Source organism: Lygodium microphyllum, chromosome 12 (assembly GCF_053477565.2).
Source record: "Lygodium microphyllum isolate KBCC chromosome 12, Lygodium_microphyllum_v1.1.10, whole genome shotgun sequence".
Taxonomy (NCBI): Eukaryota; Viridiplantae; Streptophyta; class Polypodiopsida; order Schizaeales; family Lygodiaceae; genus Lygodium; species Lygodium microphyllum.
The window spans coordinates 114,454,395-114,598,573 of NC_141146.1; the positions used below are offsets into that span (position 1 = coordinate 114,454,395).

A 144,179-nucleotide genomic window follows, 5' to 3' on the forward strand; every position below is an offset into this window, starting at 1 on the left:
ACAGATCGAGCTGACCTCGGAGTTGGTGGAAAGGGCACTAGGGCTGCCGAATAAGGTGGAAAGAAAGCCAAAGAGGGACGTCTATGCCATGTTGGGAATGGACAAGGTGAAGGTCCATACCAATGATGGGATTAGCCTGGCAGACATCCCAAACCCAAAAATCTAGCTGCAAGCAAAAATGGTGTATGCTTTGTTCTCAAGCAAGAGGTACAACAACATAATGAGCCGGATCAACGTACCTCTGCTCGACAGCATTGCGGTACAACCGTTGGACGAGGTAAACCTTAATGGGTTTGTGAGGAGAACCATAGAGGCTTCGGCTAAGGCCCTAGCAACAGGAGGAAGAGCCGCTGGAGGGGAATCCCCATCGTCCCGATCAATCGGCAAGGCATCATCCTCTAAAGCCGCAACCATAGGGTTTGGCGGCATCCTTACGGCCATAATCCAAGAAGCACTAGGCAAGGACGAGAAGAAGAACACAAGAAGGGAGGCGACGAAGGAAGTGACGAGTCACCGCCACAATCCCCACCTCACACAGAAGAGCAGCGTAGGTCTTCAGATGAAATGGAGACTGACGAAGACGAAGAGGGAGAGTCCTAGGGTATCCCACAGAGGCATGTAGAACAACGAACCAAAGCCCTGCATGGAAAGAGGGAAGAGGAGCGCAAGAAGAAAGAGAAGGAAGATCTGGAGAGGGCTCGAAGGGAGTCAATCAGGGATGAGGAGGAGAGAAAAAAGAAGACTGAAGAGGAGCTGAGAAGGAAGGAAGAGGAAGAAATAGCGCTGACCACCCGTCGCTCCATTGAGGAGCATCACAAAAGAGATGAGGAAGGCGCAGAGAGCCCACACCGAACAGAGGCACCTGGTTCCAGTACTAGTGTGCTGGAAATCACACCCCCACCCCCGGTAGAGGGAAAAGGCAAAGAACCGATGATGCCAACTCCCCCCCTCTTCATACCTTCCACGCCAGCCACTCTCATCATGATAACACCCACTGCCATCGCCACCCAAGGCTCCACCCCAAAAGTCGACGAGAGCAACATGGTCACTTGGCTGCAATTCTTGGTGGAACGGGAGTTGGCAAGAGAAGCGGGCGTGGCCACCCCAACATCAGGAGTCAAAAGGGCAGCCACGGCTGATATGGAGCCAAGGTCAGAGCTAAAGAAGTAGAAAATGGAAGCCGCTGTCACCACCGCCACCATGTCCCATCCCCCACCTCCAACAGGCCAATACGATAAATATGTTAAGGAGCTGCTCTCGCAGCTAGAAAGGGCCAGGGAAGAAAGGAGAATAGCCATGGAGAAGCTGGCAACAGAGTGCAAATCACGAACTGTCTCCAACTGGAGAAAACAAAGCAGATAACAGAATACCAGAAGGAGATTGCTGCGCTTAGGGAGGAAGCCAGCAATAAGGATGCAGAAGAATCAAAAGCCCTGAAGGAACGTGATGCTGCTTGGAAAGGAAGAAGAAAAATCTTGATGGAGCGCCTCAACGGGGAGAGAGAGACCAATGCTCACCTGCGGCGCAAGAACGACTAGCTCTCTGCAGTCAACCTGGAAGCACAAAACCAGCTTGACAAGATCAAACAGGAGGCTGCAGAGCTGGACCATTTAAGAGGAGAGCAGGTGCGAAGGATGCAAGTGAAGCTGGACCAACTCAAAGCATAGATCGCCGATGAATGCCAGGAGCAGTCCCGCTTGCACCGCGAGCTCAAGGACCAGCAGCAAAAACTCATGGCTATGACCCTCCATCAAGGGGAGAGCCTGGAAGATATGGAAAAAAGAGCAAAAGAATGGGCCGACCACAATGAGGGGAGAATATGAGACTTGGTACGCCGACTGGCCAAAGCAGAAGGAGATAGGGTGCTGGCTGAGAATCAAGCAGAGGCGGCTCAACTCTCCATGATAGCCCAGCAGCACACCTTCCTCAATACACTGCTCCACTCCACCAAATCGGAAGGAAACGAAGCCAATGATCAACTGTGCAGAAGAAGCTAGCCATTGCACGTAGAGCCCTAACAGCAGGCGTGCATGTGCCACTACAGCTAGGAGGCCCGCTGCAAAGCCTGGAGGAGCAAAGAAGATATCTTGCACAGGTAGGCCTGACGGTGCAGGAAATAGATGAGCTCGGATTCACAGAGGCAAAGGCGCAAGAAGACGTGCAAGCAAAGGGGGTGAACCCCACCACCCCCTCCGCCACAACAAGAGGAAGTGCAGCCCCCTGACACATCTGCTGAGAGGAAAGCAACCCAAGCTAACCGTAGGAAAGAAATGGTAGAGAAGGCAAGGAAAAAGCTGAATGTTAGACCTGTTCCAAGACAGCTATCCCCTCTCCTACTGCACCCTCAAGATCTCCCTACTGAATTCCATGCCGAGTTGATTATCTGGAAACAGCAGGAATGTACCCACGGCCCCTTCGACTTGAGCTTTGAGTTTCCCGCTACATTAAACAGAGTAATGCCCATTCAACTTGTAAATGATGTAATCGCTATGGGTGCAAGGCTCAAGGCCAAGTGGTAGCGGAGCGAGAGGCCAACCCAACTGCTTGGGGAGCCGAGGACCACGAATTTTGGCAGGATAAAGTCCTGCAGGTGCCTAGATCGGTGGAAGGCTATAATTGCCAACCCACCTGGAGAAGACACATTTTTTACATCAACCTTGACGCGTGGATGGCATTTTGTAACACCCTCCCTTCTGAGAGAAATGACCCCACTTTCATGCCGTATCCTCGAAGGGTAGGGGTCGACTTTAATCCGTCCATCCACGGCAAGTTCGACTTTCCCATTATCTATAATGCTAATAGTACCTCCCATAAGGACGCCCTTCTCTTTACCCTCTCTGATTTGTACAGCTCTATAGATAGATTTCTTAGTGAGTTCACCTCCTGTCCTGACCCCGCCTTCATAACCACTTGTAATTATCTTAGACTGATTAGGGTCCTAGTCCACCAAGAGCCCGCACCTCAAGAACGCCACCTCCCACCCCTCTACTTCGACCCCAACGCCATAGATAGCAGCACCATGACTCGCCTCATGATGCACGCTACTCTTTTGCCATCCTTTTGTGTTGCACTGCTCGAAGATATGAGCGATAACAAATTCACCCAGTGCAACCACCCCTTCCTTTCCACCACCACTCTCAAAACCCGTCTCAACCTCAAGGGCTACTTGTTGAGTTGCAGATTCCTTAACAAGGCCCCCCCGCCCCCCGCCCTCCACCATCCCCTACCCGCCATTCGGATGACGAGGAGTAAACTCCTGTCATGCCCTTGTACCACATGTATCCATGTACAAGCCTCTTTATTTATAATATTTAAAAAAAAATGAGAAGAAGAAGAAGAAGCAAGCCACAAGGCAACAAAAAAAGGGTGAATTGGAAAGAAGAGACGACAACAAAGCATAGCAAAGCCAAGGGATGCATCTACCATTAAGCAAAGATAAGCAATGAGACCTTCGCAAGATCCGCTTGCAACTACCCTTCACCTCGTTGTGCACTGCCGTCATTGCACCTAGAATTCTCCCTAGCCCCTTCCCCACTTCATGCTTAGGGCACATCAAGGGCAGGACTTTCAGACCTGTCACCCTAAGGCTTGCACCGCACCTCCAACGACACACTAACTGGATCCTCAAGTGTGGGACATTACCAAGGGCTTGCCCAAGGTTAGACCCATCTCCCAGTTCCACTGCCACGGGCACCCACACTACACGAAGAGACAGACACACCCCTTAGGGAGTGCACAACTTTTCTTGCACGTTATGTTCAAGTTTCAAGAACTGGCTACTCCGCTGAAGAGGATCATCCACGGCATCCTTTAATGACCAAAATTTTTTCCATGTACCGGTGTCCAGCCATCTGCCTGCTGATGGCTACCATGATTGAACCAAGCCAAGATAGATCTGCCATTGGCATAGATCTTGGAACCTCATCTTCCAAAGATGCATGTCCAACGCCTCAAGATCTACGGATCGCTTATTGATTCCACAAACCTGAAGAATTTCAATGCAGAGTTGAAGATCTTCAACGCAGTACTAAAGACCTTCAACTCAAAGATGAATACCTTCAACTCAAAGACGAAGACCTTCAACTCAAAGACAAAGATCTTCAAATCAAAGACACAAATTTTCAATGCAAAGACAAACCATATCTTTGTCAAGACATAGTTCGAGGGGGGCTTCTCCAGAATAAATCCCTCCAATACCATCCTCCTAAGGGATTGCTTATTGCTTCAAGTGTTTCTGATGCTTGAGGGACGACCGACTATGACCATCTTCATGGAGCCTAAAGCACGCCGGAATCTCTCCTGGTCATCGTCATTAAACTCCATCACCTGTCATTCACACAACCACCTTGGAAGTGGTGTCATCCACCCACCCATTTCGCCTCGCAGCACACCTAACTAGCCACTACTTCCCATCGCAGTGCCATGGGACTGGCACTTGGCTAGGAGGGGGGTAATGTTACCGTGCTTCCCACACCACAGAGGAGCGAAAAACAGAAAAAAAGAAAATAGCAAAAAAGGCGCAGGATAAAAGCAGAAAAAGGCGCCTTGACCGGCAACCAGACCCTCAAAAATTTAAATGTTCGGGCATGACCCTCAGAAAGTCTCAGTGTCACCACGAGACAACAAAAGAGCAAAAGGCGCACCATTAAAACGTGGAAGCACTCCCGAATCCTTGTAAAAGAGCGCCAGGCTCGCTCCTGTGCAAAGTGTACGCATTAGTTGGGAATAGGATAAATTAGAATGGTGGGAAATGGGAAAAAGGGCCTAGGCTACGGCCGGCCATGTAAAAAAGGGAAAAGGGGATGACCGCCCAGAAAGGATTTAGGGTTTTGTATATAAAGTTGAAAAGTGAATGAGAAGCTCATTCTTTGGTGTGTGGTAAAAAGAGTCTTCTTCTTCCTCTCTTCTTCCCTCCTTCTTGCTTGTGTGTGCTCTTGAGAGAGGGAGTGTGAGAGTGTGAGGGAGTGTGTGTGTGTGGGAGTGAGGGATCAAGAGGGTGAAGCTCTTCACCATCTCCTCTTCTCTTCTTCTCTTCTCTTCTCTTCTCTTCTCTTCTCTTCTCTTACGTGTGCGGCTATGGAGGATGGAGCTTGGAGATGGAGGAGGCTTGAGGATGCTTGAACTAGCATCAAGAATCGTGGAGCTACCAGAGTGCAAGAGAGAGGGGGGTACTCGATCAAGCATCAAGGTAAGCTCACTACACTCGTAGGATCAACAGTGCATTGGCTATGTGAGAGATAGCCATTAGAGCTCGCTTGGAACGCTTGAAATAATAAGTGGTCCGTGGGTCTTGGAGGTTGAGCGAAAGCTCCCACAGCTTTCCATCACGTCATCTTCTTTAGCCTCTACTCCTCCTGTTAAATCAAGGCCTACTTATCCCCTCCATCATAGCCAGAATCTCCTCTATAACTACCACTACTTCAAGAGTAGCTGTGAGGATTGACCTGCTTGCCTTCAAAAAGAAGTGAATAGGATTTCAACAAGAAGAATAGCGAGGATGTATTATTGAGGGCGGCATATTCTGACTAGAAAAGAAGATGGCTGGGCAAACTCAGACTGGTAACGATCTGAAGGTGATGGCCTGAAAAATTCTCTTCAAAGTCCTCAAGTGATGGTGGCTTGCTTAGGTGGAGATCAGGATAGCCAATAATGCTTGAAGGTCCATTCATATGATAAGGGAGCCAGTTATTCCAAGCTTATTCCTTCGTGCTTGAGCAATTGGTTTAATGCCTATAATCACTCAAGAAGAGAAAGATGACAAGATCATTGCAGTTTGTGTAGACGATCCTGAATTTTGTCTTTTTTCAGACCTTCAGGAGCTACCTCCACATCGATAGCAAAGGTGGTATATAAGCTCTTTAAGAAACTTACCAACTTAGTAATTCATGATGGACTTATTCACAAGGAGGAACTTCAACTAGCTTAATTTTAGGAATAGCAAACAAGACAATCTTTATACAGTCATTAGAGTGTTTGACCTCTTTGATGTGAAGGGGAATGGTGTTATTGATTTTGGAGAATCATTCAATGATTGAGTGTAATTCATCCCAACACTTCACTTGAAATAAAAAATTGACTTTGCCTTCAAGTTGTATGATTTGGAACAAACATGCTTTATTGAACATGAAGAGGTCCAAAAGATGCTTTTTGCCTTGCTATTAGAGTCTGAGATGAAACTACTTGATGAATTAATAAAGAATATGACTCTTCATTACCTTATGGATGTCACCACTACATTAGCAGCACCTTGTACCTAGTTGTGTTGATAGAACAAAGAAGTACAAAAAGTCATTGTCACCTCCATGAATATTCTTAGCCGAAACTCTTTGTCTTCTCACTCTCCAAGTTGTTACCAGGAGATATGCTTGAAATGGCTACTCTGTCAGAGGATACCCTCATTTACCCTCAGTTTATAAAGCCTCAAAGATAGATAAGAAATCCCCTTACTTTGTAAAAATCCATTGTATTTCTTCTTTTGATAAATAAAGATTACCTTATTTTCTAAAGTTGACTAAGAGAGAGTAGGTACTTTAACTCTTGGAAAATCAAATCTAATATTTAGCTTGTGTGGTAATCAAAATCCCAACTAGTGCAAATTGATGAAACATACAACGAACTCCAAGAGAAGAAGTTTTTTCTCAAGTAGACACCACCACCTAGGTTTAGCACTGAAGGACCCAAGGTGGAGTAAGATGCAGAAGCTTGGATTGAGGCTATGGACAACTATTTCCTAGCTGCCACTGAAACTATTGCTGCAAATCTGTCCATGATTGCTCCTCTTCATCATACTGGCAAAGCTAAGCTTTGGTGGAAATAGTTTTGCCAAGATAAAGGGTTAATAGAAGTTTCCCAAACTTGGGAGCAGATCGAAGAACCTGTGAAAGAACGTTATCTTTCCCCATCTTTTGAATCAATCAAGATGAATGAATTCTACAACTTATGACAATTAAGCCTAACCTTGGAAGGATACTATTCTAAGTTTGTGAGTTTGCGCAAGTATGCACCCCCAATGACAGTGTCTCAATAGATTGCACGGTTCTTCTGCCAAGGACTAAATCCATCCCTGGACACTCACCTTGAATCAATGACACCAACGACTCTCGAAGATGCTCTTATGCGAGAAAATCCTATGGCCAAGGAAATCGCGTGAAATGGCCAATGGAACCACCCAATAAACAACTATGGAAGGGGCTACCCAAACCATGGTGTCAACATGGCCAATGCCAGAGGGAATGGTAGAGCTAATGTAATCACCCAAGTACCAAATGGGATAGGCAGCAAGCAATGCTACCCATGCAGAAGGACTAGACACCTAAGGGAAAATTGTCCTAACCATCCTCAAAATCCTAACCCAAACTAGGCTGATAGATGAGGCCAAGAGAATAGCAAACAACAACCCAAGTCGTGAACGTGGAAGAGCAGCAGGTGATTAGGTAAATACCATAATTAGACATCCAATGAATGCACATTCGGTGAAGAAATTGAAAGAGGATCCATTCATGATGCTATGGAAAGAAAAGAAGCGAACCACCAATGTTCAGTAATTCAATCTCCAACTACTTACAAGGGTACATCGTTTATAATCTTGATTGATTGTGGTAGCACTCATTCCTTTCTTGCACCCAAAACAATTAAAAGATTGCATCTAGAATCTAAGGGGACAAGGAAAATGATAGTAGAATTGACTGGTTGGAAGGAAATTGCCTCAACTGAGACTATAGGGAAACTTCAATTTGAGTTAGACAGCTATACAACTAAAGCAGAATTTTGAATCCTACAATTAGGATATGATTGCATTTTGGGAATGGGTTGGCTCAAGAAGAACAAAGCCTAGATTCTATGTGCTGAAGAGGAAATCATCTTTCAAGTCTTGAAAGGAGAAACCGTAAAGGCATATGGGAAAGCTAGAAGAACTAGAGTCCAACTAGCAAACTAGCCAAGGCAAGTCTTGAAAGAAGAAACCGTAAAGGCATATGGGAAGTCCAACTAGCCAAGGAAAGCCAACCTAGGAAAGGATTAAAGAAAGGTCAACCAATCTACATGATCTAGTTGAATAAGGTCAAAAAGACTAATGAATGCACTCTACCTTCCTAGATCAATGACTTCGAGGATATCTTTCTAGAAAAACTAACTCAACCACCTCCAAATTGTGAGGTTGATCATGAAATAGAATTGGTTATTAGAGTCGGAACCAATATCAAAATGAGCGTACAAAATGTTTATTTTTGAAGCTATTGAGCTTAAGGAGCAATCGAGGCAATTGATAGAGCAAGGATTTATCCCCCAAGTAATTCACCTTGGGGAGTGCTTGTCCTCTTCTAGAAAAAGAAGGATGGAACACTTACACTTTGCATTGACTTCAGAGGACCAAACTAGGTTATGGTTAAGAATAAGTATCCCATACCCATGATAGATGAACTTTTGCATCACCTACATGGAGCCAAGGTTTTTTCCAAGATTGATCTAAGGTTTGGATACTATCAAATCCGAATCAAGAAACAAGATAACCCAAAAATTGCCTTCTCAGCACTAGGTATGGTCATTATGAATTTTTGGTCATGCCATACGAATTGACTAATGTCCCAACCACATTCAACATCTAATGCAAGACATCTTTCGACCATATCTAGATAATTTTGTGCTAGTATTCATTGACGATATACTAGTGTACTCCAAATCAAAGAGGAACATGAAGGTCGCCCTAGTAAAACTTCGTGAAAATTAGCTCTATGCTAAGATGAGTAAATGCATATTTCTCACTGACAGAATTGAATATCTTGGATACATTGTTTCTGCTAATGGAATCTCAGTAGACCCTATCAAAGTAAAATATATCCTAGAATGGCCAATACCTAAGATAATAAAAGAAATCCGAGGATTTTTGGGACTGACAGGATGGTATCGAATCTTCATCAAAGATTATTCCCTCATTGCTGCACCCTTGACATATCTTTTGAAGAAAAATATAGTAATCATTTGGATAATTGAGCATCAAGAAAGCTTTGATAAGCTTAAAGAAGCTGTAACCACTACACCTGTACTAAAACTCCTTGATTTCAATCAACCATTTGAGGTGATCACTAATGCAAGTGGACTTGCAATCAATGGGGTGCTAGTACAAGAAGGAAAACTAGCAACCTATACTTCCAGAAAATTGAAGCCCTACGAGTCCAACTATGTCACTCATGACCTTGAGCTACTCGCAGTAATCCATGCCTTGAAACTATGGAGACACTATCTATTGGGAAGGAAATTCACTTTAGTGACAGATCATAAAACTCTTAAGTGGATCTTCACCCAAGTTGATCTAAACATGAGGCAAAGAAGATGGATAGAGACACTGCAAGAGTTTGATTTTGAAATCAAATATCGTCCAGGGAAGGACAATGTTGTTGCAGATGCCTTAAGCCAAAAAGTCTTTCTTAACAGCATTGTCAAAGTTTGAAGCTTAAGAACATTATCCATACCTGATAACCTATACTTGAGCTTGTACGCCAAACTATTTCTCAGAATAAGGAATACGAAGGATTGGTGGCTAAGGTACTTCAAGGAGGAAGCTGATAAAGAAAGGTTTAAGATTAAGGATTATCATGCTAGTAATGGTTGCATATATTACCATGATCGCCTTTGTGTCCCAAAAGGACCAGATGTTAAGGCCAAGATCTTATGGGAAGCACACGTCAGCCTTGTTGTAGGACATCTGGGGTATGCAAAGACACTCAATGCAATTCGTAAGAGCTATCACTAGCCAAGATTGAAAAGGGATGTATTAAAGTATGTAATTCAGTTCTTGACTTGTCAAAGAGTCAAGACAAAAGGGATTGAGATGCCTAGAGAGTTACAACCCTTGGACATTCCACAAATGAAATGGCAGTCAATAAGTATGGACTTTATTGTTGGATTACCTACTACTACTAGTGGATATGACTCCATCATGGTAGTGGTTGATAGATTGACAAAAGTTGCACACTTGATCCTAGTCTACACAACCTATAAGTCATCTAACATTGCTTGAGTCTTTATCAAAGATGTATTTAGGTTACATAGATTGCCAAAGAGCATAATCAGTGACCAAGACTCTAGGTTCACCTCTAAGTTTTGGAGTTGCCTATTCCAAGCAATTGGAACGTAGCTATGCTTTAGTATTGCTACTTATCATCCTCAAACTGATGGCCAAACTAAGAGGGTGAACCAAACCATTGAAGATATTTTAGCGTTTTATTGTGGCAAAGAACTAATATGGTGGATTGAACATCTACCTTTGGTGGAGTTTGCTTATAACATTGCCTTTCAACAAACAATCAAGATGTCGCCATTTCAAGCCTTGTATTGGAAAGAATGTTGTACACCTCTAAACTTCTCAGATCCCACTCATGAGATAGAGGCTTCTAAGGCTATGCTTGAAGAGATGGACCAGCAAATCCAATTGATTTGACATGACATTCAAGTTGCTCAAGATTGGCAAAAGTCCTATGTAGATCTTGAAAGATCTATAAAAACACTCAAGAAAAGTGACATGGTGTTTCTAAGGGTAAGGCCCAAAAAGAGCTCATTATCCTCAAGAAATACAAAAAGCTTAGTCCAAGGTAATCTGGACCATATGAAGTAATCAAAGTAATGGGAGGGCAAGCCTACAAGCTTAAATTGCCACCCCATCTCAAGATTCACAATGTATTTCATGTAAGCCTACTGAAACCTTATATATCAAACCCCAATCATATGCTTAATGATGAACAAATAAGTCATGCCTACCCAAGGAGTTCTGAAAATGCAACCCAAAAAGATTCTAGATACAAGGGAGAAACCTCTAAGAAGCTGAATCCTAAGAGAACACCTAGTACAATGGAAGGATTATCTTGAAGAGGATGCCACTTGGATCAATGAGGCAACCCTTATGAAAGAATACCCCCAATTTCTCTTGAGATGAGGACATCTCAATTTCTCTAAGTAGGGAAGAATGTAATGTCCCCATTACTTACTTTATTTTAATAAACAATGTGTGTATAAATTTTGAAAATTGATTTATGTTGAAAACAAAATGGTAAAGATTGCACATTTGAAGATAATTGATGAGGTATTATATGGTAGTTCATGAAAGGAAGGCTTGGGAAACCCTCCCAAGACAAGTTTATTAAAACTATGTTTGTAGTATAGAACAACAAAAAGAACTAGCCTAGTGGATAGTCACTTGGTAGTTAAGCGCACTTGGGTGATGACACTGCTAGGATGGTGACCTCTTGGGAAGCTTTTCCTACAAGCTAATGGGAGCTTCTTGCACACAGCCAACGGCGCTAACGAAGCCTTTGCAGCCCGTTGCCAAGTATGCCAAGGCCAAGATGCCAAGGTCTATGCCTTGGTTGCCGCCATGGAGGGACGCTCACCCGACGACGAGACGTGTGATGCTCGAGATATATTCATAAATTCTTTATCTCCATACTATGTTCCAAAAACGGAGCCCCTCTTTGATATCATTGATGATGTCATTAAAAAAACTAAAAGTAAGCGTTCTCTCTTTTACCCCCCCCCCCCCCCCCCCGATTACTATATAAATAGGGATAGAGTGTCATGTCAGAAAATAACCCATGCAGAAGTCTCTCTGCTTTTGACACAACGAAGCTGAGCTGCAATTAGTCGAGAGCCTCTCTCTCTCCACACCTATGTGGAAGCACTACTCAAATCCATCAAGCTTCTTCCATGGCTCCCAAGAGATGTCGAGATATTGAGCGAGGTCATGCTTGGAGAGCTTCCCAACATAAGGAAGTAGTCACTACTAAAGCGCAAGCAAAAGTTACCCCTAAATCCATTCAACTTGAAGGACTGGTTTTTCCACAACAAACCGAGGTTGTGGTCATAACCCGTAATCACGATGGATGGCTGAATGGAGATAATCATGTTTAGTACATAAGAAAAGGATTACTTTTAAGTTGTTAACTCTATAACATTCTAATTTTTCTGTTTTATATTATTGTTTTTTTGCATCTTACGATAAAATGAGGGATAAGTTAGTAATGTTAGAAAAGCCCATAGGATAAGTCTATTACATAGATTACGATTAGTTAGAACGTACTTAAACTTACAAAAACATGTTAGTATTATCAATTGCTTTTTAGGAAAGAACATGGGAATTGATGAGGGGGATAGATTCAATGCATCACATACATTGACAAGTGTTAAAAATGTTTTATGGTTATGTTTGATTTTGGATTTTTGAATGATGAATTATGCCTCTTATGATTCCATGCTTGTAACAACTGGATGAGTTGTGGATTGTGGTGGTTCAAGATATTGGGGTTCCCAACCCAATGCTCCCTAATACTCTACAGAGTGTGGAAAAACTCACTTGTGGCTGGGGGTCCTATGCTCTCGAGAGAGGTAGGTATTTTTTGTTTTTGATCACTCAAGCACCTGAGAGGGCAAAGGGCCAAGTGATAAGTGCCCCTGCTATGTAGGACTGCTCCTAAGGCTCAGGGAAGCTTAGAGGGGCTTTGAGCCAATAAATTCCATGTTGACTACAGATGGAGTGCAATCACATACAACCCAATCCTATGAGATTGGAAGGTCCTATCCTAGGCTAGACAATGTCTTTTTGCGGAAAGTGGATTTTGTAACACTCTGCAAAGTGATGGTTTTGCTTGATATTATGAAATAAGGTATTTGATTTTCGAATTGTTTGTTATGTGCTAAAGATTGAGTTTAAGAACCCAGTTTAATTGAGTTATAAAAGGAAACTATTTTTAATATGTCCAAACGGTGTGGTAGTATGCTTTGCTAATTAGAAAAGTAAAGCAAACCCAATCAAGAAAAGTGGGAGGCTTCAATCCTGACGATCGAATGCCTATGGCTGGGTGGACCTGATTCCAACACTAGATAGAGCTAATTAAATCGTGACTCTCCCAATATCGATAGGATTAGTTACTAGGTTTAACATCATTTTAGGGGACCGAAGCTGAGATTTTACCTTATGGGTAGGGGGATTGAGTTACACTCTCTCTGGTCTCTCACTCTCTTTGAACCAAGTGCGGTGTTAACCTCACTCCTGCATTTGATTGATTACAAAGTGGTCTTTCTTAGGTGGGCATTAGATTGTTATTAAGGGTGACTTGTCCACGCAATCCCTATGAAGTAGAATTGAGATTCCCATGTTCAACTAAGTCCTAGGTTTTCCATGGGGAGACTGGATGGTGATGTGCATGGATATGAATTTCAGTCAAGTACTAAGAGGACTCCTCTAGGTCTGTTGGAGGAGGCACCTCACACACACACACACACACACACACATCCTCCTTTCTCTCTATCTCTATCCCACCCATTCTCTCTCCTACTCTTTTAAATAAATGTAACTTTTTAAAATAAAAATAGTAAAATTATCTTTTAAATAAAATGATATTAAATTTCTCTCTCTCTCTCTCTCTCTCTCTCTCTTATACACACTTGAAAATTTTAAATTACCATAATTTCCCACAAAATTTTCATAATCTTCTCTCTCTTCATCTCATCTCTTTCACCCTCTCTATCTTTCCAAAATTTTATAATTTTTTCTTTTTAAATTTTCCCTCTCTCTCTCTCTCCATGTCCCCCCTCTTTCTCATTCTCTCATTCTCCCTCCCCCTCCCCCTCCCCCTCCCCCTCTCCCTCTTTCCCTATATATATATATATATATCAACACACAAAATGTAGAAAGGAGAGAGGGAGGGAAGGCGAAATGGACTTACCTCAAGGCTTAAAGGCACGTGCACTCCTCTCCTCCTCTTTCAAGCTCTTATTCTTTCTCTTACTCTTTTGTACTCTCCCTCTTACTCTCTTTCTCTCATCTACTCTCTCTCCCACACTTTTTCTTCCTTTCCCTCTCTCTCTTACTACCTACTCTCCCTCTCACTTACCTACTTGTTCTCTATCTCTCTCTCTCTATCTCTATCTCTCTCTCTCTCCCTACTCATACACACATGTGCACACTCTCCCCCCTTTATCTTCCTTGATCTCTCTTTCTCTTTGTGAGTATGTATACACACACACACCCTTACACACACACACACACACACACACACACACACACACACACACACACACACACACACACACACACACACACACACACATATATAAATATAAAATATCTTCCTTTATCTCTTTACTTCTCTCTCTTCCCACATCCACCCCCCACACTCTCTCCCCTACTCTTTTAAAACACATGTGCACACTCTCCCTCCCTTTATCTTCCGTGAACTTCCTTTCTCTCTTTACTTCTCTCTCTTCCTACCTCCATCCCCCACACACTCTCTCCCCTACTCTTTTAAAACAAAAATAAGTTTTAAAATAAAAGAATAATAAAACTACTTTTAAAATAAAAAGATATTTTAAATCTCTCTCTCCCTCTCTCTCTCTCTCTGTGTCCGTCTTTCTTATGCACACTTGAATTTTTTTTAATAACAATTTCATACAAAATTTTCATTATTTTCTCTCTCCATCTCCATCTCATTCGCCCTCTCCCTCTTTTCAAATTTTTGTAAATTTTCATTTTTTAAAATTCCCTCTCCCTCTTTCCAATTTTTGATAATTTTCTTGCTCCCTCTTCCTTTTTCCCTCTCTCTCTCTCTCTCTCTTTGTGTGTGTACGTGTGTGCATGTGCACATGTGTGTGCATGCAAGCATGCAAAAATCATCGCAACAAAAAATGTTACAGATTTCATTCCTTCCCCCCAATGTACCTTCATGAACTACTATTACTGATGTTTTTCTTAATGTAGCATTGCTTTATAGTGATGGCAATAAAGATGCCTCAAAAACTTCTACTAACCTACCATCTCTACTACCATTCTTCCTTGTAATGTATAGGTCAACAACTCTCTCTAGTTTGCCCCTGATACAAGAGGTTAATGCTCGAGTGATTATGAGGTGGGCAATCGTGGAAGCAATTTGGATGGCAAAGTAACTACCACAATTGATGACATAGGACAATGGATTGTTTGGCACTGCCTTGCCTATCAACTACTCAATTGATTACAATTCAATTATGTTATCATGTGTACACTCTCATCTCAAAGGGGGGAGAGAGAGAGAGAGAGAGGTCCCCTAGAATCCACCGATGAAATCTTGGCCAAAAATGGCTTGTCCAAAGTCTGGAAGTGGCCCAAGATGCTAGACTTCGAACAAGGCTACAGGTATCATTTTTTGCCAAGATGCACAAAAAGTGGCCCCAAACGCCAGACTTCGAACAAGGGGGCACTTGCAAGCATCATTTTTTGCCAAGATTTCACCAGTGGTCTTCAGGGGACCCAACGCACCCTACCGTCAAGTTTCGTCATATAAAAATATATGGTAGTTAGAAATCTCACCTTCTCCATATCTTCTTGTATCTTCATTTCCTCATGTGTCAGCGAGGCACCTCTTTGGGTCTCTTTGGGTAGAGGGATCTACAAACTCCTCGGTAGGAAGCCGGGGCCTTGGTCCGAATAGATCATGCTGTAGTACTTCAAATTCAGCATGCGGCACAAGGTAATCTTCTTCAACCAAGGTAATATGCTCCTATGTTGCTATGATGGCACTCACTGTATCTAAGCTTGTGCCATCATATCTTCCAATATTTGCCATCATCAGATGCACATCCATGTAATCATAATCGATCAATTCTTCCATCGAATCCTTGACTAGGATGGAAAACAACTCTTCTTCCTTCATTTCCAAGTATTGCAGCCACATCTGGTAGAAACAAGTATTGTACACCATCTACTTCAATGGGCATCAAGGAAGCAAGGTTGGGTTTGTCAACTTGTGGCCATTTTGAAGAAGATGGCACCATGAGAGCCAATCCTTGCTTCCCCACTACCCGATGCTTCTCTTCAATATTTATGAGCTCTTCAATTGGTTCTTCTCCCGTGTATGTGATAGCAACAACCTGTGGAGTTGTATCTTTATCGCTCTCCTCCTCTAGGGGTGTATCCAATGCAAGGAGATAAATTGCCAATGCGCAATCACACTCCACAAGATCCAAAGGTGTTGTACCTGGTGCACTGCCCATGGGAATAGTGCATACTCTATGTGAAGGATCCACATGGGCCCCTATTCACCACTTTTTGGTGATTCTTTCCTACCTAAAATACCATGAGCTGTTCCTCCAGAAGCACCAAGTTCATATTGGATCCCTCGATGGAGTATGTGCAGGTAGCAATGGTACTCATAAAGTCTTTCAAAATGTAACATGTCCATCTGTTATCTTCAAGACACGTCTTAACAGTCCATCGGAAAGGATGTCTAGAAAGCTCTACCCGGCACTCCCATGGAATGTTATGGGGTTTGCGATCTAGGACTTTCCACGTCTGCCACGTAGCGGAAGTATTCCGGCAGTTCCCACTTAGGAGCGACCTGAATTAGGGTTTTCCCTATTGGTCATTTCCTAACGGCAACTAGCGTCGAACCCGAGCGAACTACTTTACGCAGAAATGCCAGGTCCGAAGCGGATTCACGCTGCACTTGGATCAAGGAGAATGGGAAACGAGAGGGATGCAAAGCTTGACCTCTCTGCCATAAGGCATAGTCCCATTCCGTTCCTCTAAAACAGTGTAAATTGGGATCAGTTATAACTCCAGGCCAACACTCTTCTTGTTCAGGTTCTTTGAACGATCTTCCTGCTGCCCATCTTGTTTGAGAAAAGTTCCTGGCCAACCGGAACCACCCATCCGTAGGACAGGACCTATGACCACATCCATCGCACTTTCCTCAGGTTGTTTTAGTTATTTAATTACCTAACACATTTAGTTGGACATGTATCAATGAGCTTCCTTAATTAGCCCGTTAGGCAATGGTTCTTTCACGTAATCATAGCACTTGACATAGAAAAGCAATGTCAAACAAGTTCTTTTTTAACAAGTTATCATATTTATCTTTGAAATACATAAAGTCTAGCCCGTAGTCTTATCCATAATCCGCCCGAAGGCTATCCAGCAATCCACAGGGATCACTAATCTAAGATTCTACCCGTAGACTAGTATGCGGGCCTCAAGATCCAATCCCGAGTCATGTTGGCCTCTTGTGCAGGGCCCGGAAGGCGAGGGATTTATGGCCAGAGCCCCCTCTGGCACCCAAGCATCCTCCTGCTCCAAGTAGCGCTTCAACGGAGAGACTTCTCACGGCGGGTTCGGTCCACCTTCCTGACGCGGTTAACAACCCCCTTGGTTAGGGTCAGGCAGGCAGTCGGGGGTAACTAAAGCTGCCTCTCCCTTCAAGCCTTCAACCTGAAGCATTAGATATCCATTTATCCTTTAATTCTTTGAGCAAACAAAGCAAAACAGTGCTCTAAAAACTATTACAAGCACAATCATTTCCAGTGGTCGTTATATTTTTGGCCAATTGCTAAGGAGTGAATCCTTCTTTCCGAATGCATCCAGCACTTGATCTGGGATCAATTGCAACTTGGCAAGATCCCCTATATCCTGGGTTAGGGTCATACCCTATTAACCCGACTTGATCAATACCTTATGTTTATATGTTATTCCAATTTATTTATTGGTCTTTTGCTTCCAAGCAATTATCTTTACCCAAGAAAGGTACCATATTAGGAGGATTATTCATCCTCTTGCAAGATAAACTTGTGTAAGAATCTGCCAATCTCATTCTGAGGAATTGGCCATTCCCTTGTGATCAAATCACAAGATCATGCGACTCTACAACTTGTTGCACAAGTATCGCATCAAACTATGGGACTATTCTACCCATCAACAGTGTCTTCTAACAATCTGTTCCTGATTGCATTAGGCCGACATTGTCGGTCCTAGGGTTCCGAGTTTCATCTTTTTAGCGAGAGATTCTTAGGGTAAAAACCCTAGATCTTTTCTCGCAAGTATGTCCTACTGTCCCTACATTCCGTGAATGTGGGCAAGTATTTAGGGTATTGGAGTTTTAGTTTTGGCAATATGAGCGATTAGGTAAATGTCTTCAACATGCTAACCCTAGTCAGCTCTTTGGGATACGTTGCATTGAATTAACCCTTTCTAAACGAGTACTTCGTGGTTTTTTAGGTGTTTAGGTTTAAACCAATTTAACTTGTCTATTCTTGAAGATAATTGCGCTATCATTTCCATCACCATATGATTCATTGTCTATGTGTAAGTTGATTTACAAACCCTAACTTTTCAGTTTAAGGTCAATGCATAGTTTTAGTTATAGCCTAATTCCAATTGATCATCCTATAACATGCAACAAGATTCATGCTTAAAACATGCAACCTTTTTCTACTTTCTTTTCCAAATGAATTTGTTGTATGCTGAACCTACACACCCTTTCGTTGGTTTAAGTTTTTTTAGGCCACTTGCCTAGAGTTAAATCTTCTTCATGCAACCCTAGCAATTTCCTACAGTTGCTAGCAACTTTCTTTAGGAATCATTTCGAAAAATATGTTCAATAATGCAATATGCGGTTTATTTCTTCCATGCCTAATCGATGTGTACTATCATAATTCTGTTTTGTAAAAATCGACATTAATCTAATTTCAATTCATTGCAATGCATAAAAACTATTTGCTAGAAATGCATAGCAATCTTCTACTCACTTTATTTTGTTCGTTTTATTAAAAATACTAATGATCGAATTCTTTCGTCATGAGCTATTTCTTTTAAATTAGTCAAAGTATTTGGAACAAAAGATGCATCCTATCTCCAAAAATGATCCATGCACGATTGGATTATAACGACGTAAATCAAAATTTAGAAAAAAACTTGGACTTGTGGTGAAATGTCCACATGGATATTAGGAGACAATCCTCCTGCGGTTGCGCCTTGTGCCTTCTTAGGGGCCATTGCAAATTCAGCCTTTTTGCCTTGGACGTAGAGTTATGAGCTTATATGTCTTCTTCGTACGCAAACTCACTTTGTGAGTTGGCTTTAGAAGGCCTTAAAACTGGCTAGGGGAGGAAAAAAAAACCCACAAGAAGGCTTTGAGGACTTGTGGGAAACCTCACAGGAAGGGGATTAGGTGGAATTCACACAGAAATGGGTGGAAAAATCCCGGAGGGTAGGGCGTATAAGAACCATGATAGGGGCTTTTGGGAAAGGCCCACAAGAAAGGATTAAGGGGCTTTGGATTGCGGGGGTGGGGTAAACCCACGAGGAGGGTTTTAAGTCCCGGGGGAGGGGGATTTATCAACCCACTTTGAAAGGCCTTTTTAAGACCCACAGGAAATAGGGGATTTTGTGTGGGAAGGGGAAAAGGGGCTTAAAGAGCCCTTAGGAGGAGATCTTGTGTGTGGGGGGGGAAAAGTATGAAAGGGCACATGAAGGGGGGGTTCTTAGGGGCTTTAGAAGCTTCCCCAAGAAGCTTCTAAAGCTTCTGGGAGGTCCACGTGGGAGGAAGGGAACAGTAGCTCACGGCACGTGATGACGGGCAAGGGTGGACTGCACGGCAGTAGGCTGGCGACTTGATGGCGGGCAGGGCGGACTGCAACGACAGCTTCGATGGCTACTGGGCAGCGTCTCACTTCTCAACGACAGCAGCAGGGCCTTGGCTCCTCCCTCTCTCCTTCACGGCGTCAATTTCCCCTCCCTCTCACCTTCTCAATTTGTGTTACCTCCGACCTGGCGACTGCAGTGTCATGATGCGCAGAGACGACTTCTTCCTCTCTCTCACAACCACCCTTCCATTTACCACATTAGCCTCTGTAGCCTCACCTGGCTCACGGCACAGATTAAATAGGTGGAGGGGAGGGGATCCTCCCTCCCCCACGCATCAATATGCATGGGTTCTCCCCCCTGCAAGCTCCATCAAGGAGCTTATTCATACATGCTATTCCCCTCCCCTCCAGCACGACAGTCGACTGGGGGGGTAAGGGGAATAATTAAAAAAATTGCCATTATCCAATTCAAATATTATCCCCATGACCTCTTCCCAAGAGGGGATTCGTGCGACATAGGCGGTTTCATAGTTCCTGTTTTTGCCAAATGAGATAATGATACATCGTATCTAAGTCCATACCGTCCGGGACTCAATGCCGGCATTGTCTTTTGCCGAGAATTCACATGGTCTCATAATATATTTTTGGTAGAAATATTACGTTCTCTCCCCCTTGGAGGATTCAAGATGTCCTCATCTCGAGATAAACTGGGGATATTGATGGTTGAGAGTGCTTTCAGTAATCCAAGTGGCATCCTCCTCAGGATAATCTTTTCACTGGACAAGGCATTCTCTCAAGGTTCTGGATCTCAGTTGTCTCTCCCTAACATCTAGGATCATATCAGGCCTTAGGTCAAGGACTCCTTGACTAGGCATTACAACTTGTTGATCATCAAGTACATGGTTAGAATTAGGTACATACTTCTTCAATAGGATGATATGGAATACATTATGAACCTTTAGGTTCTCATGGAGTTACAGTCTATAAGCATTAGGTCCTAGGCACTTGAGGATCTTGTACGGTCCACAATACCTTGGACTTAGCTTCTTACAATATCCTAAGGATAGGGAACTCTTCTTTGGGCGTACGCGAATGAAGACCATGTCTTCTTCTTTGAAGACTCTATCTTGACGCTTCAAATCCGCGTATGCCTTCTGTCTATCCTTGGCAGCTTGGATGTCCCGTCTTATTGACTTTATTTGGTCATCCATCTCTTCCAACATCTTCCTTGAAGCTTCAACCCTCAAGGTTGAATCTGAGAAGTTTAGGGAGCTTCGACAGTCATGACCATGCAATGCTTGGAAAGGGGTCATCTGAATGCTTTGTTGGTAAGAAGCATTGTAGGCAAATTCAACCGAAGGCAAGTATTGAATCCACCTTTTTGGCTCATGATAGCAGTGTGCCCTAAGCATATCCTCGATGATTTGACTGACTCGCTCCGTTTGGCCATCAGTTTGGGGATGGTAAGCTGTGCTAAAACAGAGTTGAGTCCCAATGGCTTCGAAGATAGCTCTCTAGAAGTGTGATGTGAAGAGAGAATCACGATCACTAACAATTCTTCTTGGTAGCCCATGTAGCTTGAATATCTCCTTGATAAACAACCTTGCAATATCTGAGGCTTTATAGTTTGTCTTTACTGGAATAAGGTGTGCAACCTTAGTAAGCATATCAACCACAACCATGATGGAGTTGTATCCTCCCTGAACTTGGGGTAGGCCAACAACAAAGTCCATACTGATGAATTCCCATTTCATTTGGGGAATGTCAAGCGGTTGCAACTTCCCTGGCATTTTGACATGTTCGGTTTTGATACGTTGACAAGAGAAACACTCAGTGACATATTTGAGAATGTCACCTTTAAGCCTCTCCCAATAGTAGCTCTTCCTAACTGCATTGAGAGTCTTGGCATAGCCAGGATGTCCTGAGAAAGGGGAATCATGAGCTTCCCACAATATCTTCTGCTTAAGTGACTGGCTTGCCAATATACATAGCCTCGTTCTATAGTAGACAAGTCCACTATTGACAAAGAATTCATGATACTTAGCCTGCAGCTTTTGGTCCTGATCCTTGATAGATATCTCCCTTAGCATCTTTTGATAGGCTGGATCATGGCATGCTTCCTCTCTAGCTAACTCAAGTATTGGATTGTTTGGCATAGATACCTTTGTAGCTAGAGATCTAGCTGTTGATGGATTTTGCAAGATTAGAGAATTAAGGAATGCCTTGCGACTGAGTGCATCAGCAACTACATTCTCTTTTCCTGGTCTGTACTTGATTTCAAAGTCATACTCCTCCAGCACTTCAATGCACCGACGTTGCCTCATGTTGAGCTCGTTCTGGGGAAAGATCCACTTGAGACTCTTATGATCAGTACACCACTAGAGTAAACTTGTTACCCAATAGGTAGTGTCTCCAAATCTTTAGAGAATGGATGACAACTAACAATTCCAGATCATGTGTAGCATAATTCTTCTCATGACTCTTTAATTTCCTTGAAGAGTATGCTACAGGATGACCTTCCTGCATGAGCACACAACCTAAGGCAAGCGTGCTAGCATCTGTTACTACCTCAAACTCCTTATTGAGGTCTGGAAGTTTTAGGATAGGTTCTGATACCAAACTTTGCTTAATCTATCAAAGCTGGTTTGTTGGGAGTTGACCATGCAATGGATGTTTGCTTCTTCAGTAAGTCCGTCAGAGGTGCTGCAATCAAAGCATAGTTTTTTATGAAGACCCTATACCATCCTGTCAATCCAAGAAAGCTGCGTATTTCTTTGACAGTCATTGGTATTGGCCATTCTAGCACATCTCTGACCTTAGCTAGGTCCACTGAGATTCCTTCTGCTGATACGATGAATCCCAGATATTCAATCTGACGTTTGAAGAATGCACACTTCTTCATCTTAGCATACAGCTTATGTGACCTCATTGTCTCAAGGACAATCCGAAGTTGAGGTTCATGATCTTCTTCCTGTTTAGAATAGACTAGAGTGTCATCAAAGAAAACGTGCACGAAATCATCAAGATATGGGCCTAAATATATCCTGCATTAACCTGTTGAAGGTGACAGGCGCATTCGTAAGCCCAAATGACATAACTAGGAACTCAAAGTGTCCATATCTTGTATTGAAGGCCGTCTTTCGGATATCTTCTTCCTTGGTCCTTATCTGATAGTAAAAATCTTGGAGAAGATCTTCACACCCTAAAGACGATCAAGAAGCTTATCTATTCTAGGAATAGGGTACTTGTTCTTGACAATTGATTGATTCAACCCTCTGTAATCAATACATAGTCGAAGTGTTCCATCTTTATTTTTCTAGAACAATACTCGAGCTCCCCATGGTGAACTACTAGGACGGATGTAGCCTTGATCTAGCAGTTGCTTGAGTCATTCCTTTAGTTCAGTTGCTTCTAGTATGGACATTCTATAGGGTCTTTTTGCAATTTTGGTGCAGCTCCTAGTACTAGCTTGATCTCATGATCCACTTCTCTTTGAGACGGGAGTTCTATCAACTCTTCACGAAATACGTCCGCGTATTCCTTTAGCCAAGAAGGTCCTTCACTAGACTCTTGCTTCTGATCTAACTTGTTGAGCTTAATTAAGTAGACAGGTAGTCCTTTTCTGACTCCCTTTATAATCCAAGATGCTTTGGCCAATTTAATTTTTGGCACTCTAGCCTCACCTTAGTTGTGACCAAATCCCATTCAGAGTTTCGAAAGGAAATTTGGCCCTTTCCAAAATGAATGTGGGCGTCATTAGGTTTAAGCCAATCCATTCCGAGTAGACACTCATGGATACCTAAATTCATGACTCTGAATTTGACCGAAGTTGTCTTTCCTCCCAAAAAGAATTCCACCTTAGCAGTTTGCCTAGTACAAGTAACCTCACGACCATTTGCCAATTCCACAAGCAAGATAGGTGCATCTACTATGGCTATTCCTAATCTTTTTGCACAAGCTGGTGACATAAAGAAATGTGTACTACCACAATCAATCAAGGTCTTGAAACTTTTACCTTGATAGTCCGACGGTGTCTGAATCACCGAGAACTGGCGATTCGGCCCTTTCTTGTGTAGAGTGGCATGGACTGTCGCCCTTTCAAACTCTGCTTCCATGGTCGGATCTTCTTCTTCTTTGTACATTTGCCTACTGGCAATGCAGGCGGTTCTTCCTCTGCCTCGGGTAGCAGCTCCCTGACCACAGCCAGTTCCTTGGAAAGGTGCTCGGCGATGTCCTCCTCCAAGCTTGGGACATTGCCTCTTGAAATGACTAGGCTCGTTGCAGTGGAAACAACGAAGGTTTCGGCCATTGCTTTGAGTAGGAACAAAGTTGTTGACACTGTTAGTTCTTCCTTTCTTTCTTTGTCCCTGATTCTGACCTTGAACTCTCTTCATTTGAGGCCTGAATGCTCCTTTGTTCGGGTCATTATAAGACCAAGTTGTGTTACCTCTTGGTCTAGCCTGCACCTCCTGAATTACAGGGGCAACTCGAATGAGTGTGTCCTGTAGATCTAATGGGTGCATAGATTCGAGATGGGTATTCACTGGTGGATTTAAACCAGCACAAAATTTTGGCACCTGCTGTGGCATGTCCATCTGTGGCACATACTTAAGAAGTGAGACAAATTTAGAATAGTATGCATCAAGAGTGAGTCCCAACTCTTTTAGCTCATAACCCATTCATTTTCTACGTGCGATATGCAGGTGGTAAGTATCTTCCCTGCATGGCTTTCTTCAACTTCTCCCAGGTAACGGATCCTTCTGTAATCCCTTGATCTCTGCACCATTGCTTCCACCAAAGCCTAGCTTCGCCGGTAAGCTTCAGCTTGGCGAGCATAGCCTGATTGACGGGTGCAATACTAGCTGCTTCAAAGTAATCCTCCATGGATTCAATCCAAATTTCAGCATCTGCTTAGATGGATCTGCCTCTCCCGTCAAATTTGGGTGGCTTAATCTGCTTGAGAATAAACTTCTTCTCCTAGATTACAGCAGTACTTGATGTAGGAGGCGAACTGGGATTTTGTACCTGGGGTTGTGCCTGGACAAAGATTTCTTAACGTTATTACTCCTTAAATGCTGTGATTTATATTTCGTTTCATTTCAGCTATCAACCAAGTAATCTAACCACTTAACTTCTTATCAATTCTCATGCACAAACAGACATTGATAAAAAGAAGTCTTATTGTATTTATATGGGCATAGCCCTTTCAGGATACAACATTTCTTGCGATGATAAGCCAACTATTTACATTTAGTTTGGGGAGAATAATGTTGTATTACATTTATCTACAAGAACTGGATAATAGTATGGTTTCGGGTCATGGGTTCTTAGGGGATTTAGAAAGCTTCTGGTAGGTCCACGTGGGAGGAAGGGAACAGTAGCTCACGGCGCGTGATGACGGGCAGGGGCGGACTGCACGGCAGCTGGCGACTTGATGGTGGGCATGGCGGACTGCAACCGCAGCTTCGATGGCGACTGGGCAAAGTCTCGCTTCCCAACGGCAGCAGCAGGGCCTTGGCTCCTCCCTCTCTCCTTCACGACCACCCTCTCTCTCTCTCCTTCACGGCATCAATTTCCCCTCCCTCTCGTCTTCTCAATTCGTATTACCTTCGACTTGGCAAGACTGTAGCGTCACGATGCGCAGAGACGACTTCTTCCTCTCTCTCACGACCACCCTTCCATTTACCACATTAGCCTTTGTAGCCTCACCTAGCTCACGGCACAAATTAAATAGGTGGAGGGGAGGGGATCCTCCCTCCCCCACGCGTCAATATGCATGGGTTCTCCCCCCTGCAAGCTCCATCAAGGAGCTTATTCATACATACTATTCCCCTCCCCTCCAGCACGACAGTTAGCTGGGGGCTAAGGGGAATAATAAAAAATTTTGCCATTATCCAATTCAAATATTATCCCCATGACCTCTTCCCAAGAGGGGACTCATGCGACATATGCGGTTTCATAGTCCCGGTTTTTGCCAAAGGAGGTAATGATACATCGTATCTAAGTTCGTACCATCCAGGACTCAATGCCGGCATTGTCTTTTGCCGAGAATTCACATGGCCTCATAATATATTTTTGGTAGAAATATTACACAAAACCTGAGAAGGGGGATCCAGCGAGATGAGAGCACACTTTCAAGGTTGAAGTTCTTAGAGAAAACCTGAAATATCTCGTCACCTGGCTGGCAAAGATGTTCTCGTGGATCCACTCATCAAAGTGTGTACGAGCTTCCATCGTAGCAGGTAGCAGGGATGTGGTGGATATAAAGAGATGAAGAGAGAAAGTGTGAAATGAAACAATGAAACAAGAACTAAACTAGTTCTACCTTAAAAACTTTAAGTTTTAAACCATTAAGGGATGTTCACATATGATATTTAGTTATGGCTTTACTTATGTATTTGTAAACTTTACATGCATATGTAAATGTGTTGATGTGGAAAGTGTATATATAACAAGTGTATGATTTTTCATAAATACCATAATTTTTAAATATTGCAAGTTTGCAAGCGACAATATTCTATTGGCCAAAAAAATCTGAAAATTTATAGGTGTTGGACATTACAACTTGTGGTATTGGGATTTTTAGAGAGACTACAATTTCTAAAATATGTGGAGTCACACACTTTCCACTGGTAACAGTATCCTTAGCTCGCAGCTTCAAATTTTTCTACCATCTAGTTTAAAATAGAAGCTAACATGTGGATTCTACATTAACATTGTAATTTCCTGGCGCATTATACTCAAGGGCCAATCATCCTCCATTTGCAACACTTAGGGCTCGCGGCCCTTACAAATGACAATAACATCCAAAGCTGCACTTTCACGCATGTCTTGATCAAGGCACAACCATTTACCATTGAGCATCCTCCATCTACGATACTTGAGCACTAGGCATAAAGTCTGACATGTGACAAAGTACTTGTAATTGGAAATGCAAGTTAGCCAATTCATCCCAAAGTAAGATAATAGTCAACTAAGAGAGAAAAATTTCACCTAAAAGCCATGTCCTTGTTGTGACTTAACACTCCACTGTGTCAAGACTATGAGTCATTTTTTATGTCCAAGTTTTGCCTAGAATCCTTGTTACATAATCCTTTGATGCACTTTTTATGGCGTACGTACTTTTGGTACGTCTCAAACCCTTACATTCCTTGAACATGTGTGCAAAAATTCCAATCGGTATAAACCAGTTTAGATATACATTCTTTGAGCCGATGCTTGGCTTCATAGAATTCTATATGTCTGCTGAAATTTTTGTGCTACACATGTGCAAAATGTCGCTACTACACAATGGCCATTCTATGCTATTGAGATTCGATATATGCATAGACTCAAGGGTTCCATATTCTCGACCCCCCTTGGGCCATGTATACTTGGAGTCATAGAAAAAAACAAGGTCCTCTGCGACCTACTTAGCTGTATACCCCTCAAAGAGCAATCTACCGATTTCGAGGTGGTAACACTTAAAAGAACCTATGAAACTCTCAACATTTTGCCACATATAGCAATTCGAAGGGTATTCTTCTGTAAATACAAGACAAGTAGTTACATAGATATCATGAAACTTCTCATTCTCAATGAGTTATAAATACTTATTGTTTGCAATGTTTTGTTGAAAGGACACAGTGGGTGCAATATGTATTTGTTTTTGCATGAATACACGTTGTACAAACACCTCTATTACAAGGTGAGAATCAACATTCCTTTGTTTGAGAGCTAAAATTTTGCCCTTCTAGTGCTTTTATACATCTACAATTGCAGATGCTTTCACTCTAAAAGCTCCCTTCATACTTGGACAGATATGTACCCAAGACGAGCACTGATACGTATTAGTGATCCAATTCCCTTCTTCATATTTTCTATTACGTACTTCTATCGAGAGAATGCTTGTTATTCTCTCAAGCATTATAACCTACACATTAGATGTAAAGAAGTATGTATTGACCCCTAAATAATAAGCATTTTAAGTCTATCTAGTAATCACCAATATGCCATACAAATCAACATGGCATTAAGAGATGTTTACACTTTTGTAAACAGACACAAACATCGATATCGAAACACATGTGGATATGTACATCGACACAAAGTATAGATTCAATTTCAAGGCATCACTGTAATCATACCATTTACATGAAATATAATGAAAAGAAAAGCACAAGAATACTCATAGAATTTTGCCAAAATAAATTTTATTATAATGAATAGGAGTCTAATTTGACTCGATACATTGTATGAAACGTAGGTATTATAGAGTAGTTGTTACAAGGATAGCAGCTACATGACATACAAATCTTAGTAGGCACATTGGATTGACACCTGAGATATTCTATGACTCAACACATTGTGTGTTATATGGATGATATGATACAAGAGTTTCATGGATCATTGCCAATTGGTATGGAGATCCGAATGGACACACATGACCAATAAAGCAAAGGATTTTTTAACCATCGACTTCCAGCAAATCCATATCATCGAGCCACAAAGGAATCACTCACCACATCAAAATAGTCGATCGAGAATTATGTGCTTCACCTAAACCTTGTACAATAGTTGCATATACAAAAAAATAACTACATGAATCCCTTTTAACAAAAATACGTGCATGAATCTCTTTTAACAAAAAATATCTAGATAACTACATAAATAGAAGCAATACAAAATAGGCCCAATTTACCTATAAGCTAATCTGTTGAAGATAAGATTGAATCGTTGCTGATCAAAACCCATTGCAAATGATGAACATAAGAAAATATCAACCCCATCAAACATAAAAGTCACTAATTAAATGAATAAATTTTGGCACCACAAAATATGGTAGATTTACATGTAAATTGAGCTGCAGAATCTCTTCTCTACCTTGTGTTAAGTGATGCAACAACAATTGATCCTTAAGTTAGAACTAGCATCAAACCCTATTGTAAAGATAGTAGAAAATGAATAATGCAGAGAGGAAGAAAGAGAGTGTGTGTGAGTACGCGAGAGAAAAAGAAATGAGCACCTATCCAATCTTGCCCAAATTGATCTTTGCAAAAGATAATAGCAAGAGTTAGTATTTACATGAAGGTATACTGAAAAAATAGTAGAAAAGTGGAAACATATAGAGAAAAAGAGAGAGGGAGAGAGAGATGAGCACTTATGCAATGTCACCCAAAATTATCTCTTCAATAAAACAACAACAAGGGTTAGAACTAACATCATGTTGTATCGAAAAGATAGTAGCAAAAAAAAACGCCAAATAGAGAGAGAGAAATTAACACATTTGTCTCTTGCTCCAAATAAACTTTGTAAGAAAACAACAATTAGAACCAACAACAAATTCTATTGAAAACACAACATAAAAGTGAAACAACACATAAAGAGAGGGGGGAAGAAGGGAGAGAGAAAGAGAGAGAGAGAGAGAGAGAGAGAGAGAGAGAGAGAGAGAGAGAGAGAGAGAGAGAGAGAGAGAGAGAGAGAGATGAGCACCTCTGCCTCCTGCCCAAAACAACCTCTACAATAAAACAACAATAATAGTAAGAAAGGACATCGAACCCTATTGAAAAAATAGCAAACAAGAGAAAATGCAAAGAGAGATGGGCACCTATGTTTTGCCCAAAATCTGGAGCTGCATGGAGAAGAAAGTGTAGAGGTAAGCAGAACACTCAAAACCCTAATTACTCTCAACAGGGACCTTCAATGGAGACGAAAATTCACGAGTATAGAGAAGAGAGGGAAAGTGGTATATTGCTCAACTTTTGGGTCAAACTGATTTCGTGATAGGGAAAAAATCGAAATTAAAAACTCTCCAAAAAAAGGGGGAAAATACGAGGTAAGAGAAACTCAAATTTTGTGTACTATTCATTCTCCCTTTTTTTAATTAAAAATCCAAGATTTGGAGAGAGAAGATTCACCCTCCATGGATGTCAACATCTAGCCTTCCTATTGGACATTCCAAAAAGCCCACATCTTAAATTATATCTTTTTAAGGGCCCATTTGTGAGTTCATTTTTTCCCTAATGCCACTCTCCCTTCTCACTCTCTACAACCTTCACATGCAAGGTGAGAACATAAGGATAGACATGAGAGAGCACTCGAGAGAAGAGATGGGGGGCTTCACCCTCTCTCTCTCTCTCTCTCTCTCTCTCTCTCTCTCTCTCTCTCAATGGAAAATAAGAAAGTGAACAAGAAATGAGCACATACATGGATAGCCTTTTTCTTTTTTTTATCATTTTAATACAACTTTTTGAGAATAGGGTTTTGCCATCACCCTTGGGCATCTAGCCCACTTTTTGGGCCAAAGACTAGTATTCCCTCCGTGTATATATTCCATTCCACATTCCTATGCTAAGTGCTTACTAGAATTATTTACAATTTGCACAAGAGGGTGTCTCGCCCCTCATTTACAATAGTCGATTTTTTTTTCCAAGACCTTATAATTTCAAAAAAAAAAAAGTGGCTTTCATATTCTTCTTTCTCTTCAAGTCTTCGTTTCTTCAACCAATTACCATGCATTCTTCATTTGATGTTGGAATCATCATTTTTTCTAGTGTTTTGAACAGGCATTTTCTCATTGTCAAGATGGAATTGTGAACAATGTTGTGTCACAATTAAAATGGGGTTAATTAGTTTTTAAAAACCAATCAGATGGAATGTAAGAGGGTTATCTTACAACACAAAAGAAGTAAATATGCTATGGTTTGATTAAGAAGTGCAAGCTTGTCGTTGTAGAATTCCAAGAAGTTAAAAGTGGAGCCGAAAGATGTTTCACAAGATATGTTTAAGGATAACATTACCCCTTGGAATGTGTCAATGCATGGGAGGTAAGGTGCGCTCCAGTGATCAAAGCAAATCTAAGGCCCCCATTACCCCAAATGCATGTTAATGGGCATATGGTAGCTCCCATTGCTATGATAGATAATGAAGTGGGGTTATTTTTTCAATGTACAAAGAGGGCAAAGTGCTAGAAGCTTCTCAAAAGCTCTTGCACGTGTGAGAATACCATCGTGGGTGGTGACTACAATGTGAGTGCCTCCCCACATGATAGATCTCATGCAGAAGAAACAATCATTGTTGATTATCACTTGAGGATGCTTACTCATTACGATGGTTAGATATTTCTTATTCTTTTGCCACAAGGAACCTTGTCCTCAGTAGGCAAGTGTTACAACAGTGTGCTAATTATACATCGAAGCAAACGTGAGTGACCTGATTTGGACGAGAAAAAAAGGATCGTGCTCTATCATAATTGTCCTCCAAGTTTTATACAATTAAGTATGTACCATGATTGTTTACTACCTATAGCCAAGTAGTAAGGCTTATGAACTTTCCAATAAGGAATAATTTTCTACCTATTGATAACCCTTGACATTAGAATTGAGCACAATCTTTTTCTACCAACTACCCTTGGTCTTGCTATTTGAATTGAGCATGCTTTTGTAATATATTTATTACCTCTGTATTTCATGATGTTTTTTCATCCCTATTACATACATAAACATGTAGTGTTCTGAAAAATGTGGGGGCGAGAGGGGGGGGGGATACAAATATCGCAACAATCATAATGGTTATATGCAATGCCACTTCATGTATTAGATCATTATCAAAGATACTATGCCTTGATTAATGATAATTAAAAACACAAATTAGATCAAAATTGATCTTATCAAGCATAAAGTAGTTGCAGGCATTGGCCAACAATATTCTAAAGAGATGTGTAGGGTACTAAAGGAGGACCATGCCCTACAATTGTTTTGGCTAGCCAAAAAGGTTTGCCAAGCCTATGGGATGCAAACCATGCCTACAAGTGTTTTGACTACCAACAAAAGAAATGGGATTATTCTTGTAGTATAAAACTATTGATTCAATGAAAGTAATCCTTCTAACAAAATTTGTACTAAAGCTAAAAACTCCCGCTAGGCATCGTTATAAGAGAAGCCAGCCACAAATGAAGTTTGCTTCTTAAATCTTAGACTCACATTTCTCCACTTTTGCAATTGCCATGTATAATAGCATAAAGAAACTACTTTATTTCATGAAGAGGTGTAGTATAAATTAAACACTTCTGTCCAATCAACCAATTTAGAGTGGAGGATATTTCAATGCATGTTTGGGCAATAGAGCCGACTCACAAGGCCTTGCTTCTTTTTGTGAAACCAATGTCCTAAGCATGCTAATGTACAATGAGTAGATAACAAAAACATAGAAAAAGCACAAATAGAATAGGTATTTCTTTGAGAGAAGGAGAATCATTTAGACTTTTATGTATATTTTGTAAATTTAATGTTTTAACTAAGCCAACATACAATTCATGGATAACAAAAGCATTGGAAAACCACAAACTATAGAAATTTGTATTCTCAAAAGTTTAATGTCATTGGGTTATTTAGTAGATCTTATAGCTTTACAATTGGTTTTCGTTTTTGCCAATAACACCCCAAAGTGGATTGTAACAAAATCTTAAGTATCTAAGAGGACATTAATCTATGTATATTGTGCACAAATGTGCATGCATATGTGATATATACATGTCACGTGTGTATAAATAAATATACACATGAAAACATAGCTTATATATATAACCTTCTTTCAAGCTCCCATCACCTCCCCTACGAGGCAAGGATAGCAAGTAGGCTCAGCTTCTAGCCTAGCCACAAGTTGTACCAAACCTTTTCAACATTCCTGGAAGTGCCATCTCAACCACACTTGGAGGCATAAAATATGGTATTCAAGGATTCACTAGTCAAAGTACACATACTTGGATGAGCTAGAGGGAAATTGACAATGAAGGTGGCTAAGACTAATAGGAAGATTGAATATGAAGCCCCGAAAATGAGAACAAGAATGCTATAGGAAGTAGGAAAGAAAATCAAAACAAGGCATGGCAATCACTATCTTTTTGATAGTTAATGAAGCTACATTAGAAAAGAAGGTTACATCCCATGTATGTCTAGAAAGACCCCTAACAAATGGCATGAAAAACCATCCATGTATAGGAGGCCCCCCAACATGTATCATGAAAAGACACAAGAGGAACTAGATGATGAAAACTACAAGCATGTTAAGAGACACATTGGAGACTAAAATAAGATCATTACTAGAAAGGCAAGAGTTCAACTACATGATACCATGGTGTATTACCGAGCAAGGGAATAATCACACACCTTTGTTGTTTAGAAAAATACAAGATAATGCATTAAAACAATCATAACATACTAAGGAAACAAGAAGTGGATCATTAATGAACTTACACTAACACAACTCAACGTGTAACTTCAAGAAAGCAATCGTAGAGTTCAAAATCCCAATCACTAAAGTTTCATTTAGATCATGATGTATTCAATAACTCTTAAAGCTTCAACAATTATATTTTCTTTTATTCGTGCCAGAGGCACCCCAAATTAGATTGTAAGCAAAAACTCTTGATTTGTATTGTTTTATTTTGTCTTATGCAACTTTTTGGTATTTGTGTGTGCATGTACACACCTGAGGGGGGGGAAGTGGTTTTTCTTGTCCCAGTGTCACCTTGAAGTGGTTTGTACCAATTGCACCTCGAAGTGGCTCGTGACAGGACCTTGAAACACACACACACACACACACTCTCTCTCTCTCTCTCTCTCATTGTTTATATTGACATAATTTCTAATGCTCAAAGTGGCTAAGGGCGATAGCACAAATGGAGATGACTCACAGTAATGAGTCTATACTCACTCACTTTCACACTTCAAAGTTCCTTTTGATTTTCTTACGTTATTGGTGTGTTAGCACAAAATGACCGATCTTTGGTTTGATTTATATGCATTGTGTTTACCATTCTAAATTTCCCATCAAAATTAGATTGAAAATCCAAAATATGTCTATTATACTGCACTCCTAAAGCTCAAACAGAGTCCTCTGCTGCTGTCATGGAAAATTTGCCCGCCATACAAATTGACCACCTCCAACACACAAGTTGGGAGTCAGTCTGACTACAGATTGCTCCAAAGTATTAGCTGGCCCCATTAGTCCAGATTATGACACTTTCCCAAATAGAAAATTGCTCATTAAATACTCTGATTCCAGGTGGAAGGGTTTACAAACTATTTTGAGCAAGCTAATTGCTGATTGAACTGGCTTCTATGATTGCCTTCAGACAGCAAATCTGCTGCCATGATATAGGAGAGGAGGAAAATCAGACATCGGAGACTCCTTTCAGCTCTTTCGATCGCTATACCTAAAGGTTTGATACAAAACTATATACAATTGCTTGCTCCAATTGAAGCAAGCACCTTTCGCACTCTGTACAAAAAAGAGGGGTATGATTCATTGCCCCCATACCAACTAAAGGCTCAAAAGACACGGAGTGTATTATACAATATGGGATACCGCGCCTGATTTTACCTTCAAACTCCTGCAAAACTGTAACCTCTCTTCCGCTTTGTACAAATGGAAGTGTTATACAATGGAGTGGATCTTCAACCCTTGAGACGGGCCATGAACTGATCAAGATTGTACTCCTCTTCATATTGCGACTGATCCCAAAGCTCTTCTAGTCCATTCAAAATTGCTTTTAAGCCCCTGCCAGTTCCTTTGGTAGTTGATGGGTCCTGCTCAGCATCGGGCTGCTTTATTTTCTCACTCTGCATAAAAGTCGGATAGATGAAGAACGTATACTTTTACACTTAAAGAAACAGAAGAATGAAGACACTGAGAACAAACCTTCACACTTCCTGGCATTGTAAACAAGTCAAGCAGCTGTGCAGTGTCCATTGTATTGAGACTAGCATTGTCTGCATTAATAACTGCATTTGCAACTGAAAGCTTGAACCTTTGTAGACTCATCACTTTTTCCTCCAGTGTGCCTCGCATAATAAGCCTATGTACATTGACAACTCGTTTCTGGCCTAATCTATGTGCTCTGTCCATTGCCTGGATAGTTAGGATTCAACAAGAGCATTAGTCCTTTGCGGCAATGACTGTCTTCCACTAGAGCTATTGGATAAAAATAGCTTGGAATGTCAGTTATTTCACCAGATACGGCATGAATCCAATTTTGGGGGCCTTTCCATTTGCTTCTACCAACTTCAGAGCTACAATGTACATAATGCAGATAATTTTCCATAGTTTTGACAGTTACCCTAAAGTTGCACAATGCCTAATGTACAGATGCAATTATAACTATCACAATCACAGACAGACCCATTACCACGATCAACAAAAACAGATATCTCTAATTTGATTGTAAACTCCTCTTGAAAAATTTGTGCGCTTGAAGCACTTTCTACCCAGTGTCGAGTAGAAAGAACCTGCTAGTTTTCAGGAAGAATGGCTACACTACCTGAAGATCACGCATGGGGTTCCAATCATGCTCCATAAAGACAACAGTATCTGCTGCTGTTAGATTCAGACCCAGGCCACCAACTGCAATCGAAGTCCCACTTAGATTTATTGGTCAAATGGCAAATCTAAGTTTCCTCACTTTGTATCTTAATAAGACAATGTGAAGCTTTATGCTTACCATGTGTAGTGAGCAGCAATACATCTATTGTTGGATCCGAATTGAAGGCTTTTACTATATCAAACCTTTTGTCAGGTTCTATCGAACCATCCAGCCGCAAATATGTTACACTGCAAAAATTTGCTACAAAATTTAGTCAATATAAGAGCCTACACTTCATAGCAATGCAATGACAAGGTGCTTCAAACATACTTCCCTGATTAATTGATCTTAAGGAGTGAAGAAGTTAATCTAATGCATACAACCTCAAATATATAAAATCAAATAGGCTAGCAGAAGCAAAAACAAGTCAGGAAGGCAAGCAACAAACATGTACCCTTTCATATGAGTTTGAAAAAGATCCTTTTCAATTATGTCCAAAAAGCTCTGCAAAATCATGCCACAAAAAAAGCATGTGTCAAGGAAACGCCAACAACTCAAACAGGAAATCCAAGCACCACTTGACATCTCCACTTGCTTAGATAATTGATACACCCCTTAGCCCCAATTCCTTACTTTTAATTGACCAAAGATTAACACTCGATGCTGACCACCTTCACTCAATCCAGAAGACTCTGAGCTTCCAGACTGTGAACCTATTCCACACTCTTCTAAGATTTCCTTGAGTGCTAGCAATTTTGGAGAATGGTGCAGCTCATGCATATTAAGTTTAGTATCCTTGCTGCTGGACAGATGTTCTGACTGTAGCAAAGCAACTTGATCTTGTTCCAAGTCACCTAAAACAAGTAATGGATGACTGCAGAGTTTCCGTAAATACTGTAATGCCTGAAACAAGAGAAAACAGATAGATTTACTAATGACTTAACGACACATGAAAAACATATACCAACAACACATACAACACTTCAAATATAACAACTCATGACCTGGAACACGTGTGTGGAACTCCTTGACTTCGACTCTTCAACATCAGTTGCAGAACCATATCTTTCAACAAGGTTTGCCACCTCTTCTTTTGCCCGTGAGTGTGAGAATCTTTCATAAAGCCTCAATTGAAGGGGACTCAGATCACAGTATCTATCCTGGATTATCTTTGGCGGAAGATCAGATAAAACTTCCTCCTTTGTACGGCGTAGAAGGAAAGGCATGACCTGCATATGGAGAACATAACTAGTCACAACTGCATCCATGAGAAGATTCAGACAGAAAATGACCATCCAATCTCCAGTTACATGATATCGTTACCTGTTTGTGCAATGCCTCCATAGCCAATGCACCCGCTTCAGCTTCTTTGGCTGAGCACTTCGCATCTCTTGCAGCCAGTATTGCCTTCCCATACCGGGACTGGAACTGCTTTTTTTTTTTTTTGTGGGGGGGGGGGGGGGGGGCGGGGGTTGTTTGGTTTAGTACACAACTTTATCAAGTTATACACACAATTGCAAAACAGTACCAGCTTACTTCAAAACAGAGATACAATACCTGTCGTTCTGTTCCTAGAAATCCTGGCATTAGAAAGTCAAAAAGTGACCAGAGCTCCAGCACATTGTTCTGCCCATGCAAGATTCAGATCTCAGTGAAAAACCAGTACAGAAATTTGCAACCAGCTGCATACACAAGCACACACTCCAAATACAGAACAGCAAAAAACGCCCAACCATTGTAGGCATACTGATTCCTGCGCATGCATATTTCTACTTGCTTACAATTCAATGCACATAAAACATCTTTCATAGAACGCTCTGTAACAAAGACAAAACTCCAATACCCTTTGTGTGAACAAAGGTTACAACTAGCCAAATTCAAAGCTCAGTATTTATATTTTAAAAAACAAAAAACAAAAAAAAAAAACAAACAAACAGTACATGTGGAGTTGCAACCATCCTTTGCTGAATGCCTAAACAAGCAGGCACTTATAAATAAAGGACAGCTAAAAACACTTGATCACGGAGGCATATTGATTCCCATGCATGCAGATTTCTACTTATTTGTGATTCAATGTGCATATAACATCTTTCATAAAACAGTTCGTAATAATGTAAATTTTCCAAAAACGTTTGTCATGAACAAAGGGTACAACTGCCATTAACACTAGCACAAATATGTGAGCCACAACAGCAAACATTTATTTTTAGTCCACCACAATGATGATAAACCATAATTTGAGAGATCTAACAGTTTCGTAAAAGACCTCTCCAGAAAGTCTATTAAAATTCAGGACTTTAGTTGAATAAAAGATTTGACATCAGCAGATGACACATTTTCATGTGATTAAGGAAGATTGTAATCATCTCACAGCCATGTTGCCAACCATGGTTTTTCCAAGAGCTTGTTTCACTGTCTTTGGGGGCGTATTCCTGCTTTCTTAAATATTTTTATGTATTTGCAATTGTGCAGCACGTAGATTGACTTAGATGTGTCTTGCTAAACAGCTTTTAATTGCATAATAACAAAGTAGTTCTAGCCTTATGGCAAGCAGGCCATTGTGGGCTTTAATCGAGCAGTCACAAACAAGATTCTCCTCATAGGATAGTAGCACAATCGTAGTAGTTCAGGTCATAAAGGCAGCAGATACTCCTGGTGTTTTGCACACAATCAACTATTGCAAACCACGTCTTTATTTCATTAAGATGAGTGACAGTAATGTCGGTTTAGGTGATTGAAAACCTAAAGTACCACATCACACAAAAATAGACCATGTTTCCTCTTACAGCTCTCTAATCCAGGCTATGGTTCCAATCTCATGACCATTTATTCAAAACAGGGGTTTATCCTGGTGTGTTTTGTAAAGGATGTTCCAAAATCATAAACTTTGAATCACAGCCCAGTTGGGGTGCTTAAAATAGAAGAGTTCTATTTTTCCCTCTGCCTAATGATATGAATGTATTAGTTTTATATCCAGGAAGATCCCTAAATGTGCCTTAAACATATTAAATATTATAACACTGCACAAACCAGAACCAGAATGCTTTTCTTTGAAGTCTTCCTGACTGACATATAAGCAATTTAGTGTAGCCTTTATAACACCAATCTTGTCTCAAAAGACCCGTGTAAAACATGCCTCAAGGACCCAATTTGGACCACAAATTGAATTGGCGAGGTGTCAAAGCAGAATCACTCTACATCAAATTATCTACCCATATGACCTAATGATACTAGTTTTGGAAACTTTCTGATGCCATTCCATGTCCAATTATTGTTGTACATGCTCATGCAATGACCAATTGAGCAATCAGCTCTAATCTGCTCTGATCAGCTGGAACCAAAATTACACCCTAATCAAGTAACCATAATTTAGCACTGACCAGCAAGCCATTTGTCAACACAAGAAAGTAAAATAGATCCAGCAGTGATTTGATGCATTGTCGGGTATGGAGCTCGTGTGTGTGACCAGCAGGCTGTCGCAGATGCAACTCCATTTGGTTTTTTGGAACAAGCGGGGGGCCCTCCCCTTATTTAAGGCTGGGGATGTAGCCTAACCTTTTGACCCTTATTTAATGCTGGGGATGTAAAATGTGCACACCCCTTTAACACACACACACACACACACATAAGGTGTGTTCACACACGAGAAAATAACTAACAAACCCCCCTTGGAGTCATGGCTAACTGACAACACAAAACATGCGAAAAAGGAAATGAAAAGGCATGACCTAAAAGAGAGTGTCCAATCCCATACAACGATTCCCAAAAGAGGATAGAGAAATGAGAGAGATGAAATGTGAGCAAGGTCATAGCATGGTCAACCAAGAAGCCCAGAGACCCAAAGTAGGACACAGTTCAACAATTCATGTACATGGGTCAAAGGTTGATCAAAAGGCGGCATAGCTCAAAGGCACCAAACACATGAACAAAGGTCGAATATGCGGGTATAGCTTTTAGGCTCACCTCAAAGGTCGTGTAAAGTGGTTACACCCCCCTTGAAACATAACTCCTTTGTGAATAGGAAGGAAAAGAAATAAAATGAAACACAACTCATTTGGGATGAAAATTTGGGCAAAGGACTCCACACAATTGTTTAATTAGTGACGGAAAGGTCTTAACACATGCATACGTGCCAACATCTAATTCCAACTACATTTTCTACTTTTTTATGTATTATTTCAATTTTCAATTGTTTTCAATTTAAATTATTGATTTTACTTTTAATTTTTTTTATGGGATTAAAATCCCCCCTTGACGTCAATATTGAGATGATCACTTGCCACAGTATCGCCAAATATTGGACACTTCATGGGTCATTTTTTGATGAATGTTGAAGACAAATGCTTATGCACCTGCAAATGTGTTGTTGGACACCTCAATTGGATGCAAGAAGGTGAAAACTAAAAAGCCCAAAATTTTGGTTAAGAAATTTGAAGAAAATTCAATTGAAATGTGAAAATCCCCAAATCACATATGAACACCCCAAAATTCAAAAGTTTTAATCTTTAATTAGTTAAGGTTTTTAGTTAAACATTAACCTTTAAACCTTATCCTTGAATGAAGGATTAGTGACATGACTATGTGGGTGAAGCAAGTCAATGTGTGGCAGTATACACAATTTGGATGGCGCTGCCAAAAAATCTGAGGCGACAAGTCAGCACAGCAGTAAGCAGACATGAGTCACGACGCCAAACAAGCTGCATGGCACAGAACAAGCCTTCTGTGAGCTGTTAGCTACAAAGGCTGAGCCATCGGTATAAACCTAACAACCCACTTATGGAGTTGAGATGTGAGACCAGCAGACTATGGTAGACGGAGCTCCATGAAGGTGACGAGAGAAAGTAAGGGAGAGAGCAAGAGAGAAAGAGAGGGAGCAATCTTGCAAATACATCAACTGTGAGAATGAACTAATAATGAAAGTACAACTGTGAGAGTGCGCAAAGGAAAGAGGAAAGTGAACACAGAGGAGGAAGAGACAAAGAGTGAACGCTGGAAAGAGAAGGAACACTGTGACTAATATGGCTGAAGGTACAAGGCTGCAACGGTCAGCACCAACACACAACTCTACGCGTTAGTGTGGACACCAAACGGTAGCAGGGGGATGAGAGAATGAGGACTGGCTAATCACGAAGGATCAATGATGAATAATGGATAATGAAAGTGGGAGGGCAAGTTACCTATATATAGGCAAAAAAGAGGGAAAACCCAAAATGTGGTCAAACCCCTAAAAAATAGCCAAAGGCACACAAAAAGAAATGAATTGATATGCCCTCCATCTAAAGTGTCTCAAACACATAAAATGACAGACAAATACAATGTCAAAGCTCCTAATGTCCTCATCTAACTCAAATTGAGGCTCACAAGAAGATGGCCACACAAGACACACGGTGTCGAAGGGGTTTTTGTCGAAAGGTCGAATCCACCGGGGATCAGAGGTAGAAGGAAGTAGAGATAGGAGATGAAAGAGAAGAAAAAGAATAGACAAGAGGTAAACACGACAAAGACAAAGCACAATGAATCGAATCAATATGTATTGACAAAACTTGGATTCTTTTGTCTAGCACTACTAAGAAGCAATTTCCAAGTATTAGATCTCCTGGAGCTCCTTCGTAGAACAAAAACGTGCATCAAAATAACAACTCCTCCTCTGCTGCTCGGAACCCAAATCTGATGGCTCCATTGGCTTCGGAAGGGGCGTAAAGCCTCAAGACACCTCCTCAAGGATCTCCTAGATCACTTCTTCTTCTTCTTCTAGTTAAAAGTGCAGTTTTCAGCCTGTCAACAGCGATCATGACCAGCACGATTTCGCTCGGCTTTCTTTTTTATGAAAAATCCAATAACTTGATGAAAAAGCAACTTGCTCTTTGCATGCCATCCTAATCTAGAAGCTTTTCTAGCTTTTTCAAATATTTACAATAAATAATTTTCAACATATCTAAAATAGGCTAAAATTATCTAAAAATCTAGTATTTTTGGATAATCCATGCAACGGACACTAGCACTAATGACTCAGATCACATTGACTCTCTAGATTAATAAGAAAGGCAAATGATGATGCACTCTAGAGTTTTTCACACCGAGATTGCGTGGTGGCACGACAACGGCTGCTAACACCCTCTCTCATCCGAGATGTGGCAGAAGACCAAATGAGATGCGGATCGGAGGATGGTAAAAAGAGTACCAATGCCGATGTAGTCCATCAATGAAAAAAGCCAGCCAAGGAGCAAGACCCTCGGGGATGAATGAGCCAAGCCTCTAACCCAACTATGAGACGATAGCGATGAACTATCGAAGGCATCATAAGCTATATCGAAACACCATGGACCAAGGACCAAGCGGTAGGGAATGGTGGCTCAATGGCAAAGAAAAGGGATAGCCGCATAAAAGAAATGCCCAAAGGAGACTGGAAACCTTGAAGAAACTCCTCACAATCCTAGAAAGTACCCCTCTAAAACATAAAGGACCAAGAAATCCACAACCGCATCACCAATATCGTCCCCCTTTGAAAGGGATGGGAGGTACAAGGGAACCACCATAAAAGACGGTTATGGGATAAATGGTGCACAATCAGAAATGGATACGGCAATAGAAAACTGCCTCAAAGGGCCCTGCACAATGGAAGGGGAATGGAGTATAGATAGCCCCCTCTCTTGCCAACCTATCACAAAAGTGGCTCTTGTAGAAGAATCCTCAACAAAGACGGCTGGCTTGGTAAAGACAACACAGGTTCCAAATCTAGGAAGGACAAAAATTGAGAGAAGAGGGAAGCCCAAGTCAGGAGCATATAGGGCCTAAAAAAACGGAGCTTGATGGATAGTCAAACAATAGAGACAATGTGCAAACACCACTAATAGGCACCGAAGAAATATCACCAACAATGGTGATACCCTCTGACGGACGGATCCTGCAACAAATCACCTTGAGAAGTCATAGGACTCAATGCACCACTGTTAAAGAGCCAAGGCTGCTCAGAAGATGAGACAGTCAAAGAAGGCTTCTCCACCTGATAAATGTGTAGAAACACGGACTCAGTGGTAATAGCGGGTGACGAAGTAGAGATAGACGAAGGCTCCAATGTAGATCCACCCTTCGCTCCCAAACAAATGTAAGGGTATATCCTCTAGTACTTGTGCTCAGGGTGCAAGGTCTTTCCACAATGAGGACATGTGAGATATCCTCATTGTGGGATATCCTCTACACCTCGATATCCTCTACGCCTCCCCACAAAATCTGTATCAAAGTCAGAAGATGACTCCAACTTCTTCCTCTTCTCTTTTTTCTAGTTGGCTTGTCTTGTATGTGTAGATAAAACCATATAAGCACGCCATGTGCACGAGCTTTGCAAGAATCTCTCACATTGTGACGCGCATCTTGCTCAAGCACCAATGGGACTAGCTCCTCCCAAGTAAGAGTCTCCCAGCTACGAGAAGTAAGAAGATTAGTGTAGAGCGTATCATATATCAGTGATGACGGAAGATATGAGAGAAGTGTCACAGCTAAATCTTCTAAAAAATATTTGTACCAAGGAATAAAAGCTCATCCCGAATCTCCTCCATCCTATGGATGTGATCTCTCATCGTAGGGGAGTTTGCAATAGAAACATGTCGTAGCTTCAACTCAAGAGATAAGTGATGCCTAAAAATCTAGATCTGAAAGAGAGATACCAATCTCCTCCAAATCTCTACAACATTGTAGATATGTCTAATATGCACAAGCACATAGTCTGTACAACTCAAAAGGAGAGAAGAGTAGGCTTTGACATTCAACTGATTCCATAAAGCTACCAAATCCACGATTACACCATCATGAGGATCCGCGGTAGGTTCGAGTATAGGAACAAAAACAAAATCCCAAAGGTCACAAACGTTGAGGAGACACTCCATGTGGCACAACCATAGAGAGGGTAGTTTGTCCCATCTAGCTTGTCGGATGCAGAAAGAGGGTAGGACTCGCAACGGCTCAAGAGATGCTATCAATGCCAATTGGGGACTAGAAGCCCCAGAAGAGTATAACGGAAAAGAGTAATAAGATGGTGGTTGGTCTAAATGATCTTGAACCACTCAATCCCCCATAGCATACACGTTGGCCATAGATGTCCTTCAAAAGAGTACCTACAAGAAAACAAAGAAGATGCTGCCCCACTGGAATAAAGGTGACCAATAAGAGGTGTCCTCCAAATAATCGGGATCCATAGGGCCATGGTACAAAAGAAAACTAAGTAAGGCAAGGTAGACGGGGAGTATTCAATGCCAAAGAGAACACACAATGCCGGATAGAGAAAGGGAGCAGTAAATGCAGAGGAAAACAGGTCTTCAACCTATAAACAAAGCCAATCCAAGGGTTGGTCAAACACCAAGAGTGCTCGAAAAGCGAGTCCTTAAAGTAAATGCAAATCTGCCCTACTGTTGGCCTGCAATGGAGGCCACCCAAGTGAAATATGATGTCATCTAGGTCAAAAGAACCTATCCAGGATAAAATGCAGCAAAACTACCCACTTGTCTAGCCAAGTAGTTGCCGCCCACGCCTGAAATAGGCCACCCATGTTTGCAACGTGTCCGCCTGGTCTGAATAACGTCTAGGCAGCATAGAAAACATGCCGCCCAAGCTATGTTGATGCCGCCCATGTATGCAAAATGGCCACCCTACTGAAAACGCAAGTCTGGCAGCCCAAGCTATGGCCAAACTTTCAAATAAAGGTTTGACACTATTTGAAAGTTTCGAATTTAATCTTAGAAAACCATTGTTTATTAGATTCTAGACTTGATTCTTTGGTCCTACCATTGTGCCCTAAGACCTAGACTCTACCCATAGAATGTCTAGTGCCCATGTCCTTCACTACCAATGCATGTTCATTATGCCACTGCTAGAGATAGCTAACTTAAAGCATCTTCAATTAAAAATCCTACGTGAAGTTTAATTAAAATGTTAAATTTCTTTCATATTTCATATTCTAGTGATATACCCACTCTTCAAACATCACAAGCGACCTCAACCGCACTCAATTGTTGAGCTAGGAAATGCATTCCATGCTGATTAGCCACTTAAACAGCCCCAAAACAAGCTTAATTCAATAAAAACCCTAAAACAGGGCACGGTTCAAGAAATTCAATGAAACCCTAATTTGGGAAAATCCATCCTCATCTATAAATAGACAGGCTGCCCCCATTCAGCCCAATCCCTTTTTATGCAGGTTTCTCAAGCTCGAGTGCAGATTTCAGCCATCAGCCCCCACATACGTGGCTGTTCAGCCCCATCAACTACTGCCACACCTTCCTCTATATCTAGTGCTCCTCCATCAGCATTGGCAACAGTTTCTGACCCTCTTCTATTTGCATTTTGGAGCTGCCACATCTTGGCAACTGCATACACTACTTGCATCAATCCTCCACAGCTTACAACAGTCTCTCCTCATCAAGCGGCAGCTTCCCTCCATTACGCGGCTCCTCATTGGCTGCATTTACAGTCTTTGACTGTCGCCACCCCTCTTCCGCAGTCCCTCTGCTTGCGTTTAGGTGCTCAGCATCAGCTGACACTTGCGTTTACAGCATCCTCTTCATCCTACACTCCAATTGGTGGTCACAAACTTGGGATCCATTTACGGTGGACATCACTTTCTAACACTCTACTCTGCTTACATTCATTTACAGCATTCATTCATTTCAAAGTTGTGTTCTCTCTCTCCCTTCTTCTATTTGTGTTTGAATTTCTATGTTTGAGTTTGGAGTTTTGTGTTTAGGGTTTGAATTTTGCTTTCTGTGTCTGTGTTTGTCTCCTTATGCTCATGTCCTAGTCATACAGTTTGTGTTTCCTCAATGCAAACCCAAGCAGTGACTCCACAGTTTTCTTCACATCAATTAGGATCCAACACCGCATACCAAAAATGCATATACATGTGACAAAAGAGACAAGCAACCTACTATGATGAACATGTCTATACATATATTGCCAATGTATAATTAGAAAATGGTAGTCACAGCACAAGTATTTTAACAACCAAGAAAAATTGTGCATGACCTACAACTATTAAAATGGTGCTTGTTGTTCAAGTAAGATGTCAATGACAAGGAAAAATATAGAAATATGTGTCATATGCTGCCTTACGAGGAACTACCATAGGGACTGCCATTAAGGAAGCACATGAGGCAATACTTGATTCACATCATGATGATGAAGATTCTCTATGGTGTATATAGTACTCTTAATGCCACTATTTGTAACCATGAGACTAAGCATTCCATATGACACATAAAATTAGTTTCTAAATTGGATCAGGAGGTTGAATAGTTGGTTCAATCCAATATAAAAACCAAGGAAGTCATGGAGCACATGGCCTAATCTACTAAGGATTCCTTGGAGAAGTTTAGTCTTTCACTAGAGATTCTTTGGACAAACTTAGTGCTCATATCTCTATAGGGGATACCACACAACACTTATGAGATTGGGGAGACTTCTTTTAGGGTTGATGAGCCTATTTTGAGCATTCATGGGTCAAATCCTCCTTGTCTTGGCCTTAAGGGAGGTGGATACACTAAAACAATGCTTTTACAGGGTGCAAGACTATTTTGTATAGCAGTAAAATAATATTCTCAAAATATTTTGTTTTGATTTTGAAATTAAGTGTTATAGCTCATTTGAAAGAGCTATTTGTTGGCTTTGTTTTCCATTAATTTTTTTAAATTTTGATATCGGAGTGAAAAGTTATAGCCATTTTTGTATCAAGGGGTCTACTAGGATTGCACTATACCACTGAGTAGAAATGGCTGAAAACAAGGGAAAGAACAAGCCTAATGATGATGTTCAATGAGCTGCCACAAATATGGTGGATCCAACTCAACCACCTGGACAAAAGAATGTTTGCAAAAAACAATGTCCATGCATGGGGTAGGGTAAGGGGGCCAGTAACGTGTCGGCCCCCTTAACGATGTTAAGGAGCTGCCTAGATTACAAACACGTGGGCTAGTAAAAAAGAAAACTCAATCATCGCATTAGAGGAGGCTCAACGCTCTCGAATCCTGGATTGTCATGTGGTGTTTTTCTTTACTGGTGGAGGTATTTCTCGCTTCTATGGGTGCTTTTGATGAACCGGAATCAATTAGAAAGTTTCCATCTTCACTAAGAGGATCATGTAGAAACTTACGGTTTTTTTTTTTTTTTTTTTTTGGATAGCAGTCATTTGTAGGAAGCGAAGGGCTTGAGAGAGAGAATTTTCTATGTGCTTACTTGATCGCTAAGACGGAAGGGGAGGGAAGTTGCATGCCACTATACTAGCCCTATGACCCTAATGCAAGGGGTAATGAATGCAAAGTGTCAAACTCAAATTAAATGCTACGCAATGATGCTACTTTGATAGTGTCCTCATTGGGGAATTGTTCACTTGTCTCAAGCACCCTTTTATAATCATGATCATCGAGATGCAAACGGGTGATGATACAAAGGTATGAAGAACCAAGATCCTATAAGAACCAAGAAGAATACTACCCCCTCTCACCACCCAACAATAAAAGGAGAAAGTAAGGACCATCTCTCACTCCAAGATGTCCATGTCAATGTCAATAGGAAAGGGGATGATAGTAGTGATGTTTAACTCTAGGCTTCTCTTTTTTGTATGATTGATCATTGTATCCACTCCTACCCATGTATATTGTTGTACTGCATGTAGCACATGTAACCACCAAGATCTAACATATGCAAATTTTGGCTTGTAACCTCATGTGTTCATCTTATTATATAATGGCATTGCTATTTTGACTTTAGACATGTCTTCTATCATTTATAGTTCAAAAAAATTTAAGTTTTTTTTTTAAAATTGCACTCATATCGTACCATACCTTGTTAAATCTTAAGGTACTATTTAGTACTGTATTTTATCATACCATACTGTATCATACCTTTTGTACCTAATAACTATGACTGTGACCAATGCTATTTGCACCCATCCGGATGTCCAAGAATATAGTATCTCCCCCCTTATAAATGATTGTTGTCCTCAACAATATCCTCAAGGATGAAGTGGAAAAAATGACTCTTCGCAAAGAAGATACAGACTCAAAGGATAGTCTCCGCCTCCAGGAGGTTTTTTCACCTAATCAAATACTCGCGGCGGTAAATGGTCCAACGAGATTGTTTAGTCCTAAGGTCAAGAACCAATTCAGATTTGAGTAGAATATATCATGCAGTGTCCTCAAGCTGCAAAACTTCCTCATTCAAAACAATCAGTTCACCTTACCCCTGTTGTTCTTTCAAACAAATAACATGGAACAAAGGGTAAACTCGAATTTCCAAACATGAATCCAGCTCATAGAATATGCTACTTATCTTCTTGGTAATCTAGAAAGGACCAAAATATCTCGAAGATAATTTATAATACTTGCCAGTAGTCATGAAATCAAAGTCCTTTGGGACTTCGAGGTAAACCCATATGTCCTTATCAATCTCTGGAGTATGATGTTGGTTAGCCTAAAATGTCACACAATCCTAGTCCATTTTAATGCTTTCCCTAGCAATCGTCAACATCTCCTACATATCATATAGAAAGCCAACCATGAAGCTCATTTTGATACCAATGAAAAAGGCCCCTAGGATCTAACTTGCACACAACACAACACAAGCCACATTCACGAATATAAGGGACTAGACATCAAACTCACCTCCCAGCCATAAAGCCAAATGGGCTCACCCCTGAGTCTAGGAGCTAGCAGCACTCTTGCATACATGTGATTAAATACATGGATGGTCACAGCTTGTTAGTGTAAATTCCCCCTCATATGACTTTGATCTACACAACACATGGCTAGGTTCCAAATGCTCTAAAGATCATTTCTCTCCTCAATGTCAACGCGATTTCGAGGAAGCCATTACTCTCTTATCAAATGGGCTTGTTGGATCATTAATCACACTCCATCCTTATCTTGGATGGGGCTTGGTAGGTGGTAAGGTCCATCCTTGGCATTGTTACACCCTAGTTGCTCAAGCCTACAACAAAGTGGCAACTAAGGTCTTCTTTGCATAGTCACAAGTAATGCAAAACAAGACCAAGATGGGGAAGAATTACTGTCACTTGTGAGTATATAGGCACATGGAATGAGACATGGGACAAAAAGAGACTATCATCCCTATAATCCTCAAGTCCAAAATTGACTGTCACTTCTGACGATGCTTCTTTGCCTAGGTAGTTAGGAGCCAACAATGTGCACATAACATGGAATTGGTGGTGAGACAACATGGATCTTCTTCCACAAAGCAATTGAGACAAATGGTTTGGGCAGTAGTCAAATTTGTCACAAGAAACATGATGTTTGACATGACATAGATGTGAAGTTTATATCTCTTGGACGTATAGGTAGTTGACAACTCTTCAAAGGATGTGTCTAGCCCTAGAAGAGGAGACACACAAGATTGTGTTTCCATCCATGGGAGTGTCAACAAAGAGAGCAAGGGTATACCTTAAGTTGAATTCTCTCCACAATTGTAGGCATCTATTCACAATAGACCTCAATCTCAATGGAATACTCAAATGATTTGCCAATTGAGTCGTTACTATTTCATTGTTCAAAGGCTCCTTTCTAGCATCTAATTGTAAATGTCACATGGATGGAATTCTCAAGTTTTACAGTTGCATCACCGAGTGCAAGAAAAGTTGCTTGCTTGGCATAACTAAGTTTTGCGAATGGTGATCTGATCACGGTAGATACTTGTAGTTGCAATATTTAAGAGGCTCATTGCATGTTCATGGATTCAAATAAGTAGAGTATAATTGAGAATAACTACGAGTTTTGGTAGGGAACAATGTAGTACACCTGATGACACAACAATTAAGGGAGACAATGGGATAGAACTTTATATACATGAGACATGCCGAACACGTGAATAACATGGAAAGTCACGTGATTGTTTGTCACGTGGAGACTAGTCAATCTAATTGTCGACAACAGTACGCCACATGGCAAACAATGGTCAAACAACAATAACAAGTGGGTCTTTTGCACATGCACCTAATAAAGGCGACTTTGTTTCATCAATGTCATCATGAAATTGAAGTTCATGCCTTTCTCTCCTTCACCAATCCTAATCTACGTTTAATCATAATCTTGTCCTGAAAAGTCTACAGTAGAATCTTGAGTGTTTGACAATGCGAGTGAGCATGAATACAAGCAAAAGTAGTCATGTCTATGTGGGATGGAGCAAATGCTCCACATGACGAATTGAGAGACAACCCTGGATTGGGCAAGGACATGCTTTATAGATACAAAGTGCACAAATGTGTTGGATTGCACATGGAACTAGAGCATGACATTGATATACTAACCATGGCCTTTACCTCATACACTTCTATATCCATCCTTACTTGAAATGGGAAACAAGAACAAGAAGAGGACCCCTCAAAACAAGGGTAATGGCTAAGGGCAAAGAACAAGAACAAGGGGAACATCACTCTCGATGCACACATGCGTACGCACGCACGTGTGTGTGTGTGAGATTTTTGATTAACGACGTAAATGAAATAACATTTCACAAAAAGATTGTATGTATATGCTAAAGAGAGACCTATGTTAGCTAAACATAAGAAAGTGAGAAGATATGAAAGGCGAAAGGAGTAGAGACATAAAAGCCAAAATAAATGTGATTAAATATCCTATTAGAGAGAGAGAGAGAGAGAGAGAGAGAGAGAGAGACTAAAATCTTGTTCTAGCAAACGTGACCACAAGGAATGGCCAAGGAATAGACAGGGAATGCCAAGGGACAACAAAGAACTAGCAAGAAACAGTATGAAATAGGCCAAGGAGCAAAAACAGCTATTTCGAGGGTTGGGGAAGCCTAGAATGTGTTCCAACCATTCCTAAGGGCCAAAATAGCTATTCCTTGTTTCTATGCCTATATCATTATTATAATAAAAATTTTAAGAATCTCTTCTTTGTTTTGGGTTCTCTTATTTGTCTTGAATGGTGCATCTAGGACCTAGTATCTTTACACCTAAAATCAACAAAAGACCTTACAAGGACTATCAAAATAGTGTGACGGGACAATATGCACTCATACCAAATCAAAGAGACAGTAGGGTTTGTAGGAAGAAACACAAAGCCTATGGCAAACATTGAGAGAAGAAGAAAGAGAAAACACACAAGAAGATGATAACAATGATGGATCACTAAATCATACTAAGTGAATCAAACTAATACAATGGAGCTAAATATCTAAAGATGAATGCATTGTCCTATCTGATCAGGTAGCAACACTTGAAGGAAATCTGCAATGTAGAGGGAGCAAAGTGCAATCCTCCAAGCAGTAGGGTATAGAAGGTAATGCTGAAGATGAGCAACAATTGTCAAGGGAGTGGAATGTAGTCCTCTAGTGCTATCAGAGTCGAAGAAGAAGATCATCAACTATGGATAAGAACTTTGGAGAATAAAGAATCGTAGAGCCGCTTGCTAGATGACGAAATCTAACCCCAGACAGGATAGAAACGAAACACAGCCTGGATGAAATAGCATGTGCTTGCTAGACGTGGTTCACTTTCAAGGACTCGGGTTGTGGAACTAATACTTTGAAAGTTTAAATGTTGTGCAGAATATAACTCCCCGCCATCACATCACGAAGCTACCCCCGTCGCAAAGCGCCAGTCCTCCCCCCCACCCTGAGCTAGTCCCCCCTGCCCTGCGCCATTCCTCCCCTCCCCCCGCCCTGGGCCCTCTCGACAGTCCTCCCCCCCTGCACCCCCCCCTTGCACCTATCCCGGCCGCCCCCCGCTCCACCTTTCCCCCTGGCCGCCTGCTCCCCCCCTGGCATGTTCCCTTACCAACCCCCAGCCCGTTATCCCCCCCCCCCTCACGCGCTCCCCCTGCCTCCTTCGCCTTGAGGCCCAACCAAGCGGTCACACCACCGTTTTGAAAACAGCAATTTCCCCCCCCCCCACCCTGCGCTAGTCCTCCCCTCCCCCCACCCTGCACCCTCTTGATAGTCCCCCCCCCCCCTGCCCTGCAACCACCTGCCTGCCCTACACCCGCCACCTACCTTGCGGGTGCATGCAGTGCGCCCCTCGCCCGCCCACCTGCACCCCGCCCTTGCACCTATCCCGCCCGCCCCCCGCTTCGCCTTTCCCCCCTAGCCGCCCACTACGCCCCCGCCCCCCCCCCCCCCCCCCCGGTGCGCTCCCTCCGCCTCCTTCACCTTGAGGCCCGGCCAGGCGATCACACCACTATTTTGAAAACAGCAATCCCCCCCCCCCCTAGTTGCTCCCTCCCCCTACAACAACTCCCCGCCCCCCTCCCCCCCCCCCCCCAGTAGCGCAGCAACGTGATAGGTAGGTTCCCAACAAGGACACGCAATGGAAACCTCTAGTCAAACACCAATGCATTCTACGAGTACCCCCCAGTCAAACACCTTGCGCATCATCCTCTCTGAGGAACAGCTCTTAGCCGTCCGTGCCACAAAGCTGGAGTTGAAAGAAACAGCGGTCTTTGGTCAGGTCGTTGGACACTCCCCATTGAGGGCCTAGCTGCGAGATTGGCTCCACTCCACGCTGTGCATTGGCACAGCGCAGATTGTGGAGGCAATCCTCATGGGCCAAGGGATCTTCCATAGTTCGACTCACCTCTGCAAATGCAGCTTGTGAGTTAGTGGAGAGCTCGCCCTATGCCTCCACAAGGGGATCATTTACATGGTTCCCTGGTATAGCAACTTCACATTGGAGACATTTGCACTCCACAACAGATTTCTCAAACATCCAGTCACCTTACTTTTCCCCGGACTGGCGGTAGAGTACCGCCAGTTAGTGGAGGACTTTGGACGGCTCTTCGGCACAGTTCTTACTGCCTCCTTCGCGCATGCAGTGACAGCTGCAAGAGTCCCAAAGGTACAAGTGGCAATGAAAGACACAAAGAGTATACCCAAGTTCCTAGAGATTGAGGCAAGAGGTCACTCCTTTAGGCAGCACATCATCATGACTGGACAAATAGGGCAGTGTCTCCACTGCTACGACTTTGGGTATCAAGCAGCAGATGGCACGCGTTTCGGAGCCAAGGCGACTCCGCCGACAAGCCCGCAGGTGGATGCTGACGACTTCACACGGGTCCAAAGATGACAGAGAGGGAGACGGCAAGGAGGGCCCCGGCCAGCTCCTCAGACATAGCCTCGTCAGCAAGAATCAGGAGGGCGAGGAACGCCCCCCCGAAAAAGCACTCCGCAACCTGCCCCACCCGGTAGGACCACAATCCCCCACATCCACCACCCATGCCACAGACTACCTCACTTGAGATCCCACATCCCCCACACCCACCCCTCCCCACCTCCCATGGATCCCCCATTGACCCTGCCCCACAACCACCCCATTCCACGGCCACTAGCCCTCCCACACACTCGCCACACACCTCTGACCACCCCACCACCCCTCGATCCTCTTCCCCCCCACCACCTCCCCTGTTGAGCACCCCCCTAATCCGCACCCAGTAAAAGTGATCCCCCCCAGACCCACCCCCCCCCCTTCCACAAGAGATGATGAGCCATGCACGCCTACATTCTCCTCGTACCAGCAATCTTGGCCCCCCCCCCTACATAGCCACCAGCTCATCTGCCCCTACCGCCCATCACACTTTCCCGAGACATGCACAGCTGCTACCACAGGAGTTCTTCCACAGTGACCCATGGTCTTACCTGAGAGTTGCGAAGCGAGGAGAGTTCCCACTACCTCTAGGGGTGGGGATCTTCGTGGTGCATAAGCCAAGTAGAAGCAAGGTCCATCTACTAGCACCACCGGACGGACCAAACTACGCCTTTTTCCTTCAATCCTCTCACTCACAGGATTGGATGATGACAGATAGAGGAGGAGGTAAAGAGTCAGGTGGTGGACCACATCTCCCAGTGGATGGGAGATGAAGGACTAGCACTATTTGCACAGCAAAGGCCAGGTTGCATGATAGACATTAACTGGTGGGTTGGTGCCGAGGTCTCATACTTAAGCATTATCTTTCGTGCCCCTCCACAGTGGAGAGCTCCGATGGACGTGATCGAGTGAAACCTAGTACAAGCGGCCCGTTTCTACCAATGTACAAAGTCACGACTCTCGGCATGGCTAATAGATGCATTGGTAGTACCACCTGGAGCATCTATCACCCCCATGGTCCTCTCGAGGGCCACCATGGGAGACTGGAGTTCATTGTCCAAGCCTGCGCCAAAGTGTACTTGTATGCCCCATAGTTCTTCATCCTCGTCAGCAGCTTCCATACCGAACAGATGCATGTTCGGTTAGTCACAAGTTTTCCCATGAGCCTGCACCTGGCATCTTGGAATGTGAATAGTCTCCACTACAGTGGGGCACATAGTTCCAGGAAGTTGATTATTTGGCAAGAGTTGCAACCGGCCCTTACAGGACGGATTGCAATTCTGCTTCTGCAGGACCACAAGCTCACCCCCGCCCATGCCCATCGGGTAGGGAAGGTTGTCCCAAGCAGGTCATACACCTACTGGGAATACACCATCAATGCCCACGGCAGGAGTGGAGACGTATGCACCTCTATTGGCCCAAGCCTTACCGCCTGCGTATAGGATCATGGGGCAATTGTGGTAGGGAGGGTTCTATGGGTCAGGTTGGATATTGGGGACTCGTGCATCGGAGTCCTCAATATCTATGCTCCCACTGAGGTCAGGGCATGCAGCAGGATCTGGGTGGAGATTGCAGCAGGACTCCTAGAGGTGGACTCCTAGATTGTTGGAGGAGACTTCAACAACCTGGAGGCCTTAGAGGACCAGCAAGGTAGAGGCAGAAACTACCAGGGCATGGCTGGGGAGGAGCAGGAGGCATGGGAGGTCTTCCTACTGGCAGTAGGAGCTCGCAATGCTTGGAGAGACCCAACGTTCCACAGGAGGGAAAGGTCGTTCGACTTCTCGTTGGAATACAGGCGACTAAGAAGGAGTCCTGCTAGAGCAATTGGATAGGTTCTATATGGGAGTATAGGGATGCTCTCGCGGAGGTCAGATAGGGCAGTTGACTGGCACCACTCTGTCCAATCACTGCCTGGTCCTCCTAACACTTGATCCCCTAGCATCTTCCCTAGATACACAATCTTGTCGGACCAAATCATAGAGGAGGTTGCAAAGATCCTAGCTGCATCGAGTAGTATTTGCCAAGAGGCAACCCTACAGGCCAGGCAGCAATGCTGAGAGGAGGAGAGAGCACTCCGGCGAGACCTAGCAACTACGCAGAGATTACTACAAGAGACACCACGGGATCCCATCCTCCACACACAGGAGGTGCGCGCACAAGCCCTACACCTCACAAGAGCAAATACGCAACCTTCGGGATTGGTATGGGAGGATTCGCTCTAGCCCTGATGAGGTGATAAAGATTGCCACCGACTATTACAGACGCCTTTTCCAACAAGAGACAACCTCAACCAGAGGATAGTGTTGCAGATAGCACGTCTGGGATCACATCCCCCCCCCCCCATCACAAAGGAGATGGGACGCTCCCTCCTAGTCCCCCTTCACAGAGAAGGAACTAGAGGAGGCTTTCCACACACGACGGGTAAAAATGCCTGGGAGAGAATGGCCTCTCTAAGGCCTTCACTACGTACAAGGAGGTGGTAAAGGACCCCTTACTGATGGCCTACCAAAAGATTTTCACCACACGACAAATGCCAGAAAGTCTTTCGGCAGGCCTTATCAGTCTTCTTCCCAAAGGAGGAGATTGGTTGGAGCTTTCCCAGTAGAGACCGATCACCTTATTGACAGTGGCCTATAAGGCACTGGCAAAGATGATTAGTAGGCGACTACACCTTGTGCTTCCAAACATCATTCATGACACACAAACAGGCTTTGTCCAGGATAGGAGCATCCTAGACAATGCATTCACTTTCTTTGAGGCGACAAAGTGAACTCAGTATAGTGGGTGTCAAAAGATGACGTACCAGCGAGACAATAGGGTTTGCGGGGAGGAACACGGAGTGAACTCGGCAAACATGGAGAAGAGAATAGAAGAAAGAAGAAACTACGATCAATGGAATGATGAAGACTTGAATCATGGAGTGAATGTGATGCAAGGGAACAAGGGTGTCGTAGCACAAGGAAGATGATGAAAACAACCAAGAACCACAAACCGCAATGTCCTCCTGAAGGGGTGTGAGGGTAGTGGAGAGACTGGGGAGAAGAGGTGACGGACTGAATGAATCAGCCGTGAGGAATGAATGAGAGAGTGGCCTATAAATAGGCACAGTCAGTCTAGGATGGCGCCTCTTTTTGGGGCTACAAACCCTAATCGCAAAACGCGGAAACGCAAATACGCAAACTGCAAGTGAAGGGTGAAGGGTTTCTCAACACCCCCTCTCAGGCCCAAAAAGGGAAACAAGAGAAGAGTGAGGTGGAGATGCAATGCTACATGCTGAAGAATACTTATGCAGCAGGTGCCACTTGGACAGTGTCCCTTGTGGGGAAATTGTTCACTTGCCTAAGCACCCTAGTACAAAGATGATAAAAACATGCAATGCATAGGAGAAATGTCGGACTTTGTGTGGTGCCGAGAACCATAAGGATATGCCCGTACTCGATCTCGGGAGGTGGCTCCATGCTGACCAAGGGACAAAGGCAAGAAAAAGAGGAGGAAGAAGATGTAGAGGATCCCTAAGATCCTAGATTTCCACCGGAAAGGGAACCTGCAATAAAGAATAGTAGACAGAGTGAACTAGAGAACCCGAAACACCATCTCGGGAGAGAAGCCACTAGCTCCGTGTATCCATGCTGGAAGGAATACGAAGGCCTTGTCACCAAGTCGCGGTTGAACCTCTAAGGTCCCGATCTAGGTGGTACCTGAAAAGCATGGGTATCAGTAGAAGAGATGACTAGTCAAAGACAGCCACCCCAAGAAAGTAGAGGATGGGTGAAGAACTTCATATGAAGTAGGTTCCCCCTTTGAGGTGGGAGGCAGAGGGGCCCCCGCTGAAGCCAAAGAAAAAGTAGATGCCCCCTTTGAGGGCAAAGAAATAACATCCCCCTCTGAATCCCCCTCTGAAGTAGATAGGAAATCCAAAAACTCATGGATTACGGACTCCGAAATGTCTGATGATGATGAAGTACCGCCGGTCGTGCCGAAGAAGGTATCTAAGGTGCCAAAGAGCTCCCAGAGGTAGCCTCTCAAACCTGAGTAATCGAGGGTGGGAAAGGGTGGGGCTCAGAATGAGCAAGAGGTGGGCAACAGTCATTGTTTCTCAGTGGAGCGGACTAGGTAGCCAAAGAAGAGGAAGGAGTCGAGTAGCAACTAGCTCTTGAAGGAGCAGACTGACGAGGAGATGGTATCAAACAATCATTGTCTCTCGATGGAGTGGACTGTAAAACCACAGGCCATGGTAGCCACTATACCCAAAAATAGGTGGGAGAAGACTGCCGCTGGCATTGCGACGATCTCCAGGAGGTCTAGCGCCAATCGATCCTCCATGTGCTCAAAAGGACTTAGTGCGCATCGGATGTGTCTTATTGCCTTGAGCATAGTACTCTGATAGCCAATGCAGAATGATCTCTATAGCCCAGAAAGGAGAGGTGGCACAAAGAGTGCCTGGTGGAAGACGCATGTACTTCGGAGGGGTGGGGAGCAAAGATCAATGTCGACAGTCTTCGATGGAATGACCATTCGTGCCGCAATAGGAACACCCAGTAGACTGGCAATCTATCTGTGGAGACACTATGGTACCGGTGTGGCAACCTAAAGAAGGAAGAGGTCACCCACCATGAACCACGAACCGCAATGTCTGCCTCAAGGGGTGAAAGGGCAATGGAAGGGCTAGAAATGAGCTACCAGTGGGAGGAGTATGCGACCAGCAGTAAGAGGTTGCAACCAATATAAAAACGCAGGTGGGGAGAGAGAAAGACTAAAAACGTAGGCTGCATAAGAGAGAAATACTAAAAACATAGGCAGCAGGTGAGAGAAAGACTAAAAACGCACGCAGGACAGCTTGCAGGAGAGAGAAAGACTAATAACGTAGGCAACAAGATTGTGATGACGTAGCAGGCTGTACGGCAGTTCCTCCACGAGCAGGGTGTGAACAGCAAGTTGAAACACCTAAAATCTGAAACCTGCAAAAACAAGATGTTGATGCAGTAGAAGAAGAAAAGAAGTGGATGTCGAACACGCCACCAATCTTTGCCTTCACTGGAGTGGAGGATCTTTGCCACTATTTGAGCAGATCCAGCTTTGATACCATGTCAAAAGATGACGTATCAGCGAGACAGTAGGGTTTACGGGGAGAAATACGGAGTGAACTCGGCAAACATGGAGAAGAAGAGAAGAGAGAAGAAACTCTCATGAATGGAATGATGAAGACCTGAATCATGGAGTGAATGTGATACAAGGGAACAAGGGTGCCGTAGCACAAGGAAGATGATGAAGACAGCCACGAATCACAAACCGCAATGTCCTCCTGAAGGGGTGTGAGGGTAGTGAAGAGGCTGGGGAGAAGAGGTGATGGATTGAATGAATCAACCGCAAGGAATGAATGAGAGTGGCCTGCACAGTCAGTCTAGGATGGCGCCCCTTTTTGGGGCTGCAAACCCTAAACACAAAACACAGAAACGCAAAAATGCAAACTGCAGGTGAAGGGTGAAGGGTTTCTCAACAGTGGGCAGAGACTAGCCATACTACTATTGGATTTCGAGAAAGCTTATAACAGGATGGATTAGGTTTTCCTAGAGAGCACCATGGTGAGGTTGGGTTTCTCCCAGGCTTGGATTCATAGGGTCTCCGCGCTTTACAGATCAGCCACCAACAAGGTTCTCATAGGCGGTAGGCAAGGGGAGGAGTTTCGGCTAGAGAGATCGGTCCGACGGGTCTTCAGGATTGTAGACCAAGGCTTGGCGGTGAGTGGAGACTGTCCCTGAGATGGATCTTCAAGTCAGCCCAAATCACCCTCCCCCCAGATCACCTTTCCTATGCAGCTTGCTCCACGTGTGGTAGGGCCTCCATACGGCTTTAATCCAAAGCCCCCCAGGCTACAAGGAGGAGATAGACCGTCAACCAGTGGTCTAAAACCCCCACGTCAAAGATCGGAAAGGGGCACAGATTGGCGAGCGCCCCTACATTCAGTGGGCTAGTTGGGAGGCCAGCCCGGCTCATACCATCAAGACATGGTGGGAGGTGTACAAGATGGTGGACAAGGTGTTGCAATGAGTATCAGGCTGCCAGAGAGGAGCAGAGTTGAGGAGAAGGGAGATAGATGTAGCAATACCTCAAGAGTGGCTTACTCTCCCAATACGAGAGCCGATAGAGCCTGGGGAGATATGGGCCACTAGGTATTCACCAGCAGGCATCCCCCTATAGGTGGCAGGTAGAGTGGATGGCGCTCCACCTAAGACTTTCTTCACCGTACAGAAGGGGGGACATATGGCTCTTGACAAAGGGCAACAGGATGAGGGGATAGCTATCCTTTCATGGAGGAGGATCTGGGTGATTGGCCTACAAGGGAAGACATGGCAGCTAGACCCTTTTTGTTTTCTGGACGGAGCTCAGGAAGTGGCGCCTCTGGACCTGGGAGGGCAGACCACTTGATCATCTGGAGTGGAATCCGGATATGGCCGGTCACTGCAGTCGCCAAGAAGCCACCGAGGTTCCTAGAGTACACTGCCAGGATTGGCAGACACGTACTAATGAAGGAGGATATGGATTGGGCGACGTCACATAGCAGGCACTGGGCGGAGCACAACATCACAGAGCCTTTCCAACGAACCTTCTGGCGCCGCCTATGGGATAGCTAGAGGCTGAGGAGGGTATCGTATTTCTTATGGCTAGTGGCACATGGAGGCTTGGTGGTGGAAAGTTGGCTTGCCCAAATGCAGGAGGGAGGTTGTAAGCGCTACACACTGCAACCTCTAGAAACCCCAAAGCACTGCCTTTGGTCGTGTGAGACGGCACAACTCATGTGGAGAGGAGCATGCCGCATCCTTCGTCGTATAGCACCCAGCCTTGGATGTATCTCATGGAGAGCTTTCTGCTGGCAAACAGTCAGCCAAAGCCGTCACCTTCTGTATGAGGCTGGGATGCAAGACACGATATTCATTATCAAGGCAGGGTCATGCGCAGTGGTCAGTTTGGAGGCTCTACCCATCCACCAAGTACTAGAGCCCACAACAAACCACTCTGAGGTATGGGGGGAATCCATATTCTATGATGAGACAAAATAGATACGACTATGAGTCACCAGCTGAGTAGACACTAGCAATGGCTCCCTCTCTCCAACAAGGCTTGCAAGTAATGGAGCATGCTGAAGATGTATCTGAGGAGGAGTGAGCCCTAGTATCAATAGCCCAACTCATGAAAAAGTCAGCCAACTACTACGGTCTTAAGATAAACAAGTCAACCAGCCAATAAAATGACCATGCAGCGGCCAGCCACATTATGGCCCAAATAAACTAGTCAACTACATCACAACTGGAAAAGAAATGGCCATCCCATTGAATACAACTCAAAATCACACATAAACTACCTAATCTCCTAACAAACTCTCTTAGATCATGGGTGATTGATGAAAACACTAAACAATGATAATGACTCAGCAAGATACATACAACAATGACCATCAAAATGACCCATGGATACCCAAGCAATGAGTGATCAACCCACCGTCGAGGTGCCTCAAAGAGGACCTAATGTTGATATTGATCATAGCAGCTTTCCGTGTCTGTCAACAATGCCTCCGCAGTTGCATACATGACCATGGATTCCTGCCTTTGACTAGATCACCAAAGCGGCCCCTTGTGTGAGCTAAAACTAGGAGCAAATCCCACTCTCTATCAAGCAAAATAGCTCATTATGAGCTTGGATGCCAATCCTAACTCTAGGATTTAAAACCTGCCACTTCGGTTTGATACGTGAGGGAAGCCCCTCTCTGGGTCCTTTGCACCTATATGCATGTATACATGAGGCCCAACTACCCCATCTCACCACCCTTTCTCTCACACTAGAGAATCATGAGGGATGATTTGCATCAGCACCACTAGAAAGCAACAAAGGAGGGGCAGCTATACCCTTAATCCTTCTCTACAGAAGATGAGTCCTTCTACACCTGGCCTTTGCCTTTGCCAGTGTCTGGATTGAATTCAAAGTAGGATGAGGATGACAACTCATCAAAAGAGTCTGGATCTTGCTTCCTCTTCTTCTCTTTCTTCTTCCACGATACCACAAGTTCCTTGCTTGCAAACATGGCCTTTCTTACCATAGTGATAACACTAGGCCTTTTGTCTTCTTCTCCTTATCACCCCTCTCTAAAGCTACAAAAGTCTCCTCATAGCCACCATAACAAGATGAAAGCTTCCCTATGGCCTCAAAGACACCTCATATTCAAGCAACATGGAGGACATGCGAGTAAAGTTACTTGGTGTCAATGATGTCTCAACCCATAAAGCATTGGCTACTCCATCAAACTCTAGAGGAAGCTTATAGAGTACAATCCCCACAAGATGAGCCTTTGGAAGGGCGGACTACATCATGTGCCAAAGCCAATCTTGCACCTGTGTAAGACAAAGTAGACAAGATAGAATAGTACCCTTCAGCTCAAACTTCATTTGCTAGAGCTAACCATAGAGGGTCACAACTCCCATGGCTGATGGAGCCTCATAAAACATCCATAACTTCTCCCACACTTCTGAAGCTATCCTACAAGAGGTAACCATCAGAAGAATCTCTTTAGATATGCACATAAGAAAAGCAGAACAAGCACAAGTATCATCCAATTCCCATGTAAGAACTGCTTCCTCGTAGCCTCATCACAATCCCAATCAAGAGGAATAGGACCTAGCATCCTAGGATGCATAATAGCTCTTGAAACCACATGCCACATGCGCTTTTGCACAAACCAAGCTTTCACGACAAAACTCCAAGTGAGATAATCAGGACCATGAAGCTTATCATCATTGGAACAATAGGAAGGTGTCATAAGAGAGGATAAGAAGTGAAGATGAAGAAAAGAAGAGATGTAGAGAGAGATTACAGCCAAAACACAGCACAGACTGCACTTGTTAAGAAAACTGGTTGGCAATATAGCAGCAAACAGGGAAAGGCTGATCAGCAGAAGAACAGCGTAAGGGCAGACTGCCAGCAATAGAAAGCAGCACCAAGATCCAGAACATGAAAGTCTCATACCATGTAAAAAGTGGGTTCAGCAATGGAAGCATGAGATTAGACTGCACAATACAAGAAAGAACAGAGAGACTACAAAAGAAAGAAGAACACTGCAGAAGAACTCAATGAATGCTCTGGAGGAACTCTGAGTCACCGGCTGAGTAGGCACTGGCATTGGCTCCCTCTCTCCAACAGGACTTGCAAATAATGGAGTATGCTAAACTGAGGAGAAGTGCTAGCTATAAATAGCCCAACACCATGAAAATGTCTGGCCAGCTGTTGGAGGCTCAAAATAAATCACACATGAACTGCCTAATCTGCTAACAGTCCACACCAACCAACTGGCCATAGCCAAGCCCTGCACCAGCAAGCAACCATATAACAAAGAGACTGCCAATTGTCTTGTCCCTCACTCAAATCACAAGGCCCTATTATGCTCTCCTACACTACAAGGCTGCTGCTCCCTCCTAGGGAGCCTCATAACATTCTCTCTATCTTCAAGAGCTCTGAAAACACCCAAGACTCATTGGATCCAACCTTGAGCAGCAACAGTGAGTGCATCACAACCTTCTTCATGCCAAGGCCCTATTAAGTAGAGGACGAGCCCTATTGAGTAGAGAACCAGCCACATTTATCATTGATAGAGCCACATAGTTGAGTAGGGCTAGGCAACCAATACCATGCCCCCTAATGCTGGGCATAGAGAGCATGGAGAATCCATTTACAAAAAGGCTCACTACAGACGACTAGTAGTACCATAATCCTAGCTTAATCTTTGACACTTTTATTGTACATACATGTCATTGTAGAGTTGTGAACTGGGTGTTAGCTGGTGCGTATGACAGTTGGACTCTCTCATGCACATTCAGTTTCAGTTTTCTTTCACTTTGTACCAGCTTGGAGTCCATTCTAATTACAAAAGTTAGCTTGTAAGGAGCTTCACTTAAGGGCTCAATCAGCTAAAATGCTTCAACACTTGACTTTGGATGGATTCTTTGCAAAGGTCTACTAGCTCTTAAATCAGGAAATCAGAAAGCCAGTCCAGTTTTCAGCTACTTTTAACCTCTTTTAGAAGGTTTCTAGTTACAAACCAGACGTGTCAAAAAACTAGTCTAGGCTTATTACTTTAAACGTCCTCTTCTGGGTGCTACTCTTGCAGTCCTTTTGATATGGCATGACTTGTCATCTGCTTTAATATTTGAAATAATTTAGTGGAGATAAAGCACCAGTTTGTCACAATCAGCATGCCAGAAGTGTAAAAGAAGTGTCAACACAAATCAATTATCAAGGCACTAACCTGAATTGGAGTGCCACTTAGAATCAAACGATGCTCTGCTTTTATTTGCTTGACTGCCAGTGTAACTTTGGATTTAGAATTTTTAATAATGTGACCTTCATCCAAAATACAGTAGTTCCAGACTATTGTTGAGAGGAACTCTGCATCCTTCCGAATGACATCATAAGAAGTCACTATAAGGTTGTATCGACTAAACTGAGACTGTAATTGAAGACGATCTTGAGGTGTTCCAACATACTGCAATGGATTTAAAATAGATGTTTGCAGAAACTTCTCTATTTCAAACACCCAATGACCAACTAAAGTGGAAGGGCATATAATTAAAGAAGGTAGCATATTTTCTTTGGCAGAACCTTGAGCTTCTAGACGTTCAGCAGTGTCTGAAGCCACAATAGCTGATGCTTGTAATGTTTTTCCTAGACCCATATCATCACACAATATACCGTGCAGCTTAAAGCGCTTCAAAAATGCGAGCCAGTTGATCCCTTCTTGTTGATACCTACATTCATAGTGTGTCAGTCAACGCAATTGTTCTCCCTCGAGAATTAAAAAATCACAAAAAACAAATATGAAAACATGTTTTCAGTGATTATACAAATGTTTAAGCACCTTCTTAAAGTAGTTTTCAGTTCAACAGACAAGTGATAATCATCTACTCGACTGTTGTCAAGAAGCTGCTCAAGAAACCTCGTATCATCCGTGCTTCTTGATAATAAACAACTGTCAAGCCCCGAAGGTTGGGTCACTCCCCTTGCCAAAGGCAGAAGAGGAACAAGGGCAGCAAAGCTGTGTGTAACACTTTGTCTCACTATGGGATCTGTATCACTCATGCATCCCAATAACGGGACAACAAGTAGAGGCGCGTATGGTACTAAGTCTCCACCAAGACCCTCAACTAGAAGGGAGAGAAGCAAGCTTGCACCTTGCCTAGCATTCACTGACATGGAATCATCTAGCATAGGGATAGCTTTTTCCAGAACAGCTATCATCACTGGTTCACTCCAGGCTTTTGCCATTGCCGTTATGCATCTTGCTGCTGCTAATCGTACAGCTGCATGAAAATGTCGCACACAGCCAAAAACACCTGGAAAAAGAGACATAAGCCTGGATTGTAGGCTCTTGTCTAACACACGGGTTATTGAGCGAATAACCTGCCACAACAGAGACATAAAGTTCAGAACTCTCCAAATACATGAATCAGATGTTTAAATTTTTGGGTTTCCAAACATAAATCATCACAGCTTGCATAAAGAGTAACAAGCCTTAATTTGGTCAAACTGTGATTGAGCATCAGTATACAGTAGTGCTAAATGAGATCACAAAGATGCTGCAGCTTACCTGGAGGTTATTTATCAGTGCTTGAGATTCTCCATTTTGTTCAAAAGTTGCTGGACCCCTCAAACTTTCACTACCCTCTGTTCCATTAGTGAATGAGATATTCAAAGCTTCAGTCAAACAATCCCATAGCTTAGGCAACTTTTCAAAGAGCAATCCACCAAACTTCTCACAAAGCGACTTCAATGCAAGTTCTGCTCCACGTCTAGTGACAGCAGCCTCCATTCTCAACCTGTCTTCCCCAGTGGGTGAGGCTTGTGCTTTTTGCCTTGACCCAGCTGTTTTCAAAGAGCTGCCTGTATCAATATCATCAAGATTAATGGCAAAAGCATTAGCTTCTGTTGCTTGAGGTGTTTCAGCTGGATCAGCACATGTCAGCGTGCAAATGTTTTTAGTCAGCTTTTCATTTGGGCTAGGTTTCCTTCCAACACATTGTTCAATAGTTTCAGCTATTGCATCAGCTGCTAGTTGTTGAAGAACCTCCTCCTGTATTAGGCTGAACATCAAAATTGCACCAAAGCAAAGATTTCTTGTACGCTACTACTGCTGCAAAGAGTTGGGTTTGATACCTGTTCTCTCTTTACTGCTGCCATTAATGGTTGTATGATGGGATTCAGTTTGAAAGGCAACTCTCCCATCCATGCAACAGCTCCAGCCATTGATGCCAAAACACTTACATGCAAATTACCCTGCTAAAGGGGGAACCATTCAGGAAATTTCTGGAATTGTCATCTCCCTCCCTCCCTCTACGATAACAAGAGATCTTCCTGAAATGTAGTTCCAGGAAATCTAGAACAATGACACTTTTCTATGACAGAAGAAGGTAAGCTTATCCAATAAAAAAATATGTAGCATAGCAGACCGACCATTCGGGTGTATGTGCCTTATCTTGGAAAACACTCTGGGTCAATAGCGAGCTTGCCTGTAGACAACACTTCAGAATACTTAAGGCCTAGACCCTGTGGGACAAACTTATACGACCTCTTTTTTTTCTTTTTTGTTGGGCCAGAGGGGGGACAAGCAGGGGGGCAGCACTTAATGGTGATTTGGGTTTGTCTTTGCAGTCTCTCTCCTAACTTCACTGATATGAATCTCCAAACAGCCATGTTCTCCATTTGCATGCTTAGAAAAATCACTGGCATCTTAGCTTCTCTTTAAGGAATGTGGCAGCACCAAGAGAAGTTTGAAAGAACCTCAACAAGGCTAGTCTTTAAGGCCAAAAACACATGAAATGCCTACCCAAATTGTTATGCTCCAGTAGCATAACACATCAAAAATGTCAACTTAGGCAGATGCATGATAAGCTTTTGTGTTGCTTATGTGTTGCACAGGGATAGATTTAAATAATTATTGGTGGGTATCTTATGGGCAATCATACCTTGACAAACAGGCATTCACATCATAAGATTGAAAACAGAACAGCAGCAATACTATGAGAATATACAAAAGAGCACCTTGTTTAGTGACAAACTGATACCCACAGAAGCTTCAAACTCAGAGTAATTTGATGTACATATATATCATCATATTTTGAAAGCAACATCAAATTGAAGCATTCTCTCATTTGATGCATAGCAGGGGGCACCTGTCTTCAGTCTTCATATGCAAGAAATGGCAGTACATACCTGCACCAGTTTCAGATAGCCAGCTGTGGCCAAGAGGCGCTGTCTTGATGACTCTATCAAACTTATTCCAGAATTCTGCTTGTCATCTGTAGAAGGATGAAGAGAGGAGCTATCAATCGTGCCAATCTTCATTGCTATATCAATTGCCCCTTCTGCACTAATTCCTTCCAAATGTGAAAGCCCTGCTGGAAAATTTTTTGTGATTAACCCAACCATTTCAGCATGCTTTACGAGAGATGCTGTTTCACTCCGCATTTTCCCATAAGTCCTTATTAGCTCTGCATAAGGCAACTGACAATCAGGAGTTGGAGCAGCAGGATCACCACATGCTAGTAGTGTCAGAAGCTGCGAGCGGAGTGTTTTAGTGGCTTCAACAGCCTGGGAATAACTTAAATCACTAGCCTTTTTTCTTAGCTCTCTGAACCATGACACCAATATCAGTGACGAGACCTGGTAAGAAAATGAAAGGATTATGCATATTTGGAAACAAAACTAAAGCACAACTGCCTGTTTTGTTCCGGCGGGGGCGGGGGGGTTGGGGTGGGGGGGGGGGGGGGGGCGCGGCCAGGCGGGATTTTGGACAGTGTCAATACCTGTCGCTGAACACCAGAAGTTGAGGCAAGCAGCTCTTTGAGATGTTGACTTATAAGGGTATACAATGAATCTGGAAGTGAGGCTGCCATAATTCCTAATGCAGCAGCAGTAGATGCTCTCATCTGCACCACAGACTTCTCTGTGTCTGCTCCAACTACAATTTTTGCTGATGCAGTTGAAAATGAAGAATCTGCACTCCTATCCTTCATAGTATCATGATTCTGCTGATGACAGTTTGAATCTCCCGAGCCTGAACTCTCCCCTTTGGCTGCTCTAAGTTTAGCCGCTGCTCTAAAATGGCTCTTTCTAGGTAGTGATGTTGGTGAAAACATTTTAGAAGTTTCTAAGGGAGAACCAGCTGCAGTGCTAGCCAGCTTCAACCATGATGGAAAGAAAGCCTCTGCAACTGGGGCCAATTCATCCTTAGGGCTCTGAAAAGTACGGAGAACTGTACATGTTAAATTCACCGCACAACTCCAGCTTAACCAGACCGAACCAATTAATCACAGAGACCGATGAGTCTTCCTACCTCAAGCAACAATCTCCATACATGCTTCGAACGCTCAAGTATGACCTCATCTGCTTCTAGTAACAAGTTTTGAAAAACTAACCGCAATGCATCACCCAATATAGGAACTATCCATGATAATTCAGTATCAAACTTTTTTCCAGCTTCAAGCAGCCTCTCCTACAAAAACAACAGATGTGAGCACTACAGTAAGTAAATATTTTTCAGCAAATAATACAACATCAACCATTACCAAGGGAAAAAACAGAAGCTCAATTCAGACACACCAATGTTGAGATGGCTGCTAAACGAACTGACGAGATGTTGTGCCTCATAAATGGCCACAATCGTGGTGCCAACTTCGTCAGCAAGAAAGGGTCATATATCTGTTTGGCATAATCATCATGTTCATCATCGAGCTGAATAGCTTCATTTAGGTCAAGCAAAGGCCTTTTTGCAGTCTTAGTGTAGATCTTGGAAACCATGTCTTGCTGTGAGTAGAGCTCTGCTAGCAGATGCATCACACTGCACACAAAAGGCAATCTGAGTCCACACAAACTGATTTGGTGTACAATGTAAATTAATTATAAAATCAGCATAAACAACCCAAGAATGGCCAGAAAGGAATTAGCATAACCAACCCAGGAATGGCCAGAAAGGACGAAAACCTCAAATTAAACTGAGCTATCTAATTACAACAGCAGCCAAGTCCTCAAACCTTGTAATGCAGAAAAAGTAAACTACAACCATGAAATGACCATAATTAGTTTGTAGTCGATATACCTGCTTGTTGAAGGGCTTAAATCATCCAGTTCTAGAAGGATGTCCCAGAGCAAAGGAAGAATTGTGTTTACAGTTTTTTCTCCAGACGATGCTATGGCTGCTGCTGCTGGGGTCATAGCCTCAGCTGCAACTGCTCTAACATCATCATCCCTGTCCTTAAGGCCAGTTATACAAGCTGGTAAAATTCGAGGAAGTAACTCAGGAAGCATCTCCTGAAATGAAATGACCATTTCAGTCTACATAATCTCATACGTTCTTGCAGCTCAAAATAAAAGGTTTAATCATAACCTTGCAGATATTGCACCTGGCGAACAGCTACCAGATACTTGATTCCGAGCAGGCTTCCATGCCTTACCTCCCATTCTGGACGACCCTGTGATCAACCATATGTATCAGATCCATCCCAATAAGAAAACTTCTTCAGAAAAAAGTCAACTATGCTTTTTCGATCAAATCCACCTGCATGTGTAAGAGAACACTGAGAGTTTCGTGTACCAAAGAAGGATGCATTTGCTTAACCACTGCACCCAGTGCCTGTGCACATGTTTCCCGAACTGGTGCTACTACTTGGTCAGAAACGTAGTCGCCAAAACTACAAAAAGAAATGATGTCCAAACATAAGGTTTTTCTACAGCAAAGCTATGACCATAGTTCACTCAATCAGATAAGCAAAGATTAAGCTTCATCCATCTCTGCCAATGTTCCTGTTGCAAGCCCTTCATAGCCCTAGAAAGATTAAGGTTGAAACCATAAATTTACTAGATCTTACATCGTGTCAAGAGATAGCACAGCACTCTAACGATTCCTGAGAGAGATTAAAACATAAATTTACCGATCCAATGAGAAAATGCATAGAAATCGTATTGCAGAATCTTGCAAAAACTCTGTGTTTGATGTCCAGGCTTGCTCTGTTGCTGTACAGATTTTCAGTGCTTTGCTACCTTCTGGAATTCTAGCAAGCACCATTTTAAGGCCATGAATCCCTTTATCCCTCCACTTATCACTTCCACAGACCTCCATTTCTCTGTCTACATATGAGCTAGAATTGATGTCTTGGTTCAGATCTAGTTCAGGCTTAATTATTGCATAGCTCGGATCAGACTTGACAGCAGTCATGGATGAATTTAACCATTCCTGCTCCATATTGGTCTTTAAGTCTGCATAGCCAAATTCACTGCCCTGATAAGACCCATGACCAGAACCCTCATCCAGCTTCACTTTCTTCAGATCAGAAGTATCTTCAAAAGCCAAACCCACATTAAGATCTATTTCCCGCTCTTTTTTGGGAGATACAATTTCTTCCTCTTTGTTATCTATCTCTTCATCTTTGTTATCCTTGTCATCTAATGTTCCATCTGAATCCAGCTCACCCATGGAAATAGCTGCAGATGCTGCCTGCACACTGAGAATTTCTCTCAGAGCCATTATGCTTCCATGTCGAATCTCCCAGACTGAAAAATGCAGCACAAGTATTCACATGATTCCCACAATAATATAGATAACACACAACCACACATATGAACACATGCAGACACAAAAATAGAATGATCAAAAAAGTAATCTCCTCATGACAATAAAACAATAAAAAAGAATCCAACCTGAGTCAAACATGTCGTGCATGAGCTGCTCTACAAAATGAGTGAATGGCCATTGTCCATCATTCGCTGTGCCACCATTATCTTCCTCCCCAACTGCTTCAATTAACATCTGAAATTTAAAAAGACAGCCTCATTCCAGTTAGAACAACCTGCTAAGCAATTAAGACTCATTTATACAAGTGTAATCCAACTAGCCAGAGGTCACCATTAATAGAAGTATGAACATGATTTACCTTGTCACCACCCTGTATTTGATCCACTAATACAGGTTTCATACTCTTCGACTTCTTCAAAACTGGCTCATCAATATCATCATCTTCACACCATCCCTTTGATGTCTCCTTCATCGACCCTTTTGCCTTCCGCTTCAAAAGATTCCGTTCCCGTGCACTAAGACTTTTAGGGATGTTTCTCGACATCATGTTAGCAACTAGCTGTTGAACTCCCTGTTTCCCTTCTACACTTCGACTTGAGGGCCCTTGAATCCACTGTCCATTCTCATTGCTTCCTCTCTGTATCAGATCATCATCCCGGATCATATCATTGACATCCATAAATTGTTCACATACATCAAGACCTGTTTGCAGTATGAGTTCATTCAATACCTCAATCAAGGGTAAAAAAAGAACATGGAAATAATAAGTGGATACAAGGCTCAAATCCAAATTAACAGTAATTCAAGTTTCGTCACTTCCGGAGAAGCTAAGATGGCAGAATGTCCCTAAGTAAGCTGTAGTTGAAAACAGAGACTAATCATTTGGCCATCAGCACACATTCTTCTTTGCCCACTAGGCAAATATAATAAAGGAAAACCACTAAATCATTTTATGTTGTTATTTACTCTCAGTGAGACTAACATGGCATGACACCTCTGGGCTGAATTGAAAGATTAAAGCTCTGTTCAGTGAAACATAAGCTGATCACCTAGCCTTCGACGGAGATTCTGCTTTTGGCGAGCTAGTCGTTCAGCTGGAGTTTTGTCATCCATTCCAACATCATATTCCTGTAAACATCAACAGATAGATCTGAACTGAATAGCACAGATGCATCAAGTATCCAGCATTTCTCACACAGCCACCTACAGGCTAATGTAATTCCCTTATGTTGAGCACACCTGATACTTGTTGTCCATAATCCAGAATCACAAAAGTTCCTATAACTCAACTGCTAAAATCCCAAAAAGCACAAATGCTGAAAAACAATTTGAAAAATAGAAAGCAAAAGTATATATGCCAAGCTAATGACTGAAGGCTCAAACCACTGCATCCAAGCTGCACTGGATCTGGACTCTCCAAATATCACTCCAACAGTGGCTCTTTCTTTAAAATCCTCTCACAGGCAACAAAATCCCTTCAACAATACAACAGACAACGGAAAGAAAAAACTGGGCTGCCTTTTCTAGTGAATAGCTACTGAATACAACACAACCACTGACAATGATGTGCCTCCTGAATAAGGCAGTATGGACACTGCTACGCACGAATTTTGACATTCTGAATGCAATCAAAGATCCAAAGAGGAAGAAGGAAAAGGACTCACGTCCCACATACTGAACTGGATCTGAATGGTACTAGAGCAAAGACTAAACTGAAGACTCAGATTGACCAATTCTATGTCACTGGCAACCTGTGTCCAATAAAGGGGACTGCAAGTAAGATGTACTGACATAGAGCACCACCAGGGGGAGAGAGAGAGAGAGATTAAATGCCACTAAATATACAGGCGCCTAGCTTAGTATAACTCAGCCGATGTCCCTTCATAACCAGCCACCGGGAGTGATGCCATCACATCCTGACAGACCAGAGATGTAACAGCAGATATAGTAAAACTCATCTTAACAAGCTCATTATCAACTCCTAACAGGCACAAGCTGACTAGCCACCACCAATAGATTCCATAACATTCTTACCAAATCCTATGCCCCCTCAGCTAGTGTACTTTGATGTTTGCTCTAGCTTTCCACCATAGATCAGATCAGATCAGAAATACCTAGCTAGGAATGGCCGGAGCCTGAGAAACATGTGTCCTTATTTCCTGTCAAAAGGGACAGCCCATTTGGACCTGACTGGTCTCCTTATTTCTAATGTCCCTTTTGCGAATTCCTGAAGACTTGGAATTTCATAAATGATTTCATCATTGAAAATATGTCAACGTAAAACCATTCTGCAAACACAATATCAGGTTTCTGTCAACCTTGCACAATAAACACACACACAAACGCTCTCTCTCTCTCTCTCTCTCTCTCTCTCTCTCTCTCTCTCTCTCTCTCTCTCTCTCTCTCTCTCTCTCTCTCTCTCTCTCTCTCTCCAGTTTAAGCAAATTGAATGGTGGCTTCTCCATTGCTGTGTATTGTAGATTAAGTGTTTGGACTGTGCTTCTCCATTGTAGTGTCATGTAGACATCAAGTACATTTCTAAGTCTGAGGTTTTAGTCAAAATGAGCTGCAGGAAAGCAGCGGTTCAGCTCCATCAAGGAGTAAAGTTGAGAAGGGGACTCTAGTTTTCAGCCAAAGCGTCGCGTTTCATCATCTATCAGATCAGTACTCTTCACTTCGCCATTGATTTGATTCTTCAGATAATTGTAACTTCATATCTGCAGACTGAAACCAATAAAATTTCGCGTGATTGCTAGTAGTATCTGCAGTCTCTTAATAACAATTCATTCAGAGTCTTCAAGAACATGTACAGGTGAGTGTGATCATGGTTGCTTAATAGTACATTATAATAGGAGTACCAGACATTATGAAGCACTTTCCTCATCAATAATTCCTCTACCATTTGCACTTCCAATTCTCATAAAGACCCACAAACAAAGATGATATTTTACTCCCCTATTGCTGGAAAAAAATAACCCTTGCGAGAAGCATTCATATAAGCCCATTGGTGCATAAATAAACCCCAGGGCCCAGTCAACATTTAGCAAACAAAGTACAATATAGAAATGTGCCGTCTAACAATTCGATACTCAGAAAGCATAATATAACTAGGCCTAGCCACAAACCTGTCCTGCTGATGAAAGTAGGGGAGCACCATAGTCCATAACTTTTTGTATGTCAAAACTGCCATAAGAAATGGATTTCATGAGAAAGTGTGAATACAAATGTGATTCCATACATGCATTGCATAATCCAGCACACAGGTACACATTGGATGGAAATAACCAGAAACTGTCCAGAAAAATAGCACAATCTTGGGGGAATGGCAACTTCTCTGGATTGTGTTTTCAATGGTTATACAAATCTGTTCTCCATTGCCTAGTGAAGGAAGAAATGGCAGTTTTACAGGTCCGTTTGTTCAGTACAGTGACATGCATACGGGATTACAACTTATACCTATGAAATGAAAGAGCTTTGGTAGAATTGCATTGAGTAATCCAACTTGCTGCCAAAAGTTCCTTTAAATCAACAGCATGGCCTAGTTCTGTCAGCTTTTTCTGTGCAGTGGCTAAAACATCTCTCAGGCATGGATGATTGACATTCTCTGCAATAGCTCCAACAGCTACAGCAGCAGCTACTCGTGTATCCCAGTTTTTACTCTGGAGGTATGGGGACACCTGCATCATAAGACCAGGAGCAATTTCTTGTGATTATAACACATATATGTAACATTTGCACCAGAAAATCAATTATATTTTATACCTCTATAAGTTAGTGATAAGAACTTAGTCAAAATGTTACCAAGCCAATGGATTCAAATTCCGCTACAATATAATTTTGAGAGCTATCTCATAAAAGAGAGCAAATTTTCTGGCATGCTGGGGCATGCATTTTATAACCAGAATAATCTCATGCAGATCAGGGTTAACATGTAACTTAACTCTGAGGAGCTATCAGATTCTAGTACCTGGTAAGGAACAGCAGTTAAAGCTGAAGTCAAGCATGAGCACAAACATTGAGGTCTCCCACGTGCCCATCGGCCCTATACATTACTATATAGATAATGAGAAAAACTGGATATAGCAGGAAAAGTATGTATTAAGGGCACTGGATATAGCAGGGAAACTGTGGATTAACGAATACCATCATAAGCAACCAACCGCAACATGTCTGATTAATGCATGACTGAGGTCTAGAGCACCTGCCAAACAATTTTTCTAACTGGTGTGTTCAGTGAAAGATTTAGGGTCACCTTGGCACAATTCCTAGACCTGACATGATTTCTGGCAAAAAGTGAGCTTTTAACATGTTAAAGGTACTGCTGTAAGGTTGCTCCATCCATGCAATGAGAGGGAAAGGAAAACTAAAAAGCAATATTTTCCTCCCTCGGAGTGATGCAACCACCAAAGAGTCCTGCAGCCATATCATTATCGTCTCATTGCTTATAGTTGCACTCCAAGAGTGCTTTCTGTTTGGGTAAAGCACTGGTGGGAGATTGGAAGCCATAATTTCATATTCTTAGGTGAAAGATGCTGGTGCTGTATCTTGGTGTGCAGGTTGAGAGTTGGCTTATACCATAAAAAATGGATGTGTCACTCTCCCAGTTTGCCAAAAACTGTAAAGTTTACCCTGTATATAGTCTGTATACAGGCAGCTGCATACTTACACATAGAGCATGCTAGACTTTAGTATATTATGAAAATGAGCATCTGAGGTAAAACAAATATTGGATTGATGGATCATAAGGATATAGAAACATCTTAAAAATTCAAATTCCAAGTGGTTTAGTGGAGTGTGGAAGTGTCAGAGGTTTCACATTTCAGGCCTGCAGAATCGTGTTTCACTGTAACCCTGGGAAAGACCCTAATCAAGCACAGTCGAATCTGCTTGATCTGCTGGACCTAACCACCCTTGAAGTACATTTATAGTGTGCATGTTCAAGATTTGAAAAAATGAATGAGTACTGAAAACAGGTTTCAGAAATCTACATAAAGGTATCAGATCTTGTTGAGAACATGGACACAGCTCAAGGAACGAGAAACGGTCAAAATTCTGATAGGGAAGAAAAAGTTGCTAATACAGCTACAAAACCTAGCTAAACGTGCTCAGGCTTTCAGCAAGAAGGCTTTCTCAATGTACTTTAGCACTTGTAATTCTGGACTCTGTCAAGAATCCATGCATGTCCAATAAATTATCTAGATCTTCTCCATCCATCACTTGAAACAATGAAATTGTATACGAAGCATGCTTTAATAGCCAAAGTGTGTGCTTGATAGTACTATTATTCACCTCTTGATGCCTGGCAGAGATATTTTAAATTGTATTCGCTTTTCTTTTATTGAATGCCCTTACTATTGTCCTTCATAGATCAGCAAAGTAGGCTCAAGAAATACAGGACCAGCACATCAGAAAACCTTCACAGCCTAAGATAACCCTGAGATTAAAACTACTGTGTGACATTGGATATGTACTCCTGGCAAGAAAAATATAGAGCCGACCTTTCCAAGAGTGTGCTCAAAGAATAACACTAAGGCAAGCAATACCGTAAGTGCTTGTGGCCACAAGATAATAGTACCGGGCAGTTGACTGAGCTTGCAAACTGAAGAAATGACACAATCAGATATATACTTTCAATTGCCCTCCTCTTAAGGTCTACTGGAACCAGGCAATAAACAAATGGTTGCAATGCGAGCGCAAACTATCTTACCCTTTGCTAGTGCCGCAGTTTTCAGATTCATCGGCAGATTTTCTTTCACAGCTCCCATTAAAAACAACTAGAATTTACAAAATTGTCCACGTGACAGTTAACCTAAGAATCTTATAGCATGGGATTCCTATGCATGCCGAAGACCTAAAGATAATGTAGCAGGTTCTACATGTATTCTAAGCCAAGCATTCTTCATTTATGTTGACATGGCTGCTGTTATCCAGAGCGCAGTTCATCGCTAGAATACTCGACAGTGTTTTAGAGGAATGGTAACTTAAACCACATGCATAACCTTCTGACTTAGGTCTATCCACAGACAAAACCACTGCTCTAATCACCAAATTCTGTGATTTAAAAAAGCTAACTGACTGAAACTGGAACCAACTAAAAAGCCTTTTGAAATTTATTTTCGAAGTACACGGTTGAGACATTGAATAAAATTAAAAGTCGTACAACTCTAAACTTTCTGCAGCAAGTAATAAACTCCCACGCAGGAAAATCCAACTCAGTAGAGGCAGGCAGTCATTATCAAATGTCATAACGTGCAGAACCAGCCGGGAAAGCTTTTGAGCTGGTTTAAATTGAATCCCTTTTGGGTTCCTGTGTGTGTGCAGGGGGGCGGGGGGTTGTTTTTGTGGATGTGTAAAATCTGTGAGATTCTCAGTAAAATGACCTTTACCTTCTTCAGCAAAGCATGTAGCTCTTCTGGTCGTGACTTCGCAATTTCACCAATTTGCCGCGCTGCTGTGCGCCTGGTTGCTACAGTTGATCCAGCTGCAGCTCTGTCAAGAAAATGCAAGACTTCTCCATTGCCGCCCAATTACAAAATTCTATATGGCCTATGCTAACCTAAATTATGAAATCAGAATTGTTAGAAGAGCATCTTTATCTGCATCTTGGATACTGTCAAGGAGAGTAAGCAATCGGTGAAGCCTTGAAGATTGCTGCTGTGCCATTTGCGAATGAAACTCTAAACGGTTGAATTGAGCTCCTTGGAAAGATTGAGTTCAAAAGCCATTTAATTGCTCCCTGGATAGTTGGCCAACGTTTGAAATTTCTTCGTAAGAACGAATGTGTGTGTGCGTATTCAGCTCATGGAACGATACATTTTCTGGCCACTCTTCATACAGAAGCATTCCACATAAGGATTAATGCATAGAACTAGAGTTGCAGACGACCGGCAGCACACTTTCGTGACAGAAACGCAATTTTGTACAGCGGGCATAGATGCCGCTACAAGGTACGCACCGAAATTTCTAAGGTAGGGTTTGCGTGAAAATCTAGGGTTCTGCTCCTTGCAAATGTACAAGGCCAGACAAGAAGAGAACAGTACCTTCCTCAAGAACACGTCTGTGTCGAGAGTATCCGCAGCGCAAGGAACCAGGTAAGCCGTGCAAACGAGGCCTTGGCTCGCAGGAATTCCGGCAGCAAGAAGACACGGAATCGAACCGTAAACTGCTCGACGGGCATCAAATCGACCATCGACGAAAAGCGACAAGACGCAGGGACGCAGCGGACGCCATGAAAGCGCCAAAAACAAAGCAGAAACAGGCTCCATCGCCGGGGATTGCACCGGAGTTTTTATCTTTGCAGATCAGGGAAGGGGGACACAGGCAGGGGTTGCGAACGCCGTCAGCCGGAAGGATGCTAACGGCGTTGCGCCGTTAACCCGTGGTAGAGCCGTCAAACTTGACGGTGTTTTCTTTTTTCCTAACGACCTTTCCGATCCAAGTTCGAAAATAGTTGGGTTAACTTGTTTTGCTTAGCTTCAAGCATTCACACGACCACCTTCAATTACGAAGCGTCCCTTATGGTAGAAGAAACTTTTTAATGGTATTATACAAACAATAAGTCTTGATTATATTCGATAAATCCGCAGAGCCAAAACAAAATGCAATCACAAAGTGATTTCAAAGGTGAAAAAAGAAAAAAAAAATTGGACTAAAATGAGAAAAAAGATGTGGGCTAAAATAAGAAAACAAGACAACAATTTCCCATTTATATTATATTACTATTAGTAGTTGAAAAGTTTATCAAGCCAAAATGCTAATCCTACATGGGATCTCAAAGTTGAAATGAGTATAAAATTGTGGGCTAAAATGAGAAAAAAATATAACAATTTTTCATTTTGTTTTCATGTCATGTTCTTAAGTACAAATTCTACTCTTCCATGTTGATAATGGAAAAACATGAGCTCCAAAAAAGAGTCTAATAGTACTAAAATTAGTCATCTCTCACTCACTTGTGCATCTTCCTCGCCATAACGGTCATTTAGCACATGCAAGGTAGTGGCCTATATGAACATGCTCACATGAGTCATGGATCCCTCCCCCCCCCCCCCCCTCTCTCTCTCTCTCTCTCTCTCTCCAAGGGGGCACAAATGCATGACAAAATGAGGTGTGACCTTAAAGTAGGCACATGAAGTTGGGAAGCTTTCAAAGTGCAAAGACATGCAATAGGTCTTTGACTCTGTTTGAAGAGGTGGAGGTGAGAATAGCATATTATATTTCTCTCTTTAAGGAGGACACCTATGGGAACATGCAATTGTGATAGGTGGAGGTGCTACATCTATATGAATTACATCTCGGTTCAACACTATTAAACTTGGCATTCTATGTTTGCATATCTTTACATTCCATATACACGTGTGTGTGTGTGTGTGCGTGCGTGCGTGCGTGCGTGCGCGCGCACACACATGTGTGTTACTAGCTTGCTTTAACACTATGCAACTACTCTTACACTTTGCATTCTATATATCCCTCACAATAGATTAAATGGCTTCCATCACTATCTCAATGTTTGTCTCTAATGTTATTGGCCCTATTTTGATAGGATATATGGATCCCACCACAAAGTATCTCATCCTCCTTGTCGAGCTTCTTGAAATTTACAAGTACTTAAAACTCCAACAAATATGAGGGCTATGAGGCTCACAACGATGGCTAGCGCACCAATGCCAATCAAACTAAGGTAAGCACTTATCCTAGTAAGCTAGGTGTACTATATAGTAAACAGGAAGTGAAAAAATATGTTTTGCCATTGTGTATGCAAGATCACGAGATGTATAGAGGGCATGCGATTATTCTGAGGAAGTTGGAGGTGCGGGGCATGGCCATTTGTGTGATGGTGGTGTCAAGGGAAATGGTAGCACTATTCAAATTTCCCAAACAATGTACGTGGACCAAGAAGCAATGTAGGCAAGGGATGTGCATAGGTCTACACACAAAGCTCAATCCTAGGATGCCAACAATAGGTTTTGTCCAAGCAAGCCATAAATGTTGCAAGACTCTACCCAAAACACCCAACATCATCTATGAATGTGCTAGCAACATTGCCAATGTGTTGCATGTGAATGAGTTAGTAGAGAGAAGTTTGGCACATACCTACCCTTGAAGCAAGCCAAGATGCTTCGCACCTATGGGTAAATAGACTAAACTCTCCAATCGTGCTACTAAGGACCTTAACACATGGCACAAGTCAATGGATGGACCTTTTGAAATTCAACACTACTCAGTTACCCCCTAGTAATGAAATTAATGACATCTTGAAGCACATGTAAATGAGCCATAGAGTTGCTTGTGAATGTCTCTCAACAACAAAAATAGTAATAATCATGTAGTGATGTATAGGTGTTGCTATAATTATGGCTTTAGTGGCTATGTTGATGTCAACATAGTGACTTAGGCAACATAGTCTAGCAAGTGATGATTGCTTGTGAATGTCTCTCGACAACAAAAATAGTAATAATCGTGGTAGTGATGTATAGGTGTTGCTATAATTATGGCTTTAGTGGCTATGTTGATGTCAACATAGTGACTTAGGCAAGCAACATAGTCCAGCAAGCGATGATGTAGCCTAGGTGGCTATACTAAAACAATAGTTGCTTAGGTGACAATGTCACCTAGGCTACCATGCCTCCCAAGTGACTAATGGAATTTGGTAGTTGCTTAAGCGATGTTAACAATAGCTAGGGAAAACATGTGTCTACTTGGATGTAGCTTTTGAGAACAAAATGCTCCTCTCTTTCACATAAAACATTGTTGAATGCCCTCTCATCTCCACTCTATGCACACTATCACACACAAACGCTCTTATCCTCATTTTAACAGAAACTTGCAAATACATACATGCTATTTCTCTCACATACCCTATCACATAAAATCTCTCTCTCTCTCTCTCTCTCTCTCTCTCTCTCTCTCTCTCTCTCTCTCTCTCTCTCTCTCTCTCTCTCTCTCTCTCTCTCTCTCTCTCTCTCTCTCTCTCTCTCTCTCTCTCTCTCTCTCTCTCTCTCTCTCTCTCTCTCTCTCTCTCTCTCTCTCTACACATGTGCACACAATGACAATAACTAACTTAAGCACTCAAATTTCATGAAGACCAACCCTTATAAGCACTAGTTCCGAAAGGTAGCACTTGTACCATCTTGCCTGTCACATAATGAGAAAGAAAAATAATGTTTTGTTAAATAAAACATGGTGAATATGGAGAAATACACAAAGAGGAGCCAATAACATGAAGTTGGATTTTGCATTAGATTGAATCAACCCATCTGGTAACCAACTAATTGGTCAACTACAACATACCACCCTTCCTAGCCATAAAAAAAGAGCATGCTCCTCTTAGTCTTCTATTTCCAAGTAAATACTTTTACATGATATCTAATCATTCTTCCCTTGGTTTAATAATCATACCACATAGATCATTCCCTTATTTGGATTGGCACACTAAGCCCTCAACAAGTCAACAATATAGATGCATATTTGCAACCATCAATTGATGAATTGTTGGATCTATGGATGGATTTGAGATATTATCTCCATATGGCATGCTTCCAAGGCACAAGGCTTGCCTTTAGGGACATTTGCACTTTGTATTATCATCATTTGGCTATCCATGACTGCCTTGCATATGGTAATTTCTCAAGTGGAAATGTGGTAAATGTTCTCATCTACTTGTGTATGTGGTATACTATTGCAATACTTGTCTTATATTATAAACTTACAGAGTAGGGGATAACTTGCATGCCCTTTGTATGCTACAAGCTTGCAAGCAAGATATAGCAAAAGAATTGTGCAAAGTGGTCTATATGGGGCTTAGAAGATTGTGAGCTTCAAAAATTCTTTTAGAAGTAGAATGCAAGCAAAATACTTTGATGGTCAAATCAAAGAATGAAAAGATTGACCATAATGCATAACCCTTGGTCAATATACTGCATGGAAACCTCAAAAGGACAATGAAGGGGGAGAAGAGGAGGAGGAAGCAAAAAAAAAAAAAAAAAAAAAACACCACACCACCGCCCTTGGTTAAATCAAATAGATTTGAGATGAAAGACATGGGACAAGCCTCACATATTCTTGGGATGCACATCACACATGCTTGCTTTTAAGGGACTCCTTTAAAAGAACATCTAAAAGGTCCTTGAGCAATTTCATATGCAAGACGTTATTTCATGAGCAATGTTCGAAGATAATCCTCTCACACAACTTGAAAATGAGACGACAAGGAGAGCCAATAAAGTGAATGACTTTGTTTGGGAGCTAAACTCAACTAGAAACTTCGACAATACAATATTGAACACTAGCAACCCTATCCTCAAATAAACAATTCAAATGCCTCTTGCTCAAACACACAGAGAGCACACACAATAAAAAGCTTCTACAACTACAATACATATAAGCAAGAACTTTGAGTTCGAGTCATAAACAAGTTCGTTCCACGTTCTTTATAAAACATGTTTCAATTTAGGAAACAATCAATACACTTTCATAAGTAAAAAACACTTCTATGTATTTCGAGCAAAGCACACACATAGTCTCCACACCTCAAATTTCCATCACTCTGATACATCGAGCTCGTAAAAGTTTTGATGGATCATAAACTCTTTAGGAATTTGGGTGTGACCTTCCTCTCCTCACAATAGCTCCAAAAACCTAAGCAAGAGAAGACCCTTGATTCTTTGTCCTCTATCCTTACATAGGTTTCTCTCATCTTGTAGATGTTTTTAAAACATATTCTAAATGCTTTAGGATTTTTATTACATTTTGCTTTTAAAAGCTTTAAGGCTTTCAAAACAACATGCCACCTTCAAATGACATCGGTTGGAGATAGCTTTAGCCCTCCACATACTCCTTCAGCAATCCTCTAATTGGATGAACAAGCCTCATAATGCTTGCTGATCAACTGTTCGCTTACATGCCACCTTGGCTTTCTCACATGCAAACAAATCCACCCCATAAAAAACTTGCCAACTAGTCCACACTTCAACTTGTAAGGTAGCCCAGAAATCATTAATACATAAGCCAACCATAACATCAAAAATTGCAATCCTTTGAGCCTTGTACATTGATCTATTTTCCAATCAACTTGGCCCTATCATTACATTATGTCCCCACTTCTTCTCCAAAGCTATTGAAAACAATACCATCCCTTGAAAGCATAACACTTCCTATCAAACTAGCAGCTTGTTGTAGATGACCTACCTCTTCAAAGTGCACTTCCTTTGATTCTCCAAGTATATTGGCGACCACACCCCCGCACACATGTCCAATAGCTTTACATATAAAGCCTCCGTGGAAAGCATTTGGCCCTAGATTTTTGTTACCACCATGAATCACACAGCCCAACTTCTTCGAATTACACCCATCAACTCCATCATATAGCACTTGACAATAATCCATGCAGTTGATGGTGGCTCATCATATCATATGTGAGGAGGAGGGGAAGTAAGTTGAATAACCATTAAGGCAACTGGTTATGCATTTGTGTGAAAACAACTATATCATGACTGAGAAAAGGGCCACAACAGTCTATGGTATTACCAGATGACAGCCTCCATGGAATATGTGTTGCTACCTCCTCTACAAGTCATTTCCCATCATGGCAATGCACCTTTGTTTCTTTCTCTCATTCATGGCCTTTGTTTTTTTCATTCAGACGATGACATTCAAGTCTCTTCCGTCCTTCCTTGATGGATTGTCTTCTTGATGTTCCCAAAAACTCTTTCCTATGATAGGATTTTCCAAATGACAAGTTGTCTTAACTTCTTTACTACATCCCTTCAACACAAGTTGACTCTCTCTCCATGTAAGCTACAAGAAAAACCTCCATAAAAACTCAAGCACAATCACTAGTTGCTCCCCATCACCCTTTCTTCACACTCATGGTCATCACTCAGTCAACACACTCTCCACAATATGAAGTTGGTAGTTCTAGACATCAATTAACCTGCTTCAGAGACTTCTCTTCTTGCTAAGACATAGAGGAACTCCTGCAAGTGTGATCACATATTGACAATACAATGCTCAACTTCCCCAACTCAAAGACCAACTATAAGTAATGTTTCATATTTCTGAAAGAGAAAACATTATTCTAGTGTACTTGCTTTTAATTCAATGCAATAATGTGTCCTATAAAACAAGATGCCTTTGAAGATGTATGTAATGTTCAATCACCCATGAATGAGAAAAAATGCAAAATCGGAACCCATGCCATGCAAACACACAATTAATGTAATATTGCCTAGCCTATCTACAAGTGCCCATGCATCATGCAAAAATGCAAACACAATTCCTTGGTTAGATTATGGTCCTTAAACTCACCTCTCAATACCCATAAAAAAGAATAATTATTGCACTTTGCTCCACCCACCCAAATCTCATAGACACTTGTGAAATAATGGTTCTCATGATGTTGACCAAATAAACAATCCATCTCACAACTATAGGCATCTTTCATGACCCTCAAAAACTCATCCAACCATTGGTGGACAGATTGGATGTTGTATGCTCGCGTAGTGAATGCCGGAAGGTCCCCAAGAACAAAAGAACTCTACTTTTTGCACAAAACTCAAGGTAGAAAGCATGCACAACATGAACAAGAGACCAAATGGGTGCAATCTCCCCCCATGCCTTGTGTGAGCACTCCACAAAGCATGTATTTTATGTATTAATCATCTTCAAGCTCAAATAATAGCCCAAATTACAAAATAGCACGCTTTTGGCTTTTGAGTTTGTTTTAGCACAAAATAGAAATAAAGCTAATGGGCGGGCGCCCAAAGAGTCAGGCATACCTAATATAATGTCCAAATACAAATATCATAATCGTGCGCCCATACACATACAAAATAATAAATAAATATCCAACGCCTTAATAAATAGGCGCGACAAAATATAGGCGCCATGCCTAAGGTATGCGCCCATCAAAATATAAGTGATAACTCGAATACACGCTATCCTCCAATGCTTTTCTCCGCCACTGTTGCTATCTCTACACATCAACTGAAGCATTCACGATCATTAGTAAAATAATACAATTAAACCGACAAAAGTGAATACCGAGCAGTCTTCAGCTACATAAATAAATCAACTGGTTAGAAATCAATCCTAACCTTAATTTATCACGAGTGCACACTCTAAACTCATAAAAGTTTATTAATTTAATATGTATTTTACGAAATCACCTGCTATGGAATCACCCATGTACACACTAAATTAACGAAACGCCCGAAAAGGATAGGCATCCCCATCAACTTCTCACACAAAGAATCCACTTTGTGTATGAGCCCCGGTCAACAAAGTTTACGAAATCCACCGTAAAACCTCACGGAATCCACCATGAAATATGCCTCCTGGCATCATACCCGAGGGGTGGGATAGCAATTGTCCTCAATTGCTATTAGCTCAATGTGGAACTAACTGAGTGGGGAAAGCATTTAAGTCTCTAGCGTGCATCCATTGGGCCTCTTCAACGGGATGGTTTTTAAACTTGACCAAATATCTAGAATATCTACGGCCAGTTCTAGTGGTCATAAAGTCAGTATCTATGATAGCTTCAGGCTCAAGGATTTTAGTCTCTTCATCTAACAAAGGTGGGTTTTCATAAACAGGGTGTATAGGTAATTGGCCTCTAAAGGGTCGTAATAAACTAATGTGAAAGGTGTTGTGAATTTTCCAGTGTGGTGGTAGTTCTAACTTAATTGCATTGTCATTGATTTTGTGAATGATCTTAAATGGTCCATAGAATCTAGGTGTTAATTTCACAACTGGGTGTTTATCTACACTTTGTAATCTACGTTTTTCTATTTTTAACCAAACATAGTCATCAACTTTGAAATTCATGGCCTATCTTTTCTTATTGGCTTGTTTTGTATATGATTGTTGGGCTTTGGCAATCATGTCTTTAACCTCATCAAAAATAGCAGCGTGCATGTTAGCAATATCATCAACACTCTGAATTCTATTTGATAAAGATGCAACAGGTGTAGACAATCTATAACCATAAATCACTTCAAACGATGCTTTCTTTGTAGTTGTGTGTGGTGTATTGTTATATGCAAACTGCAATAAATGTAAATGTGAATCCCATGTCTGTGGTTTAGAAATAGTGTAAGCACGTAAAAGATCTAAAATAGTACTGTTAGTGGCTTCTGTTTGACCATTAGTTTCAGGATGAAATGCAGATGAGAAATCAATCTTTGTTCCTAGGTTAGCAAACAAAGTAATCCAAAAGTTATTACAAAATCTAGAATCACGGTCAGAAATAATAACTTTTGGTAATCCATGATTAGTGAAAACAGTTTTCAAAAACAATTGTGCTGCCTGAGATGCTGTTAAAGTTTTCTTGCATGGAATGAAATATGCTTGTTTACTAAACCTGTCTACAACAGTCAAAATCATATCATGGTTAGCTTTAGTATTAGGTAAACTAGTAATAAAGTCCATAGAAATCTGTTCCCATAGTCTTGATGGAATAGATAAAGGCATAAGTAAACCATACTGTTTACCATGATGTCTCTTAACTCTTTGACAAACCAAACATTCAGAAACAAAGCTAGATACATCAGTGTCCATATGTGGCCAATAAAAATCTTTAGTCAAGGTACGCAAAGTAGATATGATACCTCTATGACCTTGATATGGAGGAAGATGAATCTCATTTAAAACAAAAGATCTAAATGGGACTGTAACACATAATCTCTTTTCATAAAACATGAATCCATCATTGTGAGACAGTGAATCAATAGGAATCTAGTTATTTGCAACTAATTTATTCCAATCAGCATGAAAAGTAATGTCCTGATGATAAGTATCTTTCATAGGGGTTAGTGAATCAAATGATATGACATAGATATTATGAATAGTTGGTCTTCTACTTAAAGCATCAGCTACTACATTTTCTTTTCCTGGTTGATATGGGATAAGGGGATGAAAACTTTGAATAAAAGCTGCCCATTTGATATATCGGTCAGATATTTGGGGTTGACTAAGGAGATGTCTAATGCTTTGCTGGTCAGTCTTAATCATAAACTCAGAACCCATTAAGTAATGTTTCCATTGTCTTAAAGCTTGTACAATAGCTAACAACTCTTTATCATATGTGGAATATTTAAGTTCGGATGGTTTCAGTTTACAGCTAGAATAGGCTATGGGATGATTATCTTGCATAAGTACGGCTCCTATTCAAGATCCGCTAGCATCAGTAACTACTAAAAAGAATGGTCTATTAAAATCACGTAGTTGTAATACAGGAGCATGGGTTAATGCATGTTTCAATAAATCAAAAGATTTCTGTTGATTATCAGACCAATGATAAACAATACCTTTCTTTAAAAGTTTAGTCAAAGGCAAAGCAAGTAATGAAAAATTTCGCACAAACTTCCTGTAAATACTAGCAAGATCTAGAAAAGAACGTAACTCATGTATATTTTTGGATATAGGCCAGTTCAATATTGCTTCCATCTTCTTAGGGTCAACCTTAATACCTTCTGATGACACAATATGACCTAAATATTCAATTTCTGTTTGAAAGAACTCACTCTTTTTTGGATTAGCATACAATTGATTATCTTTCAACAACTTGAAAACCAAAGACAGATGTTCATAATGTTCTTTCTCATTTTTATTGAATACCAAGATATCATCAAAGAATACTATAACACAATGCTGATATTTCAAAAATATGCGATTCATCATTCTACTAAATGTAGCAGGTGCATTAGTCAATCCAAAAGGCATCACTAGAAATTCATAATGACCAAATTGTGTTCTAAATGCAATCTTAAATATATCAGATTTATCTAATCTCACCTAATGATAACCAGATTTAAGATCTATTTTACTAAAGATAGCAGAACCTTGTAGTTTATCCATAAGATCATCTATCCTAGGAATTGGATATCTATTCTTTACAGTAATCTTATTTAGGGCATGATAATCAATGCACATGCGATAAGTATTATTATTCTTCTTTACCAACAAAACAGGTGCGCCAAATGGAGAACTACTAGGTCTAATTAATCCTCTATTTAATAATTCCTCAACTTGATTTTGAATTTCTTTCTGTTCAATCTAGTTATGCCTATATGGTGCTTTACAGGGTGGTTGTCTACCAGGAATTAAATCTATTTTGTGGTCTTCAGGACGTGAAGGAGGTAGTCCAGGTGGTAAATCTTCAGCAAAACAATCTTTAAATTGTGCAAGGAATTCTTTATGCCTAGGGTGCATATGTTTTTCTTTAGCTTGTAGTTCATTCACCCAAATTAGATAAGATTTACTACTTTTGCGTAATGCACGTTTAGCTTGAGTATGAGTAAGCAGTGGAAAATTATTAGATGCGTGCATACCATATGATGTAATGTGTTTTCCTTGAAAATGAATTTTAATTGAATGCATAGAATAATTTATGTCAGGATTATGCTGATGATGCCAAGGCATACCTAAGATAATATCACTGGACTGTAATGGTACAACTAGAAAATTCCTTCTTTCAGTGTATTCACCAATGTGAATTTCTAAATCATGCACCTCTTGTGTTCCATTATACCTTGTGCCTAAGAATGCTGCTTTAAAGCGATAATGCGTAGGAACAGTTTGTAATTTCAATTCTTTCACTAACTTTGCAGAAATAAAATCATGTGTACTACCATCATCATGCAAAATAATCTTTTGTTTTCCATGCACTAAACATTTCATTGTCAACAAAGAATGTGGAGTTGGCATACCTGGTAAAGTATCCGAAGGAGTAGCAATGTTGTCCTCATCTTCCGTAAAGTCAGGCATTTCCTCATGTTCTTCATCTTCCATTGCTCCAAGATAGTTGATATGGACAAGTGGCTTCTTCGATTGGCAATTGGCTGCTAGATGTCAAAGTTGATGGCATTTGTAACACACTATAGGTTTGGCTTTAGATACATTGTTTGCAATGGCAGGAAGTCTAGGAATATTAGGATTTGGCTGTGAGGATGGCTTAGGGTTTTGATTGGTATTTGATGGCAAAGGAGGTGGTTTTGTCCAAGACTTACGGAAAGATGATGAAGGAAATCGACTTTGATTGAATCTTCTAAAATTTGAATTGAATTGCTTAGAACCATAGTTACCATTTGCTTGAAATTGTTGTGGACGCTTGTCTCTTCCTCGAATCTTGTCTTCAGTGTCATGAGCTAAAGAAATTGCATCTTCAAGAGTTGCAGGCTTGAACATATTGACTTCATTGTAGTAATGCCCAAGTAATCCAGACATAAACTTGCGCTTGTGAGTCACTTCAGGTACGTCTTCAAGCATGCGTAGTTGGAGTAAGGCATTCCAAAAGTGTTCGGTGTACTGGGAAATAGGCTCACGATCTCTTTGCTGAAGAAGGTCCCATTGCTTTATGGCTTTTTCATGGAATTGTGGAGGAAGGAAATTCTGCATAAACTTCTTTTTGAAACTCTCCCAGGTAGTGGGACAATCTATGCTCTTACGAACCACGGTCCACCAAAGAGATGCTCGATCCACTAAATGATTAGTGACACATTTAATTTTATCTTTTTCAGCATATGTCTCTTCATGAAAATAATCATCAAACCGATTGATGAATGCAAGAACAATATTTCCATCTCGAGTTCCATTGAAAGTACAGAATTTGAAATTTCTTTTACTTATCTTTGTTTCTTTGCGGATGAATTGAGCTTCGAGAGTCGCATTGATGGTTCGTCGGATAAGATCTTCGAGTTGTGGTCTATCTTTGTCGGTAGTCAATCGTTGTAAATTGGCCAATTGAACTTGCAAGGCTTGTCGGGATCTTCGTTCTTCATCCAGCTGCATCATAATTAAATCCAACTTTTGTTCCATCGTAGGTTCAGGAAGATCGTCTTTAGCCATTAAATCATCCATATTTTGTTTCGTCATCCTGTAAAAATTCAAAAGACCTCACACTCTCAAAATCCAATTAGCGAGATGAGCGTAGCTCAAAGTCGGGTGTACAAGGCTTATAGACTTTTGTTTGGCTTTCACGGTCTCTGACTTTTGCGATTGCGGGATTTGAAGTCTTTGTAAAATCTGCGTATGACCTTCTGCGTGTGCTGAAACTGGTTCAACAAGTCTGCGTATACGAACAGAGTCTTCCAAGGAACAACTTTGCAGTTCAGTGCTTCTGCGCAGAAACAGTCCTTATGGGAGTTTTTGGAATAAGTCAGTTTTGACTTCTGCTGACTTGCAGGACTTGCAGAGTTACAAAACTTAAGGAACTTGACAAACTTTGGAGATTCTTGACTTGTGACTTAGTGGATTAAGCTTGTAGCTTAATCTATGATAAACGGCGAATTTTAGGGAGGGGGGCCCGTTTTTCAGCCACCGAAAATCACGGCGAAGACATCCTAATGCCGTCGAATAAAAAATTTGATCGTTCCAGGAGCTCCGCCTTCGCACAAGATGAGTAGCGATTGGAAGCTCTCGATCTCAGCTTCGCTTTGATACCACTGGTGCACAGATCGGACGTTGTATGCTCGCGTAGTGAACGCCAAAAGGTCCCCAAGAACAAAAGAACTCTACTTTTTGCACAAAACTCAAGGTAGAAAGCATGCACGACATGAACAAGAGACCAATTGGGTGCAATCTCCCCCCATGCCTTGTGTGAGCGCTCCATAAAGCATGTATTTTATGTATTAATCATCTTCAAGCTCAAATAATAGCCCAAATTACAAAATAGCATGTTTTTGGCTTTTGAGTTTGCTTTAGGACAAAATAGAAATAAAGCTAATGGGCGGGCGTCCAAAGAGTCAGGCATACCCAATACAATGTCCAAATACAAATATCATAATCGTGTGCCCATGCGCATACAAAATAATAAATAAATATCAACGCCTTAATAAATAGGCGCGACAAAATATAGGCGCCATGCCTAAGGTATGCACCCATCAAAATATAAGTGATAACTCGAATACACGCTATCCTCCAATGCTTTCCTCCGCCACTGCTGCTATCTCTACACATCAACTGAAGCATTCACAATCGTTAGTAAAATAATACAATTAAACCGACAAAAGTGAATACCTAACAGTCTTCAGCTACATAAATAAATCAACTGGTTAGAAATCAATCCTAACCTTAATTTATTACAAGTGCGCACTCTAAACTCATAAACGTTTATTAATTTAATATGTATTTTGTGGAATCACCCGCTATGGAATCACCCATGTACACACTAAATTAACGAAACGCCCGAAAGGATAGGCGTCCCTATCAACTTCTCGCACAAAGAATCCACTTTATGTATGAGCCCCAGTCAACAAAGTTTACGGAATCCACCATAAAACCTCACGGAATCCATCGTGGCACGGAATCCACTGTGAAATATGACTCCTGGCATCAACCATCTCTCCCACTCATCTAGCAATTCCTATTTTGGTGATGAATATCCCAACCCTCATGTGTGCAAAGAACTGTGCGTGCACAATGAATGTGCTCTCTCAAGTGCACATGCATCTAAAATTTACTACATATAGTTGCAATGGGCATCATGCCATACTAGTGCTCAACAACGGTGCAAAGAGTGCATCAACCTAACCCATGGCATGGAAGTAATTGATAAAATTCAAGAGACGGCCCTCCAATGCGGTGTATCTAACAAGTGCAACGTGAAGTGCTCATGAACCCAAGAATCCCCACTGGGATGTGCAAAGATATCAACAAGAAAACATACATGTTTCAGGATGTTCAACAACTATAATCAAAATCCTGCTCCAATCTATCCAAAAAAACACCAATCTTAACCAAGCCCATCAAGTTTCAAGCTCAAAAAATCCAAATTATTTGACACAAATAATTCCTACTCTAAACAAACACAAAATTTCCAACTATAAAACAACACAATGAACTGTTACACAAATAACTAAGCTACAAAAAATCCTACGTATCTAATGTTTTTCGTGGGGTTTTCAGTTTATCCAAAAGTGATTGACAATGTTAAGCCTATTGACTATCCTTTACCTTCTCAAATGAAGGTAGTCAAGCCGATTATCCACTGTTTGATGAGCAGAAGGCTAAGATGGCCAAGATCCCTTATGCATGGCAATGGATTATCAGTTATAGGGCCACTCATCCTGACAAAAACATTTGCAATGGAAGTTGTGGCATGCTATATGGCTACACTTGGCAAGTGACATTGCAATCCCATGAAGGGTAAGGGTATTGTAGATACGTGCACATGTTATGGTAGTCAAGATACAAGAGTTGTGGTGTACACCGACTTTGACTATATGCAAGACATGTAGACAATAAGAAGTCAACCTCCAGCTTTATCTTCACCTTTACTAGAGGTGTTGATTTTTGGATGTCCAAGGTGCAAAAACGCATGGCCCTATCCACTACAAACACAAAGTATGTTGCAACCACTAAGACTTGTAAGGAGTCTCTCTAGGTAGGCCGTCTAGTTGTAGACCTTGGTATTACTAATGTGGTCCCTACACTACATTCGGTTTCTATGACAGCCATTTAGTTGGCCAAGAATATGGTCTTCCATGTGAAAAGCACATTGAGATGTGTTACCACTTTATTTGAGAGATTGTCAAGGAGAAGTCCATTCAGCTTGTTGAGATCTCACTAATTAACCACAATCTTGTAGATCTATTCACTAAAAGTCTCTCAACAAAGCATTTTACCTTTCTTAGGAAGATGATGGGTGTTAGATGAGATAATGTATTTCCTCATCCTATTGTACTTTGTGTACATTTGTACTTTGTCACTTTTTTCTTATTTTCTCCTCACTAGAGATGCATTTGTCTTTAAGTGGGAGGTTTTTGGGGGTAAAGGCATATGTGCCTATGCCACCCATGTATTCACTGCATTGATAGTACATGCACACAAGTACACTGCAAGTGGTGGGTGCCCATCACTATCACTTCATTCTTTGTTATTTTAATGACCAATAGAATAAGGTAGGCTGGTCACACATTGTGACTATTGGGGTTCCCACATCTTGAGACTCTCTCTCTTACTCTCTTGCTCCATCTACCATAGCTCACACCTCCATGGCTTTGTTTCCTAATGCTCTCACGTGAGCTTCTCCCTTAAGGCCATATCGAGAAGAATTAAACCTCACACATCTTTTGGATTTGATGAACATATTAAAAAATGTGGCATTGTCTTTATGGAAGCACATACTAGCTCTGAAAGACACAAATGTTGCAAGGAGAGATCTTAAAGCACAAGGCAGCAAAAAAGACATTTGGTTCAAACAAAACACAAGAGGTGACATGACTACTTCCAAACATGCTCCATGGATTTTGAAAGAGCATGCATCTCATGATGAACAATTGAGTATGATCCTTTGCATACCTATTTGTTATAGTGTATTAATACATAACGCATTCATATTAAACAAGGAGAGGCTCACTATACTAAAGATCCATGACTAGCAAAATTTTTATATAGGTGAGTTCATTTCCACAATATACAATTCCTATCTTTTGTCCATTCTTGGTTTTATATCAACTCACTTTCTTGCTTCTAGATATTGGTTCTAGTGCTTAAGCGAGGGATGCTTTGCAAAGAAAGATGGAACACAAGAAATCAAATTTCATATACAACCCTAGCTAGATTTGTTTTTATGTCTTACTATAGTCTATGGTTTGTGTTATTTTTACTTGATGTGCAAGATTTATTGTGAATGTTTGCTTGCATTGGATTGTTCCTAAAAGGAAATAAAGAAACCAAATATCTCCAAAATAGAAACTGAGAAACTATTCTCTGCAATCTTCATCCAAGTTCATGCACTAGTTTACCTTATGACAAAATAAATATTGTCGATCCAATAACACATGTTGGATGTTTTCATATGATAGATGTACATGTGTCCTTGAATGTTTTGTTCATAACAAAGCAAGACTAGAGGGCTCTATGGCCAATGAGTAGGCACTTTAAGAGTAAAGTATTATGTCTCAAAGTGCTTCCCAAAAAGGTCACATGAATGATCCCAAAATGTGAGAAGATCCTTGGATGCTCTCACCGTGCTAAGATTTACCATAGTACATGGATGCATGAAAATAAAAAATGAAGATGTATGAAATTGATAAGACATGGATCACCCAAGAATTTAGCATCATTGCATCGTTCAAGTAAGTAAGTCAAGCATGTCCACATGATCCAATTTGATTGATCTAAAGATCATGTTGGGATACTATGGTCAATTATTGATGTTGACTACATAATGTTCAAGCATGTAAATTGTGTTCATACCAAGCAACTAATGGGGTTTTAGCCCAAGTAATTCGAGAATGTGGACATAAATGTGTGTGTGTGTTCAAACCTTGGATAAATCCTTTACAATTTCTTTCAAAGTTCACATCTTTTTATTTTAGAATCTTAAACTAATATATTCTCATTCTTCATTTTACTTGATTATCTTTAACTATGAGATGTTTATTTTCATGCTATAGATTGTGCTAAAATGCAATAGTTCAACTATGACAATGATCCATGCTACTTTAGAATTGGAAGAAATGCCAAATAAGAAAAATGACAAAAAGCAAAATGAGGATGATGGCAAAAAGGAATAGAAGGGCAAGGGAAAGATAGAGGAGATTAATGCATGTAGTAGTAATGATGGAGATGTCTTATATGTATCCTCTTTTGGTGATGCATTCTTTGTTGTTATGGATAATGGCATGTCAAAGATTTGGCATTTGGATTCAAGAGCATCATTCCATGTCACTCCACATAAAAAGTAGCTCAATGGTTATGACGTTGCGAAACAACTTGGTAATAACTATGCATGCAACATTGTTGATATTGGGGATATACCTTTGTCATTCCTAATAGATCTTCCTTTCTCTTATGGAATGCACAATACATCCTAGACTTGACTAAGATTTTGATTAGTGTAAGACAACTTGATGACTTTGGTTATAGGAGGGTGATATTTGGAGACATTGATCCTACATGGCAACCACAAGATGCTCTCAAATATCAAAATTTCTAATTTCTATTCATTGGAAAACTTTGAAATTAAAAATTTGAATAATTTTAAGCAAATCTTAAAATAGAAACCCACTTGCATAAGTTGCATGTTCTAGACTCTCTCTCTCACTCTCTCTCTCTCAACATGAAAAAAACAAAAAAATCAAAAACACATTGTGCATTTAAATTAAAAAACTCTCATCTCTCTTTCTTTCTCTACCTTTCATTTGATTGTCAATATGGAAGGGATGCAAGCCATATTTTTCTTATGCTCAAGCTATGGACATGGAGCCGCCTTGGTGATTCTTGCAATGAGGCAAACAAGAGCAATCGAGATAAATCCTCTATGTGTGTGTGTGTAACTCATTGAATCTTCATAGCTACAACTACTTTAGCTTGTAAGCTTTCCCCTTAACTAACACACGATGCAAGATAGGCTTTTGAATTGGTGGGCCATCTAGTCATGTAATAGATGAGAATCATAGTGCTGATAATGGCACCCACATCAATCCTCCTCCTAATGACCAAGCCAAGTCTGAGGCCATCTTTGGCTTTGCCGCCTTGATGCTACCCAAGGTTATCGATGCCCTCAATGCAACATATGTAGGCCCTCTCCCTTCCTTCTCCCCAACCACTTCATCACTTTACCATGTCTATGGATGACTACACCAATATTTCAAGCCACACATCTATATGGTGCATACCCATGGATTATAACCAAGGCATCTCTAGCCTCCTTGTAGATATTGTCACATCTCACCCTCAACTCTAGAGCTTATGTCGAATCATTGTTATGCTAAAGCTCAAAATTTTGAATCTTGGCACCACAAACACAAGCTCCTTCACTAGCTCAATTGCTTATGTACCATAGTGCTCCCAAGCTCATCGCCCATAGCATTCGATATCCATCTAGGAGAGCTACTATACAACCTACAATTAATTTACATCAAAGATGATGCTAAACATGGTGGAGTGGTGATTGCAAATAGGTGCAAGCATTATAAGTGTTATGAGAGAGAGAGAGAGAGAGAGAGAGAGAGAGAGAGAGAGAGAGAGAGAGAGAGAGAGAGAGAGAGAGAGAGAGAGAGAGAGAGAGAGAGAGAGAGAGAGAGAGAGAGAGAGAGAGAGAGAGAGAGAGAGAGAGAGAGAGAGAGAGAGAGAGAGAGAGAGAGTATTTGTGGTGCCTCTAATAGCTCTCTTGTGAGCAACACCTTATTATCTTATCACTAAAAGAATAAATAATGAGTGTGTACATATATACTTAGGGTTAGTGACTAAGATGGGAGACTAGCCACATTGGCCTTTACCCCCAAAAACCTATCAATTAAATATCAATGTACCTTTAAGGGGGACAACAAAATGAGAGAATATGTGAGGTATAATACATGTGAGTTACTCTCACCCAATGCCCATCAACTCCTTGCAATGTGCAAACTTTTTGGAGGGTAGACTCTTGGTGAGAAAGTTTGTAGGGTTATCATCTATATGAACTTTGATAAGCCCAACTCACTTATCCTTAATTACTTCATGAATGAAGTAATATCTCACTTCTATGTGCTTGGTTTTTGCATGGAACATAGGATTCTTTGTAAGCATGATGGCAATATGACTATCACTATGCAACGATGGCATGTTGCCACACTGAGGCCTAAGTCTCCCACTAAACAAGTAAGCCATATGACTTCTTTCATTGCCTATGGTTGCAATGTATTCAACTTCAATAGTGGATGATGCCGTGTATTTTTGCAAACATCTATGAGATTGCACCACCATACAAGGTAAAAGCATAACTTGTGGGTTGACTTTTTGTCGTCCAACATTCCCTACATAGTCAATGTCTATGTACAACAGTGCTACTTCTCCCAAAGTATATGCACATATCTCTTGTACCACTCAAGTACCTTGAGATACCTTTCCCTACTTCCTAATGTTGCTTGCTAGGATTGGACATGTACTTGCTCACTACTCCCACTACAAAGGCAATGTCCAAGCGAGTGACAATCATAACATACAAGAGACTCTGTCCACACATTATAAATATGGAAATTTGGCCATTTTAAATCTCTCTTCCTTAAATTTAGGACAAGTGTGAGCACCAAATCTCTCACATATGATGGCGATGGAGTACTAATTGCCTTCCTTCTCCATATTGAAACATTGCGACACTTTTTTGACATAATCTTTTTGGATAGATAGAGTAATCTCATTGTCCTATCCCTAATTATGCACATCCAAAAAAATGTGATTTGCACGTCCTAAATCTTTTGTTCCAAAGGTTTTCTTCATTACCCTTTTCTTTAGGGCATCAATCTCACTTGTTTTTCCTAGCTATCAACATATCATCCACATAAAGGATCAGCAGTATCAAGCTGCCATCTTTAGCCTTCCTAGTGTATAAGCCATGGTTTATCTCACCTCTCATGTACCCATGTGGCTGCATAAAGGCATTAAACTTATTTTACCATTCCTATGGGGCTTATTTAATCCATAGAGACTTCTTTTAGCTTGTAGACAAGCTTTTCTTTCACACGTTCTACAAAACTGTGCTATTATTGTATGTAGATCCCATCATGTAGAAATGTTATCTTGATATCAACTATTAACCCTAGTGCAGGACAAAGAAAAATGAAGCAAAAGAAAATTCAAAAATACAAAAAAGGCAGTTTGACGGAAGGAATAGGAGGAGAAAAGGCCAAAAGCATGAGGGCAACCTTGAAAGTTCAAGGCAAATACAAAAAGAGAAAGGCACATTTTAAAATGCAAAGGGCCCCCTAAATTTTTGTAAAAGAGTGCCAGGCTCCCTCCTATGCAATTTGTAATGTATAGATAGGCATAGGTGAAGGGATAGTGTAAATAGAAGAGAATAGGAAAAGAGGACCTAGGCAAGATGGCCGGTCATGTAACAAAGGGAATGGGTGCCCAAAAGGGATTAGGGCATGTATAAAAGCCAAAAAGTGAACTGAGAAGCTCATTCTTGGTGTGTGGAAAAAAGTGGCTCTCCTCTTCTTCTTCTCTTCTTCTCTTCTTCTCTTCTTATTCTTGCTTGTACTTGAGAGAGTCAGTGAGGGAGTGTGAGAGAGTGAGGGAGTGATTGTGTGAGGCTGAAGGACCATAGTGGATAAGGTCTCCATCTTCTCCTCTCTTCTTCTTCTTCCCTTCGTCTTCTCACCTCTTGTCTCACACAGCTATGGAGCATGGAGCTTGAAGGCAGAGGATTGAGGTTGGTTGAGCTTACATATCAGGTCATGGAGCTGCCGAAATGTTCGAGGGAGAAAGGTACTCCATCGGGCATGGAGGTAAGCTCATTTCACTCATAGGGTAGAGGGTGCGCACGGCTATGTGAGAGATAGCCAATTAGAATTTGACTCGAAACACTTGAGCAATAAATGGTTCATGGGTCTTGGTAGTCGAGTGAAAGCTCCCACATTTTGGTTTCGTTGTGCCGAGACCAATGGATTCGAGCCTTGAGTACTTGCATACCCGAATTGAGCATTGGAGTAGGGTTTTTCCCAAACCAGTGCTTGAGGTAGATAGGTAGGAAGAAAGTGTGTTTGATCTTCATTGTAAGTAAGTGTTTTGGATTCTTGAAGCTTAGATAGGTTAGTTTGATTAGCGTCGATATTTGCTTGTGATTTGTAGGCATTTGTACGCATTTAGGTAGGAAATATAAGGGAATAAAAAAGAAAAACACAGTAGGGTTTTGTTATAACACCAGGCCTAAACTAAAGTGCAAAAGAAGAAAATGGGGTTGAAATCTAGAAAGAAATAGAAATCGGAATTGAAGGAGTGTTAGCAAGGGGGTTTAAGACCCTAAGGAAGGGAGAGAGAGCTTATTTTCACTTGTACAGCAGAGAGAGAGAGAGAGAGAGAGAGAGAGAGAGAGAGAGAGAGAGAGAGAGAGAGAGAGAGAGAGAGAGAGAGAGAGAGAGAGAGAGAGAGAGAGAGAATTGACAAGTTGCCGCAAGAGACCAAGGAAGTGGAGATTGCATCGATTTGCATGATTCGAGTGTATACAATGCCTACAAGTGAGCTACCTTAGTTGTTTACATCCCATAGATTGTGTCTGGAGCTTGAAGGACCTTGGGGTTGGGAATCGAGCCCAAACACATCGAATTAGAGCCATGCCATGCATTTGCATAGATGGGATCAACGGCCCGATTTGGTTAGGAATATCCGATTTTTAAAGATTGGAATTGGACTAGGCCCTTTGTTTGATTAGACATTCACCAAAATCGGACCTCAGGAATCGGAACTAAAATCGGATTAGACACCAAAATTGGACACCCGATTTTGTGGATCGGACAAAAAATGTCAAAATCGGATAGAAGAATAGAATCCAATTTTTGACCTGCTCTGACTTGACCAAACCCAAATAGGGGCCAATAGGACAAAGATCATATTCTTCCAAAGACATGGCATCCAATAGTCTAGGAGTGACTGCAACTACTAATCACGCCCTATAAAGACTATGAGGAGACTAAGATGGTTGCCATAATTTGTGCCTTAGAGTCACATTGGGCTGAAACCGAATGAAGGGGGGAGCGAGACTTACATCATTGAATTTCCTGCATTTGCACATCACAATATTTAATCACTTGAAATTCACATGAAAAGTTGAAAGCCTAATTTCGCATGGTGCAAAGTCAAGGGCACTATCCATAAAGCAATTGCTTTAAGTAGAGGACTGTTTGGAATAACAAGGAACTTATACTAGATAACATAAACTGAATGAACCCACCATTAGGAGAAGACCCCAGACCTTCAAGCAAGAGACTTGAGGAGCCAAACCACTTGGAGAAAAAGAGCAACAACACCATTAGGGACTTGACATTGCATGACTTGATTTACCTGATCGACACTTTAGTGGCTCAGGAAACAATCGATATGTCTGGCCCTAGCACCAATCATGAAAATGATGAGCTTGATGTGGGATATTTCCCACTTGATATCCAACAGATGATCAATCAATATGACATATAAACTAAGATGGAGCATCATGGTAGGCCAGCTGAGGACATCATAGCTAACCTTGAGGAAGAGCGAAAATTGGCAAGAAAAGTGTTGCAAGGCATAGCCACTTATAATCAAGAACAGTGAGCTCAAAGACTAAGGCAAGACACAAAAATGCGAGAGGTCGAGCGCATCTTAGCACTTGCAAACATAAATAGGACAGGACCCAATGTGAAGAGGAAGAGAGTGCTAGAAGTTGACCTTACGCTAAGTGAGCTTCTTCATGAAGTGACTCTTAGATAACACAACTACAGAGCATAGCAGAGCGGCCCTAGCAACTTCATTGCTAGCAAGACTAGGTATCACTTTGAATTCAAAGAGCTAAATAAAGATACTTGTAGTTGCTAAGAAACTCAATAAGTATCAACGTGATAATGATCCATATAGCTTTGTAGAGCAAGTTGAGCAAGTATACAAGGCGAACAGCCTAACAAACCTTGCTCAACGTGCGGAAGCTTTTGGTATTTGCCTTGGGGATAAAGGACAGATGTGGTACACTAGCCTAGACAATGCCGAATGCAACAACTTTAACAATCTCAAGAGTCTCTTCAGATCTAGTTTGAGTAACCAAGAGAAAGGAAAGAGGGATAAAGAACAGATGTGGTACACTAGCCTAGACAATGCCGAACGCAACAACTTTAACAATCTCATGAGTCTATTCAGATCTAGTTTGAGTAACCAAGAGAAAGGAAAGAGGGTTGACTCAAGCCAGGAGTTGATAGATGTAAAGCTGGCCAAGCTCCAAGAGATTATAATAAGACCTACTTGACCTCATGTGCAAATGCATGGACTATGGAGGAAACCACCTCCTGCCAAGTGCATGGATCCTCAGTCCAGACCTTGTGTCAATTGCGGTAGGTTTGGACATGATGCTATGCATTGCCATTTATCAAGGAGATTACCATACCCACAGCAATACGCCTAGCCATACTACTTGGAAAATAGATTGCCACACTTTGGAAGGGGAGCTCCATTAGCTCTCGTAGTGCCTAATGATGCCAAGCCAATTGTCCACAGGATGGGCATTAACCCCACAGGCATACCTACACCATTTGGACCCTTTGTGACTAATCCATTGAGCAACACTTTGATACACCATGTAGAGGAGCCGAATGAGGATGACATATACGTTAACCCTTACATCTCTTACGATGAAGAGGGCAATCCCATTCTGATGGATTTTAGACCAGTATATCGAGTGATGGTGTTATGTCATGTTAGGTCAAGGAAGGGGTAGAGGACTAGGAGGACAAAACCAAAAACCAATTGGTGGACTTGTGGCCACCCAGGGCAGACCTCATCTCCCTGCCCTAAATGAGAGCAAGCTAATTGAGAAAAGGCCAACCCGAGATGCCCTGAGTATGGAATTACTCATTTGTATGCAAATGCCCTAGACGAGAACCATCCACTAGCTCAGCTATTATAAAATTTGTACCTTAGGGACTATTGGGAGTCAAAACACTTGATGGTGAGGCCACTCCCATCTCATTGAACATCATGACCATAACACAAATGAAGCAAGTTGACATTTCATTGCTAGGACCTAGCAATTTAGATGCAACCTCAATGGGAAAGAAGACTCATCGAAGGAAGAAAAAGGGGGACTGATGCCAATATAACACTAAAAACAGATAGTGCGACCACACTAAATGAGAGGGAAGTCAGTCTCGCAGGTGCAGAGATTAAGACCCAAGACAACAGAGCAGGGGAATGCCAATATTGGAGAATATCCCAATCCAAGGCACCAATTAGAAGTGGTTGACAAGGTTGAGGAGTAGGTGAGAGAAGCCCAAGAGCATCTAAAGGATGTCAAGCCCATCCTAGAAGATGAGATTGATGAACGCTCTGGTGTGAGTATGCTTGTCTCACTGCCACGCATAGAATCAAGAGATGCATCTGCACCTCATGCAACACCATGAAGACAAGGCCTAGATGCCACATAGGTAGGCAAAATGCCCACAATCAGTGGCAAAAGAGTGTAGGGCATGACAAAAGGCAAGTGGCTAGCAATCTGCTTACAACATTAATATCGGCCCCTGCAACTTTACCGATGGGGGATTTGCTTGGGCAAAGTCCCTCATTATGGCAAGGCTTGAAGTAGTGGATAGAGGAACCTAATGAGTTGAGAGCAACTAACTTGCATGAACATGGCACAGTCACTCAAATACCTAGCCTAACACTAAACTTAGTGCCTAAGTGCTTGCATGTAAATGTTTTCTAGGAGGGCACGAAGATGCACATAATCCTACTAGTGGTAGCATTAGGAGACATCATAAGAAAGGGGATTGTAGACATGGGAGTGGGAGTCAATGTGCTTAGCCATGTAGTCCTGCAAGCTTGGGATAACCCGCCAGTGGAGAAAGCAAAGTTTAGCATCACACTGGCTAATGGCATGACGGTTAAACCATTCAGAGTATTGAAGCACTGGCCCTTGAAAATAGTAGGTATCTAGTTCTCAATGAACTTCATAGTTATGAAGGGAGTGGACTATGATATTTTGCTAAGCTGACCCTGGATGCATAACACATGAGTAATCAAAGATTGGGATAATAGTCTTATATTCCTAGGTAACAGATCGGAGGGAGTAAGAGTTGATATGGATACTAAGAAGACCACACCAATCGACTTAGATGCCATCTTCTCTATCTTGAAGGGAGACTCATAAGCTAGAAACTATTACGGACCACTAACAAAGTATATCCCTAGCCTTGAGGATGAGAAAAATTAGATGCACCTGCTAGCCTCCATTGACCTATTGTTCTTAGACAATGAAGAGGATTATAAGTAGGTTGCAAGGACAACCGGTGAGTCCCATAGAGCCACTACACCTTAGCTACCAAAGGGAAAGATTCTACCATTAGCGCCACTTTGTATGATGGCCAAACGCCCTAGCAAACAACCCACACCTACTCCTTTCCACATATTGTCTAACAGACTTGGGCTCTAGGGGACCCTTGAGTATTTGACAAGGGAGCTATCTAGTCACCGACTGCCAATCTTTAGCCACTCTAAGACCTCGCGGATAAACCAAAATAGCGATGGATTAAAGTGCATGATCTAAACCTAATGTACAACTAGGCATTAGTCACGGATGAGAATAGAGGCCTAGACAATGACGCGGGCGGCCATCAAAATGTAGCAATTCAGTTGCCCAATACAAAGACTACAAATGAGGAAAGTGAAGAAGAGGCTGAGACAATAGAGTATGGCATAGATGATCGAGTGATTGAATAAATAAGAGTGGACTCAAAGCTATGGAGATCAACACCTTTTGAATTGAGAAAGGAGTCTTCATGATAGAATGCAATCACACTTGGTTGGATCACGTAAATGTGATAGACTATGAGTAAGTAGGATTGGTCTAGCCAAGTGCCGCACCTCTCCTTAGAATAGAATCACCCTTAGAGCTACGATCACTATGTGAAACTCTTTCCTCTAGTGAGGACTTGGATTCGGAAGTAAGCTATGAGAGCAACCTAAAGGTACCCAGACCACCCAATACCAAATGCACCAAAGGGGACTTGTCAGTCCATCTATGGCACAAATAGTTGAAGGAGGAAAAGAAAGGACAACCAAAGGGGTCGAAAGTCAAACATCAAAAGAAAGTCCAAGACCTATCAAAGCGCTTCACTAAATTCAAAAAAGGAGATAGGGTAGTCATCTTGTTGGGAGCAAAGAGACATGAATAGGCAAGTGAACCGATTGAAGGGCCTACCAAGGTTAAGGAGGTCAACTTAGTAGGGGAAGAGGAAAAGCCTCAACCTATGTTTATAGTTGATGACTTGACTAAGCAAGAGGAGGCCAATCTCATTGCTCTTTTGCAAGAGTACATAAATGTATTCGCTTTGGTCCTTAGACAAACTCAAGGGAGTCGATCCGAGAGTCGTAATGCATAACATCCCAATGATTCCTGGTGCAACCCCAATGAAACAACGATCTTACTCGATGAATTGAGAGCATGCTCACGTTGTGAAGCAAGAGATCGATAAACTATTAAAAGCTGGATTCATTTACAAGATTGAGCACATAGATTGGGTGTCACCCATTGTGATTGTCCTGAAAAAGAATGGTAAGATCCGAGTGTGTGTGAACTACAAGAAAGTCAATGTAGTGACTAAGAGAGAGAATTACCCATTGCCCTACAGAGAGCACATTTTGAAGAGAGCAATAGAAAAAGAAGCTTATAGTTTCTTAGACAGCTTCTCGGGTTATAACCAAGTTCTGGACAATATGCTCTATAGGTTAGGATAGGATGGCCTATTGCGGAGATGCATATATGAGTACAAAATGCATGATGTGCTGACTGAAGCACATGGTGGAATTGCTAGAGGACACTTTAGCGGAGATACTATAGCTTGCAAGGTGCTACAATCTCAACTGTGGTGGCCCACCCTATTGCATGATGTTGAAAAGTTTGTTAAGTGATGTGATGAGTGCCAAAGGACCAATGTCCCTATTCATAAAGATAAGATGGAGTTGACCCTAGACATAGCACGACAACCCTTGGAAAAAGGGAGCATTGACTTCATTGGGCTAGTTAGCCCCACAACACAATACTCCTAGGCCAAGCACATCATTGTAGCAACAGATTATCTCACGAAATGGGCCGAAGCTCAAGCCACAAAGAAGAATGATGCTAAGACTACGGCTAAGTTCCTTTGGGAGTAGGTGATCTCACGATTCGGTTGCCCCATTGAACTAGTCAATGAACAAGGCGCTCACTTCATTAATGAAGTAATTGCCCAGCTGCTTTGCATCTTCTTGATCATCTATAGGAAATCATCATCATACTACCCTCAAGCTAAGGGTTAGGTTGAATCCATGAACAAGATCCTAGTGAATGTGTTGACTAAAGTAGTATTTGCCTCAGGCAATAACTAGGATAATAAGCTCATGGCAATGTTGTGGGCCTATATATCAGTAGCCTATAAGATGGCAGTCGGGCAAACACCCTTCAAGATGACCTATGGGACCGAAGCGATCCTGCTAGTAGAGTTTTTTGTTCCTAGCTTGAGAGTAGCAATGCAAGAGAGATGGGATGGAAAGGAGGCATGGATGGAACACCTAGTGGAGCTAGAATGTCTCTCTGAGACATGACTTTTAGCTACTCGTGCACTAATTTGTGAGAAGACAAGACACAAGAGTTGGTTTGACAAGCATGTCAAACAACGTGACTTCGAGCAAGGCGACCTAGTGTTGCTATACTTAGTGAAGGGTCATAAGCAGAAGATGAAATTCAGGAGATTAGGGCCTTTAAAAGTTTGCAACATTAGTCGAATCGGCAATGTAGAGCTTGAGACCTTAGAAGGAGAATGCATGGGCTTCTTTAATGGCAGTCGCCTCAAGAAGTACTACCCTCCAACCCATCCATTGCATGAGCCACCAACACTGCAACCACCTATCAATGTGAGAGTAGCCACCATCATAGAAATCGAGGATATGGACAAGGAAGTAGTGGAGCTTGTTTACTTGTGAATCATAGCCACTGCTCAAAAGACACACACCTTTGATGCACTTGAGGGAGCTGACTTCGACATCCTTATCCATGAGTATTGGACTCTTATTGGTTAGCCCCAATTGTAGCCCACTAACATGAAGCTCAATCCATTTGGGGGACAGACCTACCCACTGCTTCTAGGCAAGTGTAAAGTAGTAGTCTCTATCGAGATTGAAAGCCTACTTATGATTTTCTATGTATTGCCTAACTATGAGGCCGTTGGTAAGGAATCACTACTAGGATGCGCATTCAAAAAGTGAACACATTGCAATGTTGACTACAACTCGCAATGCATTCACCTTGCCATTGGGAAATGTGCTAATAGTGATGGCTTTCAGTAAAGGGTAGCATGGCCCCATCCAAGCCTGTAGTGCCACCGATAGAAGTACCTAGCACATGGTCTAAAGAGGGGGTTCGTGACTTGTCCCACCCTACCAATTCCGACCAACCACAACCCAAAGAAAACACAAGCAAGCCCCCAGAGCCACAGCTCCAATAGGTACCTAAATGACAGCCACAGCCACCCAAAAGCCAACCCTCATGGGTCCATCATCCTAGAACATCATGCCCTAGAACTAAGAGACACAGTTGGTGCTATACAACCAAATGAACGACCAAGCCATGATGGGTGCCTAAAGCCGTGCTCGGTACCTAAGGCTATTATGAAGGAAACAATTGGATTCAGCTGCCTTAAGCCCATGAGTGGCATACATGCCCCTTAGCCATCTACTACTAGTCCATCTCCAAGACCTTGTGAGCCACCTAGAACAACTAACAAGCCACTTGAGCCAAAAGCTGTCAAACCCATAGAACCTCAACAGGTCTCTTGACCAATATCACAATTAACTCAACCTAATGCTGCTAGTGTCCCAACGGCTTCATAAGTAGCAAGCAACACAACATCTGCGCTGCAAACCACATATGTCTTACAAGTGGCTAACATGTGCTCTAAGGATTAGCCAAAACAGCAGCCACCAATGGTTGAGTTATCTAGCCCAATCAAACCAACCTCCTGTAGGCCTTAGACCCTCTTAGGAATAGAGGTTCATTCTTACCTTGGCCTTTGATCTAGATGAGAACATGGGGGATGCCCTAGTCACATGTGTTAGATGCTTTGATGCCACCTTCACCATGCTTGCTAAAAGCTATGATTGGTTGGACTTAGGTCTCCTTGACAAGCCTTTAGCAACGGAAGTACACACACTATCATGCACCTGGGAAGAATTAAAATTCGTGTATGTTAAAGTCCCTATGTGGTAGTTGAGGAGTTGATTGCCGATGAAATTTCTCAAGAGCAAGCTCGCAAACAATGACTAATCACATCCTATAGTAAGAGCTAAATCTCTGCAAACCAGTCAGGAACTCGAAGAGCTGAGAACACTGGCCAACTCTAACTCTTCTTTTCTATGAAAATGGTATGCTCTCTGTCTCCAATGGGAACAAGAGGGCTGCCAAATCATGAATATTGATGAGTAGAGATGCACCATCAAAACCACGGAGTCTGATCCAACTTATATGTCTCCTACCTCATTCAGAGTATTGGCCATCACCCATACTCAACCCTTAGATGATCATGTTATGGCCCATCCTTACTTGGATATCATCCTGAGTGAGGAAGAACCACATGTTGCTAGCCAGATCAACTCTGGCGACTTCCTAATAATAACTGATTTCTTGACGACCTAATTACATGTGTAGGCATTTGACCTTAGGACATGGACCGTCATGCTACCTTAGAGTACAATAATCCATAGTTTACATTTGGCTCATGAACAAGTAACAGCATCACACCCATGTGTTTAATGCCCTTAACCCTTCATCCTCCAATCTTAAGAAGGATTCACATCATTCTTGAGGGGGAGGGGGTAAGGTGGGAAAGAAAACCTAACCTTAGAGGAACACAAATAACAAAAGCATAAAAAGGGGAAGAAAACAAGAGGAAAACTTAAAAAAAAAAATTCAAAAGTAAAAAGACAAATAAAGAGGCTTTGCACTTAACAAGAATATTCAAGAAATGCTTGCTTGGAATTTACAAACTGTTTGAAGCAAGAATTTCCATTCTATCTTTGAAGTTCCTTTGTTTCATTGCGTAAAGTTGCAATCCTTTTACTTCATGTTGGAAAATGGCCTTGCAAGTGAACTTATAGTTGTTGCATCTTGGCAGGAACAAAAAATGGCAGCATAACTTCCATTCTTGGAAGAAGAGCATAATAGGTATTAGTTGGCTGTCGAGACAAGAGTCTTCAACCAACTTGCATACAATAGCATTGGCAACTTGAGGGAACAAATAAATACTGAAGATGCGATGAAGAGGATGATTGACCAGTACAACCTTCACAAATACATGGAAAAAGCTATCTAAGAAATCGATCACAATAGATGCACGGAGGTCTTGAGAACTTTCGATGCAAGCAAGGGTAGCAACACAATGACTATCAAGCAAGGAGGGTCTCCTAGGAAGGTTGAAGTTGCATTAAGACTAGAACTGGTGGAGAAAGCATTAGGACTAGCAGATGTCCAAGGAAAAAGATAAAAGAGGGATGTCTATAGCATGTTGAAGATGATGAAGGCAAGGGTGCACACTAACAATGGAATAAGTTTAGCAAACATTCTTGATGCTACCGTCCAGCTATAAGCAAAAATAGTACATGCACTCTTCTCCAGTCATAGATACAACACACGTATGACAAGAATCCAAGTGCCTATGATTGGAAGTGTCATGGCGGTAGGAGCCCTAGAGGAAGTCAACTTGAATGCTTATGTCCGAAGAACCATCAAATCTTTAGCCAATACGCTAGTGTTCAGCTAGAAGCCTATAACGGGTGAGTCACCCCGACTGGCCACCTTCAGATCCCATCGTAGAATGCCTACATCCAAAGCATTGACTATAGGGCTTGGTGGGGTGCTAACTATTATTGAGGTGGTGGGAGAGGTGGAAGTGAAGAGGAAGTGGAGGAGACCCTTGAGAGATCGCCACTCCACAAGCAGGATCATTCAAGTGTGAAAGAATAGTGAGCGAGGGTGGTGAACAAGATGCCACGTAGTCGAGGAGGGCCAAAGAAGCTATAGATTAAGATTCCTCTGAAGAAGAGAGAAGAAGCCAAGGAGAGGATGATGAGAAAAGAAAAGGCCAAGCTGCAAAAGGCACAAAAAGAGTCAAAAACGTCTAAAGAAGAGAGGGTGAGGAAATTGGAAGAAGAAGCAGAAAGACTATGTAGGGAAGAGGAAGAAGACACTACGAAAGCTATTCACATGTCAATAAAACAACACATCAGGGAGGAGGAGTCTTAGCTGCCATGAGTCGGCTGTCTGATAGATGAAGGTCCAAGCACTAGTGCCAAAGGCAATAGTGATTGAGCAAGGAAAAGGCAAGGGCTTGCTACATCCGATCCCACCAATTCTCATGGTCCCAAAAACTGCAACTACAATGAGCGCCCAAGGCACCACAAACACAGTGAATGAAAGTAATCGAATGGCATGGGTGCAATATCTAGTGGGGGTAGAGTGCAAGAAACATCCCCAAACTCAAGTGGAGGAGCTCTAATAGCGGGAATGAAGAGATCGGCAACTACGGATGTTGAATCATGACAATATCTTAAGAAGCAGAAAATACATCAACAACGTCGATACCTGCAGTAGTGCTATCATTGATGGGGTATGACAAGTATGTCAAGGAGCTCCTTGCATAGCTAGAAAAAGCAAAGGAAGAAAAGAAGACAGTTGTGGCTAAGTTGGAAATTGAAAAGGAAGCATGGGCAACATTCTAGTTAGAGAGGATGCGTCAAGTAGTAGGGTACCAAATGGAAATACATGAGTTGAAGGAAAAAATCAAGGCCAAGGTAGAGGAAGACAATTGGCAACAAGGAAGGTTTGAGGTAGAGAGACAAGAGCTGATAGGGTTACAAAGAGAGTATAAGCTTCTTGTCTTGCAACAGAAGGAATTAAGAGGGCATTTGGAAAGGATAGCGGAGGCAATAGATAGGCTTCAATAGAAGACACCACAAAAGCTTAGGAAAAGGAAAAGCACCATAAAAAAATGGAGGAAATGGAGAATAAGCTACTATCATCACTGGAAGAGCAAGAAAGGCTGAAAGGTGAGACAAAGTGCTTGGAATAGGAGAAAGAAAAAGCTACCCAAAGAGCAAGAGCCAAGAATGGTGGCTTTAGCCTAAAGACAAAATGAAAGTCTAGAAGAAATGAAGCAAAGAGCTGAAGAATGGGTAGCTAAGAGTGAGGAAAGAGTGAAGGACTTGGTAAGGTGCTTAGCCCATGTGGAAAGCAAGAGAGTGCTAGTAGCGAAGAGCAAGTAGAGGCCATGGAGACAAGAATGGTGGGCCAGCAATGTGCTTTCCTCAACATCATTCTAGATATCACACAACCAGAAGAGGAGGAGGCTGTGGGGAAATCTTGAAGAATAAGTTAGAGATTGCTCGCAGAGCTATAAGGCATGGCTTGTGTGCCCAAATGCAAGAAGCAGAAACCGGTCTAAGCCAGCAAGAGCAAAGAGAATACTTGCTAAGGGTAGGGTTGACAACTCAAGAAATAGAATTGCTAGAGCATAAGGAGGAACAAATACCACTGGAGTCTACAAGAGGAGAAGAGCAACAAGTGCCATTTGTTGAAGGAGGGCCGGATTTGGAGGTGGGCCAACAAGAAGAAGAGAAAGTCCCACAACCAAGCCCTCCATGATTAGAAGCACAATAGGAAGTTCCACAAGAAGATCCAACTCTAGAAAGAAAAGCCAAAGTTAGAAGGAAGAGAGAGAAGATGTTGGAGCTGTTAGATATGATCAATGCCCCACCCTCATTAGGTGCTACCAATGATCCATGGTGCTCAAAGTTGTAAGGCCCCCATTATGAGGAGAAGCCAAGTGTGAGCCCGGACATTGGTTGAGTCCTGACTTGTATATTAGATGAGGTCTATGTGACCGGATGGCAAAAAGTTGACTGTTGTGGGTTTAATCTTTGGGTTAGACGGAGTGGTTAAGTTGGTAGCAACTCGAGGCGCATTGCATCGAGTTGCGGTGTAAGGGAGTTAAAAGGGGCCCCTATTGTGGGGTCCGGGGGCAGCGCCCCTGGCCCGATATTCCCTGGAATATTCCCTGGCTAACTAGTGGAGGCTCATATGGTAGGTCCGACCTAACGACCTTCGCGGGCTATAAAAGCTAAACCCCTTCGGAGCCATCTCTCACTCATCTTTCACCCAGTCAGAGTTGTTGTTCTAGCTAGCCTTAAGCTCTTCAGCTATCTTCTATCTAGATCGCCATCTAAGCTTCACACAGTGGAAGCGCACGGGTGGACAGAGCCATCTTTGTATCAATTGTTTGGAGTTAAAGAATTTACTGATTCTCCTCTTATTTGTTGTGTACTCTCTATCTCTTTCTCAGATTCTGTTCGCTACGCCGTGTAATATTTTACAGGAGCATGCACAAAGAAGGCTAAGGGCACAACCCCTAGTAGTTCAAGAAGTCCCTATACCACAAAGGGAAGAGGGCTTTCTTGTAAATTGGAACATGGAGCTCATGGTGTGAAAACAGTGGGAAAATAAATGCCAACCCTTTGAGTTTATCTTCCACTTTCCACTCACAAATGAGCTAAGTGCTATCCTCCAGAGTGGTGAAAGAGGTGATAAACATGGATAGAAGGCTTTGGGATCGATGGAACGAAGAAAGAGAAAAGAACCCAACACTATGGAGGACAGAATCACTAGACTATTGGGAAGATAAGGTCATGGAAGTGCCCAAGACTGTGAAGGGCTATGAAGCACAACCCAAGTGGAGGAGAATACTTTAGGATGCAAATATGGATGCGTGGATATCTTTTTGCAACACCATATCCTCTACAAGAGGGATGACCCGACCTACATGCCATATCCAAGAAGGGTAGGAGTGGATTTGAATTTCAACATCCATGGTTGCTATGACTTCCCCAAAATATATAATCTAAATGCCATTAAACTAGAAGAAGCCCTAACATTTTTTGTACATGACCTTAGGCCCTCCATATCCTACTTCCTTATTAGTGAGTTCTCCTCTTGCCTTGATCTAGCCTTCATTACAACTTGCAATTACCTTAGGTTACTCGGATGTTGGCATAGATAGTTGCGCAATGGCTAGACTCATGATGCGAGCCACACTTCTACCATATTTTTGCATGGCTCTACAGAGGATATGAATGATAGCCAATTCACTAGATGTAATCATCCATTCTTGTCCATAACCCCTCTAAGCATATGTATGAATCTAAAGGGCTACATGTAGGGTAAGAACTTTCTTAGCAAGTTCCTCAAGCCCCCAACCTCTTCCTCCCATGCCGTGAACATGAGGACTAGTTCTTTGCGTACATTCAAAAAAAATGAGAAAAAGAAAGACAAAAAGAGCAGGGAAAAGGATAAATCAAAAGAGAAAACAAGCAATACATCTTGCTTTTGATGATCACCACAATCACTCCACCTAGGGGTCCTCAAGTTAGGTGCATTTGATGGCCTCAGTCGGTTGGCTCCATGCTTAATCCCCTAGCCCTTTTTGTTTCCCCACTTCACACACTTAGGGTGCATCAAGGGCAAGACACACCTAGGGAAGTCACACTCGCCTATGGTTAGACATGTCTCGCTAAGCTACATCCACCACACCTCCCCTATGCACGAGTTGGGTCCTCAAGTGTGGGAGAATAACCCAAGCTTTCGACCCAACTCCCAGTCTCATTGACATGGACACAATGCACTGCACAATAAGTAGACACACCTCCTAGGCATTGCACTTTCTTTTCATTTTCAAGTGAATTCGACACACTGCAATCCACCACCGCCTTTCAGAGGCTCCATCACCCGCTCAATCCACTCTCGGCCTCCACAACCTCCACCATTTTTTGAAATGCCTCTTCTCCACATCCAATCCCCTGGGAAGGCCCCATCATCTACCCACGTGGAAACCCTTCATGTACGCGAGCCTTCATCAGTAGAGCTATCCACAAGTGCCAAGGGCTTGGCACTCGACTAGGAGGAGAGTAATGTTAACCTGAGTGCAAGATAGAGAAAAAAGAAGCAAAAGAAAATTCAAGAAAACTCAAAAATATGAAAAAGACAGCCCAATAGAAGGAATAGGAGGAGAAGAGGCCAAAAGCACAAGGAAACCCTTAAAATAAAAGCTCAAGGCCAATGCAAAAAGGGAAAGGCACATTGTAAAAGGCAAAGGTGCCCCTAAATTTTTGTAAAAGAGTCCCAGGCTCCCTCCTATGCAATTTATAATGTGTAGACGAGCACACGTGAAGAGACAGTGTAATAGAAGAGAATAGGAAAATAGATACTCGAGAGCTATGGCGGGAGAGCAAGAGCAAGAAAGAGAGAGATAAGAAATGGGAACTCCAACAGTCACAATGTGTGACTGGGCCTTCCTTTATTCAAATTGTCACTAAAAGAATAAAGAATAAAGTGACGATGACGGGCGCCCGCCACCTGCAGTGTACAATGGCGGTGACTGTCAATGTAGTAATACACGGGCAGCTAAGCGGAGGCGCCTTTACCCCCAACAACATTGAAAGTTGAGAAGGATCGAAGCTTACACTCGAGAGCTATGGTGGAAGAGCAAGAGCAAGAAAGAGAGAGACAAGAAATGGGAACTCCAACAGTCACAATGTGTGACGGGCCTTCCTTTATTCAAACTGTCACTAAAAGAATAAAGAATAAAGTGACGGTGATGGGCGCCCGCCACCTGTAGTGTGCAGTGGCGGTGACTGTCAATGTAGTAATACATGGGCGGCTAGGTGGAGACGCCTTTACCCCCAACAACCTCCCACTTAAAGGCGAATCTGCCCTAGTGAGAAGTGAAAAGAAAAAGAAAAAAAAAAGACAGTACAACATGTACACACGTACAATAGTATGAGGAAAGACGTCATCTCATCCCACGCCCATCAACCTCCTGGAAGTGCTCTGTAGAGAGGCTTTTCATGAGCAGATCTGTAGGATTCTGGTCAGTCAAGATCTTGACAAGATTAACAGACTTGGCCTCAATGACCCCACGTATGAAGTGATACCTCACCTCAATGTGTTTTGTCTTTGCATGGAAGACTGGATTCTTGGCTAACTGAATAGCACTCATAGAATCCGAATGCAGTGTAAGGATAGCATCAATACTAAGGTCAGCAACCAAACGACCCAACCAAATGGCCTCCTTGCAAGCCTCAGTTGGCTACAACATACTTGGTCTTTTAGTAGAAAGGGCGGCACATTTCTGAACCTTGGACATCCAAGAAATAGCACCTCCAGCATAGGTGAATACATAGCCGAAAGTGGACTTCCTACTATATGCATGTCCTGCATAATCAGAGTCAGTGTACCCCACGACTCCTGTATCTTGGCTGCCATAGCATATGCATATATCTGCAGTGCCCTTCAGGTACCTCATGATACCCTTCACAGCATCCCAATGCTTCTTGCTAGGTGTAGCCATATAGCGTGCCACAACACCAACTGCAAAGGCAATATCTGGACGAGTGGCGATCATGGCATACATAAGACTATCCACTGCGGATGCATAGGGAATCTTGGTCATCTCGGCCCTCTGCATCTATGACACCTTCACATAAGAAGGCAATGGACAGCCAATAGGCTTTACGTCCTGCATGCAGAAGTGCTCAAGGACTTTATGAATGTACTCCCTCTGTGATAAGTAGAGAAGTCCCTGATGCTTGTTGCGTCTAATACGCATACCAAGTATATGAGAGGCCTGTCCTAGATCTTTCATCTCAAAGCTCTTTTTGAGCTGAGCCTTAAGAGTATCTAGCTCATCATGAGCTTTCCCTGCTATCATCATATCATCCACATAGAGTACCAAAATCAATAAAGAACCATCATGGACTTTCTTATGTAAAGACACGGATCCATAGCACTCCTACTGTAGCCTTGTGACTGCATAAATGCATCAAACTTATGATACCACTCCCTAGGTGCGTGCTTCAAGCCATAAAGACTTTTCTTCAATTTGCACACTAGGTCCTCCCTACCAGGTTCTGCAAAGCCCTTAGGCTGCTCCATATAAATCTCATCATGCAAGTCCGCATGCAAGAAAGCCATCTTGACATCCATCCGGTATAAATCCAAGTCAATGTGAGCAACCAAAGCCAAGACTAGGCGCAGGATGGTCATCTTAACCACAAGAGAAAAGATCTCATCAAAGTCCACACCATGCTATTGCTTAAAACCCTTTGCTACCAGTCTAGCCTTGTATGCTGGCTTGGGGTATCCAGGGGTACTTTTTAGCTTGTACACCCACTTGCATGGCAAAGCCTTCTTGCCCTCAGGCAAGGAAACCAAATCCCAATTCTCATTCTTATGCAAGGAGTCTATCTCAGACTGCATAGCCCTCTCCCAGGAGTGACTGTCACCCCTGTGCATAGCCTCATCATAGGTGAAAGGCTCTCCTGCATTTGTAACAGAGACATAATGCATCGAGGGTTGAAATCTATCAGGTGGATGTCTGTCTCTAGTAGACCGTAGGCTCAACTATCTGCCACGCTGCCTGTCCAACACCCTGACCATGAGCATCTACTGTAGCTGTAGGCTATCCAATTGGCTGTGCGGGAGCTCTCGGCTCCTCCTAAAATATGACCCTGCGGATCTCAACAACTCTCTCAGGTTGCCGATGCATCTTGTCTTCATGGAAGACTACATCATGACTGCGGATGACTTTCCGTGCCTGCGGATCCCAGAGACGGTAATCCATCTCACCTGCATCCCCACAACCAAGGAAAATGCATTTGACACTCTTAGGATCCAGCTTACTTCTCTTGTCCCTGGGCACACGGCAAAATGCCTCACATCCAAAGACACAGAGATGTGCATAAGAGGGAGGTTTTCCAGTCCATACCTCCTCTGCAACCTGGAAATCCAAACCACTAGAAGGTGATCTGTTTATGACATGCACAACTATACTAATTGCCTCATCCCAAAAGCTCTATGGTAGGCCTGCATGGCTAAGCATATTGCGTACATGCTCGTGGATGGTTCTATTCATCCACTTAGCCAAACCATTTTGGGGGGGTGTAGGGGGCGGTCAACTGGCGCTTAATACCCCTCTCATCACATAACTGCTCAAAAGAACGTGAGACATACTCACCCCCATTATCTGTTCTTAGGCATTTTAGCCTATGCCCAGACTGGTTCTCAACCAATGCAAGCCATCTCTGAAACACAGCCAAGACATTGGATTTTAGCTTAATGGGCCCAAACTTTCCGTGAAAAATCATCTATGAATGTAACAAAATACTTTGCACCAACCATAGACTGACAAGGCATGGGCCCACAGACATCCGAATGTACCAATGCCAAGGGCTCACTCATGCGTGGCTTACTGGACTTCTTATGCATAGACCTAGTCTACCTGCCATAAAGACAATGCTCACATGAATCAAAACATGCATAATCAAGGGGCAGTAAGTACTGCAAACCAGAAAGCATTTTCATTCCCTTCAAAGACATATGGCCCAAACATGCATGCCAAAGAGATACATGGGGGATAGAACCCACAAACAAACCATGGTCAAGGGAAGAAGCGGATACAATCAAGGGATAGAGGCTACCAGCCTTGGCACCTCTCGCAATCACAAGTCTGCCATGAGTGATCTTCCATGCAGAGTCTCCAAAAGATACATGATAACCTGCATCATCAAGCTATCTAGCTGACACGAGACTGAGTGTCAAAGCAAGTACATGACGTACATCCTACATAACAAAACTGCTACCAGAAGGAAACTGCAGCCTAACATCACCCATGCCCACAATATCAAGAGAGCTATCATCACCCAAGTGCACAGAACTCGAAACAGTACGATATGAATAAAACCACTCTCGACAAGGTGTCACATGAAAGGATGCACCTGAGTCCAAGAGCCAACACTGTGCATACATAGTGTATCTCTGTCATCTGCGAAGCACTAGAAGAAGCGACAAGGATATAATCATCATCAACATCCTCAAGCTGCATAACATTGATCTCTTCAATTTTAACACTGGACTTTGCAGGCACTATGCTGTGATCAGAAGACTTATCCTGCACTTTGTCTTTCCCCTTATCTTTGAGCCTTTCATTGCGCAGTTCATGGCATTGTGGCCTAATATGGCCCTTTTTCCCACAATGGTGACAAGTAACATCTACATTCCTGCCACGGGATTTGCTACGTGACTTCCCATGAGACTTGGACTAAGATTTCTGAGAATCCCATCCACGGCCACTGTCACTGCCAGGCTTTCCATATCCATCATTCCTGCCTCTAATTGTCATAGCATGTGACACACGAGAGGTATCCAAATTCTTACGGTTGACCTCTTCCTGCAGAAGAGCACTCTCAACATTAGATAATTTCAAGGTAGTAGTAAAGGCACATAATGTAGTGCGGAATACATCCCATGACTCATTAAGAGTACCAAGCAAGAAAAGAGGAGTGACATCCTCTACAAAAGTGATATCCTGCAAAGTCAAGTTCTTGAGTATAGCATGGAACTGGCTCAAGTGAGCAGACATAGTCACATTCTCCTTCATGCGCAGATCCATAAGCTGCTTCAGCCAATACATCTGACTCGCTGGACTTTTCTTATCATAGAGATTCTTGATTTTATTCCACAATTGCCATGCACTCTGTTCTTCCTCAAATACATTGTAATGAACCTGTTCTGTGAGAGATAATACAATAGTGGACTTGCATAACTCATCAAGCTCAAGCCATTCCTCATCTGGCATAGTTGCAGGAGGATGCCCGCTCAACCTCAATGGTTTGATCTGCGATTTCTGCACCAACACCTGCCAAATCTGACTCTTCCAATAAGAGTAATTTGTACCATCAAGCTTAGTGATGTTGAAAATAGCATGATCAATGGGCAAACTCGCCATAATGCAGGTTGGAAGATTGTAGATAGTTTAAAACTGCTTGCTGTTTACTACAGAAAATGACCAAAAAATCACCAAAATTGAGAGAAAATGACGAGAAAAGTGTAACCAAAGATGTTGCCCACCAAGTACTAGTGAAAGCACATCATTTCAAAATATTTCAGCATGAAAAATCCATGTTGGTCCGGAGTTATATGCTCGCTGTAATAAATGACAGTAGGGTACTATGAGAGTTAATTTCTGACCAAATCACTGCACCAAGTCAATAAATGACAACCAAGACATGACCAGCCATAAATTGACATAAATCAGCACCCACCAAACAGTCATCAAGACCCTGAGCAAACACCCAAACATGTCACCAAAGCATCTGTCAGTGAGTAGACATACCCCCTAGACAGTAGGGCAAAGTATACATAACACTGGCAAGACCTGACACCAGTAGGTGTATGCTCACTAGAGTGCAAAGCCCAAGCTCAGGTCAAAAGCAACTCCAAGATATCAGTGCATGAACCATGCAACATTTAAGTGTAAGAGATCCCAAAGCCTCAAATATATGCAAAATGCTCAAAATAGCATAAACCTCCTACTCAATGTCAGTCAAGCATACAAGATGCTCCCACTGGCACAAAAGGCAGATAAACGAGCTCAACAACTCAATCAAACCAAGTCAAAGTACTAAAGATAGGTAACCAAGACAATGCCTCAATAGCATCCCAAGAGCATGACGGCTACAGAGCGACTGTAGGTAGCATCCATGAGTAAGACATACATCCCAATAAAGATCTCTGACAACCAAAGTGACATCCAATACAAAATTCCGGAATAGCAAATGAGAATCCAAGCCAAGTCTTCAAAGAGCACTAAAGCTCAACAGGTACCGTCAGTGAATAGGCAAACACCAAAACATGTCACCAAAGCATCCGTCAGTGATTTTTTGGGCCAGATTTTGAAACAGATACAAAAAACACGTGAGCTGGCTGGGGGGTCTACTGTCCCACGTGTCAACAATGGGGCCCAAAGGGGGCACAAATGGGGGCCAAAGAAGGCCTACACCAAGCCTTAGCAAGCCATGATAGGCTGGAAGCAAGATCTAGGCGAAGGAAGCTCCAAGAGGTGTGAGCTATGGTTGCCCACAACCTGTGAAAACCCTGTTTACCTAGACCTGTGGGACTGAGATAAATCTCTAAAATAATAAAGCAATACCTCAATGTCAATGCCCTGATGGAGCCTCAATAGGCCGGGAAGAAGCTCGGGAAGCCGGGGAGTGATGGGAGCTCAAGAGAATGAGTTATGGCTGTCGGGAAGGAGACCCAATGTGAGTGGGGAGTCAATGGGAAGCTGAGAATGCCACAAGCCAAGCTCAAGAGTTGGGAAGCCATGCTCTGATACTAGTTGAAAGGTGAGAAGGATCGAAGCTTGCACTTGAGAGCTATGGCGGGAGAGCAAGAGCAAGAAAGAGAGAGACAAGAAATGGGAACTCTAACAGTCACAATGTGTGACCGGGCCTTCCTTTATTCAAACTGTTACTAAAAGAAAAAAGAACAAAGTGATGGTGACGGGTGCTTGTTATTAACCCCAACACAAAGAAACCAAAAGGAAATAAAAAAGATGCAAGGCAAAGGCGGAAAAAAGGTAGCCCGACTGAAGAAAGATGAGGAGAAAAGGCCAAAAGCACAAGGGCAACCTTAAAAGTCCAAGGCAAATGCAAAAGGGGAAAGGTGCATTTTTAAATACAAAGGCGCACCCTGAAATCTTGTAAAAGAGTGCCAGGCTCTCTCCTGTGCAAATTGTAAAGATAGACGAGCGGTGGAGAAGAACCAAGAAGGATAGGAAGGAAATAGGAAAAGAGGACCTATGCCAATGGTTGATCATGTAAAAAGGGGATGACTGGCCAAGGAGGAGTAGGGCATGTATAAAAGCCAAAAAGTGGAATGAGAAGCTCATTCTTGTGTGTGGCCAAAAGTGGCTCTCCTCTTCTTCTTCTTCTTCTTGTTCTTGCTTGCTTGAGCTTGTGCTTGAGAGAGGGAGTGAGTGTGTGAGGGGGAGGGACCGGGGAGGAGAAGCTCTCCATTTTCTCCTCTCTTCTTCTCTTCTCTTCTCTTCTTGTCTTGCTCGCGGCAATCGATCTTGGAGAGTGGAGCTTGAGGATGGAGCGTGCTTGAAGCTTGCACCTGGATCGTGGAGCTACCGGAGTGTACGGGAGAGGAGATAACTCGATCGGCATGGAGGTAAGCTCACTACACCCATAAATATGGATGGCGCGTTGGCTATGTGAGAGGTAGCCATTAGTGCTCGGCTTGGAATGCTTGAACAATAAGCGGTCCATAGGTCTTGGTGGTTGAGCGAAAGCTCCCACACTCGCCACCTGCAGTGTGCAGTGGCAGTGACTGTCAATGTAGTAATACACGGGTGGCTAAGAGGTGCCTTTATCCCCAACACTAAAAGTATGGGAACAACCACCAGGAGTCTAAGGCGCAATCATGGAAGCTGCAAAAATACTAAAAGCAAGAAGGCACACCTTCAAATATAAAGGTGCAGCCAATATATTTGTAAAAGAGTGCCAGGCTCCTTCCTGTGCAATTTGTAACCATGGGTGGGCGGTAGAACTAAGCTAGGAAGTTCGGCAAAGGAAAAAAGGGCCTATGATTGGCCATGTAAAAAGGGGATGACCGCCCAAGGGAAAGAGGGCATGTATATAAGCCAAAAAGTTAATGGAAACTCTCATTCTTGGTGTGTGGCAAAAAGCTTCTTCTTCTTCTTCTCTTCTTCTTGCCTTCTTGTGTGTGCTTGAGTGAGGAAGTGAGTGTGTGAGAGTGAGGGATCAAGGAGAAAAAGCTCCCCATCTCCTCTCTTCATCTTCTTCTCTTCTTTTCTCTTCTCATGTCTCATGAAGCTATGGAGGATGGAGCTTGATAGAGAGGGATTGAGGTTGCTCGAGCTTGCATTGAGGATCGTGGAGCTATCAGTGTGTAGGGAGAGGAGGGTACTTGATCGGGCATCAATGTAAGCTCGCAACACCCCATAGGTAGGGAGAGTGCGTCGGCTATGTGAGAGGCAGCCATGGCCACTTGGCTTGAAATGCTTGACCAATAAGCGGTCCATAGGTCTTGAGGGTTGAGCGAGAGAGCTCCCTTCAATTACATTGTGCCCCGCACTTTCCTTGTGAGAGCCCTTGGAGGTTCTCCCTCATCCTTGAGAGAGACTTGCTAGAATATTTAGTGCTTTCACACATTCTTTTTGAGCATCTTGCTAGAATATTTGGTGCTCTCCTTCGTACTTGAGAGCGCCTTGGAGGGCCACGCGTATCATTGACCTAGCTATTACACAGACATCTTTGTCGGTTTTGAGAGATAAAAGAAGAGTGGCGGGAGGCAGCATTCTTGCAAAGTACGGTCTTGTCTTAATAACCTTCTACTAAGGAGCCACGTGTTGCTGCCCCTTTTCAAAACTTGCCCTATGTTTTTAGTTGGCCTTTGCCTCTCTTTTCCCCTATGCTCTAGTGGCTCTACTTCTTTGGGCCCTGCAGTTTGCGATTGGATGTGCAGCCCTTGTCTTTGAGCCTTGCGGGCGATCTCGAACTTTCTCCTCAATGATTCAACGGTCTCCTCCTCCTCAGATTGCATGATGTCCAAGAGAGTGTGGAGGAAGGTGTGTTGTTGGGCTTTCAAAGTCATGCGGTCTCTGCCCTACTCTCTACTAACACCCTGCTGCCTTCTGCAAGGGCTAGCTGGCACGCTACATCTCTCACCCTCTCTTCACTCTTATCCACCCATTCATTTGCTTTTTTCTTCATTTCTTCCAAGCTTTCGTTATGCCTTAGGCTAACGCCCTGAGCTTCCTCTCCCATTCCTAAATTTCTCTTTCCAAGTGTTGTTTCTCTTCAAGCTCCAAGGCCATCCTCTTCTCTAGATCTTCTATGTGCATTTAGTGCCATTGGTTTCTCTCTTCTTCTTCTGCTTCTGCTAGCTGCTCTGCAACATTTTGTATTTTTTCATTTTCCTTTTGCAGCTCCTTATGTAGCACTACTAGCTCATCATAATGGCGTTGTAGGCTCATGAGGCTTTGTGTTTTTGTTGCGAGCTTTACTTGCCATCTTTCTTCTTCTCCTCCCTTGGCATTGAGCTTCTCCTTTAGCTCCTTGATCTCTATTTGATACATGGCCACTTGATGGGTTCTTCTAATTGAGAGGTTGCCATTGTCTCCTTTTTGGCCTCGAGCTCAGTGACAGCTATTTTCTTGTCTTCTTTCGCCCGTTCCAGCTCTAACAGGAGTTCATGCACATAGTCGTTGTTGTTTGTAGACAATGGTAGTGTGGTGGGACCAGTGGTTGTAGATGCTTCTATATTCTGCCTTTTGGGGTCCTGTTTGGATTTAATATCCGCAATTGCCTATCTTTTTGCTCTTGTCACAGGAGCTCCTCCACTTGCACCTTGAGTTATCTCTTTATTTACTAGAAACTGCACCCAAGCCCCAAGGTTGCTGGCATCCACCGTGGTGGAAGAGCCTTGAGTAGGTGCAGAGATTGGGGTGGTGGGACCTAGGATAGGTGGGAGGGGGTTAAGTGGACCCTTGCCCTTGCCTTCTACTACTTGGGGCGGTAAGATTTTGGGTGCTTGGGAGCTTGTGCTTGGGCATTCTTCTTTGCAAGCATTCATGGCAGCCAGCTCCTCCTCTTTGGAGGGTTGCTCCACAGAGAGGTGGATGGCTAGGGCTATGTCTTCTTCCTCTTTCTTCCCAAGCTCCTCATCTTTTCCTTAGCTTTTCTCTTTCTCTCCTCTTCAGGTTTCCTAGATTCCTCTTTTATTCTTTTTGCCTCGTTCTTTTCTTTTCTCTTTCTTCGTTCTTGAAAGCTTTTGGACTCCCTGTGGGCTCTTCGTGGGTCTACTTCCTCTTTCTTTCTATTTTCCTTTTTGGCCTTCTTTTATGGAGTCTCTTTCTTTGCTTTCTTGGCCCCTCCTTGGCCAAATTGTGCTTCTCGCCCTTCTTCTCCATTGCTCTTTGTCCTCTCGATGGACTGCTCTTGTTCTTGGCGTGGAGAGGGCTTGTCCGACTCCCTTGTCTTCTTGTGCTTTCCCTAGTACCTCTCTTATGATAGCCATCAAGACCTCTCCAAAGCCAATGGTAGAGGCCTTTGACGATGATGAATTCCTAGCTTTGGAGGCCAGGGACTCTCCCTCCCACAGGTCTTCCTCTTGTGGCCAATAGTTTTGCTGAAGTTTCTATTATTTTCTGCTCAAAGTCATTCAAGTTTACTTCATCCAGGGATTTGGGAGTGATGCTCTCCAACATAGGCATGTTGATTCGGCTCATCAATACATTGTACCTATGACTAGAGAACAATGCATGAACCATCTTTGCCTGCAGCTGTTTGACTTCTAGATCTAGGATGTCTGTGAGACTAATGATGTCATTGGTGTGGACTAAGATCTTGTCCATCCGTAGCATATCATAAATGTCTCTTTTGGGCCATCTCTTGACCTTGACGGGTAGGCCCAACACTCTCTGCAACCAACTCAGGGGCCTTATCTCTATTAAGAGACCATATTTAGTCTATTCATCTTCCAAGAATGGAAGTTTGTTGCTCTTCTCTTGTCCTGCCATTGTGGGTGCCTATCACAACACCATAGATCACCATCAATATTCTTTAGATCATCTTTGCAGAAAGACATGTAAGCAATGGAAGAAATGCTTATGGAAACTGAAATGCTTAAATAGGAAGAGATTTTTATATTAAAAAAACAATCCATGCATTTCTATAAAATTTCTGACACTTTTACTCAATCATGTGTTGATTTTTATGCGGTCTTTTCTGCTTTTGAATGTTGATTGAGGTTTTAGGGTTTGTTTTTATGTTCCTCACCTTTTATGTTCCATGGTGTTTCATACCATTCAGACTTACTTTGGGCATTCATTTTGAAGTTTCGAAGTTCAATCATATTCCCTTTTTCTTTTCTGTCTTATGCCCTCCCCCCCGAAATGATAAGAATCCTTTTAGTATTGGAGGATGAAGGGGTAAGGACATTTAAGCATGTGCTTGCCATGCTTTACTTCATCATGAGCCCATCATAGAAGTTTGGGTTATACTCCAAGTGGGTGTGATAGTCCATGTCATGAGGTCTAATGCCTACGTGAGTAATGTAGGTTAGGACACCGGTGAGGAAGTCACTAGAGTTCACCCTACTAGCAACATGCAGTTCTTCCTCAGTTAGGATTCTATCAAAATAGGGGTGGGCCATGACATATTCCTCTAGAGGTCGTTTGCACTTGATGGCCAATACTAAAAGCGATGTAGGAGCCACATAGGTAGGGTCGTACTCAACGGTTTTGATTGCATGTCTCTACTTGGCGTTGAACATGATTTGGCAACCCACTTGCTCCCACTGGAGACGCATAGCATACCATTTCCACAAAAAGGAAGAGTTAGAGTCAACTAACTTTGTCAGCTCTCCTAGTTCTTGGTTTGTTGCAGGGATTTTGCCCTTGTGATATGATGTGATCAGCCATTGTGCACAAGCTTGCTCTCGAGAGATCTCATTGTCAATCAATTTGTTGGCTACCTCAGGAATCTTAATGAACACGAACTCATAGTTCTATCAAGTGCATGGCAAGGAGCGCACTTCCCTTGCTAATGCCTCATTAAGGAGGCCTAAGTCTAGTTGTTCATAATTCCTAGCTAGCATGGTGAATGTGGCATCCAAACACCTGATGCAAGTGACTAAGTCATCCCCTGTATTCGCGGCTAGGTCCATGGCTAATGTAAGGATAGATTGACGCCTATAGGAGGGTCTAAGGCCTACGGGAGGTTGAGATGGATAGCTCTACTATTGATGCCTACCTCATAGGCCGTTCAATGGGGTGTTTGTCAGCCGCTTGTGCGATGGCTTGGTCTTGTAGCTCGGTTGACGTGTTGTTCCTAGCTTGTGGAGTAGTTGGGATACTAGAAGTGTTAGGTTGAGTTGGCCTAGGGCTAGATGATTATGACACTGGTTGATAGGCTCCATGAGGTTCGATGGATTTGGTGCTTTTTGAGATAATGGATTTCTCCTCCCTAGTTGGCTCACTACTTTATGGAGATGGGCTGGAGGGCTTAGATTGAGAAGCACCCATACCATTTCTAGACTTGGGCATCCGAATCGAGTTGTTGCCTTTGTACTAGCTTTGAGCATGCAATAGAGCTTTGGGCACCCATCTCGGCTTCTTTGACTGTTCGTCTACTTCTGTAGTGCTAGCTTTGCCTCCTAGGCCTAGGTCGTGATATTTTGTGGTCATGAATTCATGTGGGTTGGGTTCTAGGTGGCTATGGTTGTTGGTTGGGCACCCATTTGAGCTCCTACTCAATGATCTTTGGTGTGTCTCCCTTAGGCTCCAGTTGACTTGTCTTTGCACGATGGGTTAGGTTACGACCCCCTCCTTAGACCCTACATTAGGTCCCTCTACTAGTGAGATCGTAGGTTTTGATGGAGTTGTGCTACCTTTACTGAAAGCTATCACTATATCTGAACATTGCCAATGGCAAGGTGAGTGCACTGCAAGTCATAGTCAACATTGCAATGTACTTGTTTCTTGAATGTATATCCTAGTAGTGATTCCTTTCTAGCGGGCTTGGTGTTAGGCATCACGTAGAAGATCATAGGTAGGATTTTAGCCTCAATAGAGATCGTTATTTTACACTTTCCCAACAGTGAGTAGGACTTTCTCAAAATGGATTGAGTTTAGTGTTGGTCAAGTGTAGTTGAGGCTGACCAATGAGGGTCCAATGATTATGCATAAGGATGTTACAACCATCCCCCTCGTCGATGAGTGCATCAAAGACGTGCGTCTTCTGGGCGATCACTAATATGCATAGGTAGGCAAGTGCCACCACTTCCTCACCCTCTTCCTCAATCTCAATGGTGGTGGCTCCTCTCACATTTGCAAGGGGTTCTAGCATTGGAGGTGCTTGTGGTAGTTGCACTACTGTTAGTCGATTACTAGAGTTCCTAGCTATCATGCAAAGTGGTACTGATGGCACAACTGTCGAATTAGAGGATAGCTTCTGTCTAGGGAAATCGGAAAAAAGGTGAGTGATTCCACACTCAACACATTTGAGATCAGCCTTATCTTGATTTGCTTAATGCCTCTCATGGTAGCACGAGGAGATGTGTCCTTCATGTGACCACAAGTCCAATAAGAAATTGGTTATTTGGTCTACCCTCCTAAGCCTCTACCTCTCCCCCTTCCCAATGCAATCATCGACATTGGTTGATAGTCCATGAGGACTTGATTGCCCTCTTCATTGTATGAGACGTAAGGCTTCACATAGGGCTCCTCATTATTAGGCTCCTCCACATAGTGGACTAAAGTGTTGCTTGGTGGATGGGTTATGTAGGGTCCAAGTGGCCTAGGTATGCTAGTGGAATTGATCTCTATCCTAGGGATGGCTGGCTTTGTATCCTTAGGCATTGGAAGGGTCAATGAGGCTCCTTTCCTTGAAGAAATTCAGAGGTCTATTCCCTAGGTAAGCCTAGTTGTAAGGCTGCAGTGCATGGCATCATGGTTGAATCTACCATAGTTGGCACAAGGTTGGGATCTTGGATCTTGACACTCAGGTGGAGGGTGGTTTCCATCGCAATACACACATTGGAGATGGGACCGTGTAGGCCTTCTCATCATCTCCTACAGCTTAGCCAACTCTAGTTTTATGTCTGCCAACTCCTGGCTTTGATCAACATTCATTCCTCTATCTTGGGTGCCTTGGTTGGATCCGTCACTAGTGATTGGATTTCTTCCTAAGGTTCCAGGAGCAGTGATGTCTCAGGTTATGGGTCTTGAGCTCCTCTCTTTGAACATATCATCCACTCATATGGCTTCTTCAAAGACCCTAGCTAGCATGTCCCTTTTCAAGGTTGAGTTGCTCACCAAGGCCTTATAAAGCTTTTCACTTTGGATTCCACTTATGAACACAGTGGAGACTACTCATTTGCTAGGCCTCTCTGCGATAGGGATTCTCTTGATAAGACTCCACACATGGGTGACGTAGTCCTGGATATCCTCCTTGTCCTTCTGTTTGACATTCATAAATCTAACTATGAGGTTGTCAGAGTATCCCACCTCAAAGAACCTCTTGATGAAGAGACTCTTGAGAGTGTTGAAGTCATTGAGTTTAGCATTGTCCAAACTGGTGAACCACATAGGCTAAAATCTTGTGAGGGCAATCAGCAAGATCTGTGAGGCCATTAGCCTCGCAAACCTCTTGAACCACTCTACAAAACTATATGGTTCGTTGCTCGACTCGTACTTGTCTAAATTTTTTGCAACCATAGGGATCCTTGACTAGCTCTTGGAGCCCTAAGTAACTCCTAATCTTGCCAATAGCAATGATGTTGTTAGTGCTACATTACTTTGCTCTGCTGACGTGTTGTCTATTAGCTGCTTCATGAGAATATCACTCAGAGTTAAGTCTGCTTCTAGCACTCTCTCCCTTTTTGCACTTTGTCCTATTTGGTTTTTATATGTTAGGGTTAGCACACGTGCTAGACTTCTCGCATTTTTATGTCGTCTTGCTACGCAATCTCCTAGCCTGTTGTTGCTGGTGGTATTTTGCTATGCCTTGTGAGACTTTCTATTCCAGCTTTCATTCCTCTTCAAGGTCCGCTATGATGTGCCACAGTGGTCTACCCTAGTTTGTGCATCGTATGCATTCACCATCCACTAGATTTTGACAAAGAAATCTCCTAGGTCGAGCTCCTTGTTTTCATAGTTTAAATCGAGTTCTACCATGTTTGCGGTTTCTTGCTCCACCAAGTTGTCAATGAGGCTGATCAGGTCGGGCAACGTTGCGCTCCCAATGGTGTTGCTCCTTTGATGCATCTGGCCTTTCATGGTGTGTTTGTCACTTGGCTATATGGATTGGGGTCGCTTGATCACCTATCTAGGTTTGAGTGTTGCCTCCTATTGGTGGGTTTGTTATGTTAATTAGGTCTAAGTGTGTTCCTTATTATTGACAGCCAACCCTCAATTTTAGTTCACTCAATGTGTGCGTGTTGCTATTTTCCATGCACTATGCACAATCAGGCTTTCGGCTTTTCCAAGTGCACTTCAAGTGTTGAAAACAATGTGGGTGTGAAGATAGGATAATAAGTGCATCTTCTACACTCCGGTCTAAGTTCTTGGCCAAATAGGGATTTACACACAATTAGTGGCCGCTCTCTTTAGTCTCTAGGGTCTGTGCTATGTTGTTAAGCTCGAATCGGGGTCAAGGATATGTCTCACGGCTCTAATAGAGACTAAAAGCTGACATGATTGGTTAGCAGTCGTATTTAGTTGTTCAGCTACAATTTCTAGGGTCAGTTTCATCTATAAGGCTTTTGGAGTCTCCCTTGAGTGCGGGGGGTATTCTTCCTCACTCGGGATATGCTAGATTTGTCAGTCTCTCCTCTGTCAAAAGTCCGGTCTGATTTGATTGTGTTCAATTTGATAGCGTCCAATTCTTAGACTCAGATGTCCGATTTCGGCGTGTCCGAGTGCTAAGAGTCCAATTTTGACAAGGTCTGATTTTCATCCTGTCCGAGTGGCCAATGGATGAGTGTTCAAGTCTTGTTTTAATGAGTCCGATCGTCCCAATCAGACGGGGTGAATGTTCAATTGGGATAGGTGATGGGTAATCTGATTTCCAGGATCGACAGACAACATTCAATTAAATAAGTCAAGTTAGTTTGAATGTTCGAATCCTAGGAATCAGGCATTCGAGTGTTTGATTTTGGGAATCACCCCTGTGGACAATGTTTGATTCTGCCATCATGCAAACAGTGACAATAAAAATTCAAATCGTGGCTAGGATTTTGGCCATGCCCTCAAGCAAGGATCTTTAGAATGCAAGAGTGCATACATAGGGAGGGTTCTATATACGTGATACACACAGAAAACTCATGTGGTAGCCAATCAATTTGCCCTAAGCTCTAAGTCTCTCTCAAGCTCTCAAGCTCTCAAGCTCTCTCTCTACTGCAGAAACTGAAAATGAGTCTTCCACCCCCCTTCCTTAGGCCTTAAGCCCTTGTCCTAATATCTAAGTGCCATCCCGTTAGTGCTCAAGCCTTGTCAATGAAGTGCAAGACCATGTTTCCCTTGATTTTACCTTGTTTTGGCATGTTTTACAATAGAAACCCTAAAGCTTTTTACTTCGATTTCTTGCTCCTATCCTACTCTAAATGCAACAAAAATCAAAACACAATTATTAAAATGATTCCTCCTACTTGTTTACTAATCAAAAGCCCAAAATACTTACTTGTTTTGGAGATTAAAAATCCCAAATCTCCAACATATCTCAAGCACGAGTTTAGGGATGTAACCCTACTTCAACGCTCTATTTGAGGTGCACAAGTGCTCAAGCTTGAATCCATTGCTCCCAACAATGGAACCAAAATGTAGTGGGAGCTCATGCTCAACCACCAAGACCCACAGACCACTTATTGCTTCAAGCATTTCAAGCGAGCACAAATGGCTATCTTTCACCTAGCCAACTTGCCTTCGATCCTACGGGGGTGTAGTGAGCTTAGCTTGATGCCCAAATGAGTAGCCTCTACCCTCAAGCAAGTCAGTAGCTCCACGATTCGAGATGCAAGCTCAAGCAACCCCAAGCCTCCACCTTCATGGTCCATCCTCCATAACTGCACTCAAGACAAGAGAAGAGAAGGGAAGAGAAGAAGAAGAGAGGAGATGATGGAGAGCTTCTTCTCCACGATCCCTCATCCTCACGCACTCACTCCCTCACACTCCCTCTCTCAAGCACACACAAGTAGGCAAGAAGGAGAGAAGAAGAGATCACTTTTGCCACACACCAAAGAATGAGTTTTTCATTCACTTTCTGAGTTTATATACAAAACCCTAAATCCCTTGGGCACCCATCCCCTTTTTTACATGACCGGGCAACTTGCCAAGGTCCTCTTTCTCCATTCCCTTCTAGTTGCCTTATCCCTTCACCCATGTCCATTTAGTCCTTATAACTTGCATAGGAGGGAGCCTAGCACTCTTATAAAATGAATTACATTGCACCCCACACTTTTCTTGCGAGAGCCCTCGGAGGTTCTCTCTCATCCTTGAGAGAGCCTTGCTAGAATATTTAGTGCTTTCACACATTCTTTCGGAGCACCTTGCTGGAATATTCAAGGCTCTCCTTCATCCTTGAGAGCACCTTGCTAGAATGTTTGGTACTTTCCTTCATCCTTGAGAGCACCTTGCTAGAATATTCAATGGTCTCCCATGTTTTTTTTTAAGCTTATCTTCTTCTCCACTTTTCCTGCCTAGGCAGAATGAGCTTCTTCATTCATTTTTTGACTTGGGCTTCCTTGGTCTTTCTTTCTTCCTCTTGGTTGCGTGATTCTTGTTAGTGACATGTCTTGTAACATTGTAACATTGAGGATCTATGTTTGAGATGTTCTTCTATCTAAGGTTATTTCGAGTTGCTCTATTTCTAACCTATAAGTGATGTACATGGTATTTCGTCTTTCTTTGCAATTCTACACATATTATTCATAACCTCCAAGATAGATCAAGGCTTGTAGTGTCCACTGTAGAGATGTTGTATATAAGTTGCGAGCATTGGTAATCAATGATAGACTATTAGAAACAAGTAGTTTTAGGTTACAATTGCTTGACACATGTTGTAAATTAGAGATTTCACTATTTTGGAGTTTATTGTTGGCTATCTACTATTGTATGTAGCAAGTACTTTTAGAGTAGAGACTTTGATGTATATGATGTTGTAATTCTTGAGCTACATATGCTATCATACTATCCATGCATATTTGCTCAATAATGAGTAAGAATATTGTTTTTTAATGTATTATAGTGGGTTTAGGGAGATTGTTCTACTAATGGACCTTTGAATAGTTGGATGTTGTTATGTTGTTATATCTATGAGAGGAAGTATTGGCGAAGTAATACAATGTTTTAACTATATACAATGATTTTCACAATGTTTGGATAGTGATATATGCATTGTTGCTTAGTAGTGGGAGCATGAGCAAGTATTATCAAATTTTGGCAATAAGCATTTTAAAAGTAGTGAAAGGCATCTTGAGGTACTTGAGTGGTATAAGAGATATGTGTATATGCTTTAGACTTGGGTACATAGATGTAGACTATCCAAGGAATCTTGACAGCAAAATGTCAACCACATGATATATTTTTACCTTGTACAATGGTGTTATCTCGTGGATGTCTCTTTACAGAAATAGGTAGCATTATTTATCATTGAAGCTGAGTACTTTGTAGCCACAAAGGCGTGCAAGGAAGGCATATGACTTAATCATCTAGTAGGAAACTTGGGCCTCAATGAAGACATGCCATTGTTGAATAGTGATATATTAGATTGCCATAATGTTGCCAAAGAATCTTTTGTTTCATGCGAAAATCAAGCACATAGAAGTGAGGTATTACTTCATTCGTCAGGTACTTGAGGACAAGTGACTTGGGCTTATCAAAGTCTATACTAATGATAACCTTGCAAACTTTCTCAACAAGAGTGTAACTTCCAAAAAGTTTGCACATTGCATGGGGTTGATGGGCATTGGTGAAGGTAACTCACATGTCTTTACCTCACACATTCTCTTATTGTTTTATATCCCTTAAAATCACATTGGCCTTTGAGTAGGAGGTTATTGGGGTAAAGGCCAATGTGGCTAGATGCCCATCTTCCTCACTAACCCTAGCTATATCTATATATGCTCATTCTTTATTCTTTGACAAATAATGTAATAAGGTACTACTCATAAGAAAGCTATTGGAGGCACCACAAACATAGTGATCTGTGTGTGTGTGTGCGTGTGCGTGTGCGTGTGCGTGTGCGTGTGCTTGCGTGCGTGCGTGTGTGTAGGAGACCTCATTAAGAACTTAATTTGTTGGTTTACTTGATCCTCACTACACTCATATTGATATTGGTCTTTGAGACTAGCTATCACATATTTCTTTTTATTTGGATTAAATTGTCTTTTATATAAGATCAAAACAAAGTAAGTGTATGTGCTCCACTATATATACTATGTAGTATATAGTACTCACTCCCTCACAAGATATATCTTATAGATACGATATCCAAAGAGTGCATATCCATACGGAATAGGAACCATTAGTATCATATCTTGTCAAGCTCATCAAATCCACACACACCATCATATCAAGTGAGCATGCACTCAAATTTAGAGGGTTAGCTATGAATGTTGCATCATTGTAAGAAAGCATAAAGTGTGGATATAAACTCTAAGAATATTACTAACAATGTGATTAAGAGTACATAGCTATATTGGATCCATTTGCACTAAATCTACTTGAGTGAGACTATTATTTCATTCCTCTTAGAGCTAGCAAAATCAAACAATTTAATTCAACCCATTCTTTAGTGTTATATGGAAACAAAAAATTTAAAATGAGAACCTATCTATAAGATCCATGTTGTAATCAATGGAAACATGATCAAGAGGATGTCTCTACACTTGGATTGGTAGTGCAAAGTCCCTAATTTCATTGTAGCAATGGCCCAATGCCCACATGGATATTTGTACATACTTGGATCAAAGCCCAACAATCTATCACATAAATCTATGAAGGGTACAAAATATCACTCCCCACTCTACATCATTCGACTTCCCACTAGCAAGGATACCTAAGGTGTATGTGTATGTTTACGTGCATCCACATGTACAAGCATATGTGCATATGTTTATATCAATGTGTGGATCTATATATGCATTGCATGCCCACATGCATGCTTGCATGTTTGAGTGTGTGAGCTCATGGTGAGAAAATTTCGATGAAATTACCAAATTAGTGTAAGAAGTTGGGAATAAGGACTTAGTGTAAAAATAATATTGATATTATGCCATGCCACACTGACATTGGTATAAAAGGAGAGGACATGTAATTTTTCACATCTTTTTGACACATTAATACAATTATTGTCCTTCTCTCCCATCTTGCTCACAGCTTCCATGGCTTCTCTCTCTTTCTTGTCTTTCTCTCTCCAAATCTAGTTTTTCTCTCTCCTCATCACTCTCTTTATCTCTCTTCCTGCAGTCTTTCTCTCTCTTCTACAGTCTTCTCTCTCTTTCTCTCTCTCTGCCAAGTGGTATCAGAGCATTTTCCCTTCTATTTTTCAGTCCTATTTTCTTCCATCAAAATCAATTTCAGACAAGAATTGTACAAGACAGTGACTAGTGGAGTGCTGCAGACCATCTACAGTTAGTAAGAGACTACATCTAGAGATCTCCAAGGTCAGATATGGAAAAGGATAGCTAAAGTGGCAGGTCGTCATCAAATTTCATGCAAAACTAGAGGTAACTAGGAGGGTAAAGGAGAGCTAATCATGCTTAGTTTGGGGTTAAACTGTGGTTACTTTTCAAAAGAGGTATTCCTTTCCTCTTTCTCCAAGCTTTGGCCAAGCTTCCATGGAGTTTTTCAGCTGAGATCTTCTCCTATTTCACTGATCCTTGCTCTCCTTCAACAATGGCTTGTATAATGGCATTTTAGACAACAAATGCAATAGATTGCATATCATTTTATGGACTGGAAGATTAGCCACGTGTGTAGGACAGCAGCCCAAAATTTGCGCTGATTTTTTTCAGCCAGCTTCTCATTGATCCTTAGCCAATCTTCAGCACTAATGCTTCTAAATGGTCTTTGGCATTGATTACTTCAACTCTCTGATGTGTAGACTCCAAAATGGGGCTATATTCTTCATCCTTTCTCTCTCTTGAAACCCTACATAAACAGTCCATAGGCAGCCATGAAAGCTTTAGCCCAAGCTTTCATTTCTCAACAATTTCTTGAAGATTCTTCATCTTTTCAGCCCGTGGGATCATTTCAGTAAGAGTTCTTCAACAAATTGCAAGGATTAAGCACAAATGGTTAAATATTGAAGCTCAAGAGCTTCCTTGGAGCCAAAATTTGGGAAAAACGTGTTTAATGCTTCAATCTCAAGCATTTGTAGCTTCAAGATTGTTCTTAAGCATTAAATACACAAGTCTTGAAGATTATTTTGGCAACATTGGACCACCGGAGGCTTTATCGAGCATATGAAGATTGATCAAGTCATCATTAACCATGTCAAAGGTACTCTTCTTCAATTCTTAATCTCTCTCTTTAATCCATTTGGTGAGCTTAATCCATTTGATTGAGAGATTAAAGAATTGAATAATATCCATCAAATTTCAGTCAACCCTTTCTTGAATCAATCCATTCATGTAATGCAATGTATGCTCTATGCATATTAGTTCTAATCAGTGAATTAGAGGCTTCAATCTAAAATTTCCAGCATAACACTTGAATCCAATTGATTGAATCTATTGATTGATGAATTTTCTCACTCTAATCCATTGATTGGTTGAATTCTTTTACCCAAGGTGAAATATTGTAAACGGGTAAGTACTAGCAATCAGTGAGTCACTGAATTGCATTGGTAAGACCCTTATCCTATCCAGTTTTGCAAAATTCTATACAATTGCATCTCATGAAAAGGACTAAATGAATATTTCAAAAATGCATTTCATGCTGATTGATTAGATTAGCAAGCTACTGCCATGTTGATATTCCCATCGAGGAAAAATGTGGATGCCGGGGGAGATAGTGGGACAAAAGAGAGGTGACCCTCCCTCACTATCAAAGATCCCGAAGGGGTGCAACCAACCGATCCAAGGGGAACTTTGCCCATCTCCCGGTGATTCGGAGCCCATGTAGGGAGCCTGCCATGCCGTTTTATCTCTCACACATGTACAACGAGTGGAGAATTGAAGATTGAAGAGTTTCCAAAGGCTCAAGTATCTTCAGGATCAAAACAGGGTAAAACATGGATTTTAAAGGGCATTTACATGTTGTTACAGGTACACCCTTGATTATTGAAGTACAAGTATAGGTACTATAGGGTACCCATAGGTTCTACTCAGGCTTCTACAGGGTTTGGTAACCATTTGGGGTTACTATTTTACCTTACAAGGTCAAAACAGGGCACTTACAAGTTAAAACAAGGTACAGGCCTGAACAGTTCAAACTCAAAAATTGAGTTGTAGAATTTTTTGTCCTGAATTTGTTATAGCGTGCTATAGCTAATCTTGAAGAGGGCATTCTTGGCTTTGATTTGAACTAAAAAATTTTGAAATCGGAGTTCCTTAGCAAAAGTTATAGCCATTTTTCTGACGGGGGGTACTGTAGGACTGCACTATTATGGCAAGACATAAGGGTAAAAATAAGGTCCAGGATGATTATGCTCAGAAAATTAGAGATTCCATGTTGGATAATGCACCTCAAGAGAGCCAGCCCTGAAGAGCCTCAACAATAGGGGGAAGTTAGTATACTCAATAATACCCTGGGCGTACATGAACAAAGACATAGAGAACGTCATGAGGCCCTATTATCAAGAATGGAGCAAATGGTTTTGTCTACTGATCAAACAAAGTCTTCCATTGAGAAGTTAGTAGATTCAATGAATAAAACAAAGGCTTCTATTGATAAGTTAGTGGAATCTAATGCTCAAATTATGGCACAATTCTCCCAATGGATGCAGATGCAAATGGGATCTAAAGAAGCTAAGGAGAAAGCCTATTCAAACAGTGAGCCTTCAGTCCCACTTCAGCCATCTAACCAAAATGGTCATGGTCATGAGAAGAGGCATCCTAAATAGCCAATATGAAGTAGGTGAAGCTTCACAAAGGCATGATGACTATTTGGGCAGTTTGAATGGAGCTAACTCTCAAGCTTTTCGGCTGAATACTCAAATTCCTAGGGGTCCTCTACCAACAGGAAGATTGCATAGTGGTTCTCAGCCACTTATTGGGAGATTTCCATCTCAATTAGGGGGTTCAATGCATGATACTCATGATCAATATATTTTGGGATAGCAACCATTCCATGAAAGAGAGCTAAAGAACAAGATTGTTTTAGCCAAATTTAATGGTCAGTCATCTTCACCATCCGATTTAGAGGAGTGGACCTCTCAGATGGAATCCTACTTTGACATATTCCCTAAAACTGATGACATGAAGATTCATTTTGCTTCTTTGCATTTGGAGGGATTTTCCCATACTTGGTGGAGGTATATTAAAAAGAAAAACATACTTGTAGAGAATTGGGAAGCTTTCAAAGCACTTATGGCTGAAGTATTTGTCTCCCCTCTTGAAAAAGAGAAATTGGCACGGAGATGGTATGGTTTGGAACAAAGAGGCCTAATAGTAAGAGAGTACACTAACCAATTTCTCAACCTAACCATGTATGTAGAAAGCATCAATGATGAGGCTAAGCTCCACAAGTACATGTATGGTTTAGAGCCATCTTTATCAGCTGATGTCATGGCACAAAATCCTACTTCCTTCTTTAAGGATATTGAGCTTGCGGAGCACTATGGAAGAAAATATAAAAGAGAATCTTCATTTCAGCTTGGTTTTGGATAGCCAAGGACTGTCTTTAAACAGGGGCAAGCAAGTTGGTAACATTTATGGTAGCAATCATGTGCCAAATGGGAGCTTACGGGTGCCAACTTATCCACCATTCAATGCTTCTAGACCTCAAACTAATTTCAGGAGAGCAAACAATCCTAGAGTTGACTTCAAACAAGGGGACAACAAGCCTAAATCCAATTCAGTCAACATGAATCCTAAATCCATTCCTATGGATCTTTACAAAGAAAGAAAGGAGAAAGGCTTATGTTTCAAGTGTAGGGAAAAGTATACACTTGATCATGCCTCAAAGTGTGCATATAAAAATGTCAAACCCGAGCTTCAAAGTATGTTAGTCTTTGAGGATTTTGAAGATGAGATGGATGAAGCTAATGTAATTGCACTCAATGCTGAAAATGAAGATCTTGAGGAAGAAGTTGGGCAAGAGTATTTCTATGATCCAGCCGACTCTTTTCCTTTTGATCTAGGTGAGACTTGTAATGACACACTTGCTGCCACTAGTTGGTCTATTTCCATGGATGCTTGGACCGGATCTAAGAGCCCTAATACACTCCGTATGAAGGGTAACATTCATGGAAAGCCAGTGTTCATTCTAATAGACAGTGGCAGTACCCATAGTTTTGTGAATAAGTCCATCATGGACAAGCTGAATTGTATTCCCACAGATTTATAGCAGCCCATTAGAGTTTAAGTGGCCAATGGTGAAGAGGAAATCAACACACAGATATGCCCACAGGTTTCTTTACAACTGGCTGAAAATTTTAAAGCAAAAGTAAACCTGATTACTTTGGAAATGGGACCTATAGACATCATACTCGGTTGTGATTGGTTGATGACATTAGGCAGGATCACTATGGATTTCTCACAGTTGTATATAGAGTTTATATTCAATGTACAGCTCATCCATTTACAGGAAATTCCTAGTAGATCAGATTTTCAGCTTATTACCATTCAACAACTCAAAAGAGAGTATAAGAGGTGGTCACAAATATTTGTTTTGCATTTAAATAAAGAGATGCAAGATCAGCCCAATAATTCAATAAACCATCCAGCCTTGATAGCTCTTCTTGAGGAGCATAGGGATTTATTTGAGGTGCCTACTTCATTGCCTCCCAAGAGAGCAGTAGATCACCTTATTGATTTTGAGCCCAACTCAAAGGCAATCAATAAGCCACCGTATAGATTATCAAAGTGTGAACGAGAGGAAGTAGCCAAGCAAATCAAGGAACTTCTTGAGATGGGATTCATTGAACCAAGTTCTTCACCTTATGCATCTCTAGTTCTGTTAGTAAAAAAAAAAAGATGGATCTTTCAGAATGTGCATTGACTACAGGAATCTTAATAAGATCACAGTGAAGAACAGGTATCCAATACCCAGGATTGATGATTTTCTTGATGAACTCAAGCGGCTCAATTCTTTACGAAGATTGATTTGAGGTCAGGGTATCATCAGATTCGCATGCGAGAGGGTGATGACGTCAAGACTGCTTTCAAGACTGATCGAGGGCTCTATAATTTCTTGCTGATGCCATTTGGGCTTACAAATGCTCCAGCTACCTTTCAGAGCCTAATAAATAAGATTTTATAGCCTTTCCTCTTTCGGTTTGTCTTGGTGTTCTTTGATGACATTTCAATCTACAGTAAGACTTTACAGGATCACTTGGTACATATGAGGAGGGTTTTTGATGTATTGAGACATCACAAGCTTTTTGCTAAGGAGAAGATGATGCCAGGAGGTATATTCCACGGTGGATTCCGTGAGGTTTTACGGTGGATTCCGTAAACTTAGATGACCGGGGCTCATACACAAAGTGGATTCTTTGTGCGAGAAGTTGATGGGGACGCTTGTCCTTTTCAGGCGTTTCATTAATTTAGTGTGTACATGGGTGATTCCATAGTGGGTGATTCCACAAAATGCATATTAAATTAATAAACGTTTATGAGTTTAGAGTGCGCACTCGTAATAAATTAAGGTTAGGATTTATTTCTAACCAGTTGATTTATTTATGTAGCTGAAGACTGCTAGCTATTCACTTTTGTCGGTTTAATTGTATTATTTTACTAACGATTGTGAATGCTTCAATTGATGTGTAGAGATAGCAGCAGTGGCAGAGGAAAGCATTGGAGTCTAGCGAGTATTCGACCTATGGATTATATTTTGATAGGCGCCACGCCTATATTTTGTTATGTCTATTGAGGCGTCGATTATTTATTATTATTTTGTATGCGCCTATGCGCACGGATATGTTATTTCTATTTGGACATTGAGATTGGGCGTGCCAGACTCTATGGGCACCATCCATTAGCTTTATTTCCTATTTTTGTAAAAGGTAAACTCAAAAGCTAAAAGCTTGTCATATTTTTGTAAATTGGGCTATTATTGAGCATGAAGATGGAAATATACATAAAAATACATGCTTTCTGAAGCGCTCACACAAGGCATGGGGGGAGATTGAACCCAATTGGTCTCTTGCTTCTTGTCGTTCATGCTTTTACATTGTTTTTTGTGCAAATAGGTAGAGTTCATTGTTCTTGGGGACCTTTCGGGATTCACTACGTGAGCATACAACGACCGATCTGCGCACCAGTGGTATTAGAGCGGAGCTGAGATCAAGAGCTTCCAATCACTACCCATCTCATGCGAAGGCGGAGCTCTTGGAACGATCGGGCTCTACAGTCAATCTCGTTGCAAACCGTCGATACAGGCAGACTTCTGGCGATCAAGAATCCCTGTTTCTACTCTCAGATCGCGAAGGACCAGGCTGTACAAGCGGAGGACCACGCATCCATCTCCTTCATCAAGTCGTAAAAAAAAAAAGAGATAAGCTTATATCTTTCATAGCTAAATAAGCTTCACCTTTAAAAAATTTCAAAAAGCTTTAGCTCATTGATTAAAGCTTCACCACAAACGAATTAATCGTTGAGGACGACGGGCTGTTTTGAAGGCCGCGAATTCCGCCGTGGACATCCTCTTGTCCTAAAAATCCACGACGGATTAAGAAGCTTAAAGCTTCTTAATCCATTAAGTCAATCAAAGCTTTTAAGCTTCCTGCAAGTCACACAAGACAATCAAGTTCATAAACTTCAGGTCCTGCACTTTTGAAGTCAAGTTCTGCAAGTCGACTGTAATCAAGTCCTGCAAGTTCACTAAGTCGGCTAAGTCTGCAACTCTGCAAGTCGGCTAAGTTTGCAACTTTGCAAGTCAGACTAGTCAACTGGAGTCAGAACTGACTAGTGCTCAAAACTCCTAGAAGGGCTGTTCCTGCGCAGAAACTCTAAACTGCAAAGTTGTTCGTGGCAAGGTATTCTACCAATACGCAAGTCCGCTGAAGTATTTTCAGCATACGAAGAAGGAAATATCGTAGATTTTCTGAAAATTGAGAAAGAAATACCCAAAAACACATAGCCTTGTAACCCCGAATTTGAGCTAGGCTCATCCCGCTAACCTGATTTTGAGTGAGAAAGGTCTTTTGAGTTTTACAGGATGACGGAACCACATATGGAAGATCCTATGGCTGAAGACGACCTACCTGAGCCTACCATGGAACAAAAGTTGGATCTAATCATGCTGCAATTGGAAGAAGAACGAAGGGCTAGGCAAGCATTGCAAGCGCAATTGACAAAATTACAAAGAGCGTCTACCGACAAAGAAGAACCTCAAGCTGAAAATTTGATTCCACGTACCATCGACGCCACTCTTGAAGCTCAAACCATTCGCAAGGAATCAAAGATAAGTAAACGAAGTTTCAAATTTCGCACTTTCAATGGCATACGAGAAGGAAAGACTGTTTTATCATTCATTAGCCAGTTTGATGAGTATTTCCATGAGGAAACCTATCCAGAAAAAGATAAAATCAAGTGTGTTACTAATCATTTGGTAGACAGAGCATCACTTTGGTGGACTGTAGTACGCAAGAGCATAGAATGTCCTGCTACTTGGGAAGATTTTAAGAAGAAGTTCATGCAGAATTTCCTTCCACCGCAATTTCATGAGAAGGCTATGAAGCAATGGGATTTACTTCAACAACGGGATCGTGAGCCTATACCACAGTATACAGAGCGTTTTTGGAATGCACTCCTACAGCTACGCATGCCTGAAGACGTACCAGAGACGACAAATAAGCGGAAGTATATGTCTGGACTTCTTGGACATTACTACGCTGAAGTGAACATGTTCAAGCCTGCTACCCTTGAAGACGCCATCTCACTAGCTCACGACATTGAAGATAAGTTACGCGGTAGAGACAGACGACCACAGCAATTCCAAGCCAATGGTAATTATGGATCTAAACAATTCAATTCCAATTTTAGAAGGTTTAATCCAGGTCGTTTCTCATCACCATCTTTCCGCAAGAATTGGGCTAAACCACCTGCATTACCATCCAATGTCAATCCAAATCCTAAGCCTATTCCACAAGCAAATCCAAATGTACCCAGACTTCTAGCCATTGCAAATAATGTAACCAAAGCCAAGCCAATAGTATACTATAAATGTCACCAGCTTGGACATCTCGCAGCAAATTGTCATTCAAAGAAGCCACTAGCTCATATCAACTATCTTGGAGCCATGGACGAAGACGAGCATGAGGATATGCCTGATTTCACTCAAGATGAGGATGACACTACTACTACTTCCGACACTTTACCAGGTATGCCTACTCCACATTCATTATTGACTATGAAATGTTTGGTGCATGGAAAGAAAAAGACTATCTTGCATGATGACGGTAGTACTCATGACTTTATTTCAGCAAAATTGGTAAAGGAATTAAAATTACAAATTGTACCTACACATTATCGCATAAAAGCTGCATTTCTAGGCACTAGGTATAATGGTACACAAGAAGTACAAGATTTAGAGATTCAAATAGGTTCATACACTGAAAGAAGAAATTTCTTAGTTGTTCCATTACAGTCGAGTGACATTATTCTAGGAATGCCTTGGCGACACCAACATAACCCAGATATAGATTATTCCACACACACAATGAATATTAATTTTCAAGGAAAATCTATTACATTATATGGTATGCATGCATCTAATATTTTTCCACTGCTTTCGCATACTCAAGAAAAACGTGCATTATGCAAGAGTACTAAATCATATCTCATTTGGGTGAATGAATTGCAAGTAAAGGAAAATCATATGCACCCTAGGCATAAGGAATTTCTTGCATATTTTAAGGACTGTTTTGCAGAAGACCTACCACCAGGTTTACCTCCTTCACGTCCAGAAGACCATAAGATTGATTTAATCCCTGGCACACAACCACCTTGCAAAGCACCATATAGGCACAATCAGATAGAGCGAAAAGAAATCCAGAGTCAAGTTGAAGAATTACTAAATAGAGGTTTAATTCGACCTAGCAGTTCTCCATTCGGTGCACCAGTACTCTTAGTTAAGAAAAAGAATAATACCTATCGTATGTGTATTGATTACCGAGCTTTAAATAAGATCACTGTAAAGAATAGATATCCTATACCTAGAGTTGATGACCTTATGGACAAACTGCAAGGATCTTCTATATTTAGTAAAATTGACCTTAAGTCTGGATATCATCAGGTGAGGCTAGATAAATCTGACATATTTAAAACTGCATTCAGAACACAGTTTGGCCATTACGAATTCTTAGTCATGCCATTCGGATTGACTAATGCACCTACCACTTTCAATAGAATGATGAACCGTATCTTTCTAAAATATCAGTACTGTGTGATTGTTTTCTTTGATGATATTTTGGTGTTTAGTCAAAATGAAAAAGAGCATTATGAGCATTTGTCATTGGTTTTTCAATTATTGAAAGAAAATCAATTGTTTGCAAATCTTGAAAAGAGTGAATTCTTTAAGACAGAAATTGAGTATTTAGGTCATATTGTATCATCTGAAGGAATTAAAGTTGATCCTAAGAAAATTGATGCAATATTGCATTGGCCTGTTCCTAAAAACGTACATGAGTTACGCTCATTCCTTGGTCTTGCTAGTTTCTATAGGAAGTTTGTACGTAATTTTTCATTACTTGCTTTACCATTAACAAAACTTCCCAAGAAAGGAAGGAAGCACAATGGATGCATGCTAGAGACTTAAATGCTTTCCCCACTCTGTTAGCTCCACATTGAGCTAATAGCAATTGAGGTCAATTGCTATCCCACCCCGGGGGTATGATGCCAGGAGGCATATTCCACGGTGGATTCCGCGAGGTTTTACGGTGGATTCCGTAAACTTAGATGACCGGGGCTCATACACAAAGTGGATTCTTTGTGCAAGAAGTTGATGGGGACGCTTGTCCTTTTCGGGCGTTTCATTAATTTAGTGTGTACATGGGTGATTCCATAGCGGGTGATTCCGCAAAATGCATATTAAATTAATAAACGTTTATGAGTTTAGAGTGCGCACTCGTAATAAATTAAGGTTAGGATTTATTTCTAACCAGTTGATTTATTTATGTAGCTGAAGACTGCTAGGTATTAATTGTATTATTTTACTAACGATTGTGAATGCTTCAGTTGATGTGTAGACATAGCAGCAGTGGCGGAGGAAAGCATTGGAGTCTAGCGAGTATTCGACCTATGGATTATATTTTGATAGGCGCCACGTCTATATTTTGTTATGTCTATTGAGGCATCGATTATTTATTATTATTTTGTATGCGCCTATGCGCACGTATATGTTATTTCTATTTGGACATTGAGATTGGGTGTGCCAGACTCTATGGGCACCGTCCATTAGCTTTATTTCGTATTTTTGTAAAAGGCAAACTCAAAAGCTAAAAGCTTGTCATATTTTTGTAAATTGGGCTATTATTGAGCATGAAGATGGAAATATACATAAAAATACATGCTTTGTGAAGCGCTCACACAAGGCATGGGGGGAGATTGAACCCAATTGGTCTCTTGCTTCTTGTCGTTCATGCTTTTACATTGTTTTTTGTGCAAATAGGTAGAGTTCATTGTTCTTGGGGACCTTTCGGGATTCACTACGTGAGCATACTGCGACCGATCTGCGCACCATTGGTATCAGAGCAGAGCTGAGATCAAGAGCTTCCAATCGCTACCCATCTCGTGCGAAGGCAGAGCTCCTGGAACGATCGGGCTCTACAGTCAATCTCATCGCGAACCGTCGATACAGGCAGACTTCTGGCGATCAAGAACCCCTGTTTCTACTCTCAGATCGCGAAGGACCAGGCTGTATAGGCGGAGGACCACGCATCCATCTCCTTCATCAAGTCGTAAAAAAAAAAACAGAGATAAGCTTATATCTTTCATAGCTAAATAAGCTTCACCTTTAAAAAATTTCAAAAAGCTTTAGCTCATTGATTAAAGCTTCACCACAAACGAATTAATCGTTGAGGACGACGGGCTGTTCTGAAGGCCGCGAATTCCGCCGTGGACATCCTCTTGTCCTAAAAATCCACGACGGATTAAGAAGCTTAAAGCTTCTTAATCCATTAAGTCAATCAAAGCTTTTAAGCTTCTTGCAAGTCACACAAGACAATCAAGTTCATAAACTTCAGGTCCTGCACTTCTGAAGTCAAGTTCTGCAAGTCGACTGTAATCAAGTCCTGCAAGTTCACTAAGTCGGCTAAGTCTGCAACTCTGCAAGTCGGCTAAGTCTGCAACTCTGCAAGTCAGAGTAGTCAATTGGAGTCAGAATTGACTAGTGCTCAAAACTCCTAGAAGGGCTGTTCCTACGCAAAAACTCTGAACTGCAAAGTTGTTCATGGCAAGGTATTCTACCAATACGCAAGTCCGCTGAAGTATTTCAAGCATACGAAGAAGGAAATATCGCAGATTTTCTGAAAATTGAGAAAGAAATACCCAAAAACACATAGCCTTGTAACCCCGAATTTGAGCTACGCTCATCCCGCTAACCTGATTTTGAGTGAGAAAGGTCTTTTGAGTTTTACAGGATGACGGAACCACATATGGATGATCCTATGGCTGAAGACGACCTACCTGAGCCTACCATGGAACAAAAGCTGGATCTAATCATGTTGCAATTGGATGAAGAACGAAGGGCTAGGCAAGCATTGCAAGCGCAATTGACAAAATTACAAAGAGCGTCTACCGACAAAGAAGAACCTTAAGCTGAAGATTTGATTCGACGTACCATCGACACCACTCTTGAAGCTCAAACCATTCGCAAGGAATCAAAGATAAGTAAACGAAGTTTCAAATTTCGCACTTTCAATGGCATACGAGAAGGAAAGACTGTTTTATCATTCATTAGCCAGTTTGATGACTATTTCCATGAGGAAACCTATCCAGAAAAAGATAAAATCAAGTGTGTTACTAATCATTTGGTAGACAGAGCATCACTTTGGTGGACTGTAGTACGCAAGAGCATAGAATGTCCTGCTACTTGGGAAGATTTTAAGAAGAAGTTCATGCAGAATTTCCTTCCACCGCAATTTCATGAGAAGTATTTGTCAGGTGCCTAAGGGAGATTAGGAAGGCAATAAAGGCTCTTAACAATGCAATTCCAAAGTTGTCTTTTCAAAGGCTTGTCAGGGAGATTTGTGACAAATATAGTTTGGATTGGACATTACTACGCTGAAGTGAACATGTTCAAGCCTGCTACCCTTGAAGACGCCATCTCACTAGCTCACGACACTGAAGATAAGTTACGCGGTAGAGACAGACGACCACAGCAATTCCAAGCCAATGGTAATTATGGATCTAAACAATTCAATTCCAATTTTAGAAGGTTTAATCCAGGTCGTTTCTCATCACCATCTTTCCGCAAGAATTGGGCTAAACCACCTGCATTACCATCCAATGTCAATCCAAATCCTAAGCCTATTCCACAAGCAAATCCAAATGTACCCAGACTTCTAGCCATTGCAAATAATGTAACCAAAGCCAAGCCAATAGCATGCTATAAATGTCACCAGCTTGGACATCTCGCAGCAAATTGTCATTCAAAGAAGCCACTAGCTCATATCAACTATCTTGGAGCCATGGACGAAGACGAGCATGAGGATATGCCTGATTTCACTCAAGATGAGGATGACACTACTACTACTTCCGACACTTTACCAGGTATGCCTACTCCACATTCATTATTGACTATGAAATGTTTGGTGCATGGAAAGAAAAAGACTATCTTGCATGATGACGGTAGTACTCATGACTTTATTTCAGCAAAATTGGTAAAGGAATTAAAATTACAAATTGTACCTACACATTATCGCATAAAAGCTGCATTTCTAGGCACTAGGTATAATGGTACACAAGAAGTACAAGATTTAGAGATTCAAATAGGTTCATACACTGAAAGAAGAAATTTCTTAGTTGTTCCATTACAGTCGAGTGACATTATTCTAGGAATGCCTTGGCGACACCAGCATAACCCAGATATAGATTATTCCACACACACAATGAATATTAATTTTCAAGGAAAATCTATTACATTATATGGTATGCATGCATCTAATATTTTTCCACTGCTTTCGCATACTCAAGAAAAACGTGCATTATGCAAGAGTACTAAATCATATCTCATTTGGGTGAATGAATTGCAAGTAAAGGAAAATCATATGCACCCTAGGCATAAGGAATTTCTTGCATATTTTAAGGACTGTTTTGCAGAAGACCTACCACCAGGTTTACCTCCTTCACGTCCAGAAGACCATAAGATTGATTTAATCCCTGGCACACAACCACCTTGCAAAGCACCATATAGGCACAATCAGATAGAGCGAAAAGAAATCCAGAGTCAAGTTGAAGAATTACTAAATAGAGGTTTAATTCGACCTAGCAGTTCTCCATTCGGTGCACCAGTACTCTTAGTTAAGAAAAAGAATAATACCTATCGTATGTGTATTGATTACCGAGCTTTAAATAAGATCACTGTAAAGAATAGATATCCTATACCTAGAGTTGATGACCTTATGGACAAACTGCAAGGATATTTTATATTTAGTAAAATTGACCTTAAGTCTGGATATCATCAGGTGAGGCTAGATAAATCTGACATATTTAAAACTGCATTCAGAATACAGTTTGGCCATTACGAATTCTTAGTCATGCCATTCGGATTGACTAATGCACCTGCCACTTTCAGTAGAATGATGAAGCGTATCTTTCTAAAATATCAGTACTGTGTGGTTGTTTTCTTTGATGATATTTTGGTGTTTAGTCAAAATGAGAAAGAGCATTATGAGCATTTGTCATTGGTTTTTCAATTATTGAAAGAAAATCAATTGTTTGCAAATCCTGAAAAGAGTGAATTCTTTAAGACAAAAATTGAGTATTTAGGTCATATTGTATCATCTGAAGGAATTAAAGTTGATCCTAAGAAAATTGATGCAATATTGCATTGGCCTGTTCCTAAAAACGTGCATGAGTTACGCTCATTCCTTGGTCTTGCTAGTTTCTATAGGAAGTTTGTACGTAATTTTTCATTACTTGCTTTACCATTAATAAAACATCCCAAGAAAGGAAGGAAGCACAATGGATGCATGCTAGAGACTTAAATGCTTTCCCCACTCTGTTAGCTCCACATTGAGCTAATAGCAATTGAGGTCAATTGCTATCCCACCCCGGGGGTATGATGCCAGGAGGCATATTCCACGGTGGATTCCGTGAGGTTTTACGGTGGATTCCGTAAACTTAGATGACCGGGGCTCATACACAAAGTGGATTCTTTGTGCGAGAAGTTGATGGGGACGCTTGTCCTTTTCGGGCGTTTCATTAATTTAGTGTGTACATGGGTGATTCGATAGCGGGTGATTCCGCAAAATGCATATTAAATTAATAAACGTTTATGAGTTTAGAGTGCGCACTCGTAATAAATTAAGGTTAGGATTTATTTCTAACCAGTTGATTTATTTATGTAGCTGAAGATTGCTAGGTATTCACTTTTGCCGGTTTAATTGTATTATTTTACTAACGATTGTGAATGCTTCAGTTAATGTGTAGAGATAGCAGCAGTGGCGGAGGAAAGCATTGGAGTCTAGCGAGTATTCGACCTATGGATTATATTTTGATAGGCGCCATGTCTATATTTTGTTATGTCTATTGAGGCATCGATTATTTA

General features: G+C 41.8%; 1 protein-coding gene across 2 annotated transcripts; it reads right to left on the minus strand.

Annotated features, from left to right (window-relative positions):
• Positions 1-33,378: 33,378 nt before the first annotated feature.
• RGD3 (ROOT GROWTH DEFECTIVE 3) lies at positions 33,379-75,726 on the minus strand. Of its 2 annotated transcripts, none has more exons than XM_087689887.1 (29): positions 75,462-75,726; positions 75,033-75,157; positions 74,808-74,902; positions 71,878-72,098; positions 71,547-71,604; positions 69,471-69,549; positions 68,780-69,123; positions 68,547-68,655; positions 67,781-68,399; positions 67,408-67,540; positions 67,253-67,321; positions 66,949-67,160; positions 66,453-66,690; positions 66,187-66,345; positions 65,657-66,088; positions 65,064-65,513; positions 64,008-64,127; positions 63,442-63,924; positions 62,713-63,254; positions 62,104-62,602; positions 36,275-36,343; positions 36,041-36,145; positions 35,722-35,946; positions 35,351-35,620; positions 35,172-35,221; positions 34,856-34,965; positions 34,676-34,758; positions 34,057-34,266; positions 33,379-33,977 (listed from the first exon to the last, which is right to left on the minus strand). In XM_087689887.1, the coding sequence occupies exons 2-29, from the start codon at positions 75,082-75,084 to the stop codon at positions 33,813-33,815; spliced, it is 6,201 nt and encodes a 2,066-aa protein (XP_087546013.1). In that variant the 5' UTR covers positions 75,085-75,157; positions 75,462-75,726; the 3' UTR covers positions 33,379-33,812. The 2 variants fall into 2 exon arrangements, with proteins under 2 accessions (XP_087546013.1, XP_087546014.1); XM_087689888.1 differs by having other exon boundaries at positions 75,033-75,248.
• Positions 75,727-144,179: the final 68,453 nt, after the last annotated feature.

Bases quoted from the DNA above. Each gene is read 5' to 3' on its own strand.
- RGD3 (XM_087689887.1), bottom strand. From the start codon at position 75,084: ATGGCACAGCAGCAATCTTCAAGGCTTCACCGATTGCTTACTCTCCTT. The intron at 72,099-74,807 runs GTAAAGGTCATT...CTTATGATGCAG, and splicing joins TACATGCTTTGCTGAAGAAG to GTGTCCCCATACCTCCAGAG. The intron at 36,344-62,103 runs GTTAGTGCCTTG...TTGCATGGGCAG, and splicing joins TAAGTGGCACTCCAATTCAG to AACAATGTGCTGGAGCTCTG.